Source organism: Artemia franciscana, chromosome 3, assembly GCF_032884065.1.
Source record: "Artemia franciscana chromosome 3, ASM3288406v1, whole genome shotgun sequence".
In the NCBI taxonomy this organism is placed as follows: Eukaryota; Metazoa; Arthropoda; class Branchiopoda; order Anostraca; family Artemiidae; genus Artemia; species Artemia franciscana.
Genome location: NC_088865.1, coordinates 47,772,215 through 47,916,393, shown reverse-complemented (window position 1 = coordinate 47,916,393; position 144,179 = coordinate 47,772,215). Strand labels below are relative to the sequence as shown.

General features: G+C 34.4%; 2 protein-coding genes across 3 annotated transcripts; one reads left to right on the top strand and one right to left on the bottom strand.

The window, feature by feature from the left end:
* Positions 1-11,458: 11,458 nt before the first annotated feature.
* On the bottom strand, positions 11,459-18,368 carry LOC136025553 (piggyBac transposable element-derived protein 3-like). The gene is made up of 2 exons (XM_065701582.1): positions 18,333-18,368; positions 11,459-11,956 (listed from the first exon to the last, which is right to left on the bottom strand). The coding sequence occupies exons 1-2, from the start codon at positions 18,366-18,368 to the stop codon at positions 11,459-11,461; spliced, it is 534 nt and encodes a 177-aa protein (XP_065557654.1).
* Positions 18,369-50,902: 32,534 nt separating this feature from the next.
* On the top strand, positions 50,903-131,017 carry LOC136025345 (acetyl-coenzyme A synthetase 2-like, mitochondrial). 2 transcript variants are annotated; one of them, XM_065701271.1, is made up of 11 exons: positions 50,903-50,978; positions 52,693-52,822; positions 66,618-66,914; positions 69,616-69,755; positions 72,659-72,850; positions 79,824-79,971; positions 84,395-84,625; positions 109,004-109,274; positions 110,191-110,287; positions 125,031-125,216; positions 128,720-129,396. In XM_065701271.1, exons 2-11 carry the CDS (start codon positions 52,771-52,773, stop codon positions 129,035-129,037), a joined length of 1,932 nt encoding a protein of 643 aa, XP_065557343.1. In that variant the 5' UTR covers positions 50,903-50,978; positions 52,693-52,770; the 3' UTR covers positions 129,038-129,396. The 2 variants fall into 2 exon arrangements, with proteins under 2 accessions (XP_065557343.1, XP_065557341.1); XM_065701269.1 differs by lacking the exon at positions 50,903-50,978 and adding an exon at positions 51,024-51,159 and having other exon boundaries at positions 128,720-131,017.
* Positions 131,018-144,179: the final 13,162 nt, after the last annotated feature.

Sequence of the window (144,179 nt, the reverse complement as noted above, 5' to 3'; positions counted from 1 at the left end):
AGACATTTTGAGAAATTCTATGAGTTTAAAAATGTGTATAATTGTTAACAAATGATTCAAGTCATCACCTTGTACCTATTCATTTTCAGCGAGATAGGTCAAGGATCTTTTACATTACTCACGATACGATTGAGGTAATAAGTCTAGAGCCCGTGATAAATCTTAAGATAAGTCTTCTTCTTGTTTTGTTGATTTCAAAGTTTCAAAAATTTAAGGTTGGTTGTGATCAATTTCATTTACCTTGAGTGGTTAATCACGGTAGGGTTTATGCTTAGTGAGACGTGATTAATTTTTCATCGTCGGCTATTGTTTCATTGCTAATAAACTTATCAAGATTATCTTAAATTTTCTTTATTTTGTGAAACGGTGAGTTCTATTGGCGTCAATTCAAGGGTTTAGCCATTTCTAGAGAATAATTCTTACACGTCCCTTGATTATTGACAGTAATAATGAAAAAAGCTCTTACTCGCTTGAACAAGTCGTTTTCTTTTAAAATTCTTTCCCTAATTTTTGCTGCCTAGGGAACTTACAAGTGAATGATGTTGCTTTGTCAGCATTTATCTCGTGTTGGCAGGTGAACATTGCCTTCAGTTAAATTTAAACAGAGCTCAGGTACAAGATTAATCAATTCATTGTCGATACCATGTTTGCGCATTGTCTTCTTAAGTCACGGTTTTGAATCACTTAGTACGGGAAATAAATGTATGTTTTCATGTAGTTTGTTCAATTTTATAATGGCAGCTAATGACCATTTCTACTGTTCACTGGTAGATATTCGGTAATTTCATTGGTGACTCCGCGTAAATCCTCATTTGTATTTTGATTGAGATCCAAAAGACTGTAAGGTTAGGGTTTATTTGCAGCCTGATTGTATGCTAAATGTAAAAATTTCGGTTCACCGGGATATATTTGTATGTTTAAAGTTATGAGAAAACTTGAATCACGAACAATCTTGTATATCATATAGTAAGTACAATTCAAAGTAAGTGTTATCATGCATTTACACCGATTGGACAGATTGTGGAGAACATTGGCTACGGAACTTTTTTCTTGTATAGATTGAACTGTGAATAACTGTAACATCTCCTGAGACCATTCTTCAATGGACTTGGCTAAATTATTAATTATCAACCACGAGTATGGGTCATTAACATTAAACACATCAAGTCCCTGTATGAGTCTATCTCTTTTGCAATAGTCTTTATTTTATCATAGGACTCTCGCCGTATGCTAAATAAATAGTATGTGACTTTGGATTTTCTAAAAAAACATTTTATTACAATTTTGAATTATTTTCATTAAAAGGGATTTTTCGCCAGACATTCATGGTCCGCAAAGAAATGATCTGAAAGGAGCTTTAAATTTGATACATATTGCTCTTCTCAATTTCAAAATATATAAAACTGAATTTAACCTAAATATGTTGAATAAATACCTATGTTCAAAAAGACCAAAAATAAAAAATATATTTTCTTTAATGATAAAAAATTAACTAAAAATGCTTTTAAACTATACTTATATAATCACTTAAACATATTTACAAAAACATTTGAAAAAACAACATAATAGGCAATTAGAACACTTTGGCGTGCAGACCCACAAGCGTGGTGGTCACTGCGAGCTGCCGAATTTGGGCGGCCAGGGGGCAAGGTCGAGGCCCAGGCCGGCTGAGGGCAAGTAAAATAAATGTATAATATTAAACACGTTTTAAGACAGCAACAATTCCGCCTTGTACAAAACCATTCAAAAACACAACAAAACTTCTGCTAAGCTTGAGACTGATCGGACCCTCATTCCACCAACTATTGAGTTTTCTCCCAACCAAGACGATTTCTATACTATAAACATTCATCTTGACCTGAAGCAAGGTAATGGTCATGTGGTTGTACTTCCACACCGCCCACAAACACATAGACTTTGTCCGATATGGCATTTTCCCCACTTTAACTCTGTAGTTTTTAAACTTTAAAGAGTGCATCACCATGACCATCACCCTTAGAATTAAATAATTTTCTATACAGTTTCTATAAACGCTCCTTTCGAAATTTTCCTTTTCATTATGTGTAGGCACCCTCTTGAAGACTATTTTGACTTCCTCATTTTGCGTTTGGGCACAGTATACTTTCGTACCTGCACGCCACCATTGGCAATCAAATCACTCCCCGTCTGAGATTTAAAAAATAACTTATTTTGGGCCTGGAGCTTCATCTTTTCAAATCTAAATTTTCTGTCTTAACTTTGAACAAAAGTGAGTCTGTATCCCTGTAAAAAACTAGAACTTGTCCCTCCCCCTGCCGTTGGAGCTTACATACATTGTAATAAAATTCCAAAATGACCTTTTTTGAAATTTCTGAAGTGGCCCTGCTACACTACCAGCGATAATATTTTTATTTAAATACATTTTCTTATGTAAAAGACCATATTGGAGTCCATGATCGTGAACAATATGAAATTCGGATCGGTAACAATTTAGGCACATTCTTTTGGGTCAGTTACAACGTCACAACGACTCCCATGGTGCAAACTCTCACACTTCGTACCGAGGGTTGAATTCGAAATAGGTTTAAAAATTTCTTTTTCGACCTTCGTTTTTGCCTCAGAACGTTTCTGACAAAGGTATAGATAAATGTCTTCATATGTGGCTTGTGATTAAACTGGAGGGTTCTATGAATCTCTGTGACCTTGAAACCGTTGGTCAGCATCCACCACAAATAAACTTGGTGTACAACAATATTCGATTTCAGATATACGTCGGTAATAATCTTTTTATTTTCAAGGTATCCAGTGCATACCCTAGTCCTCTACCAAAGAAATATTATAGTGATTCAGTAGTTCCCTAAGGTCCGGCCAATTTATCCATCGGGAAACACGATCCTATACTGAATGATGAGGCTCAACTGATATTACACCATCAATTTCGAAAAACCATCCTTGCGGTCCATTCTCCTCAAAAGTGGCATGTCGGAAAAACACGGATCACAAGGATTGTCCTATCATTTGTAATTTCCACACGGCAAAGATTAGTGACAAATTTTCACTACTCTCTTATGGTTTGATTGAACGGTACGTTGTCCAGTTGGATCGATGTTCCAAGATACGTTCTCCGTGACAATGGACTTGTCTCCGTGAGTCATGGAGTTCTCTAAAAGTAAGTAATATTCTACGTCGGCTATCAACCCTATTTCTTCTATACTGATTTTAAGATTTAAACCTATCACTAATTTAGATTTGAAAAATAATAACCCTAATCAAGCCCAAATTCTTCATAAATTTTATCCATCTGTTTACTTAAAATATCCAACAGCGTCAACACATCACTTGCCAGTTACTATTTTACAATAATCCTCCACATTTTTACACCCTCCCTTAACCCACACTTTCTTAGCAAATTCATAGTCGGGAGTGGTGCATTAGCCATCATGAAGTGATTAATAAGACGCATCGATAGGTGGCCATTTTTCCTCACGTAGCCTCGTGGTGGATTTGTAGTATTCATATGGGTAAATACCCTTACGAGCTAAAAGGTCATGCAATTCATAATCTGGTATGCGCTATTTCAACAGGGAAAACTATTGAAATAGTCAATTTACCCTACTTGAATTAATTGACTTAAGAATTTAGGGAAAAAACTATAAGAGTCTAAAAAGGGATTTTATTCAAGTACATATTCCCATTATCAACTGAATTCTATTGTAATTCTAAGAGCAGCAACTTCTCGGATGATTTGGGTATGATATTATAAGAGAAAGAACCATTACGCATGCGCCATCTAGAATTTTACCTTTCTGCAAACGTGCCAACGCTGGTAATATTAATTTCAAATCTTAGTGTGAATTGTGATTGTGAAACACAAACTTTTAAGTTACAAGATTTATATGCCAATCCACGAAAGTTACCCCCCCCCCCTTATAAAATAAGATTACTTAAATGATAAGGGTCTTGGACTGGTGTTTACCACTACCTTCAACAATTTCCCCCTTGCAAACCCAACACATTTCTATATTTTTAATTGCCAACTCTTCCTCTGGTGATAGAATCATTAGACAATTTACTTTGCATATCCGTGAAAGTTACTTATTGGCAGTTCTAATAATTGTAACCGTAGCTGCGCCTACAGTACCTTCCTCAACCAATGTCTGAATTACCTCTACCAATTGCTTGGCATTTTTAACATGTCTCTGTACATGGGTATAAGAGATTACAATGGCTTCAATGTTCTTTAAGACGATTCGTGTTTAATCGATCGCAAACTTTCATGAATTTTGCTTCGATATCTAAAGCAACCTTGTTGCACTGCGAGAGTGAATTTTTAAAATTAATGAAAATTAAGACGACCTTATCACCCAAAAATGTCCCAACGGACTAGTACCTAGACATTTACTGCGCCCAAAGTGGTGCTTTAGTTTTAAATCTGTACAGAAAATAGACAGATAGCATAAAAGCATGTCCTCGTTTATTTTCTTTCCCCTTACCTAAAACCCCAATTTTGTTTGTAATAAGAAAGAAATGTCTGATTGAATCAGGCTCTGTGGGCGGCTCATAAAGAAGCATGTTCCACTGATTCAATTGACGGAACTATCACTGAATATGTTACCCCCTTTTTATTTTTACGTTCCCCTTCTTCAAATTCTATGTCGTACTGTAACACTTTAGCAACAATGTTCAAATGTTCATTGGCAGTCTAAAACATCTATCCCCTTAAGTGTTACAGGATATTGCCTCTTAAAGCAGTTAAATTCTATTTTAGAAAACTCTGCCCTCTCCTCTCTTCCATTAACTACCAAATTATCCAAATATGTCCTACAAACATAATTCAAAAGGGGTTTATGCCCTGCCACAAAGAAAGTTTACTTTGAAGCACTTCAGGCCTGTATCAAAACTAAAGCGTTTAACCCCTTCACACGCCCTCAAATCTGCATTATATTTTGTAAAATTACCCTTCACCTCCCGTTATTAAAACAAATTCTTTTTTAAATTTCGTAACTTTTACATCTAAAATTTCTATAAATAATATTTTTGAACCACTTCCTATCTCATCATATTGTTGTACTTTATTAGAATTGCTTCCCAACCATTCTGAAAAAAACACTCTCAAAATTAAGCAAGTCCGTTTGGAGCGTCTGCATTTCTGCATTTTGTTTGTCCACTCCTTCCTGAATTTGTTTTTCAAGAAGGGCCAGAATCTTGCCCCAGTAAGAGTGGACTATGTCAGTCGGACCCCAGTGGATACTATCATTTTTAAAGGTGTTGAAGGGGTCTTCAAACTCAGCTCTAAAGATAAAAACATTACACAAGGTGGTATAAGCTAAAATAAAACTCAGGCAATACAGGGGATGAACCAACATCACTTTTTGCTGATCTCTCCTCATCACGGTTGCCTTGGGGACTAGGCACTTTCTCTACCTCACTTGCTGGTAGCTCATAGTCATCTCATTGAGGGCCTTTGTCGAGGCCGACATCAGCTAAAAAAACGCATCTAAATCGAAGATGGGAGAGCTAAATTAATAGTATTCCCCACATTTAAAACCCTCTCTGTTTAATTTTTTTTCTGGGGCCTCTCCTGTCTCCATTAACAATTTCATTTCATCAAAGAGGTTTTTAGTCCCCTTGAGATGGTGGTAGTGTTGCTAGGAAACTAGGAAACCTGGAAAATAATAGGAACTTCTTACCCTTTTGAAATACTTTTGATTTCATCCTGAAAGAGAATTTATACTAGGCTGAAAAAGAATATATTGTTAGTCTGTAGCTTTCTTGAGGGGGCAAAGTGTCCGTTTGGATATAGAGAGACCTCTTCTACCGCCTAAAAGTTTGAGAGCAATAAATTATTCCCTACATGGAGTCAAAATGGTAGTTAGGATTTAGAGAGGCCCTGCTACTATGCTACTAGCTAAAAGTGTAACAGCCAGAAATTATTCTGTAAATGAGGGCTAGTTGTCCTCTTTACCTTTACTCTTTAGTTATTACAAGATTCCTTTTGAAATTATGAGTCTTAAGAAATAGATTAACGGAAGGGGTGGTAAAAATAGTGTTCAACTGCGTAGGTTCCTCGCCGAAGAAATCGGCCACCAGCTCTTTGATCCATGGCGGATCATCATCAATGGCATCTGGAGAAAAAATAGCCTTTAATTTTCCCTTATAACACTTATGATAATAACCTGAAAGGTAGTTTATTCTTACCCTGTAAAAGAATATATTATTAATCGTAGGAATAGGGTCCTAAAATCCCCTCTTAGAGGCATCTATTAAGACCCCTATCAGCACTAAAACGATAATTTTTTGCCACTAAAATACTGTTCAGTAAGTCACATAGTTAGGCTTTTTTGCTGTTTTTGAAAAATGAAAAGGGCGAAATTTCTTGCTCATTATACCGTAAAAAGCAGGATTGGTCGACAAAAATACTACTAAAGGAATTTAAACATCATATTATTTTCATTTTTGAAAAGGATACCTTAATCTGTAAACCAATGTATTATTTTTAGGACCAGCAACATCCTTGTTATTAACCGAAAAAGAATGTAAGACTAGCAGTGATGAGAAACCTGTTTTTAGGATGAGCAATGCCATCCCCCTCCCCACCAGCATCGAATATGGTCCCCAGCAGCTCCCAGATATTTCTACTTTTGAAATGGCGCAGTTTTGTTAGACGAACAATAAGAACCAGCTCTTTGCTGATTCAACAATAAGTATGTTAAGTTTTTACCGCTAATAAATATGCCGTCAATAAACACATACTAACCTGTCAAGAATTCGAAATATATAAAAAATGTCAAATAATTTTACCTTCAACAGGACTTGTAACTTCTTCATGCTTGGGGGGCTGAAGACCCGGCAACTGCACCTCGTTTAGGGGGCAGAGAAGTCCCTGAAACTCCATCTTGAATGGGAGGGGGCATATTATCACTGCTTTGCTAGGGGACTTAAGAAGGGCCATATATTTTACCATTTGGGTGGGGGGGCACAGTCTCGCTTTGCATAATCCTTGTTTTTCTTAGGAATAGCTTGAGACTTGAAATCTTGGTTTTCTATATGTATTGTTTCTCCCACTTAAATGTAACTCATCTCCATTGCCTCGGACTTTCTATTCTAATTGTAGAAATCCCTCACTCTCCAACTTAATTGTTTGTTTTGCTAAAGTATTAAACTTAGAAGCATTATTTGAACGATTTTTGCTTGTGCTCCTCAAGGGTAAAAAAGAAAAAATACGTTTTCAAAGAAAGGTATGGAGCCCAATTATACCAAAAATGAGCTAATAATCTACCTAAGTGAGGATGAGTCGTGTTACTAGTAACTGAATACGGCAAAAATGGAATATTTTGACAAATTTTGAATTAATGTGTATCATAGACCGTAAGCTTTTCTTATTCCCTGATTAAAATTATGGTTTTATTCTCTCTATAATATGTTGTAGTAAAAGAAAACAAAAATTAGCTAATAATCTACCTAAGTAAGGATGAGTCGTGTTACTAGTAACTGGATACAGCAAAAATGGAATATTTTGACAAACTTTGAATTAATGTGTATCATAGACCGTAAGCTTTTTTTATTCCCAGATTAAAATTATAGTTTTATTCTCTCTATAATATGTTGTAGTAAAAGAAAACAAAAATGAGCTAATAGTCTACCTAAGTGAGGATGAGTCGTGTTACTAGTAACTGGATACAACAAAAATGGAATATTTTGACAAACTTTGAATTAATGTGTATCATAGACCGTAAGCTTTTCTTACTCCCTGATTAAAATTATGGTTTTGTTCTCTCTATAATATGTTGTAGTAAAGGAAAGCATTCTATTTTTTACGTTTTACGAACATTTTATTATTTTACACTTGAGCAAAAAAAGTACTACGAAAACCGCGTAAATGCAATAAAAGAACATTCTGAAATAAGAAAAAAATTGTTTTCCTAGTTTTATCATATCCTCTCTCTTTAAATTCAAGTTTAGTAAGCCACACGCAACCAAAATTATGGCTTACAAATGGTTTTATATCACCTCGTGCTTGTAGAAGAGTAGAGGGAATTACACAATAATTCATTATCTATGTCCCGTCATTCTTGTAGGGGAGGAGGGGAAATTACACAATAATTCATTCTTATATTGAAATAGACCTTGTTTGGGTATTTTTATTTACTATAAGGTAAACAATATTATCCACCCCTTCATTTAATGCATAAGTATATGGCACTTTAATAGAACTATTTTAGTCGTTGAAATGCATCAATTTTCCAAACAATAGCAGATTTAAAATTTTTATGAGTCAATGCGGAAAAGAACCTTTTTTGTCCAATTACAACGGGAAGTATCATTGAAGATTTATCATGGATAGTTGGCAGATGGTATTCATATATCATGTCAGAATAATTTTTGATTCTTGAAAGCACTTTAAAGGGAACATATATTTTGATGGTAAAGTATATACTTGATGTGATATAATGAGAATACTTTATCAGGGGGGAGAACCATTCAAATGTATGGGAACGGGGTTTTACTTATTATTTTTGCATAGAGAATTACATTAGTTCTGATTTGACTATACTTTCGACCCTTTTTGGTGGAGGGAGGGGGACCACCCCCTTAATATGCACAGAGGCTTACCTGTTGGCATCTTAGGGTCACACCCTTTTTAAACTTCTAGATGCCCTGTTCATCTCGAATGTAACACTGATGAAATTTCTTGTCCACGACCGGGTTTCATAACCCTGAGAAAAAAGGGAACTACCCGGTTCCACTGTAAGAATAAGAAAATTCTGGCATAATGGGGAATCCCTTCTTCACAATGGAAAATCAATACATGTGTAGACCATATAACGGCTGGTCTGGGTTCTTGTTGAAAAACCATAGATAAAGGTAATTCCATTGTTTCTGTGTTACCAACAAAGACATTAAAGGGCTTGTGTGTAAACCAGAAGAAACCTATGTAAATATTGAACTAACAATTTGGAGTGTGTCCCTACTTGGGGCCCCTGAAGGTTTTTTCCAGCGCTCATGGGTATTTTAAGTAATTAACATAACAATGGAAGATAAAACTATTATATGACGCCTGCTTTTGCATGATAATACTGGAATCTTAAAGTTACCCTGCTAGCGGGCCCTGAAGGTTTTAAACCTACACCCTTCGGTTTATTTTAAGTAATTAACATAACAATCAAAGAATACTCTCCCTATTAAGTAACAAACAGATTTACTATATTATTAAATAGCACGCAGGTGTACTTTAATACTGCGGTGGACCCAGGTGCAGGTAATAGCGCCTTGAGGAATTAGCAACTCCGATAGTATACCCCCTTATGGCTATTTTAGAAAGCCTTATGGCGTTAATACTGTGATTAAAGCTGCAGCAAATAAGAATTGTATCGTTTGTAAGTAAATAAATCCTTCCATTGCCATTGCTTTGTCAACAAACAAATTCTTCTTCATATTGTCGTTATATATGAGTATTCGTTGTTGAAGCATTGGCGTTAAAGTCAAACTAAAGAGAGAAAATTGACGTGGCGAGAACCCCACTAATATACAATGCTGTTTATGTCCATTTTAAGTTCTATTATAATTTTTACTCTTATTCTTTCTCACTTGGCAGTTTTTTCAATGCATAGTTTTAAATTTTCTTTTACTATGTCCAATAGGTCGGTTTTTAATGGGCTGTAGTGGATGTTGCATCAACGATTTAAGAAAACTAGAATTTCTTTATTTAAATATAATTTTTGTAAGTTTCAATACAATGGTCCAAATTCTTCTGAATATGATTGAGGTAACTCTCCTCTCCGACCCCTGCTCTTCGTGGTGTAGTTTAACTTTTGATTAACGAAGCTTTGAGCAAAGAGGCTCATTTGTGTGTTTACTTTTCATAATAAAATTTAAGTCTCCTATTCCATATTTCGCAATAAGCGCTTGCACCTCATCAAAAAATATGCCTGTTAAAAATGAATGAAGCTCAGAGCTTAAATATTCTTTCATCTGAATGTTCATTCCTTTCCTCAGAAGCACCTCAAACGGAAAGTTAGAAAATGTGGGTATAATAATATTTTTAAGCTTAAAAGTTTATTTTTGAGCCTTTTAGGTGTTCCTTGTTCCCATTAAAGACTCACTAGCATCCCCTACCGATAGCTAATGTGCAGCTCTGCATCGCTTTATAACGGTTAGTAATGATTCACGTATGTTCTTTATGATGACTATTTATTTATTCGGGATTGTTTACATGTTCCAGAATGAATATACTACCCCATGGTATCATGACTTTTAAAATTGAAATGCCTTGTAAACATATATTTGATCCTTCTAAAGCGGTTGGCTTCAATATTTTGATGCCAATTTAAATTTTTGAAGCGAAAATTTATAAGAAATTTTTCAAAAAAAAATTTAAGATGTATATATTGGATAGAAGATTGAGCAGGAACAATATGAATGATGTAAGAAAATGAATTGCTGAAACTGATAGTATCCATTGTTGGAGCGATTTGACATAATCGATCCCTTTTCCTTGAGTGAAAAAAAAAGAAAGATACAGATTATAGGCAGCTTATGGAATTGAATTAAAAAAAACAAGTTTTTTTAAATGAAAGTAAGGAGCAACATTAAAAATTAAAACGAACAGAAATTACTCAGTATATGAAAGGGGCTTTTCCTCCTCAAGGCCTCCCTCTTTACGCTAAAGTTTAACTCTTTCTCTTAACTCTATTTTTAAAACAGTAAGAAACTTTAGCGTAAAGAGTGGGGCGTTGAGGAGAAAAAGCCCTTTCATATACTGAGTAGTTTCTGTTCGTTTTAAGTTTTAATGTTGCTCCTTACTTTCATTTAAAAAAACTTGTTTTTTTTAATTCAATTCCATAAGGTGCCTATAATCTGTATCTTTCTTTTTTTTTTCACTCAAGGAAAAGGGATCGATTATGTCAAATCGCTCCAACAATGGATACTATCAGTTTCAGCAATTCATTTTCTTACATCATTCTTATTGTTCCCTGCTCAATCTTCTATCCAATATACACATCTTAACCCTTGACAGGCCACTATAAGAATGAATACCAGGAAAAATCTCCAACGCTTCCCATGTGATCTCTAGGTCAGACTATTGACAAAAAAGCTTTTGTTTTCCATGATTTATTCAAAATTGTCAATTTTAGACCACGTTGTAAAAATACAACATTAGCCTCTCAAATATATAAAAAAGGGGCTCTTTCACTTGGTGTGAAAGGCTTTAAAACAATTGCTTTTGGCAGTAAGGCACAGTGGAAGGTCACAATTTTCGCATTCAAAGGTGGTATATCCTGATTTGCACTCTTTGCAGCGGCTCTGCTTGTCAGTCTTTTTTGGCCCGTGATCAAGTCTATCAGCTTGAGCAGATATTGCTGGTCGGATTCGGTTACGACTTCGAATGGGGCTGGGACTTGCTTAGACATCTGCGGATGGTTAACCACGTTTTTGTTGGGCCATCACACGCGCCGAGGCATATAACCCTGCAGTAACCTCAGACCTGAAGGTTCTCAAGATCATCAGTTCGTCTCTCCTTAATGTCAGCGCTTTGACCTGAAAGAAGCCAGCTATTGCAGACTGCTGTGTCAATAAGCCACCAGAAGATTCTCATATACCATTTTCGTGTCCGAAGATGAGTTCGGCACATCTCCACCAGCATGTCCGCTAAATCTACGCCACCCATATGACGGTTGTACTCATAAACAATGGCTGGCCTTGAAACTTCAACCCTGGATTTATCCTTGACGTTCCAGCGTCTGCACGTATCCTGTGGTGTTATTCCTGCATACGTCAAAGCCAAGCAAACCGTGTTGTTGTCTAACCCTTTCACTACAATAACGCCGGAATGAATGTCAGTCCTGTAATCTGAAGTTCCTCTCTCTCGTTTCTTCATTTCACCATCTGTGGGAGCGGGCAGCCCTTCAATCGTGCTTTGTTCAACGTACCAATACAAGGAAATCCCTTGATTTTGAGCAAACTCATTAGTCTCAAGCTTGAAAACCAGTTGTCAAAATAAATCTTGTAGTTAATTTTCTCTGGCAAGGTACTTATCAGAGGTAAAACTATGTTGCCTCCAACTCCAAGATCTGGCTCTATGTCATCTTCACCAAGAGTGCCCTTCCCTTGATAAATTTCAAAATCATGTAAAAAACCTGACACACCAGCTTTTGTGAAAACTTTTATTCCCCACTTCGTCGGCTTTTTCGGCGGATGTTGTCTCAAGTTGCTTTGCCCCTTGAAAGGAATTATTTGCTCGTCAATTGAATGATGTTCTTCGGGAGTGACTTCAAGAAACTTGGAACGGATATGACTTTTTTTTAAATTTGATTTCAGAACGTTTTTGAATCAATGCATGTTTTGATATAATTAAAACCAAATTTGCATTTTTTTTCTTTTTTTGGCTAAATGGCTTTCTTAACTTTTGATCGAATTATTTTGAGAAAAAAAGGAGTGGGGGAGGAAGCCTAGTTGCCCTCCAATTTTTTGACTCTAAAAGGAAACTAGAACTTTTAATTTTTTTGCGAATGTTTTTATTAGTGTTTTTAAAAGATATACGTAACTTATAAATTAGCTTACGTAACGAACTTTTGCATTCTCATGTTTTTATTACATATATGAGGGGGTTCACCCCCTCTTCAGTACCTCGCTCTTTACACTAAAGTTTAAATTTTGCCGCAATTCACTAAGAATGACCCCTGAATCACAAAAGCCATAGAATAAATAGTTGAAATTACTAAAAATACTTTAGCGTAAAGAGCGAAGTATTAGGAGGAGGTGAGCCCCTCATATGTGTAATAATTTCTGTTTGTTTTAAGTTTTAATGCTGCTTCTTACTTCCAGTTGAAAAAACTTTTTCATATTTATTTTTTCATTGTGTTTTTTTAAATAATGCTAGAAAGTCCTGCGCTCCCTTCATGGAAATTTTTTCCCCATGACAAATTCCTCGATGGAAAGTTCCCAAAACATATCCCCTAACTTAGTCTCCTCTTCTCAACCCCTCCCCCAGCCAAAAAATCCCCCTGAAAACGTTTGTACACTTCCCAATAACCATTACTATATGTAAGCACTGGTCAAAGTTTGTAACTTGTAGCCCCTCCCACGGGGACTTTGGGGGAGTAATTGGTCCAAAAAGGCATAGTTATAAGGTTTTTCGACTACGTTGAATAAAATGGCTATCTCAGAATTTTGATCCGTTGACTTTGGGAAAATAATTAGCGTGGGAGGGGCCTAGGTGCCCTCCAATTTTTTGGTCACTTAAAAGTGCACTAGAACTTTTCATTTCCGTTAGAATGAACCCTTTTGCAACATTATAGGACCACTGGATCGATACAATCACCCCTCGGAAAAAAAACAATAAACAAACAAACAAATAAACAGCATCCGCGATCTGCCTTCTGGCAAAAAATACAAAATTCCACCTAGATAGGAGCTTGAAACTTGCATAATAGGGTTCTCTGATACTCTGAATCTGATGGTGTTACTTTCGTTAAGATTCTATGAATTTTAGGGGGTGTTCCCCCCTTTTTTAAAAATAAGGCAAATTTTCTAAGGCTTGTAACTTTTGATGAGTAAGACTAAACTTGATGCAACTTATATATTTAAATTCAGCATTAAAATGTGATTCTTTTTATGTAACTATTGGTATCAAATTCCATCTTTTTTAGTTTTGGTTACTATTGAGCCAGGTCGCTCCTTACTACAGTTCGTTACCACGAACTGTTTGAAAGGAGTACTTATCTCTTAGAAAAAATATCAAGCCTGAACGCCGGCTTAGGAAGCTGTTTATAAGGATCATAAATTTATTGCCCGACAAGATTCAATTTTTTTTCTTCGTTTAAGATAATGAAACTTCGATAACGATAGAAATCTTCCCTTTTTGCGACACGACACGGGTTCCAAGCTTATGCGTTGCCAACAAACAAAACTCTGGTTTCGTCTAGACCCGTTATTCCCAACGTGGGTGTATACCCCACCAGTGGTGCCTGGGAGAATTTTCAATTGAAAAATTCGAATTGAAGCTAAAATTGGCTTCTGAAAAATTGAAAAATAGAACTTTTTTTGATCTGATTGCAGTTCAGACCTTAATTCTCATTTTACGCCTAAAAAAAGCTATTTACTCTTGGGTACGTCACGAAGCAGAGGATGTTACTACTCTAAAGGATTATCCCTAACTGCCAACTTTGAAAATAAGAATTAATTTTGCGTTGGCAACTGTTTTCTATATGAATACCGACCAAATCTCTGCTGAACAGCTTTCTTTTCTTGTGCTACCCTTTACTAAGGTGGAAAGACGAAAGCGTAGGCATAGGTTGCATTGATTATTCGAGTGCTAAGCTCATAGGAAGGAGTATTGACTTTTTTTTCCTTACGCTGCATATTCATCTGGAATGATCAAACAGTTCGTGGTAACGAACTGTAGTAAGGAGCGACCCGGCTCAATAGTAACCAAAACTCTAAAAAATTGAATTTTGATATCAATAGCTACATCAAAAGAATCGCATTTTTATGCTGATTTTAAATATATAAGTTTCATCAAGTTTAGTCTTACCCATCAAAAGTTAGGAGCCTGAGAAAATTTGCCTTATTTAGGGAAATAGGGGGAAATACCCCCTAAAAGTCATAGGATCTTAACGAAAATGACACCATCCGATTCAGCGTATCAGAAAACCCTACTGTAGGAGTTTCAAGCTCCTATCTACAAAAATGTGGAATTTTGAATTTTTTGCCAAAAGGCAAATCACGGATGCGTGTTTATTTGTTTGTTTTTTTTTTGTTTTTTTTTTTTTTTCTTTTCCCCAGGGGTCATCGTATCGACCAAGTGGTCCTAGAATGTCGCAGGATGGCTCATTCTAACGGAAATGAAAAGTTCTAGTGCCCTTTTTAAGTGACGAAAAAAATTGGAGGGCATCTAGGCCCCCTCCCACGCTCATGTTTTTCCCAAAGTCAACAGATCAAAATTTTGAGATAGCCATTTTGTTCAGCATAGTCGAAAACCATAATAACTATGTCTTTGGGGATTATTTACTCCCCCACAATCCCTGGGGGAAGGGCTGCAAGTTACAAACTTTGACCAGTGTTTACATATAGTAATGGTTATTGGGAAGTGTACAGACGTTTTCAGGGGGATTTTATTTTGTTTGGGGGTGGGGCTGAAGAGAGGAGGCTATGTTGGAGGATCTTTCCTTGGAGGACTCTGTCATGGGGAAGAAAAATTCAATGACAAGGGCGCAGGATTCTCTAGCATTACTATAAGAAAACAATGAAAAATAATCATGAAAACGTTTTTTCAAATTAAAGGAAGAAGTAGCATTGAAACTTAAAACGAACAGAGATTATTACGCATATGAGGGGTTCTAAAAATACTTTAGCATAAAGAGCGAGGTATTTAGGAGGAGATAAATACCTTGCTCTTTATGCTAAAGTATTTTTAGTAATTTCAACTATTTATTCTACGGCCTTTCTGATTCAGGGGTCATTCTTAAAGAATTGGGACAAAACTTACGATTTAGTGTGAAGAGCGAGGTATTAACGAGGGTACAAACCCCCTCGTATACATAATAAAAATGTAAGATTATGAAAGTTTGTTACGTAAGTTAATTCTTAAGTTACGTATATTTTTTACTAATAAAAACGTTCGTTAAAAATTAAAAGTTCTAGTTGCCTTTTTAAGTAACCGAAAAATTCGAGGGCAACTAGGCCTCCTTCTCCACCCCTTATTTCTCAAAATCGTCTGATCAAAACTAAGAGAAAGCCATTTAGCCAAAAAAAGAATTAATATACAAATTTCATTATAATAATTTGTGTGCGGAGAGCCAAAACCAAACATGCATTAATTTAAAAACGTTCAGAAATTAAATAAAAAAAACTAGTTTTTTTAGCTGAAAGTAAGGAGCGACATTAAAACTTAAAACGAACAGAAATTACTCCTTATATGAAATGAGTTGTCCCCTCCACAATCCCTCGCTCTTTACGCTAAAGCTTTTAATTGTTTTAAAAAGTAAAATTGTGGCAAAGAGTCAAACTTTAGCGTAAAGAGCGAGGGATTGCGGAGGGGACAACTCATTTCATATACGGAGTAATTTCTGTTCGTTTTAAGTTTTAATGTCGCTCCTTACTTTCAGCTAAAAAAACTAGTTTTTTTTATTTAATCTCCATAAGGAGCTATTCCGTCAAAGCCATGTGTATACTGTCAACTGGTTTAAAATAATTCTGCTTAATATTAACAGCATCTTTTCAAAAACTGGCTGAATAATCCTAAAAAAAATTGTGGCAAGAAAACTTACCTAACTGGTTGTTACAAATAATTTAATTTGTACACATTTTTTTTTAACAAGTGAGTTCTATAAGCCTCTAATTTTTAAGCTCCTATGGGCTATCAGCCCAAATTAGCTTCTCACAAAGTTAAGCAAATACGGTATTTTTCTTATTTCTTGGGAATGGGAAAACTCCAGATAAACTATGTATATGCATTAACTTCAAATTAATTATCTTCAAAGGTTAAGATAATAAATAGCAAACAATACTCAACCAAGTTTTATTAATAGTTGTGCAAGTTTTATAACCATTGCTAAAAACAGAAAATTATGACATGAACTTTGCTAATTTCAAATGGGGAAATTGGAGCTGTGGTGTTTACTAAGAATTATGTATTATTGAAATACAAACAAAGAAAAAGCTTACAAAAACTCATGGATGGTTCTAGGAAATAAAGTCATCATCATGGTTTCTGGGATAGTAATCGCGTAAAATATTGCGTAGTTCATGTAAATGAGTTGTATCAATGGGTCACTCACTATCTACCAACTGGTGTACATCTAAGAATGCCACATGGGTCAAACAGTTGCAACACGGGGCAAAGGCCCGCAATACATAGCAAAGTTACACCACGCTTGAAACGCACCACCTGGTGTATGTTATTTCTAAAAGTGGATGACCCATCCGGCAGATTATGCTCGTATGTCAAACAGGATTTGATGATCATACTGATTCCAAATATCTAATTTTAGTACAAGTTGGAGTATTCACGAGGATTAATTTACTCACTTTTATTTTGTGCATGGAGGAAACTATAATAGAAGTGGTTGGACTGTTGTCTTCTACTTCTTCCTATTGTAGGAGTTAGACTGTATAAAAGCAACAAGTGTGATCTTTCATTTCATAGATGGTCTTGCTGTTGCCCTGCTTTTTGATTATGATTTAACCCACTAGGCAAAACCTACAAACACACTGTGTAAACGACAGAGGGGTATTTAGTAAATTAGTTAAATTAGTCTCTTTTTAATTATTAGCACTTTTCGATAATTGTGGCCCTTTCCTGTCTTAATCTAGGACAAGTCCACACAGACAAATCCCTCTCAATTTATTAACATGCCTATTGGGTATGTTATACCCTACTATGGTACACCCTGTTCCAGGGTATACCTTTTTTAATGTTATGCCATATAGCTACATCTTCCAGATCCTTGGCAATTTTATTCATGGTTTGCACTTAACACCTCCTTAAATTATATTTTAATGCTTTCTCCGCTTTCATTGCATTTCTCTTACTTTCATATGATCTATCACTCAGATTATTCTTCTGCAAGCCGATTTTCCTCTCTATTAAACATAAAGCCTTTTCACTAAGATTTCTAGCTGTGTCCTAATTTCTTCCTTAAGAAACCTTCAGCAAACTCACGAGCTATTTTCCAAAAATTATTCCATCCATCTTCTATATTGTCAAATTTTAAACTCTTAAGTTTAGTATTTAACTGTTCTTAGAAAGTTTATGTCAAATTATCATCCTGGATTCTACCAATATCATAACTTGAATTCTACCAACACCAGAAGGTAGCTACCCTTCCGGTAATGCAGCTTTAAATTGACCCTACACACTACTAGATAGTGATCTTTACTTTTGACGTAAATAACAGCACTCCTACTTAACCTCGTTTCTTGTAATGATCCTTCTAGTCTCCATTTTACAATACAATAATCAAAGGTTTAGCTGTCTTACTATCATAGGGACACTATGTTAACTTGTGGGCTATTTTATTGCCAAATACTGTATAGGTTATAACTAGATTGTTATACCTACAAAACTGCACCACTCTGTTGTCATTGTTGCGTTCCTTTCGTACATCAAATTTACCTAGGCTAAGATACCATCTATTCTTATTTCTACCGACTTAGGTGTTAAAATCTTCTAATACAAACACCATATTTCTAGCTGGTACCCTGTCCATTTGTTCCTTTGACTGTAAGTATTTTTCATCTGAGTCAATACTACTTCCGCCAGTCAGTCCTACAGGAGCATATACTGCTATGACTTACACCCTGCACTTATTAGTCATAAAATGAGCGATTAGTATTCTATTATTACTACCTACCCAGCCTAGACAAGACTTAGCAGTGTCCTTATTCATCACGAGCCCTACTCACTGTCTATGCATCCCATCCTTCCTGCCTGATTAAATAACTTCTAGATCACCTAATTTCAGGCTTCCTACCCCCCCCCCCTGGGATATGAGTTTATGAAACTCCTAATAAGTCCAGTTCGAAACGTCTGAATTCGTTACTCAAAATGTCGATAGTTATTTTTTAATGTTGTAATATTCCAAGTTACAATTTTCATATTTTTTTTTTAATCATTGAAGTCAATATGACCTCAGAAAAAGCAATGGTCCAGGAAACCAGTGCAGGATGTTGACCAACACATCTTCTCAAGTCTACACTGAAACGCTCAAGCTGGATTAGAACCAGATAGCAAGAAGTCTCTTGGCCCTCCAGTATGAATGGAGGCCTTTTACAATCCAGGAACCATCTTTGTCACAACATGGTTTTCAGCACTTGGTGACAAACAAGAGTCTAAACCCTGCTTAAACAATCTTAAGCCAGTTATCTCTGACTTGTTATATATTCATGCCTCCAAATATTGTGCTACTACGGGAAGGCAGCCCTTAGTAGAAAAATTAACTAAGAAGAGGTTTTTCAGCCCGAAATCGCCCGCCAGAACAGACCAAGCCGAAAAGAATCAAATCCCATTCGAATATAAATCACGGGACATGTGGGCACGACGGTGGACACTTCTGAATGTAAATTTGAGTGGCCTTCTTCCACCACTGCCTATATTTATGCCCCAAAAGAAAAGGGCGCCATAGTTTTCATTATGGACCGCCAGTGTCAAGGTTTCTCCTCGGTCTGTGCCTTTTATGGAAGTAACTCATATATCTATTGAGCGTTCCCCTATCTGCCATGTTGGGACAATCTGAGTTGCTTGGGGGAGGTCCCTATTGAGCATTAGATTTAGAAATAGGTAATTATATAAATCTAATAATTACTAGTTATGTTTATTTTTTACCCATTTTTGTTTTTTACTTTTCTTTAACATTTGGGCAAAGGTAGAGCAACCAACTGGCCAAAAACAACAAAACATGTCTATTAGAAAATATGTTTTTGAACTACTCGGTGTTCAGCTTACTAGGTTAGCACATTGCCTTTTATTATAATCCATAAAACACTTTTTAATATAGAAATAGTGGGTTTACTTACAGTAAATTTCAGGTTTAATAAAAACATATTTGACTTTTCTTTAAAATCTGAATTTCCGTATCTTTGAATAATATTTAATTTAAGCTTTCTTGAATGTTTACAGTTTTACCGAATAACTCCATAATCTTTGCTTCAGTTATTTAATGTTTTTCCTGGAAAGGAATGGCCTGTTCGCTCTTTTCTCAAACTTATTCCTCTTGGGTAGTTTTGCTCAATTAGTGGTCATAGACAGCTATAGCAGGGTTGGGTCAGTCCATAATGATTTTTTTTCAATTGACTGAAGATATAGGTCACTCTTTGAAAATTGTAAATCCTCCAGTATATAATAGGTGCTGCAACAGTGCTGTCTAAATAAAGAGCAATGTTGGTACAATGTACTATTGAGTTACTTTTTCACCAAGATAATTCATATACAAGAAGTTGTCGTAGAAACTATGGAAGGAGCTCATTTGATTGGAAATTGAAAGTTTTAGTGCCTTTTGAAAGACTCAAAAGTGATTGGAGGTTAACCAGGCCCCTCCCAAGCCCATCAATTCACCAAACGCATTCAAGGGCAAGGGCTGTAATCTATGGAATTCCCCCATTGTTTGTGGTTTAGGGCAAGAAATGGTCATGTTTAACCTCTTGTGTTTAAAAGACGAAGAGGCTCGGTTGACGCCTTCAGAGAATATGGAAGGGAGTGTCTAACCAAACCAATACACGTTATGTGCACACGGGTAGTCAAAAAGGTGTAACTCAGGAATGACTGAGTGTATTAATTTGGAAAGTTCAAGAAATGATGAAATCAAGAAATGAAGAAATCAATTGACTAAAAAGACAGCATTTGCACGCTACTAATACTACTACTACTGCAACTACTACCATTACTGCTACTACTACCACTGCTACCACTACAACTACTACTTCTTTAGTGAGTATTACCAGGGCTAAGGATATTTAAATGGAGATTTGAGGAAATGTTGAGGGGAAAGCTGAACTACATCAAAATGTATTTCGTGCACACAAATTGTCAAAATGGCGCATGCCCAATATGCAAAGAACAGCATACCGTATCAAGTTTAAACTTCCAGGGCATCATGAGGGGAATGTTCAGCTAAAGAAAAGACAACATATGCATACTACACTGCTATAAATACTGATGCTGCTACGTTTACTAAGACAACACTATTACTGGTAATACTTCTCATGCTACTACAATTATTACTATGATATTAGTACTTTTAAGGCCAAGGGAAGGTTTGAACTAAGTCAAAACACATCATGGGCATTCAGATTTCCAAAAGGACGTTACTCAGGAACGGATTAGGGTAGTAAACTGTAAATATATGAAAATGCTTCAATGGGATGATCTATAAATGAAAAGATTATATATGCAGGCTACTATTAATACTTTTAACGTTGCTATTGCTGCTCTGTAATTATTTCCATTGTAATTACTACTAACGGTGAGAGTAATAAGATAAAAATTTAAGGAAGGGGCGAGAGGAATTAGAACTAATTCAAACACCCTATGAACAAATAGGTTTTTAAAAGAATATATTAGCCGTATCATAGCAACGACTGATTCTATTAAGTTGAACCTTTCAAGGCTTGATGAGGGGTTTGATTCAACCAACCAAAAGGCAATGTGTCAACGTTACTGCTGCTACCATAACTAGTGATTTACTGTTAATACTACTGGCCTTACAACTAGTTCTGCTGGTACTCTTACAACTACCACTATGACTCCTATTACAACTATGGCTTTGGGTATGAAAATAAAATTGTCTGGGAATATTGAGGGGGTAAATTGAACTGAACCACAATGTGCCAGTTGGAGGCAGGTTGTCAAAAGGGCGAATCAGAAATATCTTAGGAACGGTTTTTTATGCGAATTTGATACTTACAGGGCTTGTTGTGCGGGAGGTTGAAATAACCAAAAGGCAATATTGCATCCTCCTGGTATTACTTCTACTGCTTTTACTATTCCTACTGCTGCTGCTGCTACTACGACTACTGCTATAAAGCTCAATAAAAAGTTTAAAATAACAAATTATTAGGCATGTTTTAGACATCCAGGAGCTATATCTCCGGGTATTTTGGGGTTGTCCACCTCCCAAAGCCCACAGATCAACAGGCTGTAAGTTATGCAATTTGCCAATTATTGACATATAGTATTGGTTATTTGGAAAGTGGTATATTTAACCTTCGCTGTTCAAAAAGACCAAGTGCATTCAATTTAAGCTTTCAGAGAATGTCAATGGTAGTGTTGAACTAAGTATTCAACACCATTCGTAGTTTTTTTTCAGTAATCTTGGTTATGACGGTGTTTTTTTTTTCGATATTATGAGAAATAAAAGCATTCAGCTTGAGATAAGAGCTCTGAAAAAAATCTTGTGAAAAAATTTTTAGATTAATTCTTAAAATTACAAAATAGTATTCGAAAAAAAATAGCGTCAAGAGAATATCCATAGAAAGCCATATGTTTAAAACATTGGATTTCCTTTTTTTATTGAAGTTTTCAAAAAAAAAACAGACGTGTGTAATGAACTATAGATGAAGAGACACCGGTTTTGACATTTATTAAAACTAGCAAATAGAATTGTGATGACAGAAAACATATTAGAAGAAAATCTTCTTATAAATATTAAAAATGAGCAGCAATAAAGTTAAATTATCTTCCAAAGGTAAAACTACCACAAATCAGTATCAAAAAATAAATGAAACTAAGAACCAACAGAAATTACAATAAGCAGCCAAATCAAACTCAAAACAAACGAAAATTAACAGGAGCAGAACTGATAACCCGCATGGCTTCTCAAGACCAAACATAATTTGCGGTTTACTGAAAAAGGGAAAAAAAATGACCGTGTACTATCAGTTTAATTTAAATACTGATATTAAATCGTTAAAGTTTTGACATTTTTGTTTATTTTTTTTTAAAGTGAAAATATTTAAAACGTATGTTGTTTCAGTAAAGTGCAAATTATGTTATAGTCTGGAGAAGATATGCGGGTTATCAGCCCAAATCATGTTGATTTTTGCTCGGTTCGAGTTTGGCTCGGCTATTTACTATAGTTTATGTTATTTATTGTAATTTAAAATCAAATATTGAATTATACCTGAAACCGCAAATTTAGTAATAAAAAAGGGAAATCAGTGTGAATACATAAATGAAACCAGAAACAAAAAATTTTAAAATGAGTAGTTACACCAAACAAAAGGATAAAGGCTACTGACTGCTATGAGTTAATATATGGAATCCAAAAACCAACATACATTAAAGTGATCAATCAAGGATCAGAAATCAGATAAAATGATAAGTTTTTAACAAACTTATTAATAAACAAACAGAATCAAGAAACAAAAAATATTCTGTATTTGCGGGAGGTAGCCATCCCTTCAATAACTCGTTCTTAAAATTAAAGTGTGATTTTGTAACCCAGTTCCCTAAGAACAACTCATAAAACGGAAGGGCCTTTGAATTAGAGTCAAATTTTTTTTAAAGTAGTATGCAACTTTAGCACGAAGAGCGAGGGCTTGAAAAAAGGGCAGTCCGTATTATATACATAACTTCTTTTTTGTTGGTTTTAAGTTTTAGTGTTGCTCCTTACTTTCAATTGAAAGGACTTATTTTTCATTTAATCTTCAATGAAAAGCAAACAACGCTCTAGCCTGTCGAGAGATTTAGAGGATTTGGCTTTTTTATATTTAATAAAGATGTTGTCACAGAACATTCAAGTATGGCTCTTTTGGATAGAAACTGAAAGGGCTAGTGCCCTTTTTAATAGTCAGAAGTGATTGAAGGGCAGCCAACTTCTCTCCCACTCCCAATATTTCCCCATTCACATCCAATCAAAATTTTGAGATTTTGAGCCCCCACAGCCCTCAGGGTGAGGGTCATAAGTTATTCCCCTGAGGTATATAAGTTTTTATAGAAAGGACGAATAGACTTTGAAGAGGGCTATTTGGACTGGTAATAAGAAGTTCTAGTGCTCTTTTTAGATTCAAAGTAATCGGGGGACGAATATCTCCCCCACACCTCGTATTTTCCGAAAATGAATCTGATAGAAATTTTGACATGGCCGTTTGTTGTCGTAGAACCTTCGAAAAAGTCTTATTCGATTGAAATTTAAAATGGCTAATGCTTTTTTAATAGTCATATGTGATTGGAGAGCAACAATCCCTCCCCACGCCCTTAATTTCCCGAGACATATTTAATTAAAATTTTATGATAATGTACATTTTGTACAGCGTAGTTAAAAGGTGTGGAAAATTATATCTTTGATCTTCCCCCCCCCCCTAAAATCCTCAGCGCAAGGGTTGTAAGTTGTGTTGCCCGGGCATATAAAAATTTTATAAAAAGTATGGTCGTAGAAACTCCGGAGGGGGACTCAATGGATTAGAAATAAGATGTTCTAGTGAACCTTTTAAGAGTCAAAATTACCTTACGTAGCCACCCCCCCCCCTCTATGTATTTTTTCTCCATATGAATCCGATAGAGATTTTTTGAAAAGCATTTGTTCAAAAATAATTCAAAGATCATATAAAAAAGCCTTCAGGGCTGACAAATCCTCCAGAGTCTGGGGGTAAGGGTTGTAAGTTATGCCCCATGTTTGTATGGAAGATGTGGTCGTATGAACTTTAAAAGAGGCTCATTTGATTGAAAATGTATAGTTTTAGTGCCCTTTTAAGAGTCAAACATGATAGAGAGCAATTACCCACCCCACCCTCCCCGACATTCTCTTTTCTCGAAATGCATTCAATTAAAACTGTGAGATAGCCATTTTGTTACCAATAGCCAAAAAATCATAGAACAATTTCTTTAGGGTGGAGACAATCCCCCAGAGCCCATTAGAAAGGGTTATAAGTTATTCCCCGGGGCATATGTAGTTTTTATGGAATGGTTGTATAAACTTTGGATCGGATGGAGGTCATTTGATTGGACTTGGACGTTACAAAAGTGAACGGAGGGTAATCAGCCCCCCCCCTCCCCGAGCATATTATATCCCAAATAAAATCCAATCGAAATTTTAAGAGAGCTATTTTGTTCAGTATTATTGAAAGGTCCAAAAATTACGCTTTTGGGATGCCAACATCCCCACAGTCCTCAGGACAAGGGCTGTAAGTTAGAAAATTCGTTCATTGCGTAAACGTCGTATTCGTTATTGAGAAAGATACAAATTTTTGGAACTTTATTTTCCAACAAGATGAAGAGGATTTTGATGTTTTGTCGCACTTCTTTTGGAATAACTGTTCAAACAAATGGTCCGCTGGATTTTAATTTGAAGTATTTTTAAGGAACCTTGAGCGAGGATTGGGGAAAGGGCAGCCAATTTTACACGCTGGAGGCTCTTCTTACTTTCAGTTGAAAATATTTTTTTTTTTATTTAATTAAAATAATAAACATGTTCAACAATTCCAAAAGCTTAAGTGTTTGGTTTTAACTGGGTACGTTGAAGAGACTGAATAAAGTGTACATTACAGAATGTTTGCGGTTATTCATTTATATATCTTATGCCTGTTAAGGCAATATTCTAAGTTTTGAATTCGATAAATTTAAAAGCCCGGTCGCATCAATCTAGTTTACATATTTTTGCATTAGAAGGCAAATATTTTGCCGAATTCTCGATGAGAAGGAGCACGGTAGAAAAACGTGGACCATAATACTGTATAATGCTTTGACTGGACAGTTGAGATAAAAACTAGCAAATATTATTCAACTTATCTTTTCCTTATGACGGTGCCTTATTAAGAATTATCGCTAAAAATAGAAAAGCCTGGCATAAGCCTTGTACCTTTTAAATAAGACAGGTGGTGATATGGCTTTTGAAGATTACGTAATTTATTTCTTAGGTTTGGAAATAACTAAAGAAAAATAAATAAAACTGGTAAATGAAAAAGTGTAAGTGAATAAAGCGGTAAAATGAAGACTCAGGGACAGCACACAGGAATTGAACAATCAAAAGCCATAAATTACAGAATTTATGGCACTAGCCTGCAACACATTATTGCTTAGGCGTGGCAAACTGCAGGCGCCCAAGTACAATAATGTATCATTTGAAAAACCTTTAAGACAATTTCAGGTTGCCATAAAGAATGGTAATGATGTGGAATAAATGATTGGGTAAGGATATGGAAAAAGGATCTGTCCAACAAATCCAGTTATCATTGGTATTTAGGAAAATTATTTAAATCATTTTCGCAGTGAGATCATTAATATGCAACTAGCAAAAATTTACCATTATTAACGTTGAACTGTTACAAGTGCGTAATGGAAAAAAATATATAAACGATATTAATTTGTTTTTCTTGTTCATATTGTTTTATGATCGAAAAAAATGTTAAGCAGAATTGATTTGCATTAAACCTTTAAAAATTTAATTCAATTAAACTAATTAAAACGAGTTAAACTTTAATTGAATGTGCAAATAAAGCTTGAAAGGAAGAAAAACAACTACAAACAAGAGTTTGGGCGTAGCCTCCTTCTCTCATTCTAAGAGTCTAAAACCTACTGCGTCATTGGTGCTTTAAAGAAAACTGACTGTTTTAAACAGTCTTGGAAACTACAAACAAAACCAGACTGAACCTTTCTCATTGTCAAAAGATCATCAATACAAAATTCTATTTTAATGTAGTTTTTGTTTCCATATTCATTCATATCCATATTATTTCCATATATATATATATATATATATATATATATATATATATATATATATATATATATATATATATATATATATATATATATATATATATAAAAACTGGAAAAAGAAAACATTTGTAATATAATTCATTTTCAGTGAAGTGCGAATGACGCAATAGGCTTTAAACTTTTACAGTTAGGAAAGGGGGCAGTATCCAAACGCTTTTTTTGTAATGAAATTGTAGTTGTGAATCCTTAGAAACAACAGATAAAATTGAATTGAATTAAATTTAAAAATAATCTAATAGAATCAAACCGTATGTAATAATAGAGGTGAGTGTTCTGAATTAGTCTTTATTCCGTGTACAAGTGAAGAACTGTTTAAAATATTAAAATCTCTGAAATCAAATTCTACGGGAGTTGACAGCTTATCTCTTTCAGTGTTTCAGGTAAAAATGCATTATGTTTTACCATGTCTGCTTTTAACTATAAACCTGTCATTTGAAAAGGACATTTTTCCTGATCAGCTAAAAGTTACAAAAGTGATACCCCTTCAAAAACGAAAATTCATAATTGGAGACCGAATTCGATCTTTCCATGGTTGAAATTATTAGAAAAAGTTGTTCATAAGCGTCTAGATAGTTTCTAACAGGCTAATGCAACAACTTATGGAATCAGTTAACAGAGGTATTGACAGAGGTGGAACACCTTTGTCTATATTTAAAGATATTCTAAAAGCATTCGGTACAGTTGATTTTTAATCAGTTGATTTAAGTCGGATAGAGTCATTAGGTGTCCGCAGAAAGTGCTTAAATTGGTTTGAAAGTTGTCTCACAGGGAGATCCCTCAAAGTAGCACTGAATGATGTGTGCTCAGCTGCATTTCCAGTGACATGTGAAGCATCAGGATCAGTATTAGGTCAGCTATTTTATCTCACCTATGTTGATATCAAGCGTCTTTATTTGAAAGATGTGTGTCTTATTTCGTTTGCTGATGATTGCGTTTTAACTGTGTTTGCCTCATCTCTGAAGGACTTGGTGAAAAAGTGAGTCTCGGATTGGAAAGGTTGGAGATTTTCACTTCATTAAATCTATTATGTGTAAATGTTGGCAAAACATTTTGGATGACGTTCTCTAGAGTTTGTGTGTCTGGCCAGGTAACTTTGTGTTGTAATCCAGTTCGGCAAGTTGACCATCTGCGCTACCTTCCTTGATTGCCATCTTGCATCGAAATGTTACAGTGACCTAATTTCATCAAAAATTGCCTGCGGGGTAGGCATACTTCGACATCTGCAGCACTTTCTCCCTCAAAGATTACTTCTAACTGTATGTAATTCGTTGGTTTATCCATATGTCTCCTACGGTTGTCTCCTATGGAACAGTACCTTCTTATGCAACTATAGAAGAGTGCAAGTTCTACGAGTCAAAGCTGTTAGAATAATCAGTAGGTATGTTCAGGATGTACATGAACTCTTTTTTTTGGTGTAATCTTGGTTTGTAAATGTCTTTTTGTTCCGACGTTAACTTGGAAATGTTATTTTGTACATACGACAATAGATCACTCGTACTGTAACTTTGTTCACGATCCAATTCTGCACATGTCGAAACAGCAGCGATACGGTTAGGTGAAGGCATTCCCAAATCCTGAAGAGGTTTGTTTGCCATACGTACGCACAAACCTTCTATAACAACTAAAGTGTAGTTATAAATTTCTGATGTAAAATCAAAAGTCATATCTGACGTCTCTAACTGTTTTCGATGGAGTATATCTTCGGACATTTTTGACTTATATTTTTCCCATAACTCTGTAGGAGCTGATGGAGAGCAAGTTGTTAAAATGATGCCAAACAATGCACGAATTTGACTTGGGGTTGACGTTTCGCACGCGTCATTGATGCAGTTATCCCAGTGTTGGTCATTCTCCAATAAATTCAGAGCTTGGCATGCACTACGGTAAGTGTCATGTATAGTACCATTTACAGTCCTCAAATACGCAAAGGATGTCGGACCGGGTACATTCACCAAAAGCAGGCGTAGAAAGAAGCATTTATGTTGATTGGGGTGAACGGTGTAGAGTCTTCCTATCGTGGTATCTTTGAAGATGGTAGGTTGGCCGTCGACTGACTTACCCTGTTTTCGACGTTCAAATACTTTATTTTTAGTATTCCACGTGTAATACGAAGGCACTTCAGTATACAGCAGTTTTTTTGCAAAAGAATCATTTTTGCAAAGCGAAAAAAAAGCTGTTAATGTTGTATCCGGTGGATTCAGGACTCTTTGTTGCACGTTGGTTTCCGTGAAATAAACACGTTGACCATTCTGTAAATGTACCGCTAAGTGAACAACAGCTGGGACATTTTTATCAGGTATTTCAGCGGAAATCACATCATCAATTTCGTTCGAAGTAATTTTTTTATGTAGACAGGTTAGTATATGTGCGTGTGGCAAACCTCGTTTTTGCCATTCCACTGAGTACATCCAGCATCGCACTGACCCAAACACTTCAAGTTTTACAATGTAGTTTATCAGTGATTTCAACTTTTGCCGGAAGACACGGGCCGTAATGTCATGCCTATGAGCCGCCGATTGTCCTTGAAGTAAAAGCTGCAGTATCTCGTCCCAAGATTGATTACATGTAAATGTAATAAGTAAATCTGGACGACCATAGAGACGAACATACGCAATAGCATCTTGAGCATATTCATGCATATGACGGGGACTGCCAGCATATGACGAAGGTAAAATTGTTAATCTTCCAACGTTTGTGGTATTACCGTCATTTATAACTGCATCTCGCAAATGAATGTATTGTTCAGAGCGGAGCTTGGTCTGATTCAGGCGGATATATAGCAAACGTTCTGATTCAATTTTAGCATACATATCAACGACGAATTGGTGAAACAATTCACGGCATTTTAAAATATAATTTTCTTCATCCTGCCGAATCATTAGTCTATAGGAATAATAATGCATTGCACTGCATTTCTTATTCATTTCTTTGTTAGTGGCTGGATTCATCAATTTAATATTAAAGTGATAGCCGTCGGCTCCATCCCAAAAAAATGATAGGATATTGTAGGGCATCGTAGCATCGATGAGTTTCAGCAATTCTTAACAACTGAGCGTTTCGCTTATGAAGAATAATATCTCGAGGTAAAAACTGATCACCGACCATAACGATTGCCACTTCGTCGATAGTTGGAGCATTGTATCTACGCACATGTTGGCCAGGAGGCGTTTTGTCAGCGGAAATAACAATTTTATGCGTATCAGTAGGCATCAAATCGATGGCTGTTTTGAACAGACGCACTAAATTATTATTTTCGTGGAAAAGATGTTGCAATTGGGAAACGATTGTCCTTTCAACGTTGGGAGAAATTTCGCAACGTGCATTAAATTCAGAATTTCTATCACGAATTATATGATGAAGTACAATTGTAAAAATTTATGATTCTCGCCTGAGAATGGTAGAAGGGACCCTGCTCTATGATAAATTTGCCCTTTTACTTTGAAAGTAGACATAAATTGATCTGGATTTTCGATTTGGGCTCCAAACGACATCATTTGGAAACATGAGTTGTATTTTCTGATTTTTGACACGCTTTCTGTTCTTTCTTTCTCTATCAGCCTCAAGCCTGTTTCCTTGCTGTTCTTTTGATTCCTCGGCACGCCTTCTTTTTTCACTTTCTCTTTTAGCAGCAAGTCTGCTTTCGCGTTGCTCTGGTAGTTCCTCGGCACGCTTTCTTTTCTGAATTTCTCTATCAGCAGCAAGTTTTTTGGCATAGACACTTTGAGCATCTTCATCGACTTTTGCCATGGTAAGTTCATCAGTCATTGTAAACTTAAACATTAATAGATTTCTACGTGAACATATGTCTTAAATATCTTGAATGACGTCACCGTCAAAGCAAAAATGACGACAACTAATTTCATGACGTCAGCCGACACAGAAACATGACGTCACCTGATCCACAGATCCACAGACAGACAACTTATTTTTATATATATAGATATATATATATATATATATATATATATATATATATATATATATATATATATATATATATATATATGTATAGGTTATAGTTGATTTATTTTTGGCTTACTTATAATATTTTAAATTAAATTTTTGAGGATTAAGTGAATCGTAGAGTTAATAGGTAAGTAGTTACGTGGACTTTCGTGCGACCGCAAACCCTTATCGGTTTTCTCCAGCGCAAAAGTGTTGTTTAATACAAAGTTCCACATTTTTGTAGATAAGAGCTTGAAACTTCTACAGTAGGGTTCTCTGATACGTTGACTCTGATGGTGTCATTTTCGTTAAGATTCTATGACTTTTAGGGGGTGTTTCCCCCTATTTTCTTAAATAAGGCAAATATTCTCAGGCTCGTAACTTTTAATAGGTAAGACTAAACTTGATGAAACTTATATATTTAAAATCAGCACTAAAATGCGATTCTTTTGATGTAGCTATTGATATCAAAATTCAGTTTTTTAGAGTTTTGGTTACTATTGAGCCGGGTCGCTCCTTACTACAGTTCGTTACCACAAACTGTTTTTTATACTTTCTTTCATTATATATATATGCAATAACATTGCATATATACATTGCATACATCTGCAATAACATTGAGGCTACTCATAGGGTTGCTTACTAAGCTTCGGTAGCAGGTTTCAGCAACCGTTAGTTCATCTACAAAATTCTATCTGTCGGTAAATTCCTTAGCGAGGCTATTTATCAGAACAAAAAAGAGGAGGGGAGCTAGCAGAGTACGTCTGGGTGCTCTATTGGGGACAGTGAGGGGACTGGAATAATTTTATAATATTTGAATACCTGTGATCCATTTGATCAAATGGAAGCAACCAGTTAAACTAAAAAAGAATCAATATTGAAATCAGTTACAAGTTTCTCAACTAAAATATTGTGGTTAACAAGATCAAATGCTTTTTGATGGTCAATGGAAATTAAATTTAGCGAACAACTTGGTTTTTCAACAGTTTTTCAAATCGAGTCAATGAGAAAAACATGTTCCCGAATTGTCTCAGGTCAGTAAGAGGTAGGATTTTCTCCTTTAGCCAATCTGTAAGGAATCCTTTATGCAGCTTAGAGAATATAGGAGTGAGTGAAATAGGATGAACATCTCAAAACCGAGTTTTCCGTCTTTCTTTTTCAAAGGGGTTATGAAATGCTGTTTCCAAATTTGCGGATGTTGGCCAGACTCAATAATCTCATTGAAAATAACTGACAGGGACTTTGAGAGAAAGTCACTGAAAGCACTAATAAGAGGAAACGGCATATCTAAAGGACATACACTTGTTTTTCGTAGTTTCCCAATTCTTCTTTCAGTCTCTGACGGAGATATGGATGGGAAAGCAGGCGGGAGAACATTAGTAGGTAATGGATAAGACAATGTTGGAATGCTCTGGATGATGGAAGCAAGGAACTTGTTAAGATTAATGGCAGTAACTTCTGGGGATTCAAGTAGGTTGAAATAAAGCTGGTCTAGACTACTACTATACAATTTGTTTTTACCCCCAAAAACTAATTTTTTGGTTTATTGGTAAACAATTCTTTGACCTTATCCTTGTAGTAGGATTGGGAAGATTTGCGTATTCCCTTTTTACTTGCTTTTCTTAGTTTATTAGCTTCGTCCAGTTTACCATTTTCTGAAGATTTAAGTTTTTTTTTCTAATTGGCGCTTTTATGGGTTGATTAATTAATTATTTTTCACTAGAACACTTTTTAAATCTTTTTCTGGGAAAGAAATTATATATTTATCGTTTAGCTTTTTGCAAAAGGTAGTTCTTTTTTCATCGAGATCATGCAAATTATAAATATCAGACAAATCCTTAGTACTCAGCCAAGTTTCAAAAAAGCCAGCATTTTGAAGGGAGCGGAAAGATCCATATGTTACTGAGAATGTATGCTTAAAATTAAAAAAGGGGGATAGGAATAGGAAAAAAATATAGCTCCCACCCAATGGAGGCAAAGCCGAGAGGGGACTGTAAAAATTATTCCGATTAGTTAGAATAACATACAGAGAGGCATTTCGCCATGTTGTTGGTATTTAAATACCAATATTTTGGTTTTGCGAGTAACAGAAGATTGCTATTGCAATGAAATTATAGGGACGGAGGAGTACTTGAGGTCTAATACTTAGCCGAAGGATTGCATCGTACTTAGATAAATTAGGAACAGGAATGATTTTAGGGAAAAGTTTTAATTAGCAAAAATCGTGATATCCCCTCCTTTTTTTCCAAGTAGGTAATCCAGAGGACGGAGCTTAATAGATTCTGAATAATTTGACAAACGAAGAGACGTTTGGTCATGAGACAATACTTTCGTAACAGCTATAACATCAAAATGAATAAATTCAGACAGCACCTTGAGTTCAGTAAATTTGTCAATATTAAGGTTTTCGGCGTTAGTGATTAAAAATTTTAGAAATTTAAAACGACTGGGGAAACGTGATTGTCAGTAAGGTTCAGTAATTCTCGGGGAGGGTTTCAAATTTGGGCTATGGGTTGGTGTGGGTAATTTTTGGGGTGGACTATTCATTACAGAATAATTTTCGCATGTAGGAATTCTCAAACCAGAGTCACATTGATAGGATTTCCACAAGGAATAAAGTCAAAGGGATGGGGGAAATTTTCCTGGTAGTACGAGAAGAAGTCAAATTGGGAGTGTTCTTTATGGGCAGGGATGGTAAGGCAAGATGATGCTGGGAAAGGAAAGTAGGGTGTCTGAGAGGGGAGTGATCAGGTCTATTTTGGCAAAAGACGGATGGAGGCTAAAACCAGCTATCAAAGTCTTTGACGCAAGGAGAGAATCTATGTCTATGAGATGTGAATTTTTGGGAGGTATTTGAGTAAGGGGAGGTGTGAGGATAGTCCAAATTGGGTAACGTGATCTGAGGACTTGGTTCGACTTGGTAGGCGTATGTAACTGGGACGGAGGAGACTTTCGAGGGATGTATTCCTAGATTACGCAGGGGAATAAGACTGGAAATTGGTTAATCCCCTAATCCTTTAAAACATTATCTCAAAAACATTATCTCATCCACAACAACTTTCGACCCTCCCCAGACACAATTTTTGACAACAAACCAATTTTTTGGTCTTGCGTTTCGGAATGTTCGACTGGTTGAACCTTGATACACAACCTGGTCGCATAGAAAGTGTTATAAGAATCTTTTAAACATATAATGTTAACGTACCGGCCTAATCTGAAGCTAGATTGACAGGTTTTGAATCTATTGTAATTGATGACTATGAAGATTTCTTTTCTGACATAGAAAAGAAGCGTGAAGCTGGAGTTTCCCTTGCAGTCAGCAGGAATGCAAAGAAGTCTATGCTTGAGTTTGTCCCAAAAACGAGAGAATGATGAAAGTCTGCTTCGCAAGCTCCTAGTTAACACTGATAATCAGTCGCATATGCTCCGAAAAATGAAGCCGATAATTCCAAGAAAGATTATTTTTATTGTGAACTTAACAATTTGGTCAGTTCAGTACCTGAGCATGATATTTTATGTATATGTGGTTATTTCAATGCTATGGTTGGTAATAGCCATAGTTATACTCGTGAAATGATTTGACTATATGCTTTGGGTGTCATAAATGATAATGGTGTGCGATTAATAAACATATGTGCTGGTTGTGGCCTAATTGTTGGTGCACAAAGTTTGGAGGACTTAAGTTTTTTTTGCGGTGCTGATTTTTTTCTCTGATCACCAACTAGTGATCGTCCGTTTCAAGTTGAAGCTAAAGACTATTGTGAAGCACGAAAGATGTCTTAGAACATTTTATGTGCAGAAGCTAAGGGACAAAGACATTCGGTAAAATTATTGTCTACCCCTCTCGAATAAGTTTCTTAGCCTTCTTTGCGAGGAGAAAACAACATGTATAGACGGAATTATGTTGACAATTTTTGTCTGTTCATTACCTAAGGATGATATCTGTTTATATGTGGTTATTTCAATTAAAAAGTTGGTAATAGCCATACTTTTGTAACTGAAATGATTTGACAATATGTTTTCAGTATCATAAATAATAATGGTTTGCGATTGAAAGATATGTGTGCTGGCCGTGGCCTAATTGTTGGTGAGCAAAGTTTGGAGGATTTACGTTTCTTTCGTGGTGCTGATTTGTTCTCCGATCACCAGCTAGCGATCGCCAGTTTCAAGTTGAAGCTAAAGACTATTGTGAAGCTCAAAAGAAATCTTATAACAGCTGATATACAAAAGCTAAGGGACGAAGACATTCGACAAATTTATTGTTTATCCCTCTCGAATATGTCTTCTCGCCTTGTTTGAGAGGAGAGGACAGCAAATTGTGACAAATCATGGACCTGGATCGTGGAAAATGTGCAAAGTTTAGCTGGAAATAGTCTTGGATTTTCTAAGAAGAAAGGGGAACAGTTGATAAGTGATTTTTCTTGGAAACTCATGTTGGTGAGGAAAGAGGTAAAAATTCAACTAAACTCCTGCAACTTCAGTGCCATCTCTGAATATAAGGACTGTTTAAGGAAGAAGTACAAAGAAGCCCACAAGGCTGTAAAATGGTTAACTAGAGCAAAAAGACATTGATTCCTCAATTTCAATGCTGCCGAAGCCGATGCTACTACCAGTAAGGGTGACAGCAGAGCAGTTTATCGCATAACTAAAGAGGTGACAGGAGATTTCAAATCGTCTGCTGCTACAATTGAGAGTAAATCGGGACGACTGCTAACACACAAAGAAGAAATCGATAATAGATGCAAATAGTACTTCCATGAAATATTAAACTTTGCCTCTACTGCAGATCCTCAGACCCCCCTGATAATTGAACCCTTAACTGATTAGACATAAGTACAGAGCCAATTAATTTACATGACGTAAAGGCAGTACTACGTAAATTAAAGAATAGAAAAACAGCTGGTATCAGTGGTATACATCCTGAACTATTGACATATGGTGCTAGAGTGCTAACTTAGCTACTAAGCCACGTTTTCATGTAGATATGGGACACTGAGGATACTCCCAAAGATAGGAAGAAAGGGGTTGTAGTGAAAGTATTTAAAAAGGTTAGAACTGCTGATTGCAACAGTTAGTGAGGTATCACCCTACGGTCTGCAGAAAACAAAGTCATATGAGAAGTACTTTTGAATAACATCCAGACAAAAATTGAAGCTATACTCAAAGATGAACAACATGTTTTTCGACTATTAGGTCATGTGCAGACTTGATATTTAGTCTTAGAAAACTTATTGAAGACTCAAATGAATGGGAGACTTAAAAAATAACGCCTTCCATCGATTTTTTGAAGGCTTTCGACTCAGTCCATGGAGATTCAGCGTGGAAAGTATTGCACTACTATGGCTTCACAGATAGAATTGTCAGAAATATGATGGCGCTATATGGTCAACAAATGCGTGTAGTTCGAACTGATGATGAGGACATCACTGGGTGGTTCAAAGTCAACTCAGGCGTTCGATAGGGGTGTATCCTGCCACCAGTACTGTTTACAATGATCGTTGAGTTTATATTGCGGACGTGCAATTTCATCATATAACACCTCATCATCATATATCGTGCATCTTGCAGGTGGCATCCAGTCGAATGATTATCATACTCTTTTTGATGCAGAGTTTGGAGACGCTATAACCCTCCTTTCTCATTTAAGAGAGGAGCCTCAGTACAACATAAATGAGCTCTCGAAAGTTGTGAGCGAATGGGTTTGGCAATAGGTACCTAAAGGAAACAAAATCATACGTAATAATGTGAATAAACTACCTACCGAGCCACTGATAGATAATTAAAGAGGTAGAGATGTTTAGATATCTTAGGAGTCTAGTGAGTACCGATGGAAGCCCCAAACATGAAAATGTCGCCCGTATCACGTGTGCAGGAAGCGCCTTTGATAAGTTACGAAAAGTTTGGAGAAGTTCAACTTTCTCTTTGAAGCTGAAAATAAGGTTCTTCAACAGTAACGTCTTGTCAGTACTAATGTAGGGTTCTGAAAGCTGCGCACTGACAGAACAGCTAGAGAAAAGAATCCTAAGTTTTGAAAACAGTTGTTTTCGACACGGAATCTCCTGGACAGTCAAAATTACCAATTCATGCATTAGAGAGAAGACTAAACAGCCACTTATTATTGATGGGGTTATAAGCAGTCGGTGGTGCTATTGGGATCATAGGGTTGAATTGGGCAGCATTCGTCTGCCTCATGATGTTCGGTGTTGAACTCATCCAAGAGTTAGACGGCGCAAACGACAGAAGACTACCCTCCGGCGATACCTAGAAAAAGATGCAGCATTCTCAAGAACATTCCTTGATGAACTTTGGTCAAAGACACAGGAGAGGTCATTGTGGAGACGCATCGTTGCCGCCTCTTTGTGCCGATTGGTGTGGGAAGTCCTAAATCTAAGCAAGTCTAAGTAAAATAGTATTCCAGTCACGCTATATATTGTACAAAAGGTTAATATCCTTAGTCTTTTCGAACGCAGCCATGATCTAACAATCTTGCATATTAAAAATGAATAAAATTTGATAATTGACGGCTATTTAATCAAGCGACAAAAATATATTAGATAAATATAATACAGGGGTTCTCAACTATGACTATTTAAACTATTTCATCTGTGAACGGAGAGGATCAATTAGATTGGATCATTATTGGATTTGTTTGTATATTTGCCAAAACTAATTTAACATTTAGGGCAAAGTAAGTAACTTTACCTTGTTCTAAGCATGGCTGTTGTTGGAGAGTATAATGAAATGCAGAACTGATGAGCTTTTACCAATTAATATTATTATAAATTAAAAATTCAATTCAATTTTGTTAGTTCTATCCAATACTGTTAAAAACACAGATCTTGTAGTGACCTTTTTAACAGTTCTTGCACCTATTCAAGTTAAAATTCTATTTATTTCCATAAGATAACAATAACAAAAACAATATCATAAAGGGCTCAATGGCACGTTATATGGAAAACGATATAGAATAAATAATAAATGATAAAACTAGGCATTAACATACTAAACAACATCTAAATATAAATCTATAAGGAAAATCAACTCACCGAAAGTCCCCACGAAACAGCGACCCTTATAATCACCCGAAGAAAAAAAATTTAAAATCCTCTGTGTCATCAAGGATCCAATGCCAACAAAGCAGCCCCCTCCAAAAAAAACATAAAACAACTAATATGTAACTTTAATAAGCAATTTTTCATCTTTCTCTTAAGGGAGCCAAGTGTTCGTGACTGCCGGCAGCAAGAAGGTGTTCGTGATTATCAGAGCAGGTACCAAGTTCAAGTTCATTTATTTATTAATCGCACGTACATGTATATATAAATGACATAGGCACACGGGGAGACAAGCTCGAAAAACTAGGCCTAGACAAAGATAAAATAATAACACACTACAATACAAAGATAAACATGACGGCAAAGATACAATAACACAACAATAATATGAAAGTAACAGCTAGCCAAGTATCATTCAATACTATTGAAGAAATTAAAAACGTCCATATTATTAAATATAAATTAATACTGGAAGATAGCTGAGAGGCCTATAATCACCCAGAACGAACCATACAAAAACTTTTTCTTACTAAAAAGATACTTAATTAAAAATAACCTGAACTAAATGAAATTTAAGTTTCCTTTTTATTAAATGGATAGAGGAAAAATTATCAATAAGGGTCTTGTGAGCATCCCAGCACCGAGCTATTGACACAAACGGAGTGAATTTAGATCTCTCAGTATTATACTTGTCAATGTAGATATAATTTTTTTGTCGAGTGTTATAATTATGTAAATCTTGTGATTGGGAGAACAAACTTTGATGGAGGTAATATGGCGGTAATTTCTTAATGTCATAATTGATTTTGAAAAAAATTGCTCCAAAAGCAAACTGTTAAGAGACTGGAAGTATATCTAGATAAGTATATAAAGATGCAGTAGAAGACTTATTTGGAAGTTCAATAGGTGATGGAATAAAAAGTTTAAGGATTCTTAGGGCTTTATTTTGTAAAATCTGTATTGGTTTAATATGGCTTTTAAATGTAGATAAATATACTAGAGAACAATAATTAATATTAGTCTGAATCAGAGAAAAATAAATACTTCGTAAAGCAGAGTAGGGCAAACAAAGCTTCAACCTTCGCATTAAACCAACATACCTTGAAATCTTTAATCGTAGATTTTGAATGTGTGCTTTAAAAGATAAGCTTTCGTCAATCACAAGTCCAAGGTACTTTATCATTTTCACACGAGATATTGATAATAGATACTTTGAAGAAGTAACTCGGGTAATACGAGGGCAGATATTTGACTTTCTGCCGTAAATTATGAAATTAGTTTTTGATACATTCAAAGCAATAAAATTTGAAGAAAACCAATCAAGAACATTAGAAAATGCAGTATTCAGTTTTGCGTCCAGCTCCTCGTCATTCTTTTCAGAAATTGAAACTGCCGTATCATCAGCAAAATGAGTGTTGAGACACAGGGATGTAAAAGCGCGGTGAAAATCATTTATATAAATTAAAAAAAGGAGAGGACCTAGGACAGAACCCTGAGGTACCCCAACCTTCGAAGACTGAGGTACAGGTGAAGAGAGGAAATTGCCTCCATCTAATCGTTGCTTTCTCTTATCAAGATAAGATTTAACTAGATCCAACGCCGGTCCACGCACACCACAATTATCCAATTTACTAAAAAGAATACAATGGGATATTGTATCGAATGCTTTTTTAAAATCTAAATATATTGTTGCTGGAATTTCACCTCTATCTAAGCATTCATGAATATATTGGATGAGAGCAACGATAGCATGTTCAGTGTTGTGTCCAGACCGGAAACCAAACTGGGAATTTGTGTAGAAATTAGACGATTTAAGAAAGTCATAAAACCTTTTATAAATTGCCTTCTCAAGTATTTTAGAAAATGCTGACAGAATAAAAATAGGGCGGTAATTTGATGGATTTTCAGGAGAGTCACCTTTGTGAAGCGGAACTATCCGCGCTTCTTTAAAAGCAGATGGGAAAACTCCAGTTTTAAATGAAAGATTAATTATATCCTGTAATGGTAATATTATTGCAGACAGTATTTCTTTAACAATCTTAGAACTAGACCCGTCAATTCCCGCTGAATTACCTGGATTTAGATCAAACACTATTCTTGTTATTTCAGAATGAGAAATAGGCCCGAGAAAAATTGAATTACTTTGAGGAGATGGAAGGTATGAAGAAAAATGTTTATTACTACGTGAATCAAACTGGTTCATTACTGATGAAACAATTTTCTCTTCTATTTTAGCAAAATAAGTATTCAAAATATCAGCCACTTTCTCCGATTTATTAGTAGTCGAACCATCTTCTAAACTAATAACTTCAGGAAAATTTGACTTACTTTCTTTTTTTATAAAATAATTAATTAAAGACCACGTTTTGCGAGGTGAATTTTGAGCTTCTTCGAAAGACTTTTTATAATACAATTGTTTCGACAAACGTATCATTGTCGTTAATTTATTTTTGAAAATTCTAAAATTTTTAATATTATAATCAGTTGGATTCTTTAACTGCTTTTTAAATAACTGATTTTGTTTCTTAACTGATATCGAAATTCCAGACGTTATCCATGGCCTTTTAGGAAATTTTTCTCTGCAAATTTTAATCGTAACAAATGGGCAACTAGAATCAAGGCAGCAATTGAAATTTCTTTGAAAATTATCAGTTGCCATATCTGTGTCCTCCGTGGATATTACCTCCTGCCAATCCAATAGTCCAAGGCTTTCATTCAGGTGTTTTAATGTTATTTTATTTATTAACCGTCCTTGACGTTCCTTACTTACCTGTGGTATTTTATAAGTAAGAGCTAAATCTGAAACCAGCAGGAAATGATCCAATATATCACTTAAAACAGCAAAATTTGCTTGAATAGGTAAAGATGTAAAAATATTATCAATGAGAGAAGCAGAACTAGGTGAAATTCTTGTAGGTATCAGGCAAGTAGGAAGCAGACACACAGAAAAGCAAGAAGACAATAACTCAACAGAGGATTCATTTGAAGCTTCTAGAAGGTCAATATTGAAATCTCCGGAAAGGATTACATCTTTATTTTGAAAATGGGGTTGATACAAAAAATCATGGAGTTTAGAGAGGAAAGATTTGACTGGAGAAGAAGGCGGTCGATATACTACGCAAAAAAAAACATCTTTTTTTCCAAGACTAATTTCAGTCACCATTACTTCAAAAAGCATTTCCTCATGAGAACCTTCCAGATTTGCAATGCGTCGAAAAGAGATACCTTCTTTAACTAGTACTGCTAAACCACCCTGGCGCCTAGTCAATCGGTTTTTAAAAATAAATTGATATCCAGGAAGAACAACCTGATGAGTCAGGTCTGTAAGAAAAGTCTCACAGAATCCAACGACATGACAAGATAGTTTATGAACTACATCGACAAGATCATCCTGTGAACTAAGAAAACCCCTACAATTTAAAAATCCTGTTCTCACAACACCGATACTGGGTAGATCAGAAACTTCGGAATGTAATTTATATTTACAATTTGGAAAGTTAATTAGCCCACCGTCATTTATCTTATTTTTTGAAAATTTATCATGGCTCTGGAATATGGAAAAATCAAAAGGGTTAGACTCAAGGTATCTCAGTCTATTCCCAATACAATTATCATCCAATGTACAAAATCAGAATTATGATCCGAACTAGCAGAAACTTTCGCAAAATGCATACCGTCTGAGTCTTAAGGTAGCAAAAACAACTGAACCAGTGAGAACTCGAAAATAATGAAAGAAAAAGAAACTGCTTGAAAATAAATAGAAACAGGAGAGAGAAATGGAACATATTCATTGTAAGATGAAATGCGGACACTGAAAAATTATTGCATTCAATTACTTCATATAAATAGAAACACACAGAAAAAAAAGAAAGAAAAAGACATAAAATAAACACATAATAAGCTACAGAGGGACAAAAAATAGAATACTTTTTCCCTACAGAGGGAAAAAAATGCTATCGTATGAACAGAGAAACATTACATATTGTAAAATAATAAAAGCAATCTCACCAAATGAAATGTTATTATTAATCACCGTAACTAGTCAATCTTAATCCACTGTGAAGACGGAGACTTTTTACATTCTAGCGATAATTTTCTCCCTTTTTGTTTAATACGCGTAAGATGAACCGAACCTGAATCACGCATCTCCTTTCCCTTAGACAATAGCTCATTCCGTAGAAAATTTAGCTTTGGTGGGAGATCACTGCAAATGCGAATTCCACTACCCTTAAACTTATTTACCTCACTGAGAATCGACTGAATGCTACGATCCGTGTCTAGCGATATAAAAACAGGGGCTGGTTGAACACTAGTTTTCCTACTAGTAATGTTTGAACTGCTATTTCTCTTAAGGCGATAACACTTTGTAAGAGAAATGTCCTCGGTAACTTGCAATTTGTCAGAAAGAAGAGACATTACGTTGCTAGTCACTGATTGATTATGCTTTTCAGCAGGCACACCATGAACAATCAAATTTAATCTCCTTTCTCTCACTTCGATTTCCAAAGGCCTACTCTCCAAATCGTTATTCCGCAATTTTTCTTGCTCTAGATCATTTCGAAGCTTTTTTGCTTCATCTTGTAGATTAGCATTTTCTGCTGATATTTTCCTAACTTCGTCTTGAAGAGCAACTATTGAGACCGAAAAACTTTTCTGTTCTGCTAATATTTTATCCAGTGACGCCTGAAGCCGTTTCATTCCATCATCAAACTTTGCTTGAGTGACCGCCATAATAATTGCTATAATTCGCTCGTAGAAGTCTATTATTGCATCAAATTACGCAATAAAAAGTCCAAAAAACTATCAAATTTAATCCTTTTAACTTGAAAAAGTAATCCGATTATAGGAGTTCACTCTTCAATAGCTAATGAATGACCAAGCTCCAAGCACGCCCCCCAGTCACGCCCAGACCGAAGTCTGACCGAACCGAGGGAATAGCCGGAATCATTACATCCTCCCAGTTTCGAATTGTGTACAAATTTACTTCCTACTAGTTTAAGTAATCCCGGGAAACAACATGGGAGATCTCCCTGGAAGTATTGATATGCCAACGAAGATAGAGATAAAACGTAAACCTCTTTAATCTTAAAGAGGTCAATAGGAGTGTGTGTAGTCGACTGGAGAATTCTTGCCGCTTTCTCATGAAGATGGCGAATAGGAGCAAGTACCGAAAAAAGGTGTAGATATCCACACAGACGAACAGTAACATACATAAGGCTAAATGAGAGAGAAATACAAAATACGGAGGATAGGAAAAGGAAATAAACGCTTTAATTTTCGGATGATTCCATGTCAACGGGAAACTTTCACTCTAATTTTTTGAACATGCCATTTAAACAATAAATTTTCTTCCATTATTACTCCCAGAAATCTCACATATGGAAATCTTCCAATACCAAATCTTCCGAGGTATTTCATAGTGCTAGACGTATTCTCTCCGGAAAACTCTCCCGGAGAAATCTCCCCTTGAAATATCCCCCTCCCCCATATCCATAATTGAGCATGCAGAGAGCAAATATTAGCGATAAAAATAATGAATAAGAGTTAATTGTATATTCTACCAATGTTCCAAAGGTCTCCCATGGATTAGGCCATGGAGGGCAAAGAGTCAGCACCGTTAAGTTTCGGAATAAAATATCGTTAATATTTTTTTTGCTTGGAGAAGGGCGTTGAGAGCGGGGGTTGGATCTCATAAGTTTTGGAATAAAATATTTTTGAATTGTTTTGGGTGGGGGAGGTAAGGGAATGGAAGGCAAGGGTTCAGCTCCCATAAGTTTCGGAAGAAAATATCGTTAATATTTTTTTGCGGGTGGGGATTTCGGGCCATACAGAGCTGAGAGTCAGTTTCTATAAGTTGTATAATAAAATATCGTTAGTAATAATTTTCAAGGCGGAGGGGATTTGGGCCACGAAGGGCCAGGGGTTAGCTCCCAAAATTTTGGAAATAGAACGTCGTAAATGTTTTTTTTTTGGGGGGGGGGGGGGCTTTAGGGACATAGAGGCTCGGGAGTGGCTTCTTAAGTTTTGGAAGAAAATACTATTGATACTTTTAGGGAGGACATGGAGGGCCTGGGGTAAGCTCCCTTAAACTTTGAAATAAAACATCGCTTATAAATTTTGGTCTAGGTCGACATTGGAAATCCAAGTGATCATTCTTCCCTCCATTACTCCCGAGTTTCGACTCGATGTTTTGAACAGTTTCCGAGATATTGTAAATAATCTGAAAACGCTTTTACACATAAAACTGATTCAAATCCAGTTTCATTTTCACTTTTTCTGGCACTCTTACAGAGCAAAACCGATTAAAACCCATTTAATTTTCACAGTTCTTGGTAGTTTTACTGGTCAAATCTATTTAAATGCTCATTTTATTTTCTCTGTTGTTGATACTTTTAAAAAGCAAACTGATTCAAATTACGTTTCATTTTCACTGTTCTTGGTACTTTTACTGGTCACATCGGTCCAAATTATGCTTTCATTTTCATTCTTCTTGCTACTTTCAATGATCAATCTGTTTCACGAGTCCCATTTCATGAGTATTTGAATCAATTTGACTAGTAAAGGTACCAAGAACTGTGAAAGTAAAAGGAGTTTTAACCGGTTTTGATTTAAAAAGTATTAAGAAGATTCAGCTAGAACTCAAGTACTGTATTTAAATAATATTTAAATAATAGTATTTAAATAATAATTTAGGATGTATACCATCGTTTTCAGCTGCTTTTCAGATCTTTAGTTTGCATAATACTTTTTGTACTACATGTAAAAAAATTGGCTCTGCACTTACGCCTAATTGGAAAAGGGATCGACCATGTAGGGCATCTGCAGGATCTGGAAGAGAGGCCAAGTTTAATGTTTCGTGGAAATACTTTATCAATCTATAAACAATTTCTTCTTTCTCTTTCCGTGTTAGCAGTCGTCCCGATAAACTCTCAATTGCATTGGCAGGGTTTTTGAAATCTCCTGTGACCTCTTTTTTTATACAAAAAACTGCCCTGCTATCACCTTTACTAGTAGCAAATTCAGCTTCAGCAGCTTCACCTCAAGAAAGCAACTTCTCTATGCTCTAGTTGACCTTTTTACTGCCTTGTGGGCTTCTTTGTGCTTATTCATTAGATAGTCTTAATATTCAGAGGTGGTAATGAGGTCGCAGCAGTCTAGTTGAATTTTCGTCTCTATCCTCACCGACTTGCGTTTCTAAGAAGAATCACTTATCCACTGTTCCCTTTTCTCTTTACCAAATGTTCTAAGAGGTTTTTTGCTCTTCACATTAGTCTTTAGCTTCAGTTTGAAACGGGTGATAACTAGTTGGTGATCAGAGAATGAATTGGCACTATTAAAGAACGCACTTCCTCCAAACTTCATCTGCGTCGCTTCCTAATCAGTCGGTGGTCAATTTGGCTTCTTGTCACTCCATCTGGGGAAGTTCATGTGTGCTTGTGGATTTCTTGGTGGGGAAACTACAAGCCACCAAGAAATAGGCCACGGCCAGCACACATATATATCAATCACACACAATTATCATTTACGACACTCACCAATGTCCATATACTTCAGACGCATAACCATGGCTAGGTCTGAGCCCCCCCCCTAAAAAAACAACTCATTAAAGATTCTTTATTAAGAAAATCGAGGAAGCTAGCCCCTATCTTCCCTCCATGACCCCACTCCCCCACTCAAAAAAACAAGTTATTAATGATATTTTATTCCAAAAACCATGTGAGCTGACCCCTGGCCCTCACTTCATAGCCCGTCCCTGACCCCCCTAAAAAGCTTATTAATTATACTTTGTTTCAAAATTCATGGGATTTGACCTCTGGCTCTCCCTTCTTTGACCGACCCCAGCCCTCCTAAGAAATGTATTAACAGTATTTTATTCAAAAAAATCATGGGAGCTGATCTCTGGATCTCCCTCTATGTCTCTTATCCCCCTTCCCCCCTCCCCAAAGAAAAAAAAATAAAAATAGTTTTTTAACGATATTTTATTCTAATAATCATGGGATCTGACCCATGGCTCTTCCTTCATGGACCGATCCCCTGCTCCCAAAAATAAACAACTTTTTATCAATAATTTATTCGAAAAATTATGAGACCTGACCCCTGGTCCTACCCCCTCCCCACATACACAGGCAAAAAACTTGTCTGTGTACTGTGTATTGTCTAACGATGTTTTATCAAAAATGCTAGCTGACCCCAGGTCCTCCCTAATTGCCCCCTCCCCCGAATAAAACTAGTTAATGGCATTTTATTCCAAAAACCATGGGAGATGACCTCTGGCCCACCTCCCGTTGCCCGATCCTCCCCAACAAGAAACACACTTACAAAACTTTTTAACGATATTTCATTCCAAGAATTATGGAAATTCAGTTTAATTTTAACACATTTTTCCAAAATATCTCAGGACACCTATAGTGTTCACTAGAAACAAGAGTTTGGCTACTACCCGTTTCCATAACTGTAAAAGCATAAAGTCTACTGCGTATTTGACGCTTTATTGAAAACAGATTATACTAAAAATATTTTTTTGCGCTTATTACAGCATTGAAAATAAACATAACAAATTTACAGTAAAATTAAGTTTTGACTTGATCAGCTTTTCGCAATTAATATCATTACACATCAAAAATTCAGTTTAATTTTATTAGTTCTTTCCAAGACTAATATAAAGACTAATATAGTTCCGCTACAAACAAGAGTTTGGATACCCTCCCCTTCCCTAACTGTTAAAATCTAAAGCTTAGCATTGAAAATAAAAATAAAAATGACAGTCAAATAAAATATTGAATTGATGATCTTTCAACAATTAATATCATTATATATAAAATATTCATTTTGACTTTATTTTTACTTTCCAGGACTGTTCAACACACATATAGTTTTCAGTAAAGCGCCAATGACGCATTACGGCTTAGACTTTTACATTGAGAGAAGGAGTCGATATCCAAATCTTGCTTGTAGTGTTTTAGTTTGTTTCAAGCTTGACTTGCATATTCAGTTTAAGTCTCACTCTTCTTAAGATTTGTTTATTCATTTATATTTGCACCTATTTATGTTTGTTTGCTATGATTGTTTGTTTGATTTCTGTTTTTTTTTGGTTTTATGTATACTTTAACAGCAAAATTTTGTTTGTTTGTTTTAAGCTTGATTTACATATTCAAATTAAGCTTTACTCGGCTTAAGATTTATTTAATCATTAGTATTCATTAGTATTAGAACTCATTAATATATTAGTACTCGTTGTATTTTTTTGATGTGATTGTGTATTTTTTTTTTATTCGTTTTGAGTTTCTTTTATTCTTTAGTAGTAATTTTTGTTGTTTTAGTTTGAGTTATTGTAGGTTTCTATTTCTCCTGATCTTAAGTTTAATACTAGATCTACGTTGCATGGGCAACGTGAGGTGTTGCGGTAACCTTTGCTCGGCTTCGCCGAGCAAAGTGTTGCGAGAGCAACACTTTGGTTTTGTTTCCTTGCTGCGACTAAAGTTGTTAATCTGTAAGGATGCTAAAATACATACTAGGTACACCAACTCGCAAAAGTTGCAAACTCCTCATTGCTAAAGATGATTGTAGCCTTACAGCCGATTATTACTTACAAGTCCCCTACATGTCTTACCACTGGAACCAAATTGGTCTTACCATCAAATACAACGGAAACAAAAAATAGGTACACCAACTAGAAAGAGTTGCGAACCCCTCATTGCCGAGGATGATTATGAGCTAACAGCCGACTGTTGCTTACAACTCCCCTATGTTTCACAATTGGTATCGGCCTATTTTTGGTTTCAGTGTGTACCTTACTACTGAAGTTGTCAACCCCTTAAACTTTCAAACTGGTATATCTCATGAAGGAATTTTTGTACAAAAAAATGGATGACATATACTTTAATCGGCTCATCAAAAGCTATCGACTGCCGTCGAAAAAAAAAAATCTATCTGTCTTAGTTCAAAAGTTGACTTTTTTGCCGTAGGCCAGCTTTCTAACGTCATCACTTAGAAAGGAGCAAAGGATAAACTCTATCTTCTTTAGCAATGAGAGAACTTTTAAAGTTTAAGAGGCACATCTGATACCATTTCTCTACCGCAATCCCAAGTGTGAAAAACCGAATGATAAACTCAGCCGAAATCACGGCAGCACTTTCGGACCCGTGGGAAAATGCCGCTTTTTTGCTTCTCTAAATTTTTCTATTTATCACTCAAAGAAGATATATTGGCTGTGGGGCAGGGTAACTGTCGCATATATTTAACACTTATAGATTTTAGTCCATCTTCAATTTGAAACTGGTGCCTGCCTGCTTGCCTGCTAGAACGGAGCTTTCCACTCGAAAGCAGAAACATGGTTTGATGAAACGAAAGCTTGGCTGCATAACTTCAGATAGTCCTCTCTGACATAGGCTATACAACTCCTCTTCACTTCACACACTATAGATCCGGCTCAAGGACAAGCAAAAACCATCCTTTTTGGCCCCAGGCAAGAGTTCTACGAAGCTTTCCAAAATGTAAAGTCATATTCATCAATCCGGCCAAAGGTCCACACTTTCCGTAAAAACCGCAGAGGTTAGACCCTTACCACTTTCTAGGAATAAGCTGAAATCGGGGTGCTAGGAACAAAAAAAAAAAAAAAACCACGACAAAACCAAAGTGTTGCTCTCGCAACACAATGACCTTTACATCTCTTTGAAAAAACAGATACAAAGTAGAGATAATAGGGAAAATCTTTTCAAGACAGTGGAAATTATTTCTGTAGATATTTCGGCCCTATGTCCAAGGGCCGTCTCCAGCACAATACAAGAATAAGAGAGAAACTATATATATATATATATATATATATATATATATATATATATATATATATATACATATATATATATATATATATATATATATATATATATATATATATATATATATATATATATATATATATATATATATATATAAGTGAACTTACATCAAATTGTGAGGATTAAAACTGAATAATTAAAAACACTTTTTAAAACTTTTTTTAAAAGGGCCGAAATATCTACAGAAATAATGTCCAGTGTCTTGAAAAGATTTTCCCTATTGTCTCTACTTTGTATTTGTTTGTTATGGAAAGGCAGTATGGTCTTCGTCGCTATTTTCGTCTAGCTTATGGGGAGCAGTTGACCTATAATATCTTTTATTTTATTAGTCTAGGTAAAAAACATGCTAATATTATCAATAAACAAAAATTTTTAGAATCCTGTAGAAATGAAAACCTTATTCCCAAGTCTTTAAGTTATAAATTACATTTAAATACCCGGAAAGAAGCGCAATTTGCCCATACACTACAGTTAAAAAACTTAGTCCATATTATTAAGGACAAAAAACAGAAACGACATATCATTTCTTCAGAGAGAAAATCGTTGGAAACTTTTTTGCTGGAAAACCTGTCCACCGTTGATTTTGCTCAAGTTGTTAGATTAGAAAGGAATTTGTTTAGCCACTATTTTCGCTTATCCAAGGAACGCCTCTATAAGAAATTGGAAGGCTTACGAAATGAATCTTCGATGAGAAACCGTATTTATTCTCCAAGATTTACTCCTGGACCTGCTATCGTTAACCTCTCTTCTAAAAAATTGGAACCCCAGGAAATCGGAACACTAGAAAAAGGTCCAAAATTGTCTTTTCTACCGAAACAGGTTCCTGTGGCAGATATAGTTTTCTCTCTAGAGTCCGCTTTGCATAAACACTATCCTTCTGTCTCTAACCCGGATGAAGTTAGATCTGGTCTTATAAATATCCTCTATAACAGCCAAAAAAAGTTTAAGCCTCCTACCAATTCCACACCGGAAAATTTGCATGACATAAAAATACTATCTAATCTCCGAAAAGATCCTTCTATTATAAGAACTAAAGCAGACAAAAGCAATTCATTTGTTGTCATGAATACGACAGACTATGACAACAAAATTCTTTCGCATTTAAATGACACAATTACATCACAATAAAACAATAACTCATGATCCTACTGATCAGTACACTAATAATATTATAAATGAATTAAAGCAGCTAAAACAAAATGGTAAAATCACCCCACAACTATACAATAAATTTTTTCCCCGTGGTAGTTTCTGTCCTAAACTCTACGGTTTACCAAAAATACATAAACAGGGTATTCCCTTAAGTCCTATCGTAGCTTGTACTAAAGCCCCCGCTGCCAATATTGGAAAATGGCTTTGCACAGCTTTCAAACCTTTATTGTATTCTCAAAATTTCTATATTCGTAACTCGGCAGATTTGGTTAAAAAGCTTAGCAACACAAGTATTTCAGAAAACACAATAGTTAGTAGTTTTGACAATGTTTCCATGTATACAAATAGATGTAACTATTTCAGAGGAATTATTAAAAAATAAAATAGAAGAAAATTACCATTTGATCGGGACTTCAGCGACAGTAATTGATAGTGAAGTTTTGATGACTCTTGTTAAAATTTGTAATAAGTTTTCTATGTATTTTTCAATTTCGCGATTCCTTTTATCAGCAAAAAAATGGGTTACCCATGGGGGCACCTTTATCCGGGCTACTAGCAAATATTTACGTCGAGAATCTTGAGAATTGGGCTGAATTCGGACTTTGGAGTCTACTAACAAAGCAAACAAAGCAAAAAATACTAATAATAATGAATAATCAAATTATAAGTCAAATAAAAATCGGTCAAACTAAACTTGAACAAATACAAGTCAGAAAAGAAAGGGAAGGGGACAAAAAAAAATCAAATAATACAGAAAAGAACAAGAAATAAAGATATATATCTACAAATTAAAAGGGACACTAAAAAAAGTAAAAAAACTCACAAAAAAAGAACGAAGCATAAAACACAAGAAAAACACATATGAATTAAAAGGGAAACTAAACCAAAACAGCGGGGGGGGGGGCAAGCAAATTAGTGCAGCGACCTAAAGCACCTCACATGAAAAAAACACAAAAAAAGGGGGAGAAACTAGTCGGCTATTTTATTTATTTTTTCTGTGATGAAGGGGACAAAGGTTTTTTTCATATCTGGAAGTAACGCAGCGAATGGGGGACAAAACTGGGATAGGATCAGAAACAGCTCGAGGCTGCCGTAATCTGGATGGCGAGTGACGCTTGGGGAAAATACTTGCCGTCCGAGGGTTCGTTATTCCATTTTTTGAAAAACGGAGGCACAACGACGACCTCCTTCGCTCAAGGGTTTCCAAACTAGTTTTTTTTCAGGAGCAGAGAGTAAGGCACCTTGCCTTCTTCGAAAATTACTCGCAAGGCTCTTTTTTGGATTGACTCAATTTTGTCTGATTCTTCACGGGAGATGCCAGGGTGCCAAACTGGACAAGCATATTCAAAATGCGGGTGGATAAAAGACGTATACAACCTTAAGGAGTGAGAAGGAGGGCGATAGACGCATTAGCTTTATGGATGATATCTTTAACGTGGATATATATGTAAGCATGGGACCCATTGAGGCTATAGCAATGGAATAAATTATGTAAGCATACAGTCTATCTATGCCATACTATTTCTATTTTCCCACTTGGTGAATCCCCTAAATTTTGTCAATAAGACCATATTTCTTTGAATCATCTCTATGTTCTACAATCCTTTTCCTTGTTTTACAAAAGTTTTATTAGTGAAAGAAAAACCCAAGATGTATTTGTTTTACTAATAATCATAAGGCCCAAGTCATGCTTTTGTTGTTATCTTAGTGCAGCTCGTACACACTTACTCTCTGTATTTAAAAGTTGTAGCGTCATTTAATTTGGATAAGATTTACTAGCTATTATCTCAACTGTTTAAGGTAAACAAAAAAAGTATTTATAAGGGAAATTAATCTTCATAACCTGTATTGATACAATTTGTTTTTTAGTGTCAAGATGGACAAAATGTTAGTAGGACCAAGCCAGAATGTTTCTTTTCTACTTAATTTATTTTCTGAGTGTAAAGATCATTCTGACTTGCATAAATTCAGCGTTGAAAAGGTGATGATTTTCACTATATATTCAGTCACCTTTTTATATGTCTTTTTCAAGTTCTTGGTTTATTGCACGTTTGTTTATGGCACTAAGAGTGCCAAAAAAGCCATCGTGTGAAATTTCTGAGATAGCCAGTCAATTTCAAATTATCGAAAGATCATATTGTTTTCAGTTTCTGAGGCAGTTCTGGGATTTAGTCATCCATGTAGACATAATTATTAGATTTATTGACTATACTGAACAAAATGGCTATCTCAAAATTTTCATCGGGTGACTTTGAGGGAAAATGAGCGTGGGAGGAGGTCTAGCTGCCCTCTAATTTTCTGGTCACTTAAAAGGGAAGTAGAACATTTAATTCCAGTTCAAATGAGCTCTTTCACAAAATTCTAGGACCACTGGGTTAATACGATCAGCCCTGGGAAGAAAAAAAAAAAAAACAAATAGACACGCATCCAAGATCTTTTTTCTGGCAAAAACACAAAATTCCACTTTTTTCCAGATATAAACTTGAAACCTCTACAGTTGGGTTCTCTAATACGCTAAATCTAATGGTATGATTTTCATTAATATTACAAGATTTTTAGGGGATATTTCGTCCTTTTTTGAAAAGAAGGCAAATATTCTTAGTCTCATAACATTTGATCGGTAACACTAAAATTGATCAAACTTATATATTTGAAATCAGCATAAAAATCCAATTCTTTTGCTGTATCTATTCGTGTCAAAATTCTATTTTTTAGAGTTTTGGTTACTATTCAGCCTGGTCGCTCCTTACTCGCAGTCCGTTATCGCAAACTATTTGATATGGCCATAGTCCCTGCAGTAAACTTCAATATTCTATTAAAAGTAGATTATATTAATTATGTATATAATGTTAATGAATGGGCCTTTACATGATAATCCAATTTATGAAATAAAATCATACCACTACTTCAAAATTGTTCGAAAAAACTCAAAATTCATGATTCGAAGGAATGTATTTTAAATGAACAGAAATTATATGAATGATAAAGAGAGTAAAGAGTTATTATGAATAATGTGGAGAGTCCATTTTCTCACTACGTTTTTCAGGGATCAAGACGTTCATACAAGACTATTTATAAGTTCTTTAACTTATCAAGACTTCTGGGTTCAAGATTGCCAGGCCGATATTTTACCTTTGGTGGCTAAAAAAACAACCGCAAAACCCTAGAGTAAAATTTTGTTCTTACAAGGTACTGCAATGTTTATGTTTAAACTTAGGTTTATATTTATGGTTTATTATGTTATGTTGTATTATGTTATTTTATGTTAGATTATATACTATGTTTCCGTTATATTTGTGTTTAATAAATGAGGTTTAAACCTCGGCTGGAAATAATTATGGACGTTAAATGACTGCCAAAAAGTGACTGTGGGGATTAATTTTGAAGATTTTCCAAATTTTTTTTCTCAATTTTAAAGTTTTTTCATGCTTGATGCACGAAAAAAATTAAAAGGCTGAAGGCTTGCATGAATATTAAAACAAAAATAAATAATCAGAAAAAATTAATATTTTAGCCTGAAGAGTTTTGGAAGGTAATCGCACTCGAATTCTTGGATTGGGAAAAACCATTTGAGTCCACCTTAAATTACTCGATGCAAGATGGTATTTTTCGATGGTTTGAAGGTGGAATTCTTAATGTATCAGGTAAAGTTCTGGATAACAATGTTCTTTGCCGTTCTACCTGAGTCAATTTTAATTTTAATCTTAGTTTTTGGAATTTCTTAGTTTAGTCATTTGGAAATGCCTGAGAGTTTATTTAGATATTTAATTTCTTGTTTTTGCTATGACGTATGACAAAATGGAATACTTAGCATATTTTTTGCTGCAGGACCTTCTCATGGTTATAATCAGTAAATAACGAACAAGCCTCTTTGATGAAAGTAGTAGTATTAGTCTAATAACTAAGTTTAAATAAAAACAAAAAAATAATCAGAAATACCAAAAGTTAGGCTTGTGAGGAAAGGTTGCGAAAATAACGACAAAAAAAGAAGATAAAACGTAAAACAGTAATACAGAAATATTGTAGCAAAATTACCAGTTTAGCATTTTTAATTGTAACATGAGTCTGTTCATACTACCTTCAAATTCCAAAATCAAAGAAGGATTGTCAGGATACTTTCCTTGATTCAAGCTTTTTTTCTAGCATTTAACATTCAACACATCTTTAAAACACAAGCCAGTGTTCTGACAAATTCGTGAAAAAAATCTGCAATTTTTCTCAATTTAACGTCCTACTGCCTCATGGTCTCCTTCAAATAATATACAACTGACAAAACCTTTTGTTATTAAATTATTCCAATTACCTCTTTCAACCTCATTACCAGTAAAAAATGTCTAATTCTAAAATGAACCTCTTAATAATACCTTAAAATTTCAAGTCAAAAAACGATTTTCAGGGTGTACTCCTTGATTCAAATTTTTTTCTAGCATGTAACATTAAACATTTCCTTAAAAAAAGCCAGTGGTATAATAAATCCTTGATTAAAGTGTGCATTTTTTGTCAATTTAGCGTTCTCCTTACCTATAGTCCCCTTTAAATGACATAAAACTCATAAAACTATTTGTGAATAAATCATTTCAATTCCCTATGTCAACCTCATTACCAGTCTACATTGTACAATTCTGATATGAACCATTTAATAGTACCTTTAAATTTCAAATCTAAGATGGATCTTCATGGTAAATTACTCGATTCAAGCTTTTTCTTGCATGTGACATTAAATATTTCCTAAAAACAACCCAGTTGCATGATAAATCCTTAATTTTTGTCTACATTAAAACTCAATTTAATGTTTTCCTGTCCTATAGTCCCCTTCAAATGAGATACAGTTGACAAAACCATTTGTTAATATATCAATTCGATTACGAATGTCGTCCTCAATACCAGTATACCATGTCCAATTGTAATATGAACTTGTTAATAATACCTTCAAATTTCAAATGAAAAAGGGGTTTCCAGGGTACAATCCTTGATTCGAACTTCTTCCTAGTATGTAATATTAAACATTTCCTCCCTCCAACTGTTGAATAATTACGTTGATGTGTCTCCAGCTTTTGAAAAGCCTCTGAATAATGATATATCCCGATTCATGTTCTTCTAACTCTTAAAAGGAACAAATCCGTTTTGCTCATCCCTGTCTGAAGAAAAGCCAATTTATGTGCGTTCGATTATTGAAAAAATCTTCTTTACAGAGCTCTAGCTTTTGAAAATCCGATTAAAATGTTATTTACTTTTGAGTGTCCTTAAGAAATTCTGTTGGTGTTTTTAAATTTTTTAAACAAATCTTGTACATATATTTTTGACATTTGAAAAAAATCCTATTCTTGTTTTTCTGAAAATGGTAAAAACAATCGAAAATCCTGTTTATGCGTTTGACTTTAAAAAAATTCCAATTCCACTGCCTTTGACTTTAGAAAAGCCTCATTTCATGTGCCTCTAATAAAAAAAACTAAGCGAAAGTTCTGTTAACTTTTTTAGATTCTAATATACCCCCTATGAGACCACTAGTAGTACCTGTGTCTTTGAAAATTTCTTTTTTATATATCCAGCTTTTTAATAAATATTACAAGCGTTCGACTTGCTAACGTACCCTAAAAATAGTGGAAACAAAACAAAGTAATGCATAAAATATTTTTATGGAAATAACTTCATATAAAAAAATTATCATCTTTAAAAAAATGAACGTTTCAAATCCATAACATAAAATACTTCATTATGTTTTCTCTTGACATGGTAATTATAACATTATGAGGTCGCACATGAGTTTTAACATGGACCTTGTATTGCAAAAATATCACACGTGAATTTATTTTGTTATAAATATATTTAATGTCATTTTAAGACATGAAAAAAAGTGAAAATTTTTTAAGTTCCCAAATAGTATAAGTTAAAAAAAAACTAAGTCAAAAAACAAATAGTTTTGTCAACTGTATATCATTTGAAAGGGACCTTAGGACAGTAGAACTTTGAATTAATAAGAATGAGAGGATTAAAAAAAGGAAGTGTAATGCAACTGGCTCGTTTTAAGAAAATGTTTAATGTCACATGCTGCAAAAAAGCTTGAAACAAGGAATGTGCCATGAAAATGCTTCTTTGATTTTTAAATTTGAAGGTATTATTATCAGATTCATATTGGAATTTGACATGGTATACTGTTAATGAGATTGACGTAGGCAATTGAAATTATTTACTAGCAAATGGTTTTGTCAGTTGTATATTATCTGAAGGGGACTATAGGAAAGTAAAGCGTTAAATTAAGAAAAATTGCACACTTAGATCCTGGATTTGTCATAAAACTGGCTTATTGTAAGGGAATGTTTAATGTTACATGCTAGAAAGAATCTTGAATCGTGGAATGAACTGTGAAAATTCTTCTTTGATTTTGAAATTTGAAGGTATTATTAACATTTTCATATTAGAATTTGAAATTGCATACTGGTAATGAAGTTGACAGAGGCAATTCAAATGATTCATTAAGAAATGGCTTAGTCAGTTATACATCATTTGAAGGGGACCATACGCCATTTGGACTTTAAATGGGATAAATTTACTGTTTCTAAGACAGACAAAAAGACGGTTAAAAACATATTCATGTGTTACTTTGTTTGTAATCAGCAGTATGAGAAGCAATTTGAAGTGAATAAAGCGGAAAAAATCTTGTAAGGCTTTTGGCTCTTCCCCCAGATATCATTTTTTATATTTTTTGTAATAGTATATCAGTAGTATCGGGTATCTGCGGCCAGAATTTACACCTGAGTCTCTAAAGATCTCTTATGAATACGAGCACTCATTTGCATAATACAGGCGGTATACCTCATTTGCATATAACAGACAGTAAATTTTGCCTATATTCCAGCAAGTACAAAATTTTCATATGCTCTAAATCTCATTTGCATATTACAGCCGATATATGGTTTTCATATAATCAACCTTTACTGAATAAGAGAAATGAACAGTTAAGTAAACCGATTTATTTGAATTCAAATGATCTAGTGGAAACTGCATAATCAGAGTAATAATCACTTGTGAATTAAAATGTGAATTCAAATGATTTAATTGACTTTATGATATAGTATTGAACTTTAGTCGATTACATATATTAACTATGCATAGTGTAACTGTTTGTGTCAGCATAATCATGGGAATGACCACTTATATAAAACCTCTTTTCAGAGGAAACTGATGGTTATCCGTGTCACAACTCAAAGGGCCCAAATGCCCCTCCTCCTACTTCCTCCCTGTCATTTTTTTTACCCCGAACATTTTCTTTTCGAACTTTGAATTTTTTTTTAGTTTTGGGGGACTAGTTTTGCGGGGGGTTCATACCTCATAATGACATTACACGTATTTATAACAAAAGAAACTCACTTGTAATACTTTTGAAATACGAATGAAAGAGGATATACATATGTTAGTCACTAGTTAGTTTGAAATACATATGTTAGTCACTAGTTAGTTCGAAAGTAATATACATATGTTAGTCACTGTTAGTCACATATGGCTTTGTCTGTTTTATATGATATGAAGGGGACCATAGGACGGTCAGACGTTAAATTGGTAAAAATGACAGATTCAGAGACAGACCAACAGACGGTCAGACATATATTTCTGTGTTACTTTGCTTATAATCAGTATTGTTAAAGTCAATTTAAAATGTATTGCCTGCCATGCTAAGTGAACCTAAACGAACCTCACTTGAATGCAGATAACTCCGTTTTACCTAGCTTCAATTTCAGTCATGCTGCCTCTTTTAATTCAAGCGAAAAAGATGGCAACAGTTGAGGTGGTCAAATGCATTCAAATTTAAAAATTGAAGAGAAATTTTCAGGGTACTTTCGAGGATTCATGCTTCTTTCTAGCATGTAATATAAAAGATTTGCTTAAAACCATCCATTTGCATGAAAATCCATAGATTTAAGTAATTTTCTGACATTTTTCTCAATTTAACGTCCTACTGTCCTATGGTCCATTCCAATGATATACAATTGACAAACCACTTTTTAATAAATTATTTCAATTACCTATGTCTGTCTCATTACCAGTTTACCATGTCAGTTTCCACTATGAACCGGTTAATAATTCCTTCAAATTTCAAAATCAAAGAAGCATTTTCAGGATACATTCCTTGATTCAAGCTTCTTTCTAGCATATGACATTAAACATTTAAACCATATAAGCCTGTTGCATAAAAAATCCTTGATTTAGTTCTGAAATTTTTCTCAAGTGAACATCCTATCGTCCTATGATCCCCTTCAAATGATATGCAACTGAAGAAACCATTTGTAAATAAATAATTTCAATTGCTTACGTCAGCCTCATTACCAGTATACCATGTCCAATTCTAATAAGAACATGTTAACAATATCTTCAAATTTCAAAATCAAAGAAGGATTTTCAGGGTGCATTCCTTGATTCGGGCTTCTTTCTAGCATGTTACATTAAATACTGCCTTAAAACAAGCCACTTGCATTACACACCCATGATTTAATTCTGCAATTTTTCTCAGTTTAACATCCTATTTTCCTATCGTTCCCTTCAAGTGATTTACAGCTGACAAAACCATTTGTTAATAAATCATCTTAATTGTCTATATCAGCCTCATTACCAATACACTATATCCATTTTTAATAATTATAATAATAGTTTATTTGTGCCCTCTATATATACAAAAGATGTACACAGATGAGTATGCGAAGAAAACTAAAAAATATAAAAATTAAACTTCTAATGAAAATAAGTAGACCATAGTTTTTTTGCACATAACTCCAAAAATCACTCACAAAACATGACCCATAAATAATAAAATAACTCATAAACATAGCTCATAAGACAGCACCCGCAAAATATAACGCATAAATGTCTATCAAACAGTTCGTGGTAACGAACTGTTGTAAGGAGCTTACTATTTGGTTACTAAATAGTAACCAAAACTCTACAAAATGGAATTTTGGTACCAAAAGCTAAATCAAAATAATCGAATTTTCAAGCTGATTTTAAATATATAAGTTTCATCAAGTTTAGTTTTAACCATCAAAAGTTACGAGCCTGAGAAAATTTGCGTTATTTTAGAAAATAGGGTAAAAAAACCCTAAGAGTCATAGAATCTTAACGAAAATCACACCATCAGATTCAGCGTATCAGAAAACCCTACTGTAGAATTTTCAAGCTCCTATCTACAAAAATGTGGAATTTTATATCTTTTGCCAGAAGGCAGATCACGGATGCGTGTTTATTTGTTTTTTGTTTTTTTTTTCCCAGGGGTGATCATATCAACCCAGTTGTCCTAGAATGTTGCAAAAAGGCTCATTCTAACGGAAATGAAAAGTTCTAGTGTCCTTTTTAAGTGACTGAAAAAATTGGAGGACACCTAGGCCCCCTCCCACGCTAATTATTTTCCCGAAGTCAACGGATCAAAATTCTGAGATATCCATTTTATTTAACGTAGTCGAAAAACCTTATAACTATGTCTTTGGGGACGACTTACTCCCCCGCAGTCCCCGTGGGAGGGGTTACAAGTTCAAAACTTTGACCAGTGCTTGCATATAGTAATGGCTATTGGGAAGTGTACAGGCGTTTTCAGGTGGATTTTTTGGTTGGGGGCAGGGGTTGAGAAGAGGGGGATATTCTGGGGGAACTTTTTCATCGAGGAATTTGTCATGGGGGAAGAAAATTTCCATGAAGGGAGCGCAGGATTTACTAGCATTACTTTAAAAAAAAAACAATGAAAAAATAAATATGAAAAAGTTTATTTTCAGCTGGAAGTAAGCAGCAGCATTAAAACTTAAAACGAACAGAAATTATTACCCATATGAGGGGCTCACATCCTCCTAATACCTCGCTCTTTACGCTAAAGTATTTTTAGCAATTTCAACACTTTATTCTGCGGCTTTTGTGATTCAGGGGTTATTCTTAATGAATTGGGACAAAATTTAAGCTTTAGTGCAAAGAGCGAGGTACTGCCGAGGGGGCAAACCCCCTCATATATGTAATAAAAACATGAGAATACACAAGTTCTTTACGTAAAATAATTTATAAATTGCGTATATATTTTACTTATGAAAAGATTCGTAAAAAATTAAAAGTTCTAGTTGCCTTTTTAATTAATCAAAAATCGGAGGGCAACTAGGCTTCCTGCCCCGTTCTTTTTTCTCAAAATCATTCGATCAAAATTATGAGAAAGCCATTTAGCCAAAAAAATAAATATACAAATTTCGTTTTAATTATTCTTCTGCGGAGAGCCAAAATCAAAGCATGCATTGATTCAAAAACGTTCAGAAATTAAATAAGAAAAACAAGTTTTTTTAAATGAAAGTAAGGAGCGACTTTAAAACTTAAAACGAGCAGAAATTACTCCGTATATGAAAGGGGGTTTTCCTTCTCAACGCCCCGCTCTTTACGCTAAAGGTTTTTACTGTTTTAAAATGTAGAGCTAAGAGAAAGAGTCAAACTTTAGCGTAAAGAGCGGGGCGTTGAGAAGGAAAAGCCCCTTTCATTTACGGAGTAATTTCTGTTCGTTTTAAGTTTTAATGTCGCTCCTTATTTTCATTTAAAAAACTTGTTTTTTTTTATTTAATTTTATTAAAGAAATGACGACAAAAATGTTTTTCTATTAAATGAGACAATTAAGGGGAAAATTTTTATCCACATATCTACAAAAATGTGGAATTTCGTATTTTTTGCCAGAAGACAAATCACGGGTGCGTGTTTATTTGTTTTTTTTTGTTTTTTTTTCCCAGGGGTCATCGTATCGACCAAGTGGTCCTAGAATGTTACAAGAGGGCTCATTCTAACGGAAATCAAAAGTTCTAGTGCCCTTTTTAAGTGACCAAAAAAATTGGAGGGCACCTAGGCCCCCTCCCACGCTCATTTTTCTCCAAATTCAACAGATCAACATTTTGAGACAGCCATTTTGTTCCGCATAGTCAAAAACCATAATAACTATGTCTTTGGGAATGACTTACTCCCCTACAGTCCCTGGGGGAGGGGCTGCAAGTTACAAACTTCGACCAGTTTTTACATATAATAATGGTTATTGGGAAATGTACAGTCGTTTTCAGGGGATTTTTTTTGGGGGGGTGGGGTTGAGGGGAGGGGGCTATGTAGGAGGGGGCTATATTATGGAAAAATTCTTTCAATTGAAAGTAAGGAGTACCATTGAATCTTAAAACGAACAGAGATTGTTACGCATATGAGGGGTTCTAAAAATACTTTAGCATAAAGAGCGAGGTATTTAGGAGGAGATAAATACCTCGCTCTTTATGCTAAAGTATTTTTAGTAATTTCAACTATTTATTCTACGGCCTTTCTTATTCAGGGGTCATTCTTAAAGAATCGGCACGAAACTTAGGATTTAGTGTAAAGAGCGAGGTATTAACCAGGGTACAAACCCCCTCATATACATAATAAAAATTTAAGAATATAAAAGTTTGTTACGTAAGTTAATTCTTAAGTTACGTATATTTTTTACTAATAAAAAAATTCGTAAAAAATTAAAATTTATAGTTGCCTTTTTGTGTAACCGAAAAATTGCATGGCAACTAGGCCTCCTTCCCCATCCCATATTTCTCAAAATCGTCTGATCAGAACTAAGAGGAAGCCATTTAGCCAAAAAAGGAATTAAAATGTAAATTTCATTTTAATAATTTATGTGTGGAGAGCCAAAATCAAACATGCATTAATTCAAAAACGTTCAGAAATAACATAAAAAATACTAGTTTTTCTAACTGAAAGTAAGGAGTGACATTAAAACTTAAAACGAACAGAAATTACTCCGTATATGAAATGGGTGGTCCCCTCCGCAATCCTTCGCTCTACGCTAAAGTTTGACTCTTTACCACAATTCTGCTTTTTAAGACAATTAAAAGCTTTAGCATAAAGAGCAAGGGATTGCGGAGGGGACAATCCATTTCATATACGGAGTAATTCCTGTTCGTTTTAAGTTTTAATGTCACTCCTTACTTTCAGTTAGAAAAACTTATTTTTTTTATGTAATTGTCTAAGAAATCGGACGTATTGTTGATTCATTTTAACAATAATATCAAGCATTTCCAAATTTTTGTATAATAAATCTATTTTTGAACCATACTGGAATTCCCAGAAAATAATTACGAAACCGGAATAGGTAAACGCGGATACACTTTTTTTTAACTTCTACTCAAAAACTTCAAAAATGGAACAATGAAAAATAAATAAGGTGCAAATATTGAATTATAAATTATAGCAAGAATTTGTTTATAAAAACGACCTTTCACCCTGACTAGCAGGCCAAATATTTTCCTAAGTTTTCCCAATACAGACGATGACACCAACTACCGGTAGCTTTAATTGACGGACCAAAAGGCAACCCAAGGCAATTAATGGAATCTTTACTAAGAATATTCAGTGATCCCACCCTAATTGAATGATAATGGATATCACTTTTACTATTCGCCACAAGGAATTCTATTTTAGAAGGTTCAATCTCTAATCCTATCTTTCGTAGATGTGAGTGTAATATATTAATTGCATTCTGCATTGATATTAAATTATCCAAGAACAGAAAAATCATCAGCATACAATAAGTGGCTAATGTCGATATCTTCAATCATATATGGGGGTAGTAACCGTGTGGCTGTTCTAATTTCGTTATTAAATATAAAGGGGTTAAGAGCTGACCCTTGTTCAACACCACAACGTAAATAAATTCGGTCAGAAAGTCACCCTTCCAAAGAAATTCTCACAGATAAATTACCATACCTGCCCCCCAACACTGGCTTATAAATGGTTTCACCCCACAACGCTACAATGACAAAAAAGCGTGGTAGTGCAAAACACTATATAACGCTTTTGAAATTTCAATTCCACACAAAAATAGTTTTTTTCTCATTTTATTGTGGTGTTGCGATATCTCTAAAATTATTGCGTGTGCATTTTGGACCCCTACACCACTTTGAAAACTCAACTGATGTTCCCTGACATCACATTTTGTTGATAAATATGGAAGTAATTTTTTTTAAAATAATTTAATAATGACAAGACAAAGTGTTACAGGTCTATTTGACGAAAAATATGAAGGATCCTTGCCCTTCCTGCGTATGCAAACTAATTTACCCTCACCCATCATAGTTGATATAACAGAATAAGACGCTTTAGTAATTTTTTAGTACCATACATAAGGTGCTCTGGTAACAAACCATCTGGACCTGGGGCCTTCCCAAATTTTAGTGATCTAATTTGAGTCAAAATTGAAGATGGAGAAAAACAAACTAGGTTCTTACACAGGTTCAGTTGAGGATATACTTATACAACAATGCACGATAACTCAATTCAGTTGATGGTAGGTTGCATGAGAAGACTGAAGTAAAGTGTATAAACCATTGATCAAGTGGGATTGATATCATGTGATAAATCAGTTGATGACTGTGCTAATTTATTGACCTCATTATTGGGTTATTCTAATCTTGGTTGATACATATTTTACTTGTTGTTTCTTCCCTGTTGATAATTGGTTCAAATTTCAAAATCAAAGAATGATTTTTGTGGCAAATTCCTTGATTCAAGCTTCTTTCTAGCATGCAACATTATACATTTCCTTAAAACAAGCCAGTTGCATGACAATTCCTTAATTTAAGTCTACAATTTTTCTTAAATTAACGTGCTACTGTCCTAGGGTCCCCTTCAAATGACATACAGTCGACAAAACCATTTGTTAATAGATCATTTCTTTTGACTATTTCAACCTCTTTACCAGTGTACCATTTCCAATTCTAATATGAGCCTGGTAATTATAGCTTCAAAGTTCAAAACCAAAGAAGAATTTTCAGGGTTCATTCTGTAATTCAAGCTGCTTTCTGGCACGTAACATTAAGAATTTCCTTAAAACAAACTAGTTAAATGACAAATCCTTAATTTAAGTCAGCAATTTTTCTCAATTTAACATCCTAATGTCCTTTGACTACTTCAAACGATTTATAATTGACCAAACCATTTATAAATAAGTCATTTTCTTTGCTTAAGTGAATCTCATTACCAGTTTACCATTTATTTATTTACCATTATTTACAATTTTTACTTATTTACAAATAATTATTTACTTATTTACAAATAGTAAGAAAAACTTCTAAGTTAAAAAAAAACTAAGTAAAAAAAAAAAAAATAAAAAATATCACAAAAAATATTTTTTTTGTCTAAAATAAAAATGACGGCTAATATCTATATCATCCTCATTTCACATTTCGAAAATATCCCAAATGAATTTCTTTGGTTATAAATATATTTAATGTAATTTTAAGACACCAAAAAAAGCTCCACGAAAAAATTCCACCAGAAAAATGAAAATCAGTTTTCAAATGAGGTTTAGAGTATAGGGAAACTTTGTACCTGGTGGAATATAGGCAATATTTACCGTCTGTAATGTGCAAATGAGGTGTACCGTCTGTAATATATGAATGAGCTCTCGTAATCATAGAGTATCTTAAGAGCCTCAGGTGTAAGGTCCAACCACAGATACCCTATACTAGTTTTATCCTAGGTTGAGGCTCATTTAGAGAAAAAGAGTGCCAAATCAAAAAAAATTATTCTTTGCCCCTCCCCTAGTCTTCCTCCTCAACACAAGTTTAAAGTAAACAGCACTGATCGAACATATCCTGATTGATTGGGGGATCGTCTAAACTAATAATACGTCCAAGTTTCTCGACGTGCTCTATAGAATGGATTCTCAAAATATCAACATGATTAGTCAATAAGTTTTTGGGTGAACCTCACGGAAATGGGGTTCATAATATGTAGCCCTTATTTAGAGTGGCGTATGTAGGACATAGTTGAGTTCCTAAATGCAGTGATTTGACACTTTACTTTAAACTTTAAGCGTAAGGCTAGACAATTTTCTGCGTTAGCGTGTCAGAAACTTCAAAAGGGCTAATATCGGCTACTAAACGGCTACAAACAGTTGTATAGCGAAACAAAGTTGCGAACCAGTTATGAAGGTTTGTCACTGTGAAGGTTTGTTTCTCTTCTAGAGGGAAATTGGATATCTGAATCCTCAGAAGTTAATTCTTTTGCTCATTTTCCGACTTTTTGGGGAGAGTTGAAGATATAAAAACTTCCAATTTTAACAATTTATTTTGTTTTCAATATGGCACGAATACCATTCTAGCATTTTGTGGGAAGATAGGGGGGTTGAAAAGCAGCAATACCCTATTTATTTTTGAGATTTGTGTTTGTTTTAAGAATGGCTTAATTGATCATTACCGTTTCTTTGTAAATTTCATTCCCTCATTCATAGAAATTTTTGCTTGTTATAAGTTTGATGCAGCGTATAAACTAAATAATTTCTTGTACCAGACAGCCTTTCCGCTCACAGAATTTATCAAATGAAAATATACAGAAAATAATGGGTATAACATTTACACAGAGCAGTGGACAAAAAGATTAAATAAACAGAAAACTTTAAATAATAACAATCCAACTATTTCGGCTCCACGTCCAGGAGACTATAAACGAAAACAAAATGACTGAAGCCAAATTAAATACAACATACAAGGAAAAGATGAAAAAATTAATAAAACTTACATCTTAATAATTTCCGAAGTTACTGAACCAGTTATTTCGGTTCAGGGAATTGGAAGTTAATTAAGATATAAATTCTATTTATTCTTATTTTTATTTTGTGTTTTTTCAGGATTTTAGCTTTTGAAGGGTGACATAAATCTTAATCAATTTCATATATTTGGCATCAGCATTAAAATCTTTTGATGCATGTTTGATGTTCTTTGATGTATCTATTGTTCTTAAAACTCCGTTTTTTAAAGTTTCCGTTACTATTGGGCCGATTCGCTCATAATTTACAGTTTGTTACCATGAACTGTTTGGCAAAAACTTCTCTTTTACTTCTCTAATTTCATCGAAACAAAAACTTTGTTTAAGTTTCATTGTATGTATTTTTAAAACCTAAAAATGCTCAAAAGTAATTTAAAAACAAAGTTTTTATGATGAAAGTATAAATCAAAGATGAACCTTGAGACGAAATTATTGACACGATAATTATTGATGCACAGTTTATGCTATATGTATCTCCAATAGTGGTAGACATTAACTGACAGGTAGTAATTTTTTTCAAATTCTTTAGAATTTTGAAGAACTAGTGGTTTACTAAAACAAAAACTCGATGCAAAAAAAACAAAAACAAAAAAAAGCAAAAAAACACACGATTAAAAGCAGAAAATAAGGACCTTGCAACAAATAGAAGACTAACTTGTAAGGTTCCCATAAAATCAGTGTAATACTAAATTCCATATACCGGTGTAATAATAAGTTAAATATATAATAAGTTTCTATAAAATCAGTAAAATTTAGTATACAATTGTAATTCTCTCAAACCTGTAAGTAAGATCAGTTTTCAGTAAAGTACTAGTATTTCAAAACTCTAGAAACTTATAAAAACCTTATTTGTACCAACATTTCGTATAGATTTTGCATAAAATACGAAGTAATAATTTTTGTTTTGGTTAAGTTTCATTTTTGTGCTGTACTTACATCAGAATAACTTCTTTCTTTAATTAACTAAAGGAGAAGTTAATTAATTAAATAAATTAAATTAATTAATTAAATTAATTAAATATAGAAGAAAAATTAATTATGGAAAGAAATTTCGTTAAAAAATTTCGTAAAAGATCGGATTAAGTCAAGTTTTACTTCAAACTTTCAGTCCACATTTTCAGTTTTAAACTTTTCAAAGTATGTTTATTCTTAATCTGGAAAGTTGTCATCTTCATACTATTTCAAGTTCTCACGAAACCGGATTATTGTGTGACCAGTTTTTAAGCAGGGCTGTTAGAGTTCGTCTGAAGGAAGAGAAAAAAAAATATCTTTTGCCTTCTTATGAATTTTGCATAAGGGCATAGGAAATAAAATTACGAGCCATTCATATCCTGTTGTGTATCCTGATGTAGACCTAAATTTATATCCAAGAATCACTTAAAAATGTGTTTTTACTATACTCAAAATCTAAATTATAGCTCCTTTTAAGCCAGTCATAGCTACTTCTACTGACAAGACACTAAAATATACTCTATTTGTAGTTTCTCCATACTTTTCTATGTCTCTAACACTTTTTGCTTATTTTTTTGGTTTCTATGAATACTCTTCCTCCCTCTAAATTTCTTTCTATTCAAAAAATGGTCTTTTTAAACCTGCTATACTACACCTATTATGGTGACAATTTTACTACTTTTCCAGCGCTGACATTTACATTTATGCTGATAAATTCTTCTAACTTCAGAAACTAATACGGAAAAAATGCCATTTAATTAAATCAATGTAATGTTTATTACGTGGATTATTTTCTTATTTAATCCCAGCACATCTTGATGTTCTCCTTCAGAAAATTTCCTTACTTATCATTCACCTAAGCTTGAAACAAAAACGTAACGATAAGTTTCTTAGTTTTATATTTGCTTCTAGTACAATGTCTAGACCGTCATGCTAAAAGGAATCCAGATAAAGTTGCAATTATCTGGGAAAAAGATGAGCCTGGTCAAGAGGAGCGAGTTACATATCAGGAGTTGCTTGAGTTAGTGTGTCGCTTTTCAAACCTTTTGAAAGCTGAAGGAGTAGAGAAAGGTGATAGAGTTGCCATTTATATGCCCGTGACTCCTCTGGCTGCTGCTGCAATACTGGCTTGTGCAAGGATTGGTGCTATCCATTCTGTTGTTTTTGCTGGTTTTAGCGCTGAAGCTCTTGCAAATCGTATAAATGATGGTAGGTTTCACCTTTTCTTTAACCCTTATTCTGTCCGATTCTGATTTTGAGACTTTTGTTATCAGTCAGTCTTGTATTTTTTCATTTCAGGGAGAACTTTCAATAACAATCTAGGTCCAGTTCATCTTATAAAATAAACTATACGTCAATGAAACCAACAGTTTGTTACAACAACCTGTAAGTAAAGACTGACACGTGCTAACAATAACAAAAAACTTTGAAAATAGTAGTACAAGCAAAAAGATTGGGTCTTGATGATATTTTCATCTACGTAAAATTTGTTAAGTTTAATATTATTCTTTAGAATTTATGAGGCACAAAAGATTTCCCGAATTTTAGATACAGGAAAAAACATAAATTGAGAGCCAGTTTAAAAGAGTTTCCAATCCTGTATCTAATAATTAAAAAATTATAATAATAAATAGTAAATAATAATAAAAAATAGTAATGTTTTACTTTGCTCCAGAAGGATAATTACGGATGCCTGTCTATTTGAGTTTTTTTTTATGTCAACACTTTGATTTCTTTAGCTCTTGTGGTTTTCCTACTTAATAGAAGATGTATAAAAATTGGTAGAGATGTATAAAAATTGAAATGGTTGCCACTATTACAGCTGCATATTAATGTCGACTATTGCTACTACTACTGCTAACACCTTACGGCTGCACCACCTTTCCTAGAAGGTTCAATTCCCTTATAAACCTTTCTTAAGACATCTTCCCACCAAATTGTGGGACGACCTGCTTTTCGGTTGGCACTATGTGGATGGCTGAAAAGAACGGTCTATGACAATTTAACATCCTTCATCTGTAAATAAGTCCTAGCCATCTAAACCTTTCTCTAGTATTAACAAACAAGTTTTTTCCATTGAAAACAAGAAGAAACATCAAAATTTAACCCTTATACTATATATATATATATATATATATATATATATATATATATATATATATATATATATAAATATTATACTCTTTATACTATTTTTTTTTAGAACTTTAAAAAAAGCTTGTTTTCTGAAGCGGCCTTGTGTTTCAGGAGTTGTTGTTAAAGAACTGGGGCAAAAAGTAAAATGGAGTAGAACATTTAATTTCCGTTCGAATGAGCAATTTCCAGATATTCTAGAGCTATTGGTCTGATGTGATCACCTCTGGAAAAAAACAAAACAAAAAAAAAACAAAGAAACAAATAAACACACATGCGTGATCTTTCTTCTGCCAAAACAAAAATCCACATTTTTGCAGATGGGAGCTTAAACTTCTACAATAGGATGAACGGATGATCGGATGAGATGAATAGAAGAGCAATGTATACAGGAAACAAATTCAATTATATATATATATATATATATATATATATATATATATATATATATATATATATATATATATATATATATATATATATATATATATATATATATATATATAATATATATATATATATATATATATATATATATATATTATATATAATATATATATATATATATATATATATATATATATATATATATATATATATATATATATATATATATATATATATATATATATATATATATATATATATATATATATATATATATATATATATATATATATATATATATATAAATAAGTTGTCTGTGTATGTGTGTGTGTGTGACGTCATGCTTGTGTGTCGACTAACGTTATGTTTGTCGACTGACGTCATTATAAGGATTGAGTTGTATGCGTCATAAAGTTGTTTGTCGACTGACGTCATGTTTGTCAACTGATGAAATTACATACCGGGACATCCGGACACAAATCACGACCGGGATACAGGGAATATAAATGACGACCGGGACATAGGGACACAACTACAACGATGACGCCGGGGGCACAGGCAGGATATATAAATGACGACCGGGACACAGGGATTGTTCGAATAGAAAATACAAACCGGGACACAAATGACGACCGGGACACCGGGACACAGGGAATATAAATGACGACCGGGACACTCAAAGAGAAATTACAAACTGGGATACCGGGACAAAAATGACGACCGGGACACAGGGAATATAAATGACGACCGGGACCCAGGGACACATCATTAGAATAATGAGGTATAGGTCTGAATACGGATTGTTTTTCCCATGGAAAATTATATGTTGCATGTTCAAGAGTCAGTAAACCTGACAATCTATTTAAATGCACAGACAATGGGACAGCGAAGAATGTTGTTTATTCGCATGTTTTACGTAGTTAAAAACATATATATATATATATATATATATATATATATATATATATATATATATATATATATATATATATATATATCTATTCACAGGTGGGACACAGGGACACAACTACAATGGCGCGTAACTAATATGGCGCGTAACGACTTACGCGTGGGGGGGGGCTTGAGGGGGCGCGAAGAGCCCCACCAACTAGGTGTTGGGGTGGCGCAAAGCGTCACCCCAACAGCTAGTATATATATATATATATATATATATATATATATATATATATATATATATATATATATATATATATATATATATATATATAATTAGATTTAAAAATTGGCATCCAGAGCCACTAAATAATGTTTGCAAAAACTTTCATAAATGGTTCGTAGTGTGCACATGTGACGATTATAGTGTCTGCGTATTGTTACCACGAATATGTATTTTGAGTGATATTAAACTAAACATCTTCTTTTTTTACAGCTCAAGCTACTGTTGTTGTCACAGCTGATCAAAGTATTAGAGGTGGAAAAACAATCAATTTGAAGAAAACAGTTGATGTGGCCTTGATTAAATGTCCTCAAGTTAAACGAGTTCTTGTCCAAAAAAGAACTGGTACCAAGGTTAGGAAGTTTATAGCTACTCCTTGGTTTGCGGATAAAAAAACAAAAAAAACAAGTTTTATAACTGTAAGTAAGGAGCGACATTGAAAATTTAAACAAACAGAAATTATTCCATTTATGAAAGGGATTGTCTCCTCTTCAACGCCTTGCTCTTTACGCTAAAGTTTGACTCTTTCTCACAACTCTACTTTAAAAAAAATAAGAACTCTAGCGTAAAGAGCAAGGTGTTGAGGAGGGGACAACCCATTTCATGAATGGAATAATTTCTGTTAGTTTTAAGTTTCAATGTCGCTCCTTACTTGGAGTTAAAAAACTTGTTTTTTTTTTCATTTAATTTCTCAACTTGACTTACTTGACTTAAGTCTTCTGCCGGGCACTGCTCGGCGTAGAGAGTGACGTCTGCCTCCTCCACCCACTTCGGTCCATGGCGAGTATTTGCTCTTTGACCTGTCTGATGTTTGCCATCGCCAAGAACACGGACAAACTGTCGGACCAACGTTTCTTCGGTCGGCCGTGAGGTCACTTCCAACCAACTTTGATAGGGTCGAAGTCATAGATCATCTTAGCGGGTAGATGTGGTGGCATTCGAAGCAGATGCCCGACCCATCGTAAGGTTCGCTCGGCTGCTTGATTCGAAAACCAAGACTGCTTTGTGAGCTGCAGAAGCTTTTCATTGCTGACGAAGTCGAACCATCGTAGGCCCTCAATCCTCCTCAGGCTCTTTGCATGAAATACGTCTATTTTCTTCAGGGTTGCAGCTGATGCTTGCCATGTCTCAGCTCCGTAAAGCATCACAGAGCCAACTATAACGTTGAAGATCCGCAGTTTCGTTGTGTGACTGATATTTGGTTTTCGCCAGAGGTGACGATTCAGTCTACCCATGACAGAAGACGCTTTAGATATTCTTGCCTGCAGCTCGGGGAGAAGTGAACCAGTCAATATCTCACTCTTTACACTAAAGTTTCAACTTGGACCCAACTCATTAAGAATGACCCCTGAATCACAAACGCAATAGAATAAATAGTTGGAATTACTAAAAATAATTTAGCTTAATGAGTGAGGTATTCTGGAAGAGACGAACCCCCTTTTATACGTAATAATTTCTGTTCTTCTTAGGTTCTAATGCTGCTTCTTACTTCCACAAGAAAAAAAAATTTTTTTTTTATTTATTTTCTCATTGTTCTTTTAAATAATGCTAGAAAATTCTGCGCCCCCTTCATAGAAATTCTCTTTCTTCACGATAAATTCCTCAATGGAACAACTCTCCCACGTAACCCCCTCCCTGACCCCCCTTTCACGTGAAAAAGTCCCCCTGAAATCGTATGTACACGTCCCAATAACCATTACCTTATGTAAACAATCGTCAAAGTTTGTAACTTACAGTCCCTCCCCCGGGGACTGTGGAGGAGCCAATCTTCCCCAAGACGTAATTATTAGGTTTTTTGACCATGTTGAACAAAATGGCTTTCTGAAAATTTTGATCCAGTAATTTTTGGAAAAAATGAGCGTAGGAGGGGGCACTAGAACTTCTAAACTCCGTTGAGAATGAGCCCTTTCACGACATTCTAGGACCACTGGGTTGATGCGATCACCCCTAGGGAAAAGAAAAAAGCACAAAAAAGACAAATAAAGACACATCCCTGATCTGTCTTCTGGCAAAAAATACAAAATTCTTCATTTTTGTAGATGGGAGCTTGAAACTTCTACAGTAGGGTTCTCTGATACACTAAATCTCATGGTGTGATTTTCGTCAAGATTCTTTGACTTTTAGCGGTTGTTTCCCCCCTATGTTCTTAAATAAGGCAAATTTTCTCAGGCTAGTAAAAATGCGATTCTTTTGATGTAACTATTGGTATCAACATTCCAGTTTTTAGAGTTTCGGTTACTATTGAGCCGGGTCGGTCCTTAATACAGTTCGTTACCACGAACTGTTTAAAAAATACCTAGTGACATTTTCTTTGAAGTAACCTCTAAATTCTTAATTTTTTGCTAGTAAGCCAATTTGATTATTTCCCTTGTTTAATAAAACTTTTCGAAAAAAATCCATATATCTGTGTATATTAGAAAATACTACCAAAATACAATTTCTGGAGAATTTAGGCTGTTTAGAATATTTATTATAATGTAAAAATGAATAGTTAACTATGATACTGTTTTAGCTTTTCAGCTAAAAGAAAACACGATTTTTCACATGAAAAACAGTCAATTAGAATTGAAATAAATCGGTAAGATTTTGAAACTAATGAGGAGTTCCGAAAGTATCTTTTGAGCCAGCCTTAAAAGACAAAAAGATGAATGAATGGATAATAAAACAGAACTGTTTTAGCTTTTTAGCTAATAGAAAACAAGGGTTTTCACGTTAAAAACAGTCAATTAGAACTGGAATAAAATTGAAACTAATTGAATTGAGACTAAGAAATGAAACTATCGGGGAATTCCGAAAGTATCTTTTGAGCCAGTCTTACAAAAAGACAAAACAAAATGAATAAATGGTTAATAAAATCATAGTTGAAGCAAAATGGATAAGTTTTGAATGAAAGCCGAAAAATTTCAAAGTTTTGGGCATTATAGGTCGGATTATCAAGAACAGGTTGTGCAAATAGAAAAGAGCAAAGCTCTAGGCTTAAATTGTTCAAAAGTTGAACTTTTTTCAACCAAATTATTCTAAGAAGATTTTCAGCATAATAACTTTAACCTGAGCACAAATAAGTTTGCAAATATCTTTAAATATCGAATCATTTTTTTTTGTCATACGATCTTGCGTTTCAAATGAAAAGCTAGCAAAACAAAAACATCAATTAATACAAAATTTTGTAAGTTTATTCCTCTGTTATCTCTCAAATATAGTTTTATCATTGATTTTGAAGTCCAGAATGAGAGTTGATTTTTTTTTTTCTTGACAGATTGATATGACACCAGAGCGGGATCTTTTCATAGAAGAATCTCTAATTCATCAGTCTGTTGAATATTATCCTGAACCAATGGAAAGTGAAGATCCCTTATTTATGTTATACACGTCAGGAAGCACTGGTAAACCAAAAGGCGTTGTTCACACTCAAGCTGGGTATATTCTTTATGCCATGATTGCAAATCGGGTAAGCTTCAGTCGCTAGAATTGGAAAGAAATTTAGAAAAATAAGAAAGCACAAATAAAAATTTTCAAAAGGAAGACTATCAGTATATGTATAGAAAGTATACTGGTTAATATACTCCCAGGTAGCTACTGAAACAGAATGTAGTGTGTATTCTAGCAATTTATAGCCACGCGAAGGAAAAGGGAAAACTGTGAGGCCTTAGATTATACTGGCATTAGACGCAAAAAAAGTCAGACTTTTTGGTCAACTTTAAAGAAAGTGGCAGGGATTTACAATTTTTCTTAGTGCTCTTAAGTCCTTCCAAAGCAAAAACTTTTTTTGTTTTAATCGTTTGCTGGGGAACAAGGTCAATGCTCTGATATATTGTTTGCTTTGATTACCAGAAGGAGAAAACACCCAGAACAAAAGGGACGAAAATTCACATTTTCCAGTACTCCAGATGCATTAAGAGCCAAAACACTGAAGGTACTAGGTCATTAGAATTGCCTGTTTATTCCAGCCAGTGGAAATTTAACATATATTTTAAGCGCAGAAATAATCCTGGAAACTAGATGTTCACTGGATCAGTGGATCAATTTTCCCTGGATAATTTTCGTTCCCTGGATCAATTTTGAAAATCCTCTTTCACTGCTTGATCCAATCTTACGTTTCCTACTGTCCAATAATATGGACGTCAACCTTTCCTTCATTGTTAAAACCACTTTCTAAGATTTACAATAAAGCTAGAAACCTCATTAAGGAAACTAATCGTTCAAGAGTTATCCCATTACTTGATTTCGTGTGCATGTTTTACTTTTTCTCAGCTTCTTGGTGACTTCCCCCATTCCCTAAATGTTACACCATCTTTTACCTCTTATCAGAATAATTATAATCTTCGTAATACCAGAAATAATATTTAAGTTCCTTTACTCCTTGTGTAAGATTAAATAAAAAAAACAAGTTTTTTAAATGAAAGTAAGGAGCGACATTAAAACTTAAAACGAACAGAAATTACTCCGTATATGAAAGGGGCTTTTCCTTCTCAACGCCCCGCTCTTTACGCTAAATTTTTATTCTTTCTCTTAACTCTACATTTTAAAACAGTAAAAAAACTCATTCGAAGGTGTCACTCATTCGGTTTGGTAAAAAAAAAAAAAAAATGTTAACAATTCTTTGGATTGTTAGAAGTTATTTCATCTATTTATTTATTTACTGATTTTTTTCCTATATATATATATATATATATATATATATATATATATATATATATATATATATATGTATAAATATATATATATATATATATATATATATATATATATATATATATATATATATATATATATTTATCATTTCATTGTAGTCTATTCAATCTATTTAGTTTTGTTTTCTATAGTTTTATTTTATTTATATTTTCTTTTCCCCTCTTTTTTGCTCTTCTCTCTGTGAGTAAGTGATTATTTTAAATTTTTTTTTCTTCTGTGAGTAAGTGACTCGTTTATCGTCCCTCTTCTTTAATGGACAAAAAGCCTTTGGGGGAATATTACAATGCAATATTGTATTCGTATTTCATGATAAATAAATCTTATCTTATCACACGGCCAGAATTAAGCCTTTGACACTTCCAGGCCATAACGTATTTGTCAATCCATTTTTGCCAGACTTTCTCGGATATCCCCAAAAATTCAGGAATAGTGGAAGCACTAAACAGAACGTAACTGATTAGCAAAAGGAATGAAATAGAGAAGTTACACTAAACTCTCAGCTGGCATTCTCGGCAGACACCTGACAGTTTATGATGGGCCACGGAATTCCAGTGTTGTTTTAAAATCACTGTTTTTTGTCCGGATGACTGTCAGGATGATAAAATATGCTCTATGACGGCAGAGTGTACCCGGCACTTTGAAGATAAATCACACCAGTCCAGGTTTGGTTAAGAATAATTTAAAAAACATTTTTTTCAACCGAAAATAAGGAGCAACATGAGAGGACTTAAAAAAGGCTGAAATTATTACGTATATGAAGGGGATCGCCCCCTTCTCGACACCTCGCTCTTGACGCTAAAGTTCCTTAATACTTTTAAAAAAGCTTCTTATTGTTCTAATTAGACGACCCTTGTGTTTTAGGAGTCGTTCTTAAAGAATTGTGACAAAATCGAACTTTTACGTAGAAGAGCCATGTATTGAGGAGGGGGCAATCCCCTTCATATACGCATTAATTGCTGTTCAATTTAATTTTTAATGTTGCTTCTTACTTTCAGTTTAAAAAACTAGTTTTTTTAAAATTTAATCGATGATCGTATTTCAAAAAATGCCAGGAAATGTGGCCCCACTTCCATGGATAAATCCCTCTCCCAAAGAGACATCATATTCTCTAGTAGTTCTCAGACTTTGGTACGTGTTCCCCTTGGGGGTACACAAAAATTTTTCGGGGGTACGCGGCCGGCTAAAAATCAAAAAAGCCCCTTAATTATAGTACTGGCAATTTTAATTATATTTTAGCTATAGTTTACTTAGTACCGATAACAGAGAAGGGTATCTAAAATGTTTTGTGGGTAAAAAGGAATACAGTGTCTAAATAAGTTTGAGAACCACTACTCTAGATAATTAAATCCCGGTGAAAATTTACCCCTGACAATTACACTTAACAGCTTCACGCGTCAAGTTTAGACGAAAAAAAGAAAGCAAGGCATACAAATAGAATTTTGTTTAGGAATTCTGGCAAATTCCTCCAGTGTATAATTTCCCCTGATAAGTTCACCCCCAGAAACTTCCCTTGCCATAGGAAATTCCCCCGTGGAATAAACCTATGCAGAAAACTTTCCCCAACCCATACGAAATGTATACATACTTCTCAATAGCAAATACTATGCGTAAACAAAGGGAAAATTTTATAACTTGAAGACTTTTCCCCTGGTGCTGTGAAGCGAGGTTATGTTATATCCAAAGGCATAGCTGTTTGGCCTTTCAATTATGGTGAACGAAGTGGCTATCTCATAATTTTGATCAAACGATTTTGGGAAAAAAGGTGGGGGAGGGGTCCTAGTTGCACTCCCATCTTTTTGGTCACTTCTAAAGAGCACTAGAATTTTAATTTCTTTCTAATATGCCCTCTCACAATATTCTAGAACCACTGAGTCGATACGATGGCCCCTGGGAAAAAAGAAAACAAATAAACACATATCTGTGATCTTTCTTCTGGCAAAAAAAATTACAAAATTGCAGATAGGAGCTTGAAACCTCTACAGTAGGGCTCTCTGATACGCTGAATCCGATGGTGTGATTTTCATTAAGATTCTATGACTCTTGTATTTCCCTTTTTTGAAAATTATGCAAATTTCCTCAGGCTCATAGCCTTTAATCGGTAAGACTAAACCTAATGAAACTTACCCATTTGAAATAAGCACAATAAGCCAATTCTATTTATATGGCTATTGGTACCAAAATTCCAGTTTCTAGAGTTTTGGCTAGTATCATGCGCCCCTAGGTCCATGCCTAGTGGGCCTACTGTTAAATCCAAACCTTAAAATACATAGTAAAGCGAAGGTTGTTTGTAAGACGGAACTCAACTGTGTAAAAAGTTTGAAGGAATATCATGAGTGGTATATGCTTTAATTATTAGCTTATTATAATGAATTTTTCTGTCAAGTATCGAATTCAAACGAGTAACAACAATGAAATAATTCAATTGAAAGTTATTAGAAAGTTTGAATCGTTATTTTATAGCACAAAAGACTTGTTTCTGATTCTCTAGATTTAATTTGCACCAGTTTGGCAAAATATGTTAAGGCAGGACGGACTCTCAAGGAGTCTTCCTAGACCTCCCATGTTAAACATTTTGAGTTCGCCTGATGTTCCTGACTTGGTTATTTCAGCGGTTTTTATTTTAACAGATAGAAAAGAAATCTGGTCAATATTTTTATCTAATCAAATCTTAAAGCCGACAATTATTTTTTTTTACAATTCCAGAATAATTTTAAAACCTGTTTCGGGTTTGCATTCTAGATTGCTACACTTAACTTTGTTGTTGGGGGGTATAAAAAAATAGAGCAAAAAATATTCTATTCAACAATCAGAAATTTATTTCTATAATATATTCTTGCTGGCGGCAAGCCCTTCAAATACTTTACATATTTGTGTTCCGAAGTGAAAATTCCCTTCAAAGACTAGATGCAGCTGTTATCGGAGTGCGTGAGAATACATGAATTAGACAAAGGGACTAACGACTTGGATTGTTCTTGAGCGATCCAGAGAAGTATTAGTTAGTTGTAACCGCTGTTACCAGAGGTTGTCGACGGAAGGTTGCCAAGAAGAATAGAGATACGGGAACTGTTTATATAAATCTAATTATGCCAGGTGTAGGTAGCTATCATGTGTAATTACTTTCTTTTCTAAATACAAATTCAGATATACAAATACACAAGTAGCACTCAAGCTTTAGAACTTTTTATGGACCCTTATAGATAAAGAAAATAAAGTAAATTGTCACTTCGCTGCAAGTAATTATTTAACTTTATTTGTGTAAATAGGTCTGCATGAAGTAAAAACCCGAAAAAATGTACTTTTTATTTGTACTTTTTTATTTGTAACTTTTTTTTGTACTTTTATTTAAGTACTTAAATTTTTTGTACTAATTTTTTGTACTTAACTTTTTATTTGTACTTTTTTATTTGTAACTTTTTTTTGTACTTTTATTTAAGTACTTAAATTTTTTGTACTAATTTTTTGTACTTAACTTTTTATTTGTACTTTTTTATTTGTAACTTTTTTTTTGTACTTTTATTTAAGTACTTAAATTTTTTGTACTAATTTTTTGTACTTAACTTTTTATTTGTACTTTTTTATTTGTAACTTTTTTTTTGTACTTTTATTTAAGTACTTAAATTTTTTGTACTAATTTTTTGTACTTAACTTTTTATTTGTACTTTTTTATTTGTAACTTTTTTTGTACTTTTATTTAAGTACTTAAATTTTTTGTACTAATTTTTTGTACTTAACTTTTTATTTGTACTTTTTTATTTGTAACTTTTTTTTTGTACTTTTATTTAAGTACTTAAATTTTTTGTACTAATTTTTTGTACTTAACTTTTTATTTGTACTTTTTTATTTGTAACTTTTTTTGTACTTTTATTTAAGTACTTAAATTTTTTGTACTAATTTTTTGTACTTAACTTTTTATTTGTACTTTTTTATTTGTAACTTTTTTTTGTACTTTTATTTAAGTACTTAAATTTTTTGTACTAATTTTTTGTACTTAACTTTTTATTTGTACTTTTTTATTTGTAACTTTTTTTTGTACTTTTATTTAAGTACTTAAATTTTTTGTACTAATTTTGTGTACTTAACTTTTTATTTGTACTTTTTTATTTGTAACTTTTTTTTGTACTTTTATTTAAGTACTTAAATTTTTTGTACTAATTTTTTGTACTTAACTTTTTATTTGTACTTTTTTATTTGTAACTTTTTTTTGTACTTTTATTTAAGTACTTAAATTTTTTGTACTAATTTTTTGTACTTAACTTTTTATTTGTACTTTTTTATTTGTAACTTTTTTTTGTACTTTTATTTAAGTACTTAAATTTTTTGTACTAATTTTTTGTACTTAACTTTTTATTTGTACTTTTTTATTTGTAACTTTTTTTTGTACTTTTATTTAAGTACTTAAATTTTTTGTACTAATTTTTTGTACTTAACTTTTTATTTGTACTTTTTTATTTGTAATTTCAACAAGCTTTTTACCGCACTTTGGCAAATAATGATGACCAGACCACATGCACGCACGCTGGGAAGGGATTCATCCCCCCAAACTTTTCAAAATGCTTAGTTTTCCCTGCAAAATGTTTAATTTTCTCTTGTTTTCCTGGTATTTCTTGCGTAAAAGTTGAACCCCTCCCCCCCAAAAAAAAGGAAAAATTCTCCTCGGATAATAATTTCTCTAATTTTCTCCTCGAATGATAGTTCTTTTGCAAATAAATCTTCCTATTTACTTGCCAAAATACGAAGAATAACAATGCAATAATTGTATTTTGAGTGAGAAACCCCTTGAGTTCAACCTCCTTACATTTGTTTAGAGTAAGCGGTGAAGAAAACTGATAACTTTGTCTTTGACTGATTTCTCGCATATGAAAAAGAATTGATTAGGGAGTAAAATGTCTAGACTTCGGCTAGGCCTTAAATGTGAAGCTAATCGATTTAAAAACATTTTGCATTAGACTGAGCATTTCAATTAGATCCTTGGATTCACTTTTCTAGCTGATTGGTCAACCGCAATAATTTGTATCTGTACATCAGCCAGGAGAAACTGTTGCTGTAAAAGAGCTGGAGTAGGATTTTCAGTTGTGTGCCACGTTTTTTGAACTTGTCACAGGTTTTTCCATTACAAGCAAGGCGTTTGCTATTTTTGAGTTCAACTTTACAGTAGAGTTTAATATATATATTAGAAGACTTGAGCCTTCCCCATAATATTAGCACCCAACTTAGGAGGCTGGCTCGGGTCCTGGCGTCATAATTCCTAATTTTTGTTTTCATCATGCTGACTGTGTTTGCGATTTAGTGATATTTCAATATAGGTCCTTTCTTAAAGGTGATGGTAGGGTAAAATGATCCGTGAGTACTGTTAAACAGTTCAATTCATATACGAGCGTAATAATTGTATCTTATTTACTATTTCATTCTATGTATTTCGTTTAGGTTGCTTCACTCTTCCTCGTTTGCTGGTACACTGGCTCTTATTTCCGCCACTTCAAATTATTGAAAAAAACAACTTCGAAGTTCTTGAATATTTATCCAGGAGCTTACAAATTTTAAATTTGTTCGCCTCATCTTTGCAGCAACATAAAAAACTTCTATCAACATTAATATATCAACCTCTCTCATTATCACCCTTTTCCAAAAAAAAAAAATTTCCTTGATTTTTTTTTTCCTGTATGCATTACTACTCTGTCCTTTAATTAGGGAAACCTTAATTAGAAAATTAATAAGTAAATCTTTTTTAGATGGTCTTTGACCTTCATCCTAATGACATCTATTGTTGCGTTGCGGACATTGGATGGATTACAGGTCATAGCTCAGTCATCTACGGACCCTTGGCAAATGGAGTCACTACAGTTTTGTTTGAGTCTATACCCACATATCCAAACCCAGGTAAGTGAACCGTATCTTTGAAAGGAAGGAGCTAATTTACCATCGTTATCCTTTACAAAATAGAAACCCCTCAGCCCACAAAAACTTCCCAATTACGTTCGCAGTATCTGTAATTTTAGGACATGAAAACTTTCTGAATGCTGTGTAATGTTTTCGGTGTAACTAGTCAGTCACTAAAAATATGAAAATTTCCATGATAGGTCTCAAAAAAAAAGAAAAAAGCTTGTAGCCTATAGAAAATTGGTAAACATCGCTCCGAAACTTAAACAGATCTAAATAATAGATAAATCTGAAAAATATAAAGCAATTTTTAATTGGAGATTAGTTACCTGAAGTTTAAACTTTGAACGCAACTTGATATTTCAATTTATCAAACAGTTCGTAGTAATGAACTGTAAGTAAGGAGCGAACTGGCTAAATAGTAACCGAAACTCTAAAACTGAATTTTAATATCAATAGATGCTTCAAAAGAATTAGCTTATTATGCTGATTCCAAATATGTATGATTCATCATGTTTAGTGTTACTCATCCAAAGTTACGAGCCTGAGAAAATCTGCCTTATTTTAGAAATAGTGGGGCACATCCCCTAAAATTAAAGAAATCTAATGAAAATCACACAATCAGATTCAGCATACCAGAGAACCCTACTGTAGAAGTTTCAAGCTCCTATCTGCAAAAATGTGGAATTTTGCTATTTTTGCCAGAAGACAGATGACGGATGCGTGTTTTTTTTTTTCTTTACCAGGGATGATTGTATCGAAATAATGGTCGTAGAAGATCAAGAGAGGTGGCATTCGAGCGGAAATTAAAAGTTCTAGTAATCAAAGATTGGAGATCAACTGGGCCCCTCCCACGCCCATTTTTCTCAAAATTATCTGATCAAAATTTTGAGTTTTTTTGTTCAGTATTGTTGAAAGATCAAATAATTATTTCCTTAGGTGTAAAATGACCCCCCACAGTCTGTTAGAATAGGCCTGTAGGCTAGGAAATTCGCCAATTGCTTACGTAATGCATTTATTATAGCGTACACAGACTTTGGGGGGGAGGGTTGTGCTTGTGGTATATTTCTATATGGAGAATCTTCCTTAACGACGGACATTTTTGGGATGAATATTCCAGGGGAAATGTTGCACTGGGCAGGATTTGACAGAATTACTACAGGAAATTCTTTTTATTTGTCTTAAATTCTCTTTGTCAAAATTTTCGCGTGGAGATGTTCCAGGGGAATTATCCAGGTTTTTTTCCGCGTGTGTTGATTTCTGGGAAATAATTTCCATGGAATGGGAAATTTTCAGAGTGATCAAGAAAGTAATTAGAGATTAAAGCCTTATTCAAATGAAAGGAGAATTTTTCAAGCTGAATCATCCGCAAATAATTTTACAGGGAAGAAGGATTCTCAGAGAAGATAGAACTGTCTGGAGGGAATTTTATGGGGGGGGGGGATGCATTTTACGCCAGAGGAAATTTCCACGGAGGAGTTTTCCGTGAGGAGAAGGTGTATATTTCAAAGAGGGTGAGCCAGATTTACCGGCATTATTTGAAAAACGAACAGAAATTATTCCATATATACTCTTACTCTCTTACTCTTAATCTTTACTCAATACCTTACTTTTTACGCTAAAGTTTAACCGTTTTCCAAATTTCCTAAAAGAGTCTACTGAAACACAGGGACAGTTTAATTAGAATAGGATTTTTTTTTTTTTAAAGCACTAACAGCTGTAACGTCAAGAACAAGGAGACCCTTCATATATAGGATAAATATGCCAAAATTAATATGCAAATTTTATTTTATTGTTTCATGTGGTGAGCAAATTCGAACCTGCATTAGTTGAAAAGCTTTCAGCAATTAAACAAAAAAGTGTTTTTATAACTGGGAGTAAGGAGCGATACTAAAACTTAAAACAAACATAAATTATTTCGTATATGAAAGGTGCTATCCCCTACTCAACGCCTCGCTCTTTACACTAAGATCTTTGTTGTTTTAAATAGTAGAGCTCTGACAAAGAGTCAAAGCTTAGTGTAAAGAGCAAGATGTTGAGGAGGGGATAGCCCCTATCATATACGCAAGAATTTCTGTTCGTTTTATGTTTTAATGTCGCTCCTCACTTTCAGTTAAAAAAGCTTTTTTTTATTTATTATAAGCAAAGAGTCTGTCAGATAACAGGCATAATAAAACCAAAGGTATACAATTTTGCGAGGACCAGAGGTTAAATAGTTGGCCCCTTCCCCTAAAATACTATTGCTCTCTCCTCCGCCCTAATTTCCCCTTGTTCCCTCTGAAAAAGTACACTTTCATTGAAACTTATTGAAGCCTCCCCCCTGACGAGTCCATTTGGACACTATTCACGTCATGTATTAGACCAATAATGAGATATGCGTTTCCTCTCTTTGCTGGTGCTCCAACAAGCCACAACACTCTTCTTCAACTTGTTCAAGACCGAGCAGGTCGTCCAGTATTTTCTAGCAGCTTCGCTGTCAAACGCCTGTAGTCAATCCACCACTGATTTGGACGTGGCTTCAATGTCAGTTTTCTACAAATACATGCATTGTCTTCCTTCTGAGGAGGTATCAGGACCTTCTGGAATCTAGAGATTTTGGGCAATACTTATTTCTGACTTGGCAAATTGAGAATTTGAATAAAACCCCTTAATAAAGAAATATGTCCTGCTTGTTTGGGTTTAGCTTTAAATACGCAGTAATTGGAAAAAGAAATATTTTGCAATAAATGATATTTTTAGATTATTTCAGTATTTGGTTGCAAGCCAGAAGACAGAGTAAGTGACGCTTTTTTTTGCAACCAATTCGATTTTCTAATGGAGAATTCACTTGTCAAGGTTTGACTTGCTTGAAGATTTCATTTTAGGGTTTTAATTCGTTTCATAGTCTGGCAATCAGAGTCTCGATAGTATAGTGTTAAAAATTGGACTTTTGGAAAGCACTCGGAAAAAAAAGGAAGGACAAAAAAAAGGAAGGACATCCTCGAATGGGATTCGAAGATGTCGTGAGAACGGATTTAAATGAAATAAGAACTTCATGGAGGTGATTAAAGTGTGAAGCTCTGAAAAGTTTGGTGTTTCAGAGAAGTATTCGCAGTAGTGATGGCCACAAATCAATTTGTACTATGATTAGTTTTCAGCCTCAGTACCAGCAGAAGTAAAAACTTCTTTTTCATGTGGAATTGAAATATTCTGTCTGAGCAAGATTGTCTGTTTTGATTTGTAGATTGTCAAAAACTCGAATATAAGAAATACGGACACAAGTACTTGCCTACTGCTAGGGATGGACTGTTCATAGTTTATCCCCCCTCCAAAAAAAGAAATGGTACCTTTACTGCAAATGCTCATAATTGACAGTAAATAAATTGGGAATATGTTTGTAAGGTTTTTGCCCTTCTGAAAGATGCTTGTCTTCTAATATAGTACCTCTTAAGTTACCCCAGCAGCAATTTTCAAGATTACTTCAACTATACCTAGTTTTGTTTATGAAATGGAAGGACAAAAGGACAATATATTGCACGACCAAATTTCGAAGAAATATTATTTACGCTTTATTATTTACGCAATATTATTTACATTTTATGTTTACTATATTACGTCAAAAACCTAGGTCAGTCCCTCAGCCTCAATGCGCAGATGTAATTTTCCATGGAAGGGTTGATAGTTAAATCGTTTTATTTCTTCATATATTCATCTATTTAAATATGTTAGCATGTGATCGGCTTATGCAAACAAACGAACACCTAACATATCAAAACATTTTCTATTACTACTTTTACTACTACTACTACTACTACTACTACTACTACTACTACTACTACTACTACTACTACTACTACTACTACTACTACTACTACTACTACTACTACTACTACTACTACTACTACTACTACTACTACTACTACTACTACTACTACTACTACAACTACTACCACTACTACTACTAATACAAACACTACTATTACTACTATACTAGGGCTATTGCCAATGCTACTACTAATACCACTACAACTACTACAGCTAATACTAAATAACTTATCGCAGAATCAAGCAGCATGAGGCCTACACAGCTTCAGGTCTATACAGGCCTACACAGCTCCTCCTGTATTTAAACCATTGGATAACTTCAGCCTTCAATCCCAAGATGGGTATTTGGAAACCTATCATCCTTCTTCCGTAAAATGAGTCCTATTCATGTTAACCTTACTTTCATTCAGCCTGGGAGGCTTGGTCGAACCACTTGTTCTGTACTGCTAATTGTTTGATGTACGCTCATCGCAACATAGATATATCGTAACTTGGTAACATGGTCATAGGTCATCGCATGAATATATGGTCATGGTAACAAGTTATTAAAATTATTTTTAAGTAATTCCTCTGGAAAACATCAAATATGTCTTCCTCAATCTTTTGATATTGATTTTAGGTCGGTATTGGGAATCAATTGAGCGTCTTTGTATCAATCACTTCTTTTGCGCACCAACTGCAATAAGGGTACTTCTACAGCATCCTGACACTTGGGTTACAAAATATGACCGATCTTCACTAAGGACTATCGGATCTGCTGGTGAACCGATCAACATTGAAGCCTGGAACTGGTGCTACAATGTTGCTGGAAATAAGAAATGTCATATCATAGACAATTGGTGGCAGACAGGTAAGCCATAAAAGGCACTAGCAGGGCTGAAATAATTAACAAAAATTTAGGTTTTTAGCTGGTGCTCAATATATTGACCAATATATAAAATCAAAAGTGTCGAAATTTATCCGTTTAATTAGCAGCTAAGCTTTCCAAGCAAAGATAAGTTATATTTTTGCAGAAAAGTTTTTTAACAATGACAATGATGATTGGTAATAATAAATCGAGAAACTTAACATGTGACATTATAGTAAATACATTATGGTATAAATAATTTCAGATTTTTAAACTATTTAAGAAAATATCAGCCCTGTAAATCTTGCCGTAAATTATTTCAGGAAATATAATTTACCCTAGCCATGGTTATGCCCTGGACCTACTATACAGAACGTTTATACCGGTTATTTGAAAAGTTGAATCAGTCATATACGTAAAAAAACTGGCCCATATGGATTATAAAACGACCGTAGAAAACTATACATAGAAATAGTATTTTTTTATTTGTCATTAATATATTTCATTTAGTTGTGCTTTCAGTTCTCATTACCATAACTATTTTATAAAGCGAACTTTGGAACACAAATTACCTAATTTCTTCCTTCTTTTGCTTTTAAATTGGTTGCTGACTGACGAGAAGAAAAAAGTATGCCTCTTTTAAGATTTCTTTTTTCCTACTCACAAGACTTTCCTCGTAGTGCAACTATAAGAAAATGCCATTCCTCTTGTGATCAACATATTGCATTGGTCTTATCCGATAACATACTGGTATGGCTGGCTAGTAGATCAGAGTTTTAAAATTTCAATACATGTTTGGATAACAGAAATTAAGGTATGAAAAGAATTATACTGATGATTGGAATTTTTTGTCTCGAGCCTAGCTTAAGGAATTTTGGAATAGATCAGAACAATGTTTAGTCTTCACCCACCAAGTTCCGTAGAAGTTTGTTTTGCAAAATACCCATTGGGAGGGGATGTAGCAAGTTCAAGACAACGTGAACAATAGGAACACCATATTGAAAATAGGGAGTGTCTTGAAATCTTTTAAGAATCCTTATGTTATGGTGAGAGGAAGGATGAGCCCCCCTCCCGTGGAGGGTTCAGTCTTCCTTTTGTAGTTGGCTGCCATGGAAAACGCTTGAGATAATGACAAATAACTGTAATGGCTTCATTTACCATAATAATGAAGGTAGATTTTGAACCCTGCAAAGAAGTGCTTAAACAACATAAGGCATTTGGGATCCTTGCTATGCTAGTAAAATGACCCTGAATTTGATCCAAAGATCATGAAGAGGCTGGCATAGTACTAGAAAATGCAAAATATTACTGAGTTTCAAAGGCAGGGCAATAGGCGCTTCCTATGTAAGGATTTGTCGTTGGGGCAATCGCCCATTGTTTATACATATATATATATATATATATATATATATATATATATATATATATATATATATATATATATATATATATATATATATATATAGTATTGGTTTTCAAGAAAGGGGGCGAGCTTGACCTACAGTATTCAAAACGGCCAAAGGCATTCAGGTGAAGCTTTCAGGGAATGTCGATGGAGTGTTGAATATAATTAGCTCCCAATATGTTAATGCAAGTTGTCAAAGAGTAATAAGGCTGCTAAGAGTATGAAGATGAAAAAATTAGGGAGGGAATCATTCTTTCAATTAATGCTCATCATTGGTTAAATATAGCTCTTAACTTTTCTTTAGAAAACCTTTTTGGTTGGAAATGTCTTTTTAATTAATTTTAGAATATAATTTGCAGCTTGCTGAATATTAAATATATTTTGAATGTTTTTTAACTTTAATAAAAAAAAATTCAAACATTCAGGTATGGTTATATGTTTATGCATTTTAAACTGTCAATCCACATTCAGTTTTTTCAGTAATTTTGGTTATGATGAGGATTTCCCTTTCCCTTTTTTTTACATGAAAAATCACGACTGTTTTCAGTATAGTGTAAATCATACCCTGGTCCCCTTAAGGCGTGGAGGCGTTCACCCTGCTCCTATTAGCTTCTGGTTGTACGAGTTTGACTTAATGTAATTTCGATTCGTTTTGGATTTCATTTATTTTTTGATGGTCATCTACGGCACTTTTACACTTGAAAAAACTATTTGAATTAATTAAGGCACATCTTCGTTGAAATATAGATCTTTATTTTTCATTGAAAGCTGCTTTTGTTGAAATTAAATAAATCTTCAAGAGCAAGTAGTCGACCACCCAGAAGCCAGGAGTTTCTTTTTCAACAAAAATTGCCTTTGAGAAATATTTTTTTGAATCTCAATTTTTCCATCCTAATTTGCATCAGTTTTTTCTACAACAAATATCAAAGTAAAACAAGATGAATATGGTAAATGATTGGGTTACGGTCGGGGCCGTATCCAGAATTTTTTCAGAGCGAGAGGAGGTACAAAAGCTTTAAAAAGCGCATGGAAAATTAGTATATATTCATTTTTTTACGTTTTTAAAAATAGGACAAACATTTCAGGGGGAAGGGGTTCAAAATCCCTACCACCCTCCCTGATAGGGTATTGGTTACGGTAATACCAAGGTAACGTTTGAGCCTAAACTTCAACATATTCACTTTTCGACAATTTTTTATCCATACCTGTAAAAAAATCCCAGTTACAATGTCCCCCAGTTTTTTGGTCTTCTTTTTATGTCTCCATTCTTGGGTTAATTGTACATTATTTTTACGTTATCACTACACTTTTATATATGGCTAAAGAAAATTGATTCAATCATCATTGATGGTTGATCAGTCATCATTACAAGATAAGGTCTAGAAGGAAAGGGTAAGAAATGGAATGCGAAGTATTGTCGGTTAAATTTTCAATTAAAAAGAAGTTTAAACAATAAAAAGATCAAGAGAGAAAAATATTGTGGTCTAGGAATTTGTAAACAATCTCTTGAATCTATGAGTTGCACAAAGAAATTTTCTCATTTCATCTAAAATGTAAACTTGAATTTATTTTAAAGAGTTTATTCGTCTTATTACTATTAATAATTTAAATTAATGTAAGTGTTTACTCTTCTGACCTAGCTTCATTCTCTTAATTATTTGTTTATCTTTACAACAGTGAAAATAAGTCACTCTTGGTGGATTTAGCAGAGTTTTCTTTTACAGCTCAATTCACTTACATAAATTTAATCAAAATTTTTGTGAACAAGATATATTCCCCCCCCCCCCAAAAAAAAAATTGATTCTCCCTTTTGGGAGAATCTTCTATTATCCCAAGGCTGAAAACAGTCGTACAGTATCGAATAATGGCAAGTAAAAAGAGCATCGGCGGTTTTTCTGCCATCGGGTCCAGCAAATAGCACGTTGCTGGCTTCTATATATTGATTCTCTTTATCACTTTTCTTCTAACTGTAGATAATATGAGTGTCTTCTCGATGTCATGGTGTCAGGATAAGCTTAAGACAACCACCCTGAAAAAAAAATTGAATTCTTCCCTTAAGTTCTATTCAGATCATTTTGTGGCAAAAAATGTCAATTTGCCAGTTAAAAAAAAAAAAAAAACGAAAAACAAAAAGAAAAAAACTATATAACCATTTTCGAGGAAAAATAAACACATATGTACACAATTAGTGCTTGTTTAATTAATTAAAAAGATCTATAATTAAAAAAAAAATAATGATTTTTAATTAAATTATGATTTTTATTAGATTCAAAGATCAGACCCAAAACCCTTAAAATCTTGGGAAACGAACCAGGAAATGACAATCCTATGTCTTTCAGCTAGTAGCTATTTTATAATTATGATAGCATTATCATTGAAAGATAAAAACCTTAAGTTATCAAAACCAAAGTTCAGTTTTGTCTGACTTAAATACATTACTTTACAGGATGTAATCCCCACTTCAATTAAAAAAAACAACATATTATTAGACTAAAACCTTTTGACGCAAAACAACCAAATTTAGAAAGAATTTATTTCAAAAAGAATTTTGTTGGAATTTACGTAGATAAGAGGTATTAAAAAGCCATAAAAAAGTAGTGGATTTACCAAATTTAGTGCAAATAAACTTGATTTTTTTTTTCAATCACAGCAGCAAGCGTAGTTTTTTAGGAGCCAGGGAGGGGGTGGCAACTGCCCCCTCTAGACCCAAGTTGTCTCCCCTAAACTCAGTTTGCCCTCCGGATGAAATTTAATTTCTGCAAAAAATCTTGTCAAAACTAAAATAAGCCTGCATAATTTAATTATCTAGAGAAACAGGTTAGTTTTCTTTAGTGTACATTTGCCTTTCTCGTAACATACGGATTGCTATTCAGTTTTCCCTATCATTTTTACTTCATCTGGGAGAACTGTGTCTAACTTTCGCCTCCCCCCCCCAAAGGTTTTTGACACAACTACGCCACTGAATTACAGTTAGTCTGCTTCATTTTTTGTTAAAAAAACTTTCGATGCTGCATTGAATGGATAATTTCGTCTGTCAGAATCACAAATAGAGCATAAAACGAATCTTCAACAAATCAACATTGGAGTTTTTTTTTACAAATTTATTCTGTATTTTCGGCTTTTTTTCAAATAGGTTTTTCCATGGGCTTTCGCATTAAAGTCGTGGTTGTAGAGTATCGTCAGAGAGCTCGCTTAAACTATAGTTGAAAGTTCTTGTGCCTTTTTAAGTGTTATTTCGTATTTTGTGCTGCAAAGTAATAATTGTGTTCCGAGAGCAACACTTTGGTTTTGTCCCATTTTTTTTTTGTTTTTTTTCCTATGCCGCCGATCTCAGCTTATTCCTTGAAACTGGTAAAGGTCTAACCTGTGCGGTTTTTACGGAAAATGTGGGCCTCAGGCTGGATTGATGAATATGACATTTCATTTTGGAAAGCTCCTCAGAACTCTTGCCTGGGGCCAAAAACGATGGTTTTTGCTTGTTCACGAGCCAGAGCCTATAGTGTGCGAAGTGAAGTGGAGTTATTTAGCCTATGTCAGAGAGGAGTATCTGAAGTTGTGCAGCCAAGCCTTCGTTTCATCAATCCATGTTTCTGCTTTCGAGTGGAAGGCTCCGTTCTAGCAGGCAAACAGGCAGGCATCACTTTCAAGTTGAAGATGGACTAAAATCTATAAGTGCTAAATATATGCGGCAGTTGTTCGGCCCCAGAGCCAATATATCTTTTTGAGTGATAAATAGAAAAATTTACAGAAGCAAAATGTGGCATTTTCCCACGGGTCCGAAAGTGCTGCATTCTATTGTTTCCACCGATTTCTGTTCGTGATTTCAGCTGAGTTTATGATTCAGTTTTTCGGACTCGGGATTGCGGTAAAGAAATGGTATCAGATGTGCCTGATAAACTTTAAAAGTTCTCTCATTGCTAAAGAAATTGGAGCTTATCCTTTGCTCCTTTCTAAGTGGTGACGTTAAAAAGTTGGCCTACGGCAAAAAAAAACAACTTTTGAATTAAAACAGATAGAATTTTTTTACGGCAATCGATAGCTCTTGATCAGCTCATCAAAGTATATGACATCCATTTTTGGTGCGAAAATTTCTTCATGAGGTATACCACTTTGAAAGTTTCAAAGGGTTGACAACTTCATTAGTAAGGTTCACACTGAAACGAAATCTAGGCCGATACAAATTGTGAGACATATAGAGGAATTGTAAGCAACAGTCGGCTGGTAGGTAATAATCACCTTCAGCAGTGAGGGGTCAGTAAGTTTTGCTAGTTTGTGTATCTTTTATTTGTTTCCAGTGTATTTGATGGTAAAACCAGTTTGGTTCCAGTGGTAAGACATCTAGGGGACTTGTAAGTAATAATCTCATGTTAGGCTACGGTCAACTTCAGCGATGATGGGCTAGCAACTATGCTAGTTGGTGTTCCCATGTATTTGTTTCCGGCGAACTTGATGCCTATCACGAGAGAGGGACTTATAAGTAAGAATTGGTTCACTTTGGGCCAGAAACAGCTTTTACCTCATAAGCATCTTCGGCAAGGAGGGGTTTGCCACTTTTGCTAGTTGGTGTACCTATTATTTGTTTCCAGTGTATTTAATGGTTAAGCCAATTTGGTTCCAGTGGTAAGACATATAGGGGACTTGTAAGTAATAATCGTCTGTTGGGCTACAATCATCTTCAGCGATAAGCGGTTCGCAACTTTTGCTAGTTGGTGTACCCATTTATTTGTTTCCGGTGAGCCTGATGTCTATCACGGGAGAGGGACTTGTAAGTAAGAATCTGTTCACTTTGGGCTAGAAATTTGTGTAAATTGATGCACATTGTATTCGATCTCTTTAAATCTGACAGAATTAAGTGTTTAAGCAACGAGTACAAACGATAAGGTAAAACAATGAGGTAGTTTCTTAATAATTAGTGTCACCTACGATATTTTAATCCTTAAAAGTAACGGATAGCTTTATAATACCAATTAGATTATATAAGATAATGTTCCAAGTTTTCATCCGTCACGATGTCTACGATTGAAAAGGATATAGTTCAACTGGCTTAAAAGTCAATTTAGTCCATTCTTTCGATATTATTTTGTAGTTGTTGTTTTTTCAACGCTGAGGAATAGCCTTTCGTCATTTGATAACTGATTGCGTTCTTGTTTGAACATACCGTTTTAAAAACTTCGATAGGCTGACAACTTCATCATTTAACCGATAGTGAAGAAACAAGCACAAACGAGAATGTAAAACAATGAGATAGTTTCGTAATAGTTAATAGAATGTCATCTATGGTATTTTGATCCTGAAAAGTAAGGTATAGCTTTATAACACCAGCTAGATTATATAAGGTATTGTTCCGAGTTTTAATCCGTCACGATGTCTAAGATTGAAAAGGATAAAGTTCAACTGGCTGCCAAGTCAATTTAGTCCCTTCTTTCGTTACTGTTTTGTTGTTGTTTTTTTCAACACTGAGGAATAGCCTTTGATCATGTGATTATTGATCGATAGCGAAGAAACAACACCAAAGCGTTGCTCTCGCAACACTTTAGTCGGCGATGCCGGAAAAATGCTGCCACAGCACTTCACGTTGCCCGGGCAACGTAGGTCTAATTTTTCTCCAAATGGGACGAAATGCCATCAAGCAAAAATTTAGAGACTGTCAGTCGGCTTAGATAAGCCCTAAAGCTAGTCTTCAAAGCTTTCAGTTTCACAGGTTTTACTGCTGCACGATGTCCCTAAATATAATTAAATAAAAATAAAGATTTTCAACTGCAAGTAAGGAGCAATATTAAAAGTTAAAACGAACAGAAATTATTACGTATACGAGCGGGATTGCACCTTCTTCAACAAATTGCTAAAGTTTTTCGATGTAAAAAAAATTACTTACTGCTCTAATTAAACAACCCTTTTGTTTCAGGAATCGTTTTTAAATAATTGGAAAAAATGTGTAATTTAGCAAAAAGATCGAGGCGTTGAAAAGGAGACAGTACCCCTCGTATATGTAATAATTTCTGTTCGTTTTAAGTTTTAATATTGCTCCTTACTTTCAGTTGAAAAAAAACTATATTTTTTATCAGATTTCTGATCGTTTTTCACATAACACCAGGAGATCTGGCTCCACCTCCACGGAAAAATCCCCCTCTCATGGAAAAATCCTCTGGAAAATTCAACCTTGGTGAACATTTATCCTAGACAATTACCCTTAACAGCTCCATGCGTAAAATTGATTCAGTAAAGAGAAAGCAAGACACATAAAAAAAATTCTTATAGGAACTCTGACAAATTCCCTTAGCATACAATTTCTCCTGGAGAGTTCACAACCCAGATAATTACCTCTCCACATAATATTCTACCCATGCAAAGTCCCCCGGTAAAAATTTGTCCTTCTTCCTCATCTGAAAAATGTATGCATACTCTCCAAAATACAAATAGTGTACGTAAGCAATGGGAGAATCTTATAACTTGAAGTCCCTTCCCCGAGGGCTATGAAGGGTCATGCTATCTCTAAAAACATAGTTATTAGGCCTTTCAACTATACTGAAGAAAATTACAATCTCAGAATTTTGATTAGGCGATTTTGGGAAACAAGTAGCGTGGGAGGGGGCTTAGTTGCCATCCAATTTTTTCGTTCATCTGGAAAAGGGCACTATAACTTTCAATTTCCGTTAGAATAAGCCCTCTCCCGATGTTCTATGCCAACTTGGTCGATACAATCACCCCTGGAAAAGAAAACAATTAAACATACATCCGTGATCTTTCTTTTGATAAAAAGTACAAAATTCCACGTTTTTGCAGATGGGAGATTTGAAACCTTTGCTGCAGGGTTCTCAGATACGCTGATTCTGCTGTTGTGATTTCCATTAAGATTCTATGAATTTTAGGTCTTTGCTGCTTTTTGGAAATCAGTCAAATTTTCTCTAGCTCTTAACCTTTTATGTGTAAAACTAAACATAACAAGAACATAAATCAACAAACAAACATAAATCAGCAAACTTCGTTACCACGAACTGTGTGATGAAAACTGTAATATACAGCTATTATTGACTGTACAGTATTTTATACTAACAGCTGTACAATACCCTGTATTAGCACAACAGGTATTGAGAGAGGATATAGTGGATATTTTTATGGCTATTTTAGTGCTACGATTAAAAGTAATGAGACAGCCTGTTCGGCTTAGAAGTATCCAAGAGCTAATTTCCAAACCTTCCAATTTTGGGGAATAAACAGGCCCGCCGAGGTGCAATTGTGTTTGAAGGTGTTTGTAAACTAATATCATGGGTTAACAGGGCTGTATCCAGGATTTTTTTTACGGGAAGGGGGGGGGGGTCACAATGTTTCTTTTTTGGTTGGGGTATCTTAGACAAAAAAATGCATAGAAATTTGATTATATCCATTTTGGTTACGTTTTTACCAGTCAGACCAAAAATTCAGGGGAGACAGTCCAAAACCCCAAACCCCCCTGAATATAGCCTTGTGTGGTAAACCGAGAAGGAAAACTTTAAGACTGTCTGTGACAGGTACTTCTGATCAATATGGTGAAGATTTATTTGAAGGAATATACCTCCTTCAACTAAGCGTGCAATATAGGAGCTGAAGGTGTCAAAGCTACCTTCTTTTACATAATCATTAGTTCTAACGGCAAGCGCTAGTTCTTAAATGCTAAAGCATTTGGATAAAATATATCTTAAGCTTGGAAAGTTGGGGTTTACTGGGGTCCTGTATATTTCAGACAATTTAAATAAACTCATCTGAGTGAGTCTTTATATCAAAATCTTTATTATAAAACATAAGGAACAGGAACTTCTGGGGACGTGAAACCCCCTCGTATTTAGGATTATTCCGAATTTAATGTTAAAAGATAAGATTCAAGGAAAGAGGACCTTTAAAATGAAAGCAAGGGCCGTGGGCCGTGATTAAAACCAAACGAGTAGCCATTATCCCGGGCATGAGAGGAAAATGCTCTGAAATAATAGTAATGCAATAAAAGGGTTAGGTTTTTCCTTTTCACGATGTCTCAAGAATATATAATCAAAATTTTCTTCCAACAATACTATTTCCAGATAAAACGTTTTGAAAGGAAATTGGAAAAAGAAACTGTAGTTTAACCGGCTGATTTTAATTGTTGCACCTTAAGACACACAAAGGGAATCAATATTTCAACTCAAGCTCAAAGCATGGGAGATTGAGGAGGCGGCAGTTCCTTTGATATATATGAATGATAATTTCTTATAATTTTTAGGCTTTAATCACGCTCTTTAGTTTCGTTTTGAAAAAATTGTTTTACTTTAATCAAAAGCTTCGAATTAAAGAACTACAAGTAAAGAGAGACTCATTCTAATAGTACCAGAACCCCCCCCCCAAAGAAACTAAAACAATAATCAATTTATAAAATAAATAATCATAAATAATAACAATAAATAGCTATAACAGTAACAATAACAATAACAATAAGTAATCAATAAATTAAAACAATTTAACTTTATGTATACTTTGGACAATTTTTATTTTTAGTTTAGACTTGACCTAACAATAGAAATTTATAGGGTGTTATAGGTTTAAATAAATGGCTGTATGATTTTGTATCAGCTATGAAGGAGGAGGGTCAGTGTATCTTTCTGTACGCAAGTAGGGAGTAGTTTGTACATATGTAAGATTAAATAAAAAAAATGTTGTTTGTAACTGTAAGTGAGGAGCGACATTAAAACTTAAAACGAACATAAAGTATTCCGTATATGAAAGAGGTTCACCTGGCTCATAACGCTAAGGATTGTTTACTATTGTAAATGAAAAATATAGTATTTTTTAACTGAAAGTAAGGAGCCCTTACTTCCCTTACCTCCCTTTTCATATACGAAGTAATTTCTGTTCGTTTTAAGTTTTAATGTCGCTCCTTACTTTCGGCTAAAAAAACTAGTTTTTTTTTTAATTTCTGAACGTTTTTGAATCAATGTGTGTTTTGATTTTGGCTCTCCGCAGAGGAATAATTAAAACGAAATTTGCATATTTTATTTAATTTTTTTTTGGCTAAATGGCTTTCTCATACTTTTTATCGAATGATTTTGAGAAAAAAAGAGCGAGGGAGGAAGCCTAGTTGCCCTCCGATTTTTCGGTTAATTAAAAAGGCAACTAGAACTTTTGCTTTTTACGAATTTTTTATTAGTAAAAGATTTACGTAGCTTATAAATTAGCTTACGTAAAGAACTTTTGTATTCTCATGTTTTTATCACATATATGAGGGGGTTTGCCCCCTCGTCAGTACCTCACTCTTTACACTAAAGCTGAAATTTTGTCCCAATTCACTAAGAATGACCCCTGAATCACAAAAGCCGTAGAAAAAATAGTTCAAATTACTAACAATACTTTAGCGTAAAGAGCGAGGTATTAGGAGGAGGTCAGCCCCTCATATGGGTAATAATTTCTGTTTGTTTCAAGTTTTAAGGCAGCTCCTTACTTCCAGCTGAAAAAAACTTTTTCATATTTATTTTTTCATTGTTTTTTTTTAAATAATACTAGAAAATCCTGCACTCCCTTCATGAAAATTTTCGTCTCCCATGAGAAATTGTCGATGCAAATTTCCCCCAGCATATCCCCCTCATCTCAACCCCTCCCCCCAACGAAAAAAAAATCCTCCTGAAAACGCCTAGACACTTCCCAATAACCGTTACTATATGTAAGCACTGGTCAAAGTTTGTAATTTGTTGCCCCTCCCATGGGAACTGTGGGGGAGTAAGTCGTCCCCAAAGACATAGTTATAAGGTGTTTCGACTTTTCTGAATAAAATGGCTATCTCAGAATTTTGATCCGTCGACTTTGGGAAAATAATTAGCGTGGGAGGGGGCCTAGGTGTCCTCCAATATTTTTAGTCACTTAAAAAGGGCACTAGAACTTTTCATTTACGTTAGAATGAGCCCTCTCGCAATATTCTAGGACAACTGGGTCGATACGATCACCCCTGGGAAAAAAAAAATACAAATAAACACGCGTCCGTGATCTGCCTTCTGGCAAAAAAATACAGAATTCCACATTTCTGTAGATAGGAGCTTGAAACTTCTACAGTAGGGTTCTCTGATACGCTGAATCTGATGGTGTGATTTTCATTAAGACTCGCAAATTTTCTCAGACTCGTAACTTTTGATGGGTAAGACTAAATCTGATGAAACTTATATATTTAAAATCAACATTAAAATAAGATTCTTTTGATGTAGCTATTGGTATCAAAATTCCATTTTTTAGAGTTTCGGTTACTATTGAGCCGAATCGCTCCTTACTACAGTTCGTTATCACGAACTGTTTTATTTTGTCAAAAAGGGCATAAGGGCATAACATTCAGTTCAGATAAAATAGAAAGACTCTAAAAAGAGAACATTCCTTGCTTGTGTACACCCTTATTAAGACAAATATTATTTGATTCTCTCAGGGGGATGGGGTACCTAGGGTCATGAAAAAATCTTTTTGCTGTTTAACCGACATTAAAATTTTAATTCCATGATATTACTTAGATGAATTGAATGAACATATGAATAAAAATTTAATCTTGCAAAAATCATACAAAATGGAAAATAGAAAGACTCTAAAAAGAGAACATTCCTTGCTTGTGTACACCCCTATTAAGACAAATATTATTTGATTCTCTTAGGGGGATGGGGTACCTAGGGTCATGAAAAAATCTTTTTGCTGTTTAACCGACATTAAAATTTATTTCCATGATATTACTTAGATGGATTGAATGAACATATGAATAAAAATTTAATCATGCAGAAATCATACAAAATACTCAATATATGCACAACAAAACAACAGAGATAAATTTAGATTCAACCTATGGTCTTCTTTCTTTTTTAGAAATATAAATGGACTAGTATACCATTAATAAGGAAGTAATGGAGCTAAAAAAGTAGAAATTCCCCTGTTATTGCGGAAACGAATGTTTCCGCAAAATGTAGAGTTTTGGATTTCTTAATAGAAGCAAAATCACGGATGCGTGTTTATTAGGTTTTTTTTTCGCCAGAACCGATTGTATCGAATCAGTTATCCTAGGAAATCGTGAGGAGGGGAATTATTTTATCGCAGACCAAAAGTTCTAACGCCCTTGTCAAGTGAGCAAAAATGTCGAAGGGCAGCTAGTTCCTCTCCCACGTCTATTGTCTTCCCAAGGTCTTCCAATCAAAAATTTGAGATACCCATTTTGTTCAGCATATTCGAAAGATCTAATAGCCATGTCCTTGAAGATGAGGTTGTTCCCTTACATCCTCCAAGGGAATAGATAGAAGCTCTGAACTTTGCCCATTGTTTACATATCATATTGGCTATTGGAAAGTATGCCTTTGTTTTTTGGATGTATTTTCTGGCAGGAGTTTTACGTGGGAGGATATTTCCACAGAGAAATTTTTTGTGGGGGAAGGGATGTCTTAAGTATGGGAGATGGCTTTCCTGGCATTATCTAGAAACCGATCAAAAATTATATTAAAAAAAAGTTTTTTCAATTGAAAGTAAGAAGCAACATTAAAACTTAAAACAAAAAGAAGTTATTACGTATATGGGGGGGGGTCCCCTTCCTTAAAACCTCGGTCTTTACGCTTCAGTGTGACGTTTTGTTCCAATTATTTAGCGATGACACTTGAAATAAAAGGGAGCTTTAATTAGTTTAATAAGCTTTTTTAAGAAAATCAAAAAAGTTAGTGTAAAGAGCGAGGTATTGAGAAGGAGAGAGCCCCCTCATACGTGGAATAATTTATGTTCCTTTGAATTTTAATTTTGCTCCTTACTCTCAGTTCAAAAACTTGTCTATTTCTTTGAATTTGATAGTATAGACCTAAAGAACCAAAACAGACAATATTACAAATTATTGATTATTATTGATTATCTAGGTGGCTTTTCACTTGTACTTAAAAGACGGTCTACATAATGCAATATTTTACTCATATGCATTTAGACTATGTTGAAATATTGGAAAACGACTGACAGGTTTTGAAAAAATTTGATTATACTGAAATATCATAGTCAAATGCAGGAATTTTCTCACTTTTTTCTAAAATGATTCTTTTGTAAAGACTACAATTTAAACTTCCGGGGACTTCAGTAAAATAGAAAATTTTGCGATCAAATCTGAATTTTTACGTCATCATTAGTTTTGTCCAGGCTATTAAAAACTAAAAAAGAGACAAGAAAACTGTTATACAAAAACTATGGTACCAAATAAAAAATTGGATTATTATTTTGAATTGACCAAAACTTCTAGGTATACATCTTCAGATTTACACACATATAATATATGAAAAATTGAAACTTTTATATTTAAAAGAAGCTTTATCATAAGAGATTTATCATTTTTGAGTTAAATCAGTAATATCGTCATTTTATCCAAGGATGAAGATTCTATTATTTTTTCTTCTGTCAAAGAGCAGAATTAGAGGATAACAAGGACCAAATTGCCCATGATTTCATAACGCTATCGGAATTTGCCCCCGTTCAACAAGTCTATTGAGCCCCTTTTTGTGTCTAAACGTATAAAAATTGAAGGTAAAACTTCAAAAACTAAATAGAAACAAAACCATGATTTCAGAAAAGTCTAATTGTACTCTTGAATTTTGTAAGAAAATATCTTAATAGGAGGGTGGGGGGGGGAGAATTTATCATTACCTGGTTAATTAAGTATATCAAGTTAGTAGCAAATATGAAATAAAAATTTTATAGCACATGGTGAATATCCTTCTTACCTAAATTCAGGTCGATGTTCTTGAGTGTAATCTGTGTAACCAAGCTGCCAAGGGTATTTTCACAGAACAATTCTGGGTTTCCCTCAATGTCATTAATGTCCATTGTGTATAGATTTCCGGGCTCCAACAAACACCAACAACTACCATTCAAGTTAATTCCCTCTTGTTCCAATAATATACGAACTTCGGACGATTTCTTGCATACCAAAAAACTCCAGACAAAAAGTTTACCTGTTTAACAGAGCCTTAACCACCCAAATTTCAACCTTAATTTAAAAAGCTTTTGGTCTCACCAATACAATTTGTTATTCTGAATTTAAGAATCCGATTTTGATTAGAACTTCATATTTGGTACATCGAATTATATCGGGTAAGAAAGGAGCTACCTTTTGTTTAGTGTTATTATTATGCATTAAATCTGTTTTGCACAATTCAGCAAATGATTATTTTGATGCTAGAGCACCAAGATTATAAGGAATACGGTCTGATAAAATTATGGTTTTCCATTAAAATACTATGTAAATACGTGAATTTACACCAATAAATTCCTAAAAACTAAAGTCAACAAATAAAGCTATTTGACACGGAAAAACACATAGTGTTTTGTAAAGATTTGTCTAGATAAGGGAATAACAGAGGATTATAAAGTTAATTCCCCAAAGTGCTATTTCTGTAATATATATATATATATATATATATATATATATATATATATATATATATATATATATATATATATATATGTATATATATATATATATATATATATATATATATATATATATATATATATATATATATATATATATATATATATATATATATATATATATAACTATCTGTTGGGGTGGCGCTTCGCGCCAACCCCCCAAGCCCCCCCGCACGCGTAAGTCGTTACGTGCCATATTAGTTATGCGCCATTGTAGTTGTGTCCCTGTGTCCCGCCTGTGAATATAGATAAAAGAGAAAAGATTTCTCTTTTCGTTATATATATATATATATATATATATATATATATATATATATATATATATATATATATATATATATATATATATATATATATATATATATATATATATATATATATATATATATATATGTTTTTAACTACGTAATACTTGCGAATATACAACATTCTTCGATGTCCCATTGTCTGTGGATATAAATAGATTGTCAGGTTTACCGACTCTTGAACATGCAACATAAAATTGTCCATGGGAAAAATAATCCGTATTCAGATCTATACCTCATTATTCTAATGATAGCCCTTGATCTTTTTTGATGGTGATTGCTAATCGAACATTCCCTGTGTCCCCGTCGTCATTTATATATCCCCCTATGCCCCCGGCATCCCCGTTGTAGTTATGTCCCTGTGTCCCGGTCGTCATTTATATTCCCAGTATCCCGGTCGTCATTTGTGTTCCAGTGTCCCAGTCTGTAATTTCTCTTTGAGCTTCCCGGTCGTCATTTATATTCCCTGTGTCTCGGTCGTCATTTGTGTCCTGGTGTCCCCGTCTGTAATTTATCTTTGAGTGTCCCGGTCGTCATTTATATCTCCCAGTTGTTATTTGTGTCCCAGTCTGTAATTTCTCTTTGAGTGTCCCGGTCGTCATTTATATTCCCTGTGTCCCGGCTTTTAGTTTTCTTTTTCTCCTTTATTTTTCATTTTTTTCCTTTTTTTAGTTTTTTTTCTTTTCCAGTTTTTAGTTTTTTGTTAGTTTTTAGTTTTTTTTTCTTTTTATTTTTTTTGTAGTTTTTTACCTTTTTTTTTTAGTTTTTTTTGTTTTTTTTTTCTTTTTTAGTTTTTAGTTTTTTACCCTTTTTTTAGCTTTTTTTTGTAGTTTTTACCCTTTTTAGTTTTTTTTCTTCTTTTGTATTAATGCTAAAGCCAAGGTTCGAACCTGGAACCTTTCGGACCTAGAACCTGGAACATAACGCTTTACCAACTCACCTACTTCGGCTTGAATACATTCGTTTCGAGCAGCTTCCTCGGCTGTTGCCATTGTAGGTTCTTCAGTCATTTTACAATTAGAAATTTCTCTTTCAACGATCGTCTTACAATTAAAAATTTGTCTTTGAACTATTTTCTTAAATACCTGTTTCCTTTTTTATAAGCCCTGTGTCCCGGTCGTCATTTGTTCCCCGGTATCCCAGTCTGTAATTTCTCTTTGAGCGTCCCGGTCATCATTTATATTCCCTGTGTCCCGGCTTTTAGTTTTCTTTTTCTCCTTTATTTTCCAGTTATTTCCTTTTTTTAGTTTTTTTCTTTTTCAGTTTTTAGTTTTTTTATTTTTTTTATTAGTTTTAATTTTTTTTTATTTTATTTTTTTTTGTCGTTTTTTACCTTTTTTTAAATTTTTTTCTTTTTTAATTTTTAGTTTTTTACCTTTTTTTAGTTTTTTTTTTAGTTTTTTAGCTTTTTTATTTTTTTTGTATTTTCTTTTTAGTTTTTTTTTGTAGTTTTTACCTTTTTTAGTTTTTTTTTCTTCTTTTGTATTAATGCTAATGCCAAGGTTCAAACCTGGAACCTCTCGGACCTAGAACCTGGAACATAACGCTTTACCAACTCGGCTACTTCGGTTTGAATACATTCGTTTTGAGCAGCTTCCTCGGCTGTTGCCATTATAGGTTCTTCAGTCATTTTACAATTAGAAATTTCTCTTTCAACGATCGTCTTATAATTAAAAATTTGTCTTTGAACTATTTTCTTAAATACCTATGTCCTGGTCGTCATTTATATTCCCTGTGTCCCGGTCGTCATTTGTGTCCCGGTATCCCAATCTGTAATTTCTCTTTGAGTGTCCAAGTCGTCATTTGTGTCCCGGTCTGTAATTTCTCTTTGAGTGTTTTTTCTTTTTAGTTTTTTTAAGTTTTTTTTACCTTTTTTCAGTTTTCTTTTTCTTCTTTATTTTTCAGCGTCACTATGAAATACATATTGCCGAACCTTTGTTTTTTTTAACTAAAGTCTGGTAGGCATTGATGACCTTATCCAAGTCAAAATCCCAAACCCAATCATCATCGCTATCATTTTCAGTTTTCATATGTTTTGAATCTCGCTGTCCGGCACGCTCTCTTTTCTTACTTTCTCATTCACATTATCAGTCGCAAGTTCTTTGGCATAGACTCTTTGAGCAGCTTCCTCGGCTGTTGCCATTGTAGGCTCTTCAGTCATTTTACAATTAAACATTTTTGCTTCCACGATCTTCTTACAATTAAAAATTTGTCTTTGAACGAGTATCCCAATCTGTAATTTCTCTTTGAGTGTCCAAGTCGTCATTTGTGTCCCGGTCTGTAATTTCTCTTTGAGTGTTTTTTCTTTTTAGTTTTTTAAAGTTTTTTTTACCTTTTTTCAGTTTTCTTTTTCTTCTTTATTTTTCAGCGTCACTATGAAATACATATTGCCGAACCTTTGTTTTTTTAACTAAAATCTGGTAGGCATTGATGACCTTATCCAAGTCAAAATCCCAAACCCAATCATCATCGCTATCATTTTCAGTTTTCATATGTTTGACTCTCGCTGTCCGGCACGCTTTCTTTTCTTACTTTCTCATTCACATTATCAGCCGCAAGTTCTTTGGCATAGACTCTTTGAGCAGCTTCCTCGGCTGTTGCCATTGTAGGCTCTTCAGTCATTTTACAATTAAACATTTTTGCTTCCACGATCTTCTTACAATTAAAAGTTTGTCTTTGAACGATTTTCTTAAATACTTTTAATGACGTCATCGTTATAATAAACATGACGACAACTAACTTCATGACAACATGACATGATGACATGACGTCACTCAACAGAAACAAAGACCGCTTATCTATATATATAAAAACTAGCTGTTGGGGTGGCGCTTGGCGCCACCCCAACACCTAGTTGGTGGGGGCGCTTCGTGCCCCCTCCCAAGCCCCCCCGCGCGCGTAAGTCGTTACGCGCCATATTAGTTACGCGCCATTGTAGTTGTGTCCCTATGTCCCACCTGTGAATATAGATATATATATATATATATATATATATATATATATATATATATATATATATATGTGTTTTTAACTACGTAAAACTTATATACAATATAACTACGTAATATTTTTAACTACGTAAAACTTATATACGCGAATATACAACATTCTTTGCTGTCCCATTGTCTGTGCATATAAATAGATTGTCAGGTTTACCGACTCTTGAACATGCAACATATAATGGTCAATGGGAAAACAATCCGTAATCAGATCTATACCTCATGATTCTAATGATTGCCCTTGAGCTTTGTTGATGGTGATTGCTAATCGACCATTCCCTGAATCGCCATCGTCATTTATATATCCCCCTGTGCACCCCGGCGACCCCTTTGTAGTTATGTCCCTGTGTCCCGGTCGTCATTTATATTCCCTGTGTCCCGGTCGTCATTTGTGTCCCGATGTCCCAGTTTCTGATTTCTCTTTGAGTGTCCCGGGCGTCATTTATATTCCTTGTGTCCCGGTGCCCCGGTCGTCATTTATATCCCCCTGTGCCCCCCGGCGTCCCCGTTGTAGTTGTGTCATTTATATTCCCTGTGTCCCGGTCGTCATCCCGGTATACATTCGTTTTTGAATTGGTATATGATGAAATAAATTTTTTATTTTTTCCCTTTTTTTCCTTTTAGTTTTTTTTTATTGGTTTTGACCTTTTTTTAGGTTTTTTAGTTTTTTTCTTTTTTCTTTTTAGTTTTTTTTGAAGTTTTTATCTTTTTAGTTTTTTTATTTTTATTTATATTTTTTTGAAGTTTTTATCTTTTTAGTTTTTTTTTATTTTTATTTATATTTTTTTAGTTTTCTTTTTCTCCTTTATTTTTCATTTTTTTTCCTGTTTTTAGTTTTTTTTTCTTTTTAGTTCTTTTAGTTTTTACCTTTTTTAGTTTTTTTTAGTTTTTTAGATGAAAATTTTTTTAGTTTTATTTTTTTTTTTCTTTTCAGTTTTTTATTGGTTTTTACCTTTTTTTTTAGCTTTTTTAGTTTTTTTTCGTTTTTTCTTTTTACTTTTTTCTTTAGTTTTTATCTTTTTTTTTTATTATTAATTTTTTTTTATTAGTTTTTAGTTTTTTTTGTAGTTTTTGCCTTTTTTAGTTTTTTCAGTTTTTTTTTTTAGTTTTTAGATTTTTACCTTTTTTAGCCTAACCAGGATTTGAACCTGGGACCTTCATTCTCCGTTCTGACACCCTCTCTCACCGAGTGACTACTCCAGCATGTTCATTTTGGTGTTTTAAATGGTATATTATTAACCAAATTAATGTGTTTTACAATATACTAAGCATCGTCATAACAAAAATGACAACAACTAATTTCATGACGTCAGTCAACACAGAAATTAAGTTCTGAAATTAAGTCATGAAATTAGTTGCCGTCATTTTTGCTTTGACGGTGACGTCATTCAAGTTATATAAGACATATGTTCACGTAGAAATCTATTAATGTTTAAGTTTACAATGACTGATGAAGATGCTCAAAGAGTCTATGCCAAAAAACTTGCTGCTGATAGAGAAAGTCAGAAAAGAAAGCGTGCCGAGGAACTATCAGCAGCAAGTTTTTTGGCATAGACTCTTTGAGCATCTTCATCAGTTTTATATATATAGATAGAAGATAAGTTGTCTGTCTGTGGATCTGTGGATCAGGTGACGTCATGTTTCTGTGTCGGCTGACGTCATGAAATTAGTTGTCAGGTGACGTCATGTTTCTGTGTCGGCTGACGTCATGAAATTAGTTGTCGTCATTTTTGCTTTGACGGTGACGTCATTCAAGTTATATAAGACATATGTTCACGTAGAAATCTATTAATGTTTAAGTTTACAATGACTGATGAAGATGCTCAAAGAGTCTATGCCAAAAAACTTGCTGCTGATAGTTCCTCGGCACGCTTTCTTTTCTGACTTTCTCTATCAGCAGCTGGTTTTTTGGCATTACACCATCAGATTCAGCGTATCAGAGAACCCTGCTGTAGAAGTTTCAAGCTCCTATCTACAAAAATGTGGAATTTTGCATTTTTTGCCAGAAGGCAGATCACGGATGCGTGTTTATTTGTTTTTTTGTTTTTTTGTTGTTTTTTTTTTCTTTTTCCCAGGGGTGATCGTATCGACCCAGTTGTCCTAGAATGTTGCAAGAGGGCTCATTCTAATGGAAATGAAAAGTTCTAGTGCCCTTTTTAAGGGACCAAAACAATTGGAGGGCAACTAGGCCCCCTCCCACGCTAATTATTTTCCCAAAGTCAACGGATCAAAATTCTGAGATAGCCATTTTATTCAGCGTAGTCGAAAACCTTATAACTATGTCTTTGGGGACGACTTACTCCCCCACAGTCCCCGTGGGAGGGGCAACAAGTTACAAACTTTGACCTGTGCTTACATATAGTAATGGTTATTGGGAAGTATACAGGCGTTTTCAGGAGGATTTTTTTGGTTTGGGGGAGGGGTTGAGAAGAGGGGGATATGCTGGGGGAGCTTTCCTTAGAGAATTTGTAATGGGAGAAGAAAATTTCCATGAAGGGAGAGGAGGATATAGGCTACTAGCATTATTAAAAAAAAAAACAATTAAAAAATAAAAGTGAAAAAGCTTTTTCAGCTGGAAGTAAGGAACAGCAATAAAACTTACAACAAACAGAAATTATTACCCATATGAGGGGCTCACCTCCTTCTAATACCTCGCTCTTTAAGCTAAAGTATTTTCAGTAATTTCAACTACTTATTCTACGGCTTTTGTGATTCAGGGGGTCATTCTTAATGAATTGGGATAAAGTTTAAGCTTTAGTGTAAAGAGCGAGGTACTGACGATGGGGCGAATCCCCTCATATATGTAATAAAAACATGAGAATACAAAGGTTCTTTACGTAAGCTAATTTATAAGTTACGTAAATCTTTTACCAATAAAAAGATTCGTAAAAAATTAAAAGTTCTAGTTGCCTTTTTAATTTACCAAAAAATCGGGGGGCGACTAGGTTTCGTCCCCCGCTCTTTTTTTCTCAAAATCATTCGATCAAAATTATGAGAAAGCCATTAAGCCAAAAAAAAAATATGTAAATTTCGTTTTGATTATTCCTCTGCGGAGAGCCAAAATCAAAACATGCATTGATTCAAAAACGTTCAGAAGTTAAATAAAAAAAAGGAAGCAGATGAGGCTGCTTCCTCATCAACGCCCCGCTTTTTACGCTAAAGTTTTTTACTGTTTTAAAAAGAAGAATTGAGAGAAAGAGTCAAACTTTAGCGTAAAGAGCGGGGCGTTGATGAGGAAGCAGCCTCTTTCATATACGAAGTAATTTCTGTGCGTTTTAAGTTTTAATGTCGCTCCTTACTTTCAGTTAAAAAAACGTGTTTTTTTTATTTAATATATATATAAAACTGTTTAATAGTTTAAGGTTCTGCTGAAAAACATAGCTGTTATTCATTGCATAAGTTGGATGATACCCAAGGAAATCTAGTGGGATGAAAACTTGTTATTAAAAAATTGGAGGGCAGCTAACCCCCCTCCAACCCCCCTTTTCTACCCAAAATTGTGGAAAACTTGATATAAAAATTTCTTAAAATTTTGAGATAGCCATTTTCTTCAGCATGGCTGTAAGATCTATGTCTTTGAGGATACCTTGACCCCCCAGAGCCCCCGGAAAAAGGGCTGCAATTTATGAGCTTTTCCCATCGATTACATATAGTATTGGCTATTGGGAAGTATAAAGATATTTTCGGGAGGGTTCTAGTGGGGGAGCTTACGTAAGAGGATTTTTCCATGAAGACGTTTTCATGGGGAAGGGAATTTTCCATGGGAGGGAGAGGTAGGGAGGTGGATTTCCCAGCATCAAATAAAACACCATCATAAATAAAATTTAAAAAATAAGTTTTTTCGACTAAAAGTAGGAAGTAACATTAAAACTTACAAAGAACAGAAATTATTACGTACATGAGGAGGTTCCCCCCTTCTCAGTACCTCGCTCTTTGCGCTAAAGTGTTTTGAATTTGTAAAAAGCTTATTATTTTAATTAAAAGGTCCTTGTGTATAAGGAGTCATTCTTAAAAATTAGAACAAAAAGTCAAACTTTAGTGTATAGAGCAAGGTAATGAGGAGCGGGCATGCTCTTCGTATTCGTAATAATTTCAGTTCGTTTCAAGTTTTAATGTTGCTCCTTATTTTCATTTGAAAACCCTTGTTTTATTTTATGTATAAGTAACTAGTCTTTAGGGCTCGTTTCTGAAAATAGCTTATTAGAAAATAATCTTGTTGTAAACTCATCCAACTAAGAGTTCGTGAATAATTATTATTATTTTCAATATATACAATAGATAAATGCACTGGAAATCAATCAGTCGTGCCTTAGTTTCAAATTTGTAACCCGAATGAGATTTTTCTCTGGTGATCAGAAATCGACTAGTTTTCAGTAGAATATAATCTAAAAATCTTGAAGTAAGCCTACCTGTTGAGTTAGCTATATGTCCAGCAGTCTTATTTTGATGATTCCTTTATATTGAAGTGAGATTCGGACTTCGAAGACATAAAACGAATGCTACCTTCTCACATTTGAGATACACTGGTTATGTGACAATCGAGAAAGTGCAAAAAATGGTAAATTTTTTCGACAAGATCTTTAAAAAGATCAAACAATAGCAGTTGCAGTGGCTGTACCTGTCAAGGAATAGCCCTATTTTTTTTCCAAAAATAACATTCAAAGAAACAGAAGAAGGACAGCGGTGACGAGGACGACCACGGAAACAAAAACAGACAGACAACTGCGACTGTGTATGCGTCATATGGGTATCCAGAGCAGCACTAGATAACATATAACAAGTGCTACCTTCTCATATTCGAGTTACACTGGCTATGTGACAACCGAGAAAGTGCAAAGAATGGTAAATTTTTCGACAAGATCCTTAAAAACATCAAACAATAGTGACTGCAGTGGCTGGATCTGTCAAACAATAGCCCTGGGATGTTTCTAAAAGATCAAACAATAGAAGTTGCAGTGGCTGTACCTGTCAAGGAATAGCCCTGTTTTTTTTTTTCCAAAAATAACATTCAAAGAAACAGAAGAAGGACAGCGGTGACGAGGACGACCACGGAAACAAAAAAAGACAGACAACTGCGACTGTGTATGCGTCATATGGGTATCCAGAGCAGAACTATAAAACGGGTATCCAGAGCAGCACTAGAAGACATAAAACAAGTGCTACCTTTTCAAATTCGAGATACACTGGCTATGTGACAACCCAGAAAGTGCAAAGAATGGTAAATTTTTCGACAAGATCCTTAAAAAGATCAAACAATAGCAACTGCAATGGCTGGACCTGTCAAAGAATAGCCCTGGGCTATTTTCCAAAATAGCATTCAGAGAAACAGAAGAAAGACAGCGGTAACGAGGAAGACCACGGAAACAAAAATAGACAGACAACTGCAACTGTCTATGCGTCATACGGGTATCCAGAGCCGCACTATAAAACGGGTATTCAGAGCAGCACTAAAAGACATAAAACGAGTGCTACCTTCTCACATTCGAGATACACTGGCTATTTGACAACCAAGAAAGTGCAAAGAATGGTAAATTTTCTCGACAATATCCTTAAAAAGATCAAACAATAGCAACTGCAGTGGCTGGACCTGTCAAAGAATAGCCCTGGGTTATTTTCCAAAAATAACATTCAAAGAAACAGAAGAAGGACAGCGAGAAGAGGAAGGCCACGGAAACAGAAACAGACAGACAACTACAACCGTCTATGCGTCATACGGGTATCCAGAGCAGCATTATACAGTTCGAGATATCAAGTCCTTGTTCAAGCCCTATCACAAGATGTGGCCCATTACGTCTCGTGAGGATGGACAGAACTTAAGTAAGTTAGATTTCAGCTTTTTAGCAGTTGCTTTTAATTTGTTAATTACATAGGGAATTGCAGATTGCAGAATATCTGAAAGTAACAATTTGTACCGGCTTAAAACATCTGGAGCTTTTCTACCAACTGGAGCTTTGTGCGATTATGGATATATGCAAATAAAAATGTTCTAAATCATCACTGTAACAAAGGGCAACAAAATTCATCTCTAGATGCATGTTTTCTTCTATGAAACTTTTTTTGTTTGGAATTGTAATCAATTATCACGAAATAATGACCGGTTCTTCCGCATTGAATTTAGTTGGTGAAGCTTATTGTTAAACTTCATTCTGGAACTTTCTTTTTTTCTATACCTGTGAGCTGTTACAACGGTTTTTATTTTTTGAAATTTTGCATCCTCTTGAACTAAGAAAACCTGATAGTCTTTTCATTCCTTTAGAGACAGGTGGGGCTATTATTTCTCCCCGACCTGCTTCGGAAAATGCAGAAATAGTACCGGGAATGGCGATGAGACCATTCTATGGAATTGACCTTGAGCTGGTAGACACAAAGGGTGATCAACTGGCTGGAAAAGGAGTGGAAGGGATACTTTGCATAAAGAAACCATGGCCAGGCATGGCTCGTACCGTTTTTGGAGACCATGAGCGTTACGTAAATACTTATTTCAAGATGTTCCCAGGGCTTTATTATACTGGAGATGGAGCCATAAGGTTAGTATTATTTAATGAACATTATTCAGTTATCGATATACACCAACGTAAATATGTTCTAGAAAGGACCACCTTCCACTTTTAAGATAACGACTAAATAAATTATCAATTTATAGACCTAAGATAACCTCCTGATTCTAAAATTTAAAGTCAAAACTGTGTTTGTTTTGACTGTAAATAAAAATGATTAAATACTCTATTTTCAAAGCCTATTTTCTTTAGTACTTAATAAAACTTAAATAGAAAACCCAAGACAAAGAACGGGACAAAAATGACATACCCATTCTAAAGTAAAATAGCCTATAATTTTCACCGTAATGGCCAGTTTTCCATCTCTCAATTTTTTTTAAATTTTAATTTTAAAATTAATTTATAAATGCTTCACAAATGATGCAGTAAATACTAAGGGACTACGAAACAAAAAAGAAGAAGGTAAAAGTTCCGTAATTTCTTGTGACAAAAATGTATTTATGGAACGTCTGCTTTGGTGGGTAATTAAACCTTGGAGGGTAATTTCTTTGTGACAAACAAATAATTGAATAGTAATAATTTCGGCCTTCAGAATTCCTACTAAAACATCCAAACAAGCGAAAATTATCTAGAATGATAGGCTTGAAATTGGTTTCAGCATCATATTTCTTTCACATTTACTAAAATTTATAGAAAAAATATCTTCTTCAACCTATTGTCCAAATATTACTACCTTTTCTGGAATTAAAAGGCTTGATTTTATAAGAAAGTTGATACAGAATTTGATTAAGTGGCGAAAGGGCCATCACTTAGAGTAACCTTTATTAGAACTCATTAAACAAAAGATATCTGAGATTAATAGTAAGAACAGTTTTGATATATTGAAAAGCTCTTTCTTTTGAAAACTTTACTTTTGAAATTATGTGAAGCAGCAATTCTTTTTCAGGGACTCAAAGGGATATTTCAAGATAACTGGTCGAATGGATGATGTCATTAATGTTAGCGGACATAGACTAAGCACGGCTGAAGTTGAGGATGCTATAGTAAGTTGATATCTTAGTACTTGATACTTTAGACTTCATATTAATGTTGCCGGGGAATATTTTATGTTTCTAGCCTGAATAGTTTAAATAACTTTTAAAAGAAATTGAATTAACCCAATCACGCTCGAGTTTAAATAAATGCGCTGAAAAAGCCGTCTTCACCGGCTCTTTAGCATGCAGAACAGAGGTTTTGCCAGATTTTTGTCATTATATGGGGCATTTGGCCCTTGAAAATAAGTCTTAATGTTGCCTTCTTCTGGTCTCTGCTTTTGATAGCTCAGCCACTTGGCCCCTACATGCATTTTATAATCTTATGTTTTGATAAAAAACAAGAATAAAATAAGAAAAGAATGGGGTCTCTTCTCAGTCAAAAGCTCATTCCTCCGTCTGAATCCTCAGAAGTAAAATCCTGCTTTTGTGGCTCGTATTGGTGTCAGGGACGACCTTACACAAGTTTGACTACTATTAATCATGGCTGAAAAGAGTGCCACGGGGTAACCTTGAGCTGGAGCTATTGTCAAGGAAATTATAGCCTAGTAGACGAGATAACCTTCGCACAGGATTCATACGAATGGAAAATCCTTGTGGTCTTTATTTATTTTGGAGAGATTTTGTTGGCTGAACAACCTCTTCCTAGCTAAGTTATTGATTATGGCTTGCCTCCCCATAATAGTATTATTTGTGGGCATGTATGTGTAAGGATTTCACAAACTTTCTATCAAACAGTTCGTTTGATAGAAAGGAGCGACCAGGCACAATAGTAACCGAAACTCTAAAAACGGAATTCTGATACTAATAGATATATGAAAAGAATCGGATATTTATGTTGACTTCAAATATCAGTTATTGTCAGAACCCCAGGAACATTTTGTATCTTATTTGTATAATTTACGTCACATTCTCCCCTTGCATGGCTGATTAACAGTACGTTGACAAAAGCGAGGCAGAGGCAATCTAACTGTGTAGTGGCTGCTAGCTTACGCATCCAAAGCGAACTACTGTTTTGCTTCAAGTCCCTTATTAGATAGGTTTTACGATGAGATGCTTTGTATTAAATTGGAAGTGTTGGGCGATTATTTAACGAATTTAACGATATATTGGTGTTTTCACTTTGGATATTTGTTATAATGATTTCGAAATCTCCGAAAAAAAATTTTTTGCTCAAATTAATTAATTCTTCGCTGGTTTGTGCCTTTGATTGATAAAACAAAAAAGAGCAGGTTTTTTCAACCGAAAGTAAGGATTAACATTAAAACTTAAACGAACAGAAATTATTGCGTATATGATGAGGATATCCCCTCTGCAATACCTCGCTCTTCACGCTAACATTTAGAATTTTCAAGAAGTGTCTTATTCTAATTTAACATCCTTGTGTTTCACTTATTGTTCGTAAAGGATTGGGATACAAATTTGTACTTCAGCATAAAGAGCGAAGTATTTAAGAAAAATTTCGAAAACCCCCACATCCCACTACTGAAAATTACCCTATAAGAAATTCCTTTCCTTAAAAAATGCCTGTTTACTTCCCAATAACAAATACTATGCGTAAGAAATAGGCAATAGGAGTTTCTTTTTAGAATTAAATAAAAAAAACAAGTTTTTTTTTAACAAATAAAGTAAGGAACAACACTAAAATTTAAAACGAACGGAAATTAATCTGTATATGAAAGGGGTTGTTACCTCCATGCTCTTTACACTATAGTTTGACTCCTTGTCACAACACTACTTTCTAAAGCTATGACAATCTTTAAAGCGTAAAGAGCGAGGCATTGAAGAGGTGACAGCTTCTTTTATATACGGACTAATTTCTGTTCGTTTTATGTTTTAATGTCGCTCCATACTCTCAGTAAAAAAACTAGTTTTTATTTAATTTCTGAACGTTTTTAAACTAATGCAGGTTCAAAATTGACTCACCATACAAGAAAAATGGAGACAAAATTTGCATATTAATTTTTGGGAGATTTATTCCGTGTATGAAGGGTTGCCCCCTTCTTATGACCTTGCTCTTTACGCTAAAGCTGTTGGCACTTTAAAAAAAAGCTTCTTAATAGCTTAAGTGTTTCTAGGTTTTCAAAATGATCACCCTTTTTTCACGAATAAGGCAAATTTTCGAATTAAACGGCTCTCGTGTTTCAGTAAACGCTCTTAATAAATTGGTGGAACTGTAAGCGAGGAGTGACTTGGCCAAATAGTAAATAAAACTCTGATCACTAAAAATTTGATTGACCCCGTACCTCACCAACAGTTTAAGGTACGAAACTGCAAGTAAGGAGTTATTCTGCCAAATAGAAAATAAAACTCTAAAAATAAAATTCTTGATTTGTCCTATCCATCACAAACAGTTCATGATATGGAGCTAATAGTAAGGAGTGACTCGGCCCGATTGTAACTGAAACTCTAAAAAATAAATTTTTGATTTGTCCCGTCTCTAACAAACAGTTCATGGTAAGGAGTAACTCGACCAAATAGTAACTAAAACTCTAAAAACCAAATTTTGTATTTGCGCCGTTCCTCAAAATCAGTTCATTGTATAAAACTGTAGGCATGGAGTGAATTGGCCAAATATTAAATAAAACTGTGAAAACTAAATTTTTGATTTGCCCCGTTCCTCACAAACAGTTCACAGTTTACAAAATGTAAGTAAGGAGTGACTCGGCCAAATAGCAACTTAAACTCTAAAAAAAATTCTTGATTTGTCCAGTCCCTCACAAACAGTTCATAATATGGAATTGTAAGTAAGGAGTAACTCGACCAAACAGTAAGTAAAACTGTAAAAATCAAATCTCGGATTTGCCCCGTTTCTCAAAATCAGTTCATTGTATGGAACTGTAAACATGGAGTGACTTGGCCAAATAATAAATAAAACTCTGATAAACAATTTTTTTTGTCCCGTTCCTCACAAAAAGTCCATGGTATGGAACTGTAAGTAAGGAGCGACTCGGCCAAATAATAACTAAAACTCTAAATAACAAAATTTGGATTTGCCCCGTTCCTCAAAATCAGTTCATTGTTTAAAACTATAAGCAAGGAGTGACTTGGCCAAAGAGTATATAAAACTCTAAAAACCAAATTTTTGATTTGCCCTGTTGCTCAAAAATAGTTCATCGTATGGAACTGTAAATAAGGATTGACTCGGCCAAATAATAACTAAAACCCTAAAAACCAAATTTTTGATTTACCCTGTTCCTCGGAAACAGTTCATGGTATGGAACTGTAAGTAAGGAGCGACTCGGCTAAACAATAATCAAAACTCTAAAAAACAAATTTTGGATTTCCCCCCTTCCTCAAAATCAGTTCATTGTATGGAATTGGAGGCAAAGAGTGACTTGGCCAAATAGTAAATAAAACTCTGAAAACCAAATTTGTGATTGGCCCCGTTCCTCACAAACAGTTCGTGATATGGAACTGTAAGTAAAGATTGGCTCGACCAAATAGTACCTAAAATTCTAAAAACCAAATTTTTGATTTGCCCTGTTGCTCACAAACAGTTCATGGTATAGATCTCTAAGTAAGGACTGAATCAGCCAAACAGTAACTAAAACTCTAAAAACCAAAATTTTTGATTTTCCCCGTTCCTCACAATCATGCCTTGATATAGAAATGTAAGCAAGGAGAGACTCGACAAATAGTAATTGAAACTCTAAAACTAAATTTTGATTTGCCCCCTTCCTCACAAACCGTTCATGGTATAAAACTGTAAGTAAGGAGTGACTCGGCCAAAAAGTAACTGAAACTCTAAAAAAACAATATTCGATTTGTCTCGTCCCTCACAAACAGTTCATTGTATAAAACTATAAATAAGGAGTGACTCGACCAAATAGAGACCAAAAATCTAAGAACTAAGTTTTGGATTTGCCCCGTTCCTCAAAATCAGCTCATTGTATGGAACTTTAAACAAGGAGTGACTTAGCCAAATAGTAAGTAAAACTCTGAAAACTAAATTTTTGATTTGCCCCGTTCCTCACAAACAGTTCGTGGTATGGAACTGTAAGTAAGGAGTGACTCGGCCAAATAGTAACTAAAACTCTAAAAAAAATTCTTGATTTGTCCCGTCCCTCAAAAACAGTTCATGGTATGGAATTATAAGTAACGAATAACTCGACCAAACAGTAACTAAAACTCTAAAAACCAAATTTCGGATTTACCCCGTTCCTCGAAATCAGTTCATTGTATGGAACTGTAAGCAAGGGGTGACTTGGCTAAATAGTAAATAAAACTCTAAAAACCAAGTTTTTGATTTGCCCCACTCCTCACAAACAGTTCATGGTATTGAAATGTAGGTAAGGAGTTAGTCGGCCAAGTAATAACTAAAACTCTAAAAACCAAATCTTTGATTTGCCCTGTTCCTCACAAAGAGTTCATGGTATGAAACTGTGAGTAAGGAGTGACTGGGCCAAAAAGTGATTGAAGCAATAAAAACCAAATTTTTGGTTTGCCATGTTCCTCACAAAGAGTTCATGGTATGAAACTGTAAGTAAGGAGTGACTGGGCCAAAAAGTGATTGAAGCAATAAAAACCAAATTTTTGATTTGCCCTGTTCCTAACAAAGAGTTCATGGTATGAAACTGTAAGTAAGGAGTGACTGGGCCAAAAAGTGATTGAAGCAACAAAAACCAAATTTTTGATTTGCCCCGCTCCTCACAAACAGTTCATGGTATGGAACTGTAGGTAAGGAGTTACTCGGCCAAATAATAACTAAAACTCTAAAAACCAAATTTTTGATTTCCCCTGTTCCTAACAAAGAGTTCATGGTATGAAACTGTAAGTAAGGAGTGACTGGGCCAAAAAGTGATTGAAGCAATAAAAACCAAATTTTTGGTTTGCCCTGTTCCTCACAAATAGTTCATGGTTTGGAACTTTAAGCAAGGAGTGAACTTTAAGCAAGGAGTGAAATTTGGTTTTCAGAGTTTTATTTACTATTTGGCCCCCTCCTCTACGGAATAAATTCAGCTCATTTTGGAGTTTATTGTTATACTATTCCCCCAAATGGGGTTAAATAAAAAACATCAAAATGAGCAGAATTTATCCTGTAAAGAAGTGGAATTGTCCCTTCCTCATCCACATCTTCAGCTCAAGGTCGCAGAAACTTCGGAGTGTGCTCATAGGATCAGAAATCGAGAGCTCTTGTCCTTTTCTTTGGGGGTAGAACTTTCTGGGGGGAAGGATCCGTAGAGAGATATTTTCTGGAGGGGGTATTTTCTGCTTGGGGATGGGTATTCTCCATGGGAGTTAACGCAGGCCACCGGAAAAGGACAAGCAAAGATAAGAAAAAGAGTGCTAATTATTTAAATAAACAATACGTGTCGAACGAGGCATGTTCAATGCCGATAAAAAACAAAAATGAACAGAAAATTTGTTTTTAGAAAAGAAAATGGTGAAGGCTATAGACTGCTGCAATTTTGTAGGTATACTAGTCTAGTTATGACCAATACAGTATTTAATCATAAAATACAATAAGTTAGCATGGTATGTACATGATGGTGAGAGGGCTAATACGTGACAAATAAAGAATTTAGTATTTAGAGCTTAAGTTACTATTTGGCCGAGTCACTCCTTACTTACAGTTCCATACCTCGAACTGTTTGTAAGAAGGGGGGCAAATCAAAAACTTGGTTTTCAGAGTTTTATTTACTATTCGGCCAAGTAACCCCTTGCTTACAGTTCTATACAATGAACTGATTTTGAGGAACGGGGCAAATCCAAAATTTGGTTTTTAGAGTTTTAGTTACTGTTTGGTCGAGTTACTCCTTACTTACAGTTCCATACCATGAACTGTTTGTGAGGGACGGGACAAATCAAGAATTTGTTTTTTAGAGTTTGGTAATATTTGGCGGAGTCACTCCTTACTTACAGTTTCTGAACTGTGAACTGTTTGGGAGGAGTGGGGCAGATCAGAAATTCAGTTTTCAAAGTTCTATTTACTATTTGGCCAAGTCGCTCCTTGCTTACAGTTCCATATAATGAACTGATTTTGAGGAAGGGGGCAAATCCAAAATTTGGTTTTTAGAGTTTTAGTTAGTATTTGGTCGAATAACTCCTTGCTTACAGTTCCATACCATGAACCTTTTGTGAGGGACGGGACAAATCAAGATTTTTTTCTTAGAGTTTTAGTTACTATTTGGCAAAATAACTCCTTACTTGCAGTTCCATACCTTAAACTGTTGGTGAGATACGGGGCCAATCAAATTTTTAGTGTTCAGAGTTTTATTTACTATCCGGCCAAGTCACTCTTCGCTTACAGTTCTATAAAATGAACTCATTTTGAGGAGCGGGGTTAATCCAAAATTTGTTTTTTAGCGTTTCAGTTACTATTTGACTGAGTCATTCCTTACTTACAGTTTAATACCCTGAACTGTTTGTGAGGAAGGGGGCAAATCAAAAATTTAGTTTTAGAGTTTTAGTTACTATTTGGCCGAATCACTCCTTGCTCACTTTTCTATACCATGAAATGATTGTTATGAACAGGGAAAATCTAAAATTTTGTTTTTAGCTATTTAGTTACTATTTGGCCAAGTCTTCTTGCTTACAGGTCCATACCATAAACTGTTTGTAAGGGACAAGACGAATCAAGAATTTGGTCCTTAGAGATTCAGTTAGTATTTGGCCGAGTCACTCCTTTATTACAGTTTCATAACATGAACTGTTTGTGAGGAAGGGGGGACACAGTTAGTGAGGGGATATCAGTGAAAGAGAGATGGATAGAAATTTCTTAGAATGTGCGAAATCGCAAAAAAGTTACAAAATTAATATAGAAAAGAGTATAAAAGTTTGTGACACTTTGGAATTAAATAGAGCTTTATTTTGTGAGGAAGAATTAGATATAGACCTAAAAGGATGAAAAAAAGAATTAAACTCCAGGTTCTGACAGCGTTTCCACTTTGACGGATTTTTCCGTCAAAAACGGATTTTTTGGGTCTTCGACGGATGAGAATTTGATCTGTAGGATTTTTGACGGATTTTCTAAGATTTTACGTAAGAATTGAACTTAGTTGTTTTTTTTTCTCAAATCACACTGATCTTTATAAATATTAATCTTTACCGTTGTTTCTTTGTTGTTTTCCGTTCCGACTATTTTTCAACCATAGTTGATTCCCGAACTAATTAGCTCACCTACTCCAGTCCAGAAACCGGTTCGGGGTTAACACGATCAACTCGCAACTACTCTTCAAGCAACCGTGAGCTATGCAGTGAGTTATCAGGTCAAGTTGATTCCTGCGATTTATTTATAAAGGGAATTGGCTAATCCACTTCTGAGAATCGAGTTGGAATTTGAAAGCTATGTTCTGGAGTTATTCAATGATTTTAACAAAATCTTCTAGAGCGAAAAGCCGCTCTTCCATCTTTCAGCCAGAAGTGAAGAGGCTGATTCGTAGATTGTCAATAAACCTTATGAAAGCAGCCTACGTCAGAGGGACGTCTGCGCTAGAGTTGAACCCTAAAAATGTCAGGGAATACTTTGCTTTGGAAGAGTTACATCTGGGGATACATGCCTGTGAATCTCTGGAAACGTTGCAGTCAAACCAAAGAACTCGCACTGAAGACCTTTCTTTTAATTTGGTGCATTTGTCAGCCCGTTGTCTGTACATCGAGGCGATTAAGCAGATACAGCAAAGATTCGTATTTGACGTCGAAATGTTCGTATACGCTGACCTGTTAGACCCTGTGATGGCCACCGACTCGACAGCTCCAATAAAACTATCGAAATTTCTTCTCAAATACGAGCTTCTGAACTGGAATGCTAAAAACATTAATGACGAGTGGCGAGAAATACTGGTCTCAGACTTCCCCAAAAGTACTGAAACTTTGGGCTTCTGGAAAAGGATTTCCGATATCAATACTCCCACTGGAATTCCAAGGTTTGCAAACGGCATGGTCGTGATTAGGTATTTGCTTTTGCTTCCATTCTTATACGCCGTCGTTGAAAATTTTTTTATTGTACTAAAAAAGATCAAAACTGATTCTTGGAATCGTCTCTCATCAATCTCGCTAAGGACTGCGATACAAACGAAGGCAGGGATGAAAAGGATAAACGTTCACTCCGAATCGATCATCCTGAAACAAAAGCTGGCCAAAAGAATCATGTCGGTCAAGGCAAACATGACGGTTGAAGAGTGTCAAACACTAGCTAGTATACAACGTGAAGGTTTCTGGAGCTGATGCCGTTGCCGACATGCAGTGGTAGCTGATTTCCATTGTATCCCAGTACCCCAGAAAATGGTTGTTTTTTTATACAGCATTATATATTATAGTTAATCTATATCCGTATCCGCTCTAGTCACTTAGCGTGTATTTTCTCAAAATTTAGAGGCTTTCAAAGGAGCTAGCTTCCGAGTTATTGGTCTTCATGAGTTCTAATAGTTCTACCGTACATAAACATCAAATCCGTCGAGCTCTTTTAGCCCAAAGTAACTGCAGATCGTAGTCTATCACTATAAAAGGACAATTTGACTGAGTTAGCTTAGCTCTCTAATAATTTAGACAACAGGCTGATTTGTATACCACTTAACAGAATATTGTATGTTTGAGCTGTACGATCAGATAGGAATTATAGTCTATAGACTGATTAAATAAAAAAACAAGTTTTTTTTTAACTGAAAGTAAGGAGCGACATTAAAACTTAAAACGCACAGAAATTACTTCGTATATGAAAGAGGCTGCTTCCTCATCAACGCCCCGCTCTTTACGCTAAAGTTTGACTCTTTCTCTCAATTCTTCTTTTTAAAACAGTAAAAAACTTTAGCGTAAAGAGCGGGGCGTTGATGAGGAAGCAGCCTCTTTCATATACGAAGTAATTTCTGTGCGTTTTAAGTTTTAATGTCGCTCCTTACTTTCAGTTAAAAAAACTTGTTTTTTTTAATTTAATTTCTGAACGTTTTTGAATCAAATGCATGTTTTGATTTTGGCTCTCCGCAGAGGAATAATCAAAACGAAATTTGCATTTTTTTTTTTTGGCTCAATGGCTTTCTCATAATTTTGATCGAATGATTTTGAGAAAAAAAGAGCGGGGGACGAAGCCTAGTTGCCCCCCGATTTTTTGGTTAATTAATAAGGCAACTAGAACTTTTAATTTTTTACGAATCTTTTTATTGGTAAAAGATTTACGTAACTTATAAATTAGCTTACGTAAAGAACTTTTGTATTCTCATGTTTTTATTACATATATGAGGGGATTCGCTCCATCGTCAGTACCTCGCTCTTTACACTAAAGCTTAAATTTTATCCCAATTCATTAAGAATGACCCCCTGAATCACAAAAGCCGTAGAATAAGTAGTTGAAATTACTGAAAATACTTTAGCGTAAAGAGCGAGGTATTAGAAGGAGGTGAGCCCCTCATATGGGTAATAATTTCTGTTTTTTTTTTCAGTTTTATTGCTGTTCCTTACTTCCAGCTGAAAAAGCTTTTTCACTTTTATTTTTTAATTTTTTTTTTTTTTAATAATGCTAGTAAATCCTGCTCTCCCTTCATGGAAATTTTCTTCTCCCATTACAAATTCTCGAAGGAAAGTTCCCCCAGCATATCCCCCTCTTCTCAACCCCTCCCCCAAACCAAAAAAATCCTCCTGAAAACGCCTGTATACTTCCCAATAACCATTACTATATGTAAGCACAGGTCAAAGTTTGTAACTTGTTGCCCCTCCCACGGGGACTGTGGGGGAGTAAGTCGTCCCCAAAGACATAGTTATAAGGTTTTTCGACTACACTGAATACAATGGCTATCTCAGAATTTTGATCCGTTGACTTTGGGAAAATAATTAGCGTGGAAGGGGGCCTAGGTGCCCTCCAATTTCTTTTGTCATTTAAACAGGGCACTAGAACTTTTTATTTCCGTTAGAATGAGCCCTCTTGAAACATTCTAGGACAACTGGGTCGATACGATCACCCCTGGGAAAAAGAAAAAAAAAAAAAAAGAAAAACAAATAAACACGCATCCGTGATCTGCCTTCTGGCAAAAAATGCAAAATTCCACATTTTTGTAGATAGGAGCTCGAAACTTCTACAGTAGGGTTCTCCAATACGTTAAATCTAATGGTGTGATTTTCGTTAAGATTCTATGACTTTTAGGGGGCGTTTCCCCCTATTTTCTAAAATAACGCAAATTTTCTCAGGCTCGTAACTTTTGATGGGTAATACTAAACTTGATGAAACTTATATATTTAAAATCAGCATTAAAATGCGATTCTTTTGATGTAGCTATTGGTATCAAAATTCCATTTTTTAGAGTTTTGGTCACTATTGAGCCGGGTCGCTCCTTACTACAGTTCGTTACCACGAACTGTTTGATAAACGAGCGTTCCGAGATATACTCTAGTCCAACTCAAGCAGAAGTGTCACTGACACACTTGGTTTCATGAAGTTGTGTTCTTTTTCACAATAAGATAGTTGCGGGATTCTTTTAGCAATTTACAGGCAACGAGATACTCGGCGACATTCTGGACTATATGAAAAATATCCATGAACTGTTAAACATCGGTCTTAAAACGCTTTTGGTATCTTTGTGGGAGGGGGGGTTCATTAGTTACAATAAAAACACAAAAAGGGAGAAACGAGGTGTGAACTCGAAAGAACACTCTGGGTAAGAACGCACTTACTGATCCGCAGTTCGGCTTGACGATATTTTAGGTGAAATTCAAGTAGCCAGTGCATCATTTTTCCAACCCTCTTATCTATCCCGTTCACACCACCTTTTTCAAGAGGTGAATAAATGGAATTTTAAGCTTTTTTTCTCGTTTGACTGCCCACGGATCTGGTGGAATCTTTCTTAAGGGCAGCATTGAACTCCAGGAAGTGTTTCAACAGACCACACTATTCTGCTTGTAACAACTACTTACCACAAGAGTTCTATTTGAGCAGATTTTTTTTGTGGATTTTTAGGATTTTTTAACAGAAAATTTGACAGATTTTTCGTCCTCAGTCGTCGGAATTTTACGGATTTTTGGTCTACCAGAACGGAAAACTTGCCATCATGAAGTTGAAACACTGGGTTCTGATAAGTTAGCTTTTCTTTTTTAATATTTTTGTTGCTAAGTTAGTGATAGAATTACTAAAGCTAACAAATGTGACTTAAAAAAGGAAATACCCTGTGATTTGAGGAACTTTAATTAAGCCCATCGGTAGAGGATTTGCCGACCAAAAATTTCACTCTTAGGTTAATAATTCAGAAGTGCCTGAGTCATCAGACCTCTTTAGTCTTTAGTTTTATAGTTCATCAACATAGGCTTGATTCAGCTGACTGTAGAGATTTATTGAAGGTCCTATTCTTGTAAGGGACGCAAAATAAATACATCGAAGTGATTAGAGCTATGGACGAGGGTAACATTACTGCGGTTAAGGGAATGGAGTTAATAACAGTTTTCCTGTCGAACCAAAAGTCAAGGAGGATTTCATTCTATCCTTAATCATGTGAATCATTTTGGTGGACTTTGTCCTAAGGGACACGGCAAAGACTATGAAAGAGCGTAGAATCAAATAGGAGTAAAATATGGCACAATGGTGGCGACCAGGAATTTTTGTTCCCCATCCTGCCGCTGGGGGTATTTGTGGCGCTAGTGTAGCTATACTGATGAGAAGTTTACTTCCCAACCCTTTCGCTAGGGATTCGTGGTGCTAATTTCGTTATACTAGGTGCTTCCAAGGAGATTTTCTGTGTAACCCCACATTTTTTTTATACGGGAAATGGGGGTTTACCTTTCGCGGTATTTGAACCTTTTTTGGCTTTCTCATCGCCTTTTTTGGGGGGGAGGCCTTTGGGTTTCCTGATATGATGTAACTTTTCTATTGTATTTTCTTGATAAGTGCCATTTTCATGTTTTTAAGACCAGGCGATAATAGTTACCTCTTTCACAGAAGGAATTTTACTTTCCGATCATCTCTAGAATATGTCATAATCAATCAAATTTGAGAATCCAAATTTTAAATTTCATTGGGGGAGCATCAATTTACCGTTTCTCGAAAGTTTTTTTTCTAATATGCAAGTATTTCACAATATACTAAAAAACTCACATTTTTTTTATATTTCAAGATTTGGTATTTTTTTTAGTGGCTTAGACCTTTGACAAACCTAGGGTATTCTTTTATGTCATTCTCAGCCTTTTTTTGTTCCTCATCTTTTTCAAGAACCTTATGTTTTATCGGAGACATGCGACCGAATCGACTCAATCTTCAGGTTTGGTTTCTATCATTACCACAGACTTGTTTTTTCATGTCTTTTACTTTAGCTGTTTGGATTCATTTAAAATCATGTCATTTTATTCTTTAGTTTCAGGTAGTCAGGTGGCAAATAAGCAATTTCAGTCGAATCAATAGTTTTGTCGGGATTCAGTTCAATCTGTCTGCTTAACGCGTTCCTTGTTCAATCATTATTATTTGTTATCTAAAACTCACAACAACATTTTTATCTTGTTATTCTTCAGTTTTAAGTCAATTTTTTGTTTTCAATTCAATACGATTTGTTGCTTTTTTCGTGTTCTATGTCTTTTTCTTTAGCTATTCAGAGACTAAACTTGTTCGATGTCTTTTTCTTTATCTGTCCAGACCCATTTGTCATCTTAAGAAAATTGGGACAAACAGTAAAAATCAGACGTAAAGAGCAAGGTATTGAGGAGGGGTCAAATCTTCATATACGGAGTATGTTTTGCTTGTTTCGAGTTTTAATGTTGCTCCTTACTTTCAGTAAAAAAATTGTTTTTTATTTAATTTTTGATCGTTTTTAAAATAATGCCGGTAAATCTAGCTCACCTTCCATAAAATATACCCCCCCACCCTCCTCACGTGACACTACCCCGTCAAAATTTTACCCCACGTGAAGTCCATCCCCCCCCCCTGATATTCTATCCAGAGAGTTCCATCCCAGCTGAAGATGCCCCACTCCCTTGCAAAATTTCTTGCGGATGATTCTGCCTGAAAAACTATCCTTAGCATACTTTCTTTTGAAAAAGACTTTAATTTCTAATCGGTCTCTTGATCACTCTGGAAAGTCCCCCTTCCACCCCTTTTGTGGACATTTTTTCCCAAAAATCAAAACACGCTGAAGATAGCAACCAGATAATACCGCTGGAAGATCTGCACATATAAAATTGAGTTGGCAAAGAGAATGTAAGACAATTGAAAAGCATTTCGTATAAGAATTTTGTAAAATCTCCCCAGTGTAAAATTTACCTGGAAAATTCACCCCCTGGGAATTTACCTCCCCAAAGAGTATTCTCCGTACGGAAATCCACCCCAAGCAAAAAATCCCCCTCAAAGAATGTCTGTATACTTCCCAATAACAAATACTATGTGTAAACAATGGCGAATTTCATAAATTGCAGGTCTCTCTCCACGGATTGTGAGGGTTGTTTTATCCCTGAAGACATAATCATGTGATCGTTCAACTATACTGAACAAAATATCGATCTTAAAATTTTGAGCCTTCCAATCGTTTTGGTCACTTAAAAAGGGCAGTAGAACTTTTAATTTCGGTTCGAATGCACCCTCTCCCGATCTTCTAAGATCATTTGTTTGATAAGATTATCTCTGGGAAAAAAATAAAATAAACACGCATCCGTGATAGTTCATCTGGCAAAAATAGCAAAATTCCACATTTTTGTATATAGGAGCTTGAAAATTCTATAGTAGGGTTCTCTGGTACATTGAATCTGATTGTGTGATTTTCATTCAAATGACTTGAATTTTAAAAGATGTTTTTTTTTTTAGACGGACCAAGTTTCAGGCAAGTTTTCTTAGGCCCGTAATTTTTGATGAATAGCACGAAACTTGGTTCTACTGAACTAACTATTATAAAGTCTTGCGGATGATAGTGCTCCATTAAGTTTTTGCATTGATAATATGTAACTGACTGTGAAAGTAAGACTGGCCTTGAAAGATATTTTTGCATCCGTTGTGTCTTATTGATTGGGTATTGGATTTTAAATTGGGTTGTCTTATATCTGAACTGACTTCCACGAAAAGGGTCTTTTTGCACTTGATTCATACTTATAAGGAGCATTTTTTGTCTTATGACATTGATATTAAACCAAACAAAATAAACCACAATACTTGGCAGTCAGCCAAAACATCTAAACATACTCCACTGAAATTACTGTTCTTTGTAATTGCAATATTGTATCAGAGGCATAATTGTGAATTTCATCTACAAGGTAATTTTCTAAATTGTTTTTCACTAAAACATAAGGAATATCCTAGATTAGCATCCACGAACTAGCTCAGTTGATAATAGGGGCACTTTTAAAATGAGACTGTAAAGGATGACATAAGTAAAACTGTCAAAGCTGCAACTGTTATGCAAGTTAATGACAATACAGGAGTCCTCTAGTAAAAATAGACCATTAGGAGTTTTGAGTGTGGTATTGACTAAAAATAGGCACCATAAAGTAAATTTATAATACAAAGTTTAACTTTACATTATAAGATTCTTATAAACTTCATATTATATGTAAAGTTTGTAGTTCATAAAATAAAGTACAAACTTAAATCTAATATTACATTTTGTTTGACCGTTTGGCTCTGTGAACCCGTTCTTATTACAATACTAAATTTGATTCCACTCTTTAACCTCACTGGTTTTGTTTTTCCTTCTCTTTAAAGATATTATTTTTATTTTATTTTGCTTTTGTTTTTATCCTTTTTCTTCTTCTTTCTACTATTTTAGCTAAGGAAGCAGAACTAGAAACAAGAAACAAGATCTACAGACTTATACCTGAAAAATCGAGGATGTAACGTTTAACACCCTGTCTTTAATTTCAGTGTGAACATCCTATAATAGCAGAGACGGCTGTGGTTGGATATCCACATGAGGTTAAGGGGGAAGGAATATACTCATTTGTTGTACTAAAGGAAAATGCAAACTTTGAGGCTGATCTAGTAGCATCGGAGCTCAAGTCTATTGTGAGGAAGAAGCTTACAGGATATGCGGCACCAGATATTGTTCAGGTATTTATTGAAAAAAGAAGAGAAATCACCCGGACAACAACACAAACACAGAAACAAACCCACACCATAGAACCAAATATAAAAATATTAATTATAAAGAATAATTATTAATTAAAAAAAAAGAAAGAAAGACAGAAAGAGAAAGGAAGACTGTTTTCCTACTTTAGTAATTTAAATAGATCTGTACTTGAACGAGGCCTTAACCCTACTCATGCATCCAATTACATAAGTCAAACAGCATAGCCATACAGAATCAACCGCAAGAATAATCCATGGACATGCAGTTGTGTCGTGTCGTCGTTGAACATAAAATTTGATTGAAAAATCGCTATGAATGTATTCATTATAAACAACAAGATACAAGTGGAATAATAGAGATTTTTTTTTATAAGACACCGGAATGCAGACTTTAATTGAATATTTCGTCCCTCTATCTAAAGGCCGTTCTCATCAAAATAAATTAAACAATAGAAAAAAATTCACATTAAAATACGATCATTAGAATTAAATCTTTTTAAAACAGTCCTTGCATCATTACCTTAGGAAGTTCAACTAGGACAGGTACGTCAAGTGAGGTAAAGAAGGCAATTCATTCAAGTGGAATAATTGTAGTTAAAAACAACTTTCAATGCTAATCTTGCCTTTTATGCAGTTAGCCTCAAAGTTCTTTCCATAACAGGTTTAGTGATATTTTTAGTTTTGTAATATAATTCATTAAATTGTTTTTAATTAAATTCATATATAAGGCATTTTGTGAGTACTCCCCCAAATTCCTATTTAAAGAAATATTATGATTTTGTTTGAGCCTAATTACAACCGCTTCTCAAACAGCCTGTTTTATGCCTAATTCATTGCTAACAAGTGAGTCTTCTTCAAAAAGCATTTTATTGCTAGGATTATGAAAAATATGGTTGCTTAAAGCAGAATCAAAAGAAATATTAGTACTATTAGAATTTAAAGCTTTAAATTCCTAAAACTTTAAATTTTATTTATGTATTCATTACAAAAGATAAAATAATGCAAAGTAATCGTAATAAAATTTATACCATAATTCGACGATAGTCAGCACCAGCATTGTTTACATGACGGGAGGTTGGAGTTACCATCTCAAAAGAAAGGTAAAAAATTTGTAAAAGTGACCAGTTAGAGAGTAATAAGTCTTGAAGTGGGTTTTCAAACTTCCATTGAAGTTTAAAATCTCAATAAAAAGTTTAAAAAAACTTTTTAAGTGATCATTTACAAAGTAATTGTTCTTAAAGTAGTCTTTTTTAAGTTTTATTAAAGTTTGACATCTCAATAAAACAAAAAATTGTAAAAGTGATCAGTTGCAAAGCAATAATTCCTGAAGCAGGCTTTCTAATTTTTACTTAGAAAATAACGCTACGAGAGCGTTGCCAAGCAAGCTGATTACGACCCCAATGAGTTTAGATGTTAATAACTCCGGCCAAAAAAAGATAGTTCTAAGCCAAGGTAAAGTTTCTAATAATGTTTAAATAGTATTTCTTGTATAGCACACACGATCTTTCGTAAATTTTCAATTGCAACCCAAATGATAAAAATTCGGTCTTCAGCATCCAGATCGGGTCTCTTAAATCGTAAGTCTGGGAAGCACAGTTTTCTAATTTCTGTGTCTAAGAGATTTAATATTATCTAAAAATCGGACTTCGATTTATCTATTCGACACTCAGGAAAACAAAGTAATTAGATAGCACGATAATGCAATCACGAGCACAGTATACCATTGGTATGATCATTTGCTAAAACTGTTACGTTTGGATGGAGAAACCACAAACATGAATAAAAGAAAATCAGGGATAAGTCTACGATAATTTTCTACCTCCACTCCGCACACACGCTAAAAAAACTTATCAGGTCATGAGAGATAAAAATTAATTTTGCTAAAAAGTGTCAATATTTGTTCCACCTTATATTTAAGCTTACTTTAAATATGATCATCCATATATTTGTCTAAGTTCCTTCGTTTAGATATTAAACATAGGTAATCATGTTTGAGGGGATAGCTTCTTACGGTTCTTAGGTTTTGAATTTTATTATGATTGGTGTTTGTTGGCTAATATTTTGAAGCTTGAGTGTTTTTTTTTTTTTTTTTTTTTTTTTTTTTTTTTTTTTTTAATGCATTCTGAGACCATATTGGCTATACATGACGTATGAAACCAAGGAAAGAAATAATAAATGAAAAGAAAAAAAAATCAAATAGGTGGAAAAACGAGGATTTTGTCAGCCAGAAGCAAAATATGAAGACTAAAATCAAGCAAATATTTCGACAAGGACCTCCGCCAAGTCGTCCTCAGTGCTCAACATTAAAAAGAAGAAAAAAAAAAAAAAAATAGCAGCAAAATCTAACCTTGTGCAGTGAACTTTGTAAGAGGAGAAAAGATACTGAATTAAAAAAAAAACAACCAGAGATCAATGAAAGAGAATTTACCAATTAGATTGAATAAGTATTCTTTGCCTTGCAACTGACAAAATCCTCAATTTTTCACCTATTGATTTTTTTCTTGTATTTTTTTACTTTATTTTTTTAGTCGTATTATCTAAAGTTCTAGTTTGTTCCTGAGCTTTGTTTGTAGACTATATTCTGTATTGCTATAGCCCACAGGCTTTTTGAAATAAATCTTATCTATCTATTAACAATTGGTTTTACTGGAGTGCCAGAATTAGCAAGGAGCTATTTCAACTACATGTACCCTTTTTTACCGAAATCAACTGGCAGCTGTCCTGAATATTGATCACAAGGGTACATCCCCCAATATAAAAGAAGCTCAATGTTAGTGAGTCCCCAGATGAAGTCGCTTTTTTCGTCTTGTACAGTTCAATAATTCCGAAAAGCTTAACACCTCTTTAGTACATCAAACGAGATATAAAGATTTGGAAGATTGAAGCAAAGATGCCAGGTAGATTTTAAGCCAAAAATTAATTCGGAACACAAAAAATTCTAATCTTGTCTGAAATACATTTAAGAAATATCGTTATCCATGAAAAATAAATCCTTCATTGGTATTTTACAAAATATTATACTTCTGGGTTAGACCCACTTAACACTTGGCAACCCCATAGAATATCAAAAGGGAAATAAAAACTCGAAAAAACGAAAGGGTATCATGGCTGTTAGATTTTTGACATATAGCTTACATTACAGACACTTTATAAGTTGACATTACCAGTTTTAGGCGAGGCTTGTTTTGTATATATTTGGAACAATAAATTAAAAAAAATTTTCTTGAAGACAACGAGTGTTTTGTTTATATGAGTATTTGCAGACAATAACTAATTATGTTTTTCTCCAAATTTTGGTTGGCAATGGACAAACTATCTTTTAGCAGCTAAATAGCTTTAAATAGTATTTAAAATGAATTCACATGAAAAATGTATTCACAACACTGATAAAAAAAACATATTCTTATAAAAAGAAATTCGGTTTTTTATATTGTGATATATGTTTTTTAGATATGTAGCTCATTCACCTTTATCTTACTTTCAAGATATGTCCTGCACTTCCAAAAACCAGATCAGGTAAAATTTTGAGGCGCATTCTAAGAAAGGTTGCTACCGGTGAATATGAAAACCTGGGTGACATATCTACGCTTGCAGACCCATCTGTAGTTGAAGCTATTGTTAAAGGCCCCAGGAAACCGTTATTACCTCAAAGCACAAGAGTTGGAAATGTAGTAGACTTACAGATACGGATGGAGCCCATCGAACGGATTCAAGTCCCTCAAACTTCTTGCTCCGGAGAGGTTCAATTAAGAGAAAGAAATAAGAAACAAACAAGGTTGCTAGCTCTCTGCAGTATATTTTGACTATTGTTTGGCCTATCTTGCACCTACATTTGATGTTTCTTTTTTTATTACTTTTCTTATACACGAGGTACTGGAACAGTCAAAGCCTTATACAGAATTAAAATGGAGTAAAGCTGTTTACATGAAATGAACCTGAAGCTTTGGAACACAAAAGAGAAAGTAAAAATGCTAAAAATATTTATAAATTAGAGTACACAGATCAATGATATGGATTTATTTTGGTATACAGCATATATACTTGTCTTTGTTTGTCAATGAACTAAAGGTATAATGAAAAATTTAGTTTGTCAATCCTAACTAGCTTATTGCTCAGACCACATTATAGCCGTACTTGTGAATAAAAACAAGATTTTGCATGATAGATAGATAGATAGATACTTTATTTCGTGATTAAACCAAAAACAGGCATTTCACAGAAACAAAAACAAAACAAAAAAACACTACAAAAAGAAAAAAAAAGAGAAAAAGAGTACACACTATCTAAAGCAAAACATAAACACTAACTAAAAGTCAAGTCTCATCGTGCGGGATAAAAATCTGTTTACAATAGTCCGAACTCTATAATTTCTAATTATCAGCGATAAAGGAAACGGCTCACTTATTTCATATTCACTTAACTCGAACTCCATTGCTAAACGTGCTCTACAATAAACAGGGCAATCAAATAGAAGATGACTACATGTTTCCATTAGACCGCACAAGCACAATGGAGAGTCAGCTTTCCCGATCCTATTTAAAAAATGAAGCAATCTACTATGACCTGTAATAAGCTGTGTTAAAAAAAGATTTTGCATGAATTCAGGGCAAATTATTTACGCCGTTTATAACTTCTCGGTATGAAAATTATTCAGCTTCCAAGCGTAAAAATTTCTGATTAAAGAATCAGAGTCAAGAATTAAGGCATGCTTATTTGAAACTAAAAAAGATGGAAGCTCGAAACAAATTTTTTTCTATCTTTAACAGGAATCTGACAAAACACCAAGGATTAATAAAGAATAACTGCGAACTAATTAGTTTCGATACAAGCTTCTGAAATGACTGTGAGGCCGTTTTATTTTTTTCGCATCTGAAATATAAGTGTGACGCCAAAAGCAAGAAAAAAATCACGTAAGTCGCAATACTCAAGATTTTTATCGAAAGACATGGCTATGTTGTGGCTTGGGCTAAATTCTCCTATTTATTATTTTATTTCGTTTCTTATGACACAGACAATTCAATGGTCAACTTCATCTCCAGGGTTAAGGTTGAATAATGCTGTTTACATATAGAAAAAGAAACTGGAGTTGTGGAATACAAAAGTACAAGTTACTAAATAAGTGTTAAGGATTTTCTTAAGTATGAATAAATGAAACGACGAAGTAAACTAGGTTGGAACTTCTTGCCCAAAATTGTATTTATAACAACTGTTTTAGAGACATTTATCATTTTGGTAGAAGGTCTTCAGTTCAAGGATATGTAATGTGGAGAAGAGAGAATGTATTTTTCAAAAACTATGGTTGAACCATTTTCTTCCTTTCTGTTTTCCATAAAAAAAAAAAATATTTAATGCATAGACCCCAAAAAACTCAATAAAATTATGAAGGGGGTCCAAAAAGTCCAAGGGAAGTTTCAAACTATTTAACGAAGTTTCAAAACTCATTCTAAGCAGGGAAAGTTAACTTGATAGAGTAATGCTGGGTCGCAATCGCAGTTATATGAGAGGGTAGAGAAATTGCGGAGTAATAGTGCTTGCATTAATATAAGTAATGCATTAATACTTATGTAATAAACGTAAATTGTTTTTGGGGGATTTCGCACTGTGATTAAGATTCTATGGTGAATTAAATAATGTTCTAATTTGTTTGTTTTTTTACGAAATTTACGAGTTTCTGTCGTTGATTTTTTTTTCTTTTCTACTTTTACTTTCTTTTCTGCTTTTCCTTTTTTGTGCCTTTTTTGCCTTTTCTTTCGCTTTTGGAAAATAAATATTCTCTATTTTAAGTCCTAGCTATTTGTTTTATATACAGACAGATAGATACATTTGTATTCATAAACACTGAGCTAACAAACATAAACCATAAAATATAAGTTGTACAAACTCTTTCTTTTCTTATTTTTATGGCAGGTAGCAAAATAAATTTTTTATATTATTTATAATCTTTTTCCACAGCTTAAACAACTATAAATGACCAATTACTTTCTAAAAGGGTCATTTTAAAGTTTAAACAGATATATTTAGATTTCTACTTCATCTTTCGTTAGACAGTTTGCAGTAATGGATTATAAGTAAAGAATAACTGTTTAAATGGTAAGAAAAAGTCTGAAGAGCAGTCTTGGAAATATTGTACAAATCAAAGGAATCTACATCTTATGCTGATTCCAAAGGTGCTAAACTTACTCAAACCCTCGTGGTAACAAATTATTAATAAGAAGTAACAAGTGCTAATAGGTCTAAGAACCTTAAAAAAGTATTTTTAATTGCAGCATATATATGTAAGAAGAATCAGGTTTATATGGCAATTTTCTATATGTAAGAAATTTAAGGTGAAATGCTGGAGCCCGTTCTCCTTATAATCAGTTAAATGTCCCTTTTCCGTTTTACATAGATTTGCATATTAATATAATTTTTATTTGCATATTAAGCTCTCGTAGAGGCAAGACTCTTTCAGTGACAGTGATTTCACCAAAAAAAAAAAAAAAAAAAAAAAAAAAAAAATACTTTGACTGATATCGTCACATAATTGTGAAAGAGGTAAACTTACCTTGTGTTCTGTATGTATGTTGTTTAGTTAGGTCCTGTTTAGAGTTCATTGAGATACTTTTGAATTTGAACCATCGCTAATAGAAATGATTTATATTTCCACAATCTTATTGGTTATTCTCCTCGAAACCGGGAAGGGTTAAGAAGAGAGTCCTTGTAGTTTAACGTCACTGCAATATCCACTGAACGACCTGTCTCCCTTCAAAGATATACAATATATATTTTTATTAACGCTTGCGTAGTTTACTGTATATACATAGTTTTATACAGGATTTTGCACCACAGTTTGTTGGCGTCGAAGATTGCAACGGCGTTGTTCTTCTAATGTAATAATTCTTTCTACTTTACTGTTATTATCTTTTAACCGCATATTTCTTTATTCTTCGATTTTCATTTTGACTCGTTGTAATAGTTGTTCATCACTCACAACATTTCTTTTAAAATTAAGGCTGCAAACAAATCTTCTCAAACTCGTTACCTGTTTTCATCTTTTTCCAGCAACAAGATCCCAGGATGCGAATTTTTCAAAAATAAAATATAGCCATTATGATGATATATAAAACAAAAAGAAAAACACACTTTGTATTTCAAGGCCTAGAACCCCTGTTAATACTTTTGCTAAGTCAACTTCAGTGATAATTTCTTTCAACTCAACCCTAGACCCAGTGCCCCACTGGCAGAAGGAAGAAGAAAGAAAAAAGAGGAAAGCTTAGCACTGCCAATAAAAAAATTGATTTCCTTGTTGTTCAATCCAGAAGACTGTAAGTTTCCCATACATAGTTTTTGGCAATGGCGGTTCCAACGATGTAATTTTATTTCGAACTGATACCCTTTTTTAAAGGTTTAGGACTATTTTTGAATTTATGTAAATTTATTTTCAAAATGAAAATTCAATGTTAAGTCTAACTTAGATAATGGCTAAAATTTGGAAATCAGCCAAAATTTATACTTGCTTACATTTGCCAGTTTTTTAAACGCATTTCTCAATCTTTGACTACTATGGGCTGAGCTTGGTTCACTACTAGGTTGTGGCAACGATGCATCCAAATACAACTAGGGTTCTCACTAAAATCAGATTGTTACTTATCCAGGCCAGTAGTCATTGGAATACTGAGGCAGGGTACTTGTTGCTAAATTTTGGGCCCAAATGCATAGTAAGTTAGATAGCAGCTTATTGATTCTGGTGATCAAAAGAAACAAAATGAAAAATAGATGGCATGGTGGTCTTTTCGATCATAAAAGTTATTTACTAAAGAATTATGTATTTGGAGAACTGTTGCCAGCTAAGGATATATAGTTAAAACCTATCTGACGTCTGTCGGGTGTTACAGCTTGCAGAGAAAGGATTTGGGCGTTTTTAGGTAAAAAAGCAATGCAATATTGCGCTAATTCAACCCATGTTAGATGTGGACGACTTGCATTATGTGTTTGAAGTGGTATATCCAAAGCCATCCCTGACGTTTCAGCTGGATTAAACAGTGGGTAGGTATAGGGCTCCACAAGATGGCAGGTATTCTTTAAACTGACATTGGCGGAAAACTGAGGTTGGCACTATGCTGGGAAAAATCTAGTTGCCTATTCTTACCATTATGAACATTAGCATTAGCATTTTGACTATTCTAGGCAGTCTAGGCAGCTCTATTCTAAGCTGCTGAAATTTAGAATTCCAAGAATTTACAACAAATGAGACTGTTGTAATTCTGCAACCATACCCTACGGTGTTAAAACTAGAAACTAAATGTTTACCAGCTTGAAAAATTAGAATAATTCAATATTACATCAAACTGCTAGGAATTGGAAACCAGCTGTCCCCCAGCTATTGATTTTGAATGGCGTCACAATACACACATTGAACAGTCAAAATAAGGCAGCATTAGCTTATGCTGCTAAAATTGGAAAACTAAAGATTTCCCAACGACCGATTTGGAATAGAGCCACTTGTGACGATGTGGGCCAACGAAGTCAATAGAGCCCCAAAATTGACGCTACTTAATCCAAAAATTATAAATAGATGGAAATATTTAGCTTGCCCGTAAAAGGAATAAAATATAACTTAAATACAAATAATTTTTTTTTTGTGAAATCACTGTCACTGAAAGAGTCTTGCCTCTACGAGAGCTTAATGTGCAAATAAAAACTATATTTATATGCAAATATATGTAAAACGGAAAAGGGATATTTAACTGATAATAAGGAGAACAGGCTCTAGCACTTCACCTTAAATTTCTTACATATAGAAAATTGCCATATAAACCTGATTCTTCTTACATATATATGCCGCAATTAAAAATGGTTTTTTAGGGTTCTTAGAACTATTAGCACGTGTCACTTCTTATTAATAGTTTGTTACCACGAAGGGTTTGAATAAGTTTCGCACCTTTGGAATCATCATAAGATGTAGATTCCTTTTATTTGTTCAATATTTCCAAGACTGCATTCAGACTTTTTTTTTACTATTGAAACAGTTACTCTTTACTTATAATCCATTACTACAGACTGTCTGATGAAAGTTGAAGCAGAAATCTAAAATTATCTGTTTAAACTTTAAAATGACCCTTTTATAAAGTTTATTTTGACCCTTTTATTTAAATAAAAAAAATTATTTTGCTACCTGCCATAAAAATGAGAAAAGAAAGAGTTTGTACAACTATTATTTTTATGGTTTATGTTTGTTCGCTTAATTTTTGTTTTTCATTATAGCCTATATTCACGTCGGTGACTTTTTCCATTGCTAGATATAGCCTAAGCAAGCTATTGCGTACAATCTCGAAAAAAAGTTAATTGGCATTGCTTGGGAGGCTTCCGAAAAAAACAAATTGTAGAATTTTGGACAATTTTACTAGAAATTAAATTAATAAAACAAGTTTTTTCAACTGAAAGTAAGGAGCAGCATTAAAACTTAAAACGAACAGAAATTATCCCGTATATGAAAGGATGCCTCCCCCTATGTCCCGCTCTTTACACTAAAGTTTTTAATTCTTTTAAAATATAGTTGTGAGAAAGAGGTAAACTTCAACAGGTACTAATTAAAAAAAAAAAAACTTAACGGTTACTAATATAAATGGATTGATAAATCTTAAAACGAGTAAAACTTAAATTTACTCGACGACACCTTTTATAAGAGTGGGAATTTGAAGAGGGTACAGCCCCTTTTACATAACAAATAACTTCTGTTTACTTTAAGTTTTAATGTTGCTCCTTACTTTTAGTTGAAAAACTTGACTTTTTTTATTTATTCTCTGATTGTTTTTTAAGTATTCCTGGGTAATCTGGCACCCTTTTCACAGAAAATTATCTTCCCCCATAAAAAATCCCTCTATGGAATGTATTATCTCTTATAACCTTCTCTCCCCAACCACCAACCAGAAAAATCCCCCCTGAAAACGTTTGTATATTTCCCAATAATTAATACTATATGTTAAAAATGGACAAAGTTTACAACTTACAACCCTTCACTAGGGAACTCTGGGGAATCAAGTTATCCTCAAAGCCAAGTTGTTTGATTTTTTGACTGTGCTGAATGAAATGGCTATCTAAAAATTCTGATCGGTTGACTTTGGAAAAAAGAGCATGGGAGGGGGTCTAGTTAACCTCGAATTTCCTTAGTAAATTAAAAAAATACTAGAACTTCTAATGTCCGCTCGAATGAGTCCTCTCACGATATTCTAGGACTACTGGGTCGATACGATCACCCTTGAAAAGAAAAAAAATAATAATAAAACGCATCCGCGATCTTTCTTCTGGCAAAAAATACAAAATTCCACAATTTTGCAGATAGGAGCTTGAAACCTCTACAGTCTGGGTCTCTGATATGCTGAATCTTATTGTGTGAATTTCATTAAAAAGTCTTCATGTAGGTGGTGTTTTCTCCTTTTTTCGAAACAAGGCAAATATTCTCAGACTCGTAACTTTTGATGGGTAAGACTAAACTTGATGAAGCTTATATATTTGAAATCAACATAAAAAATACGATTCTTTTGATGTATCATTTGGCATCAAAATTTCTTTTCTTAGAGCTTCGGCCACTATTGAGCCCTGGTTACTCCTTACTTACAGCTTGTTACCACACACTGTTGGATCAATAATTTATTTGGACAAAGGTTTTTACAGACTAGGTTAATTTTGCTGTTGGATATATTTTTAAAATACAAAAAAAAACTTTCCTAAAAAGGCAATTTTTAAAAGAGAAGTAAAGGTAATATTAAAATTGAGATCGGCAGAAATAAACTCCTATAATAATTCAAACACAAAACGACCAGAAACTACTATTAAAAAATAAATCAAACCCAAAATGAACAGAAATTAAATAAGAAATCATAGGAAAAAAAAATCAACAGGTACTAGTATAAATGAATAAGTAAATCATAAAACGAGTAAAACTTAAATTGAGTCATCAAATCAAGCTTAAGACGAACAAAATCAATACGACCAAGAGTTTGGCTACGGTCCTTGCCCTAAATATACTATTCTAAAGCCTAATGCATCATTAAGAGTTTACTGAAAACAAATTATATTACAAATATTTTCGTTTCTACTTATTATTAATATAAGAAAACTGGTGTTTTTAACTGTAAGTAAGGAGCGACATTACAACTTAAAACGAACAGAAATTACTCCGTATATCAAATGGGTTGTCCCCTCTTCAACGCCTTGCTCTTTAGGCTAAAGTTTGACTCTTTGCCACAATTCTACTTTTTAAAACCATTAAAAGCTTTAGCGTAAAGATTGAGGCGTTAACGAGGGGACAACCCATTTCATATACGGAATAATTTCTGTTCGTTTTAAGTTTTAATGTCGTTCCTTAATTACAGTTGAAAAAAACTAGTTTTTTTATATTTAATTTCTGAACGTTTTTGAATTAATGCATGTTGAATTTTGGCTCTCAACACATAAATTATTAAAATGAAATTTGCATATTAATTCCTGTTTTGGCTAAATGGCTTTTTCTTAGTTTTGATCAGACAATTTTGAGAAATAAGGGGTGGGGAAGGAGGCCTAGTTGCCCTCCAATTTTTCGGTTACATAAAAAGGTAACTATAACTTTTGATTTTTAACGAAAGTTTCTATTATTAAAAAATATACGTAATTTAAGAATTAACTTACGTAACAAACTTTTGTATTCTTATATTTTTATTATGTATACAAGGGGGTTTGTACCCTCGTTAATGCCTCGCTCTTTACACAAAATCATAAGTTTTGTCTCAATTCTTTAAGAATGACCCCTGAATCAGAAAGGCCGTAGAGTAAATAGTTGAAATTACTAAAAATACTTTAGCATAAATAGCGAGGTATTTATCTCCTCCTAAATACCTCGCTCTTTATGCTAAAGTATTTTTAGAACCCCTCATATGTGTAATAATCTCTGTTCGTTTTAAGTTTCAATGCTACTCCTTGCTTTCAATTGAAAAAAACTTGTTCATGTTTATTTTTTTCTTTTTTTTATAGTAGTTTTTTGAAAATCCTGCGCCCTTTTCATTGAATTTCTCTTTCCCCGTGACATATTTCTCCAAGGAAAGATCCTCCCACATAGCCCCCTCTCCTCAGCCCCACCTCCAAAACCAAAAAAATCCCCCTGAAAACGTCTGCACACTTCCCAATAACCATTATTATGTGTAAACACTGGTCAAAGTTTGTAACTTCTAGCCCCTCCCCCAGGGACTTGGGGGAGTAAGTCATTCTCAAAGACATAGTTATTATGGTTTTTGACTATGCAGAACAAAATAGCAATCTCAAAATTTTGATCCGTTGGCTTTGGAGAAAAAATGAGCGTGAGAGGGGCCTAGGTGCACTGCAATTGTTTTGATCACTTAAAAAGGACACTAGAACTTTTCATTTCCGTTAGAATGAGCCCTCTTGCGACATTCCAGGACCACGTGGTCGATACAATGACCCCTGGAAAAAAACCCAAAACAACAACAAATAAACACGCACCCGTGATTTGTCTTCTGGCAAAAAATACGAAATTCCACATTTTTGTAGATAGGAGCTTGAGATTTTCGCTATAGGGCGAATATATATGACTTTTACGGGGTGTTTCCCTATATTTTCCAAAATAAGGCAAATTTTCTCAGGCTCGTAGCTTTTGATGACAAATACTAAATTTGATGAAACTTATATATTTAAAATCAGCATGAAAATTCGATTCTTTTGATGTATATTTTAGCATCAAAATTCCATTTTTTAAAGTTTCGTTCACTATTGAGCCGGGTCGCTCCCTACTATAGTTCGTTACCACGAACTGTTTGATAACATTGAAAGAAAATATAGAAATTACATTGAAATAGAATGTTGAACTGATGATTTTTCAGGAATCAATATCAATATATGTATAAAATATTCAGATTATTTTTATTAGGTGTATTCAAGACTCTTCAAGACACATATATTTTTGAGTAAAGCGCTTGTTAGAGTTTTATATTTAGGGAAGAAGGCAATAACCAAACTCATGTTTCTAGTAATTATTGTACATTTTAAGCTTGATCTGCATATTCAATCTAAGTTTCACTCGTTTTGGGGTTTATAAAAAATTCTATTGGTTGCAATTAGGGAAAAGAGGTTTTCTTTTTGTTTTTCCTAGGGGCGATCACATCGAGTCAATTGTCCTAGAATATCGGTAAAAGACTCATTTGAATGGAAATTAATGTTCTAGAGCCCTTTTTAAGCAGCCAAAAAGATTGAAGAGCAACTAGCCCTCCTCTGACCCCCTTTTTCCTTCAAAGTCGTCCGATCAGAATCTTGAGATTGCCGTTTTGTCCAACATAGTTGTAAAAGGTTCAAGGTCCAAGGTTCAATCGGGTTTAATTAAAAAAAGGAAATAAACTAAACTTAAAGTACACTGCTATGTGACAAAACTCACGTTGAGACCCATAAACATAAAAGATTCCTCACTAACACGCAGTACGGCTCCCACTTCACTCTTTGACCCAACCACACGACTATGTTTTTGAGATAACTTGACATCTCCCCCCATAGTCCCTAGGAATAGGTCTGTAAGTCATAAAATTTGTACATTATTTACGTTTAGTATTTGTTACTAGGCATTATACAGAGATTTTTTAGGGGGGATTTTATGCCGGGGGGATTTTCCACGGGAGAATTTTCCGTGAAGAGGGAAGTTTCCAGGCGTTAACTTTCCAAGGGAAATTGTAGACTGAAGGACTCTACCAGAAATCTTGTTTGAAAATCTTTTTATTTGTCTTATTTCTTCGTTGCTGACATAAATTTGCATGTGGAAATGGTAAGGGGAATCGCCCAGGGGGAAGTTTTTAACGAGTTGGAAGTGCCAAGAGTAGTCTTTCAAAAGAGGGATTTCTCCCTGGAAGAATTTATCCAAAAGGAATTTTCTGTTGTAGAAACTTTCTAGCAGGGCACGGGAGGGAATGACCCTCCTCTCCATGGAGGAATAGATTTCCGGCAAGGTTTTACGATTTAGAAATCTTTTTCAAATAAAACGAAAGTGAACTATGAAAATGTTCTGGAATCGCCCGTAAGAAGTTTTCTGGGGGTAGTTTTCCGCTAGAAAGGAATTGTCTCGGGAGAATTTTTCTCCAGGAAGGGGTGCATTTTACGTGGGAATAAGTTCCCATGGTGAAAATTTTACGTTGGGGGAGGAATTTCTCATGAAAAAGGAGCCGGATCGTTCGGCACTTTTTAAAAGCGATTAGAAATTAAATTTCAACAAAGCTTTATTCAATTGAAAATAATGAGCAATATCGAAACTTAAAAAACAGGAATTATTACGCAAATGAGGAGGTTTCCCCTTCTCACTAACCCATTATTTACGCTAAAGTTTGACTTTTTGTCTCAATCCCTAAACAACGACTCCTGAAACACAAGGACCGTTTAATTAGAATAAAAGACTTATTTAAATACTAGAAACGTCTTCTTTCTTTAATTATAACGAAAAGGCAAGTTTTTTGATGCACTGGTTCCTGTGAATCTTCGAGAGAAAAGAGGCAGTGCACCTCCTTTCTTGTCATTAGAAACTCAAACAAATATGTTGACAGACATCGAACAATCCTCGTTTTAAGTAAGAATGAGTGAAATATTTTTGCTAATTCTAAGAAGATGGGATGTTCTAAGTCAAAATACTTACAATAGCCTCTACTAGCTGTTCAGGGCTCTTTAGCCCACCCAGGATGGTGTATCTTTCAAAACAGCTTTTCAGGTGGCTACTCGTCACATGGTGTATCTGGGCCTTCTTCCTAAGAGGTAATATAATAAGTTTTCATGTTTCTACGCCCCACATGCCGTTTTTCTTGTTTGTAAATATAATATTATCCCACGATTTGCGTCATTAGATTCCATCTACACATCTGACCCTTAACCCTATCAGTCTGAGACCCAAAATTGAATCCAGTCACACATATGTCTTCGGAACTTAAACCTCATTGATCTTATTGTTAGAATACGAAGACATTTTTTTCTTCCATGTAAACAAAATAAACCCCCATGCAAATATATGTCTTCCGACCTTTCACCCCATTAGTCTGAGAGAAAAATCCCAGTTGCACATATATCTTCTAGTCTTTAACCTTAATGGACCCTATGTTTTGCTAAGTTTGTTCCTAGAATGAGGTAGTTTTCAATTATTTACCACAAGTTTACAAGTAAACACTTCTTGGAGACAAGAATTCTATGAAAGAGAGCCCTCTTGGCTTGATCACTTCCGTATTTAATGCTTTCCTAAGGATGAAAAATTTCTAAGGAACGCTCTTCCATTTAATGCTTTCCTAAGGATGAAAAATTCAGTTTCTCACAAAGTTTTTTTGAAGACACTGTCTTGAGGCGTTTCTTGATGAGTTTGATTATGTTTTTGATAATATAGACTTTGAACCTTCTTTGGGCAATTCCTCTACTGTTAATATACCCCCTCCAAGCACTAACCTAGTAGGAAGTGCTTCAAACTCTCCTGTAACAACATACTTATTAGCCAATCAACTTCAATTTGACTTCAACTTCAATCAAATGGTCAACCAGCCAGACTATCTTCTTGACGATATTGGAGGAGGTTCAATCCCCCTAAGTAATTTTGAAGACATTTTTTCAACATTAATGAATGAAATGTTCCAAGACTTTGATACGAAATTTACAACCGCCAACCTGCCCTTAGGCAATTCATCTACTCAAACGACCACCCATAGAAGCACTGATCCCGCTATAGGTGACATGATGTATTCTCCTGCAACAAACCACGTGTTTAATGATGAAGCTTAAGATCTACTAAACTCTTTGAAGACTGCAAAGGATCTTAAACATGAGAAATATATATATGCCATTCTTTGAAAACTATTAAGGCTAAAACTAATGCAATTCGGTCGATTGATTTTAAACATTGAATGGAAACTGTATAACAGGCCATAGATGGTATTGCAACAAAAATTAAAAAAAATCAAATAAACACGCATCCGTGATCAGTCTTCTGGCAAAAACAGATACGCTGAGTACGATGCTGTGATCATCAACATTACTTGAATTACTTGGGAATGTTTCCACCTATTTTAAAAGCAGACAAATTTTCTCAGGCTCGTAACTTTTGGTGGGTAACGCTAAACTTGATAAATCTTTTGATGTATCTATTGTTATCATTCTTTTATTTAGAATTCTGATAACTATTGAGTCGAGTTGCTCCTTACTTACAGTTCCTTACCGCAAACTGTTTGACGCAATAACAGAAAGTAAAGACAATATTAACCGTAAAAATAGCTCAACTTTGACCAAATTAATTAACAAACATCATGCAATTAATGGTATAGCCTTAGCTTTGCCTAGTATTTTTGATGGCCCCTTTCAACAAAAAAAAAACTTGATTCACCTTTAGACTTACGGGAGAAAAATCCAGAAAAATATTATCGCCATTTTCAGACACCTTTAAAATACGCTTAGGCTTGTGTTGTTGACACGTTTACAAGACTTCTTTCCCACAGGTGGTTTTAGTGGAGAGGGTTAAGGGGGTTCTTGCCCTGGGCACAGAAATATGAGGGACGCAAGTTTTGAATAGATAATCTAACATTTTTTATCATTTAGTAGTTTATAAAATTTTATCTTTAAAAAAATAAAGTGGTATAGTTGTAAGTAAATTTCTTACTCACTGTAATGTTTATATAATAATACTTAATACTTACTTTAAGCATAACCGAATTGAAGAGGCCAGCAAAGAGGCCAGAATCTCCACTGCTTTCTCCAGAACGATAGTCCGGTCATTGACTATCTGGATGTGGAGCCCATCTGAACCCCCAATAAAAAGGTTGAAGCTACCCCCCTGTTCATTGGTGTCTCTCTATATATCCATCAAAGAGTTCGTGGTAACGAACTGTAAATAAGGGCTGACCCGGCTCAATAGCAACCGAAACTCTATTAAACGGAATTTTGATACCAATAGACACATCAAAGGAATTGAATTTTTATGTTGATTTTAAATGTATAAGGTTTATCAAGTTTAGTCTTATCCATCAAAAGTTAAAGAGCCCGAGAAAAATTTGCCTGGTTTTCAAATAAAACTCCCAGAAACTCATAGAATCTTAATGAAAATCACACCATCAGATGCAACGTATCAGAGGACCCTACTGTGGATTTTTCAAGCTCCTATCGGCAAAAAATTTGGGATTTTGTAATTTTTTTTGCCAAAAGAAAGATTACAGATGCGTGTCTATTTATTTTTTTCCCCAGGGGTGATCGTATTGACCCAATGATATAAAAATATCGTGAGAAGGCTCATTCAAGCGGAAATAAAAGTTCCAGTGCCCATTTTAAGCGACCAAAAATTGGAGGGCAACTAGGCCCCCTCCCGTGCTCCCTTTTCCCAAAGTCACCAAATCAAAATTTTTAGATAGCTATTTTTTTCAGCATAGTGAAAAAATCTCATAGCTATTTCTCTAAACATGACATAATCCCCCACAGTCACCAGGGAACGGTTTGCAAGCTGTGAGCTTTAACCATTGTTTACATATAATATAGGTTATTGCGAAGTATACAGACATATCCAGGGGGGACTTTTTCTGGCGAGAGTTTTGGGTTCGGGGGCTACCTCGTAGGATCTTTCCATGGGGAAATTTTTCATGGGGAAGGGAATTTTCCATGGAGGGAATGCCGGATTTCCTAGCATTAACCAGAGTTTTTTCAACTCATAGTAAGAAGCAACATTTAAACTTAAAACAAACAGAAATTATTACGTATATGAGGGGGTTCACCCTATTGTCAATTCCTCGCTCTTTACGCAAAAGTTTTTTTTGTACTTTCGAAAGAGCCATTTATTCTTATTAAATGGCTTTTGTGGTTTTAGCATAAAGAGCGAGGGATTGACGACACGGCGAACCCCCTCATATACGCAAAAACTTCTGGTCCGCTTAAGCTTTAATGTTGCTCCTTACCTTCAGTTGAAAAAAACTTTTTTTTTTGAATTTAGTATACGCAAAAACGTCAAGATCATACTAGGAAAACAGTTTGCGACACATTTTTGGGGTATATTTGCTGGGTGGTTTTGCGCCGAGTCGACTTATTCACTAGACGTTATAAGTCCCAAGAAATCATTTTGTTTTGGGATAAATACTATTTAGTCCTTAGAAACAAGAGTATTTTTAGAATAAAGCATGACAAAAATATTTAAAAAGTAATCGTAAAAGAAGCTCCCTCGTTATCCTAAGGTGGATAATGTTTTTTACACAAGATCCGGAAGCACAGGGAACAGAAGTTCCCGCTTTTTTTATCTAGTTTTCTTTGTTATCTTGCTTTGTTTGTATATAAACTTAAAAAAGATTCGGCTTTTGCTTAATTTTGAATTTAAAGATAAATTGTTTCTTAATAAATTGTTTCTTAATTTCCTTAATAAAAGTGTCATTACAAGTTTAATGCATCAAAAAAATTATGACTGTTGTCTAAAAATGGCTGTTAATAAAGAATTTTCGAAGTCAAACGGACTGATTGTGATCAAAACAATAGAATTAGCAAAAAACCAAAATAATCATTACTATTTAGATTAATATTTATTAAATTTAATATAGTATTAAAATTTTTATTGTAGTTAAAGTGCTTTTTCAAATAGTTCGTGGTAACGAACTGTAGTAAGGAGCGACCCGACTAAATAGTAAACAAAAATATAAAAAACGGAATTTTGATACTAATAGGAAAACAGAGAAATCCTTATTTTGGAAAACAGAGAAAACGCCCCCTAAAAGTCATAAAATGTTAACGAAAATCCCACCATCGCGTTCAATGTATCAGAAAACCCTACTGTAGAACTTTTCAGCTCCTATCTACAAAAATGTGGAACTTCGTATATTTTGCCATAAGATTTTCTTTTTTCCCCAGGTGTGATCATATCGACCCATTTTCCTAGAATTACGCGAGAGGACTCATTCTAACGGAAATTAAAAGTTCTTGTGCCCTTTTTAAGTGACCCAAAAA

Coding starts and splice junctions, on each gene's coding strand:
- LOC136025553 (XM_065701582.1), bottom strand. CDS start 18,368: ATGAATAAGGACACTGCTAAGTCTTGTCTAGGCTGG. Junction 11,957..18,332: donor CTAAGTCTTGTCTAGGCTGG/GTAGGTAGTAAT, acceptor CTGGTTTTCAAG/CTTGAGACTAATGAGTTTGC.
- LOC136025345 (XM_065701269.1), top strand. CDS start 51,055: ATGGACAAAATGTTAGTAGGACCAAGCCAGAATGTTTCTTTTCTACTT. Junction 79,972..84,394: donor ACCCACATATCCAAACCCAG/GTAAGTGAACCG, acceptor TATTGATTTTAG/GTCGGTATTGGGAATCAATT. Junction 125,217..128,719: donor CGGCACCAGATATTGTTCAG/GTATTTATTGAA, acceptor CTTACTTTCAAG/ATATGTCCTGCACTTCCAAA.